Source organism: Rhinatrema bivittatum, chromosome 4, assembly GCF_901001135.1.
Source record: "Rhinatrema bivittatum chromosome 4, aRhiBiv1.1, whole genome shotgun sequence".
Lineage (NCBI taxonomy): Eukaryota > Metazoa > Chordata > Amphibia > Gymnophiona > Rhinatrematidae > Rhinatrema > Rhinatrema bivittatum.
Genome location: NC_042618.1, coordinates 178,067,068 through 178,211,246, shown reverse-complemented (window position 1 = coordinate 178,211,246; position 144,179 = coordinate 178,067,068). Strand labels below are relative to the sequence as shown.

The following is a 144,179-nucleotide window of genomic DNA, read 5'->3' as shown; positions in this document are numbered from 1 at the left end:
TCTACTTAACCCACGGAGTATGATGCCCGGTGGTTAAATTTATGCCGCAGGATTTTCCAGGTCTGCTTGTTTTCTCACAGGTTCCTCCACACTCCTTGGATGGGGAATAGCACCCTCTCATTGGCCACCACCAGGGATACCAGGCAGGTAATGTCCCTGGTGGTAAAGTTGGACTGCCTCCCTGGTTGTAGCATCGTTCAATGAGGCCATGCCAGAAGAACTGGAAGTTGTGCACTGTGGAAGCATACATGTGTATGATACAGGTGCAAAGTTGCACACAAATGAGAAACCACTTGCAGCTTTGACATGCAATGTGCACCTAAAATTATGCGTATTTTATATCAAGCGCGCAATTGCACGTGCTTGATATAAAATTCACGTGCCTGGGCTTGCACACAATTGTTTTAAAGTTATCCTACCTGGTAGCAACCTTTATACTACAGTGTTTTCCACAGAGCTGACTGCTTTCCTTAAAATAAGATTGCGATTGTGTTGTAAATTTTCTAGGCAATAAGCTACAGTAGTATTTGTTTCCATGTCTTGTTGCTATTGTCTGACTGTCTCTGAAATAACCCCCCCCCCCCCTCATTTGGATCATGCAATTAACCAATTATTGATTTTATCCATACTTCTGAGGGCCGGAGTGCTTTTGTGCAAACACACTAACCCTGCTGCTTCCATCAGTGGCAAACAAAAGCATATGGACAGGATGGAAATAGCTTAAGCTCTAGCACTCAATGGAAAAGTTCTATTTTTTTAATAAAAGCTATCAGACTTACATTTGTAAGTGCAAGTTTCATTGGTTCGGACATGATGGCATGATTCAGCATGACATGAACGAACAGTAAAACAAACAGTAATGGATGGTAACTCGCAGTCAACACAATGACACCATTAAACTTTCTTTTCCTGGATTGTTGTTTTTTCAGTTTCATCAAGTAATTGTTCTCCCTTTGCTTGTTGCTTCAGATTCCTGCAAATATTCTGATTGAATAGATTTTCAAAAATTGATTTGCATATAGCTGCTGCTGAAGCAAAAATACAGAGTTTAAAATAATTTCCTTTTCTATATATATGTACTCGCATGATCTGCAATCATATGTCTATTGTAGATAGCTCATAATTGTGCTGTACAAAGTGAAGCCAGGCAAGCTCAGGTCCAGGTTGGTGCCATTTGATAGAGAAGAATTTAAAATGAAATCAACCAAGTTCCGCCAATGACATTTTTAATTGCTGTACCACTGTGGCAAGAGTGATCAGTGTTTGCTCCCATCCCATAAAGAACATTAACTTGCTAAGAGAGTTTGAGGTGATGGTGGTGGGGGCTGCGGGGAAAAGGGATATCAGGAGGAGGGTTCAGGAATGGGTTATTACTGATAGAGTTCATGGGATCTTGTTGGTCTCTCTGAAGCTCATCTATATCTTTTTGTTGACCCAGTAGAAAATATCACAGTCTAAAATGATTCCAGTGTTCTCTAGGATCCATAGGACTCCTAGAAGAAAGACAAACACCAAGCATTACAAAGTGAGGAATGGGCATAAACTATGACAAACAAATTTGACAGTGTCAGAATTGGTATTGAAAGTAATTCTGTTATTCATGCTGATTAAATTATCCTAATATATCCACTTGCTGAGACACAAAGGGGTAGATTTTTAAAGAAGCGCGCTTGGGTACATTTGTGCGCGCTACCCGCACGCATGTTATAAAATCTGGGGTCAGCGCGCGGAAGGGGGTGCACACTTGTGCACCTTGCGCGCGCCGAGCCCTAGGGAAGCCCCGATGGCTTTCCCCGTTCCCTCCACTCCCCCCCACCTTCCCCTCCCTTCCCCTATTTAACCCACACCCCAGCCCTACCTAAATCTCCCCCTACCTTTGTTTCAGGAGGTACGCCTGCCTCTGGCAGGCATAACTTGCGCGCACCTACCGGCGCGCCATCCCCCGGCACAGCCTCTATGCCGAAGGCCTCAGTCCCGCCCCCGGACCATCCTCAGACCAGCGCCACATCCACAGCCCCGCCACCTTCCCGCCCCTTTTCCAAGCCCTGGGACATACTCGCATCCCGGGGCTTGTGCGCGCCACCAAGCCTATGCAAAATAGGCTTGGCGCACACAGGAGGGTTTTTAAAGGGTTACGCGCATAACCCTTTGAAAATCTACCCCAAATAATGAATCACTATCATTAATATATAGAAAATAGTGAATTATTTATCAAAACCGCAAGATACAAGGAAAGAGGAAGTATATATTATATAGGACAAATTTTTATTTAAGAAAGTTTTAAAAGGTAGCATCAATCAAAAGAGATTAAATCAGACAAATTAGCCCCACAAAGAAGATCCTTCCTAATGTATTGGTCAGAGAACCTAATTTCTGATGAATTTTACATGGTAGCAGGGCATTATTAGGTAATAATGACTGAGAAAAAGGTCCTGAAACAAAGCTGAGAGTTTTTTGGCAACTGCAACTTCACACCATACATTATACATTAAACAAAACAAAACAAAAAGTAATTATTTTAATTGAAAAAGTTTCAGAACTGCCCCATTGAGCACTATTTACTTCAAAGATCTTGGCAGATTGGGAGACAGACAGGCCTGGTGCCTGGGAGCCAAAGTAATATGGTGCCAGGCACATGCTTGGAGCAGGCTGAGTGAGGGGAAGGCAGGGGTTGAGTTGAATGGGGGGAGGGGACTTAGAGAGCAGATTGACTGGAATCCCAGTCTGTTAGGTAGCCGCTGTTATTTTGATTTTAAAATTTCATGGGCTTTGAGCCGATTGACTCGTAGGGTGCTAGGCCTCTTGGGAAGGGGGAGGAGTTTGGGGGCTTTTGGATGCCAGCAAAGGAGCATTCCTGCATTTGCCTTTCCATTGCTGATGCGGTCACTTTCCTCCCACTCAGTTTTTGTTTGGGTGTTTGGCTTTGTCGCAGCGGGAGTGGGGGGGGGTTGGTGGCGGGTTGCCCGAGCCGGTTTGGGGTTCAATGTTTTACTCCATTTTCCATTAAATGGACAGCGGTTATGTCTCGATTTATGGGGACACCTGGGTGCAGTTGTCTCCATAGGACTCCTTGCTGGGAGGTGGCGGGGGTTGTGGAAATGAGTGTGAGTCATACAGGAACTTTCTGGCCGGGTGGCTGGTGGTGATCATCTTGCTGGGTGGTGGCGGATGATCACTGGGAGTGCCTTAAGTTGGTGCATGTGGGGGGGCTCAGGCACCTGGTTGTATTATGTAATAAAGCTGCGGCCTGTTTGATTCCAATTTGTTGTCAGTGTTTTACTATTGGAGCTTTGTAAAAGGGCAGATGTGGAAGAAGTCTATGCCCTGGCTACCAATATTAGTGGTGTCAGTCTTCTCTTTGTAAACGGAATATTGGGTGTCAGCCAATCAGAAGGTAGCATTTTTGACCCAACATTCCATGCCGCTGCCTTGAGTTTTATGGTTGTCTCTTTTGATCATTTCTCTCAAACATTATTTCTACTGAGTGCAGGACCCTGAATTATACTTTTCAGTTATTTACATCATGAGTCAAAAAGAAAGTGATTTCCCCGAGCAATGGTCTGCTCTTGAAAGCATCTTCCCAAGGTGACTCACATTTTTAGTGGTGGACATATAAAAAATAATAATTTTACCAGCCAACAGAGCAGATGTGAACTGTTAAGTTACAGAGCAGTCTCAGGAAAGTGACCTAAATGTTTCATTTTAGGGAATACCGACTTTTATCTATGCAGGTCGACCTTAAGATGTTTTCTCAGCAGGCCCATCCATGATTCTTCTGGTATTTGTGCCACAGAATAGGCCAGAAGGTGGTATTTGTGCCACAGAATAGGCCAGAGAGTTATTCTATATTCTAACAGAACACACTCACAATTCAAAGACATTCTAATTGTTTTGTTGAACATGGTAAGAGATATTTTAACTGTAAATAAATAATCACCACATAATCCTGTAGTTATGTAATTGTATATTCATTATACTCCTCTGCCAAACACTTCCAGTATAGCAAAGAGGATCATAAAAGCTTGATGAATGTGTAGGTTATAACATGCTCAAAAAACAAGCTGGGATCCTACTCTATATGAATTGTTTTGTAATAATGCATCTAAAGTACATTTGCTTTTTTTTTTTTTTTTTTGGCTCCCTCAGTTTTATGGCAGGGCTCTGATCTTGTTTAGTCTCAATTATTTTCCAGGCTATTTAGACATAAATCTTCATGTAAATATTGCAGTTTTGCTGCTACTGCCAAGGCGGACAGAAAGATGAGTGGTGTGAAGCTCAGGCAGCTCATATAATTAAGTGTTCTATGTGGCTGCCAAAAGATTGAACTCCATCCAATGTGACTGATGCCATGAAGGTGAACTACGTTTGTCTATGTTCTGTTCCATCTTCAACTAAAATACTTCACAGCAGGTGGGCTCAGAGGGAACTGAGTAGTTGATCGCTCTTTTAAACTTGCTGGTCTAAATTAAGGCCTTGTAAGAGCCTTCCCCAGATATGGGTGGCATTCCTGTGGGACGTGCTATGAATGTGTACTGAGCGCTCCAAAGCAGGCCTCCCCGTCCTTATGCCAGAGACATCAAGTGCCAACATGAAGACCTAACCTGTATTTGAATGACTGAGCCACGTGCACCAAAAAAAAAAAAAAAAGGCAGCTTTGCTTTATAGAGCAGACAGCTCTCGTAAGCTTCTGTGACAGTGCTACCGGAGTCTGATATGTTTCTTGATGCTCAAGGACAAAAATTCACTTTTGATTGCCCAAGCCAATGCAATTTTCCATCTGGCAACAGTCTTTATTTGATTTCTGCTTATACCAATAGTGCTCAGAGAAAACAATGATTTGCTGAAAATGTGTGACTTAATCACCTTCTGGAACCCTGTATCATGGGCTCTGAATCAATTCACCACCAGGTGTCACTCTTAATGATGACCCAGACTACCCTTGCTCCTCCTTCAGAGGCTGTGAATGCTGTTCCTGCAGCAACCCCAGACGCATCTGACCTATGGTCTGGATGGCCTAATCTGGTCAACTGTTTCTTATCTGTTGATATCAGCTATGTTTCCATATCATTTATTTATCGAGTTTTATATACCATAGTTTGGTTTCACCATCACAACGGTTTACAAAGTTTTGATGTTTAACAGAGTGTTCAAAAATTCATACGCTTGTTAACATAGTTATCTTATTCGTTATAAACATAGCTTGGTTGTATATTGTACAGGTTAAATTATGTATTTTGGATTGGATCTGCATGTTTATATGGGTCAATTGGGAGGGAAGAAGTATCAAAGAGTCATAGGTTGTTTTGGTAGGCTCTGGTGAACATCCATGTTTTTAGTTCTTTTTTGAAGGTTTTTACATTTTGTTGTGTTCTCAGGTCGGTTGGGAGGGTGTTCCATAGTTTGGGGCTTCCTGGGGATATGGCTCTCTTCTAAGTTGAGGTAAGTTTGTGATGAGCAGGTGGAATTTTTAATAAACCTTTGTTAGCTGAACGAAGATTTCGGTTTGGTGAGTATAGTTTTATGGATGCACTTAGCCAATTTGTTTGTTTTTCATATATTATTTTGTGTATTATGGATAGTATTTTATAGTCTATCCTGTATTTTATTGGGAGCCAGTGTAGTGATACGAGAGTCGGAGTAATGTGATCATATTTTTTCGTTCCTGTGAGTATTCTGGCGGCTGTATTTTGAAGGATTTGGAGTGGTCGGATGGTGGTGAGAGGTAGGTTGAAAAGCAGGGAGATGCAGTAATCCAGGTTGGAGAAGATGAGTATTTGGAGGACTGTTCTGAAGTCGTTGGCGGAAAGGAAAGGTTTTAGGTGACGTAGGGTTAGGAGTTTGTGATATCCGTCTTTGATTTCTGTGGAGATGTGGTTCTTGAATGATAGTTCCTTGTCAATTATAACTCCTAAGTTGCAGGCATGGGTGCCAGGGGAGATTGCTGACTTTTAATTTGATATGTTGAGTGGTGGTATGTGCGTAGGGTTATTCTTTCTATCCAGCATGATTATTTCTGTCTTATCAATGTTTAGGATAAGTCTCATGTTGGTTAGTAATTGCTTTATTTTGGTGAGGTAGTTGGCTGTTTTTTTTGTAGGTGTCTTCCAGGGATTTGTGTATTGGGATAAGTATTTGGATGTCATCAGCATATATGAAGTAAGTGGGTTTAAGGTTTGAGAGGAAGTGGCATATTAGGAGAAGATAAATGTTGAAGAGTGTTGCCGATAGTGTGGAGCCTTGGGGAACTCCAGTATCAAGGTTTATTTTCTTTGAGAGGGTGTCATTGATTGACACCTGGTAGGTCCTTTGTGATAGATAGGATGTGAACCATTGTAGGGTTTTTTCTTTTACACCAATTTCGGATAGATGTTCAATTAGAATTGAATGGTTTACAGTGTCAAAGGCTGCTGATAGGTCTAGTAGAACTAGAAGGAAGCTGTGGCCTTTGTCAAATCCTTTGAGCACGGTGTCGTTTAATGATAGGAATAGTGATTTGGTGTTTAATTGTTTCCTGAAGCCGAATTGTGTGGGAAGTAGGGTATTGTTCCGTTCCAGGTGGTTACTTAGTTGGGAATAAATGATTTTTTCAATGATTTTGGCAATGAATGGTAGGTTTGATATGGATCGGTAGTTTAGTGGGTTTTCTGGATCCAGGTTGTTATTTTTCAGTATGGGTTTAATAATTGCTGATTTTAGGCAGTTGGGGTAGTTTCCTTCTGTGAGGGATAGGTTCACAATGTCGGTTAATGTCTTAGTTATTGATGGCTCGATGTCTTTGATCGTCTGTATGGGTATGCTATCAATAGGGTGTTTAGCTGGATTCATTTTTTTGATGATATTTTTGATTTCCAGTGATGATGCTGAATCAAAGTTGGGCCAGTTTGTTGATTGCTTGATTTGTATTTTTGGGTCTTGCGTGTTGTTGAGGTTGTTGCTTATGAGGTTCTTGATTTTTTTGTTAAAGAAGTCTGCAAAGTCGTTGCTTGAGAGCTTGGAGGTTGGTGATGTTTGATCATTGGAGGATTTGGTTAGGCCATGTATGATATTGAAGAACATTTTTGGGTTGTGTTGGAATTTGTTTATTTTTTTTAGTAGAAGTCTTTTTTTTGCGTTGTGGATAAGTTTTTTGTAGTATGTTAAGTGTGATCGGTATGCGTTCAGTAGCGTGATTGTTTTGTTGATCCTCCAGGTTTTTTCTTTTTTTCGGAGTTCGCTTTGGCTGATCTGATGTTTTCGTTATACCATTGGCTCTGGTGTTTTGGGTTTTTTATTGTTTTCATTATCGTGGGGTTTATCTTGTCTGCTATTGTTTTAGTGATGAGCCAGGATGAGGTGGCATTTTCTGCGTTAGATAGGTCTATTTTTGTTAGTTCTGTTTGTAGATTCTCTTGAAGTGTCTCAATGTTGAAGGGTGGCCGATAGGAGAAGGATCTAGGTGTGCTTTTTTCAGTTGTAAGTTTACAGTTGGAAGACAGGTTGGCGTAAATTAGAGAGTGGTCCGACCAGGGGATATTAGTGATATTTGTGTGGTAATTAGCCCATATGTCAGTACTGATGAAGACGGGGTCTAGTGTGTGACCTTCTTTGTGCGTTGGGTCTTTGATTATTTGACTTAGCCCTAGGGTTGGTAAGGTGTCTGTTATTGAGTTGCATGCGGAGGAGTGGGGGATTGTGTCAATGTGTATGTCCAAGTCGCCTAAGATGATGATGGGTTTGTTGATAGCTAGTTTAGCAAGAAGAATTCTATTAGTGTAGAGCAGTTCCGATCAAGTGAATTGGGGGGGGGGGGCAGTATACTATTTATTTATTTTATTTATTTATTTGTTGATTTTTATAGACCGACATTCATCAGAAAATCATGCTGGTTTACATTGTAACAAATTAACAAGAGAGTGAAATACAATAAACAGGGATGGGGAAGGGGGAGCAGCAATGAAGAAGGATAGAGAAAGAGAGATTTTATAGGAACATTCAAAATATAAATTAACAATAGACAATATATGTACAGGTGGGCTGGTAGGTACCAGACCATTGATGTCAGTGAAAGGGATAGAAGGGGGGGGGGGGGGGGGGGGGAGGGACAGGGAAGGATAAGCTAAGGGTGGAGGAGGGGAACTAATAACACAGTATTTAGGAGTCTTTGCTAGGGGGAAGAAACACTGTATTTTGGAGACTTTGCTTGGGGGGAAGAAAAGGGGAGAAAGAGGAGAGGCAGATAGGAGGAGGGGATGGTGAGAGGGCTGAGGGGTTAGAGTACAAGCTAAGCTTGGTCAACATCTGGATACGCTAATGTGAAGAGCCAGATTTTGAGCCCTTTTTTAAATTTAGAAAGGTTAGGTACTAGGAGGATGGCCGTGGGCAGGGTGTTCCATAGGGAAGGGCCGGCAATGGAGAAAGCCCTTTCTCTGGTTGAGGTGTGGTGAGCAGTTTTTAGGGAGGAGGTGTATAGAGTTCCAGCAAGGTTGGATCTGGAGGGGCGGGTTGATGATCGGCAAAGTGGTGCATTCTTGAGCCAAGTGTGGTTTTGATTGTACAATAGATTGTGGAGAATGGTGAGTGTTTTGTATTTTATGTGGGAGGCTATAGGTAACCAGTGGAGGTCTTTTAGAATATGGGTAATGTGATCAGATTTTCATCTGTTTGTGAGAATTCTGGCCATGGCATTCTGTAATAGTTGGAGGGGTTTGATAGTAGAGAGAGGGAGGCCCAGAAATAAAGAATTGCAGTAGTCCAGTTTAGTTAAGATAGTTGCCTGTAGGACTATGTGGAGGTCTTGGGTATATAGTAGGGGTTTAAGTTTCTTTAGGATGTGCAATTTGAAAAAGCCTGTTTTTATGGTATTGTGGATGTGAGATTTGAAATTTAAATGTTGGTCAAGATAGACACTGAGATCTCTCACATTGCAGCTGAATGTGTCGGGAGGAGGGTTGGTGTTGCTTAAGGCAGGGAGTGAGCGAGCTGGGGATTGGAGATTGTGAGGAGCTCCGTTTTAGTTACATTTAAAGCGAGATGTAGGTTTGAGAGGAGAGTGTTGATTGAAGTAAGGCAAGAATCCCAAAATTGTAATGTTTTGGGGAGGAATTCTTGAAGCGGGATGAGAATTTGAACGTCGTCAGCGTACATGAAGAACTTTAGGCCAAGATCAGAGAGGAGATAGTAGAGGGGAATAAGATAGATATTGAAGAGCATGGAAGAGAGGGAGGAACCCTGTGGGATGCCCTGTGTGAGGGGAATGTGGGATGATTCGCAGTTGGCTATTTTTACGCTGTAATTTCTGTTGTTGAGATAGGACAAGAACCATTGCAACGCAGAACCAGTGACACCGATTTCAGCAAGACGGGTGAGGCGTATGGTATGATTGACGGTGTCAAAGGCAGCAGATAGGTCAAGTAGGGCCAGTATGTATGATTGACCATGGTCCAATCCCTTGAGTATAGTGTCAGAAAGGGTAAGAAGGAGGCTTTCAGTGTTACGGGCTTTACGAAAACCAAATTGAGCTGGGTGAAGGGTGTTGTGCTCTTCAAGGAATTCGGTGAGCTGGATATTGACTATTTTCTCCATTACTAGACAGATTTGTAGTGAAGGTGAGTCGAATAGTGCAATTTCCAGTGGTAGGTGGGTGTTGGTTGGGAGTAGTTTCATCTATAGGTTCTTTTTTACGATTAGCATTAGACCTCCTCCTTTCGGGGAATTGAAAATGTTCTGTAGATGGGGTTGTTGATTTGGTTGATTAAGACTTGGTTGGTGTTTCTTATCCATGTTTCTGTGATGGCTATGAAATCTGGTTTGTGATCGTCAAGTAGGTAAGAGATGATGGGTATTTTCTTTACTATGGATTGTAGGGGTATGAATCGTGTGATCGATCGTCTTAATGATCGATTTTGGCTGGGGGGGAGGGAAATCTGATCATCGTGGTTTTGTTTTTTAAAAAATCGTTAAAAATCATAAATCGGGGGAGGGCGGGAAAACCGGCACACCAAAAAAACCCTAAAACCCACCCTGAACCTTTAAAACAAATCCCCCACCCTTCCGAACCCCCCCAAAATGTTTTAAATTACCTGGGGTCCAGTGGGGGGGTCCCGGCGCGATCTCCCTCTCTCTGGCCACGACTGCGTTAAGAGAAATGGCGCCGGTGGCCCTTTGCCCTTATCATGTGACAGGGCAAAGGTAGCGCCGGCACCATTTTGGTTCCTGGCTCCCGACGTCATGCGTGCAGGCGATCGCCCCAGACCCCCGCTGGACCCCCAGGGACTTTTGGCCAGCTTGGGGGGGCCTCCTGACCCCCACAAGACTTGCCAAAAGTCCAGCGGGGGTCCGGGAGCGACCTCCTGCACGTGGGGGATATTGCCAATCTTTAAAATGGCGCCGGCGCTACCTTTGCCCTCACTATGTCATACGGGTGACGGTCCCTGGGGGTCCAGCAGGGGTCCGGGAGCGATCTCCTGCATGCGTGATGTCGGGAGCCAGGAACCAAAATGGCGCCGGCGCTACCTTTGCCCTGTCACATGCTAAGGGCAAAGGGCCACCGGCACCATTTCTCAACGCAGCCGTGGCCAGAGAGCTGGAGATCGCGTCGGGACCCCCCCCACTGGACACCAGGTAATTTAAAACATTTTGGGGGGGTTCAGGAAGGTGGGGGATTTGTTTTAAAGGTTCAGGGTGGGTTTTAGGGGTTTTTGGTGTGCCGGTTTTCCCGTGCCCTATTTAACGATACAATACAAATGCCCCTGATGATAAATCGGGGGCATTTGTATTGTATCGTGCACTCTAACAATTTTGGATGATTTTAAAATTATCGTAATCATTCAAAAACGATTCACATCCCTAATTGTGCGTTGAATAGAAGGAATGATAGTGCTATGTAGCTGCTGTAGGTCTTAGTGTTGATGTGGGTGATGTTTGAGAGTTGGTTCTTATAATATTTCCTTGTTGTTTTTCTTTTTTCCTTCTGTGGGTTTTCTGTATTTAGATATTTTCTTGTTTCCTTTTGAGGATTATCCGTGCTATGATCTTTTCTGTGGGACTTGAGGTGGATGTAGTCAGGGGTTTGATTGTTTGCCATTTCTTGTGGAGTGTAGCAGTATATTTGCTGGGTTTGGGGTCTGCACTAAGGTTTGCACGAAGGGGTGCACAAAGGGGCGTGTCCCTTTGTCATGCACCTTCGGCATGCGACGCACAGCGCGCGACGCCTAGGAGTGTGCCTCCCTTTGAGATGTATCTAACACCGGTGCTTCTGATGATGTCACCGGGGGGGGGGGGGGGCGGGCCTCCCAGTCGAGGAGGCAGGGCCGCCACTCCAGTGTTCCTTCGGGCATTCCTTGCCCTTCCTTTTTCTTCGGGCTCCTGCTTGCCCTCCCTGTGGGCGTCGGGCGCCCGCTGTTGTTGGTCTCAATGGGGCTGCCAACCTCAAGGGCCCCGAAAAGGACTCTGCAGCCAGCCGGGCACCTGGGAGCGTGCCTCACTTTGAGGTGTATCCGGCGCCGGCACTTCTGATGATGTCACCGGGGGGAGGGCCTCCCAGTCGAGGAGACAGGGCCGCCGTTCCGGTGTCATAAGAAACATGGGGGGGGGGGGGAGAGGTTCTTCTTTAAAACCCTAAAACCCTAATGTTGTTCACCCAATGCAAGCAAGGTGATAAAGAAAACATTCATTCGTTGCCACACACAGTATCTAAGGACTTTGCAGAGCAGCCCACTACTGGAGCACACAGCAAGCTGTGAAATCTGGAAAGACAGGTTCACTTCCCATGTCTGTTCTCTTGTACAACCTTGAGAATATCTTTTTGCTTCTGGTGCTTAACCAAGATACTTTGGTTTACAGAATGTGCTAATCACTACAGGATTTTGTAGTAAAGATAGGAAGTCTCTTCCATGAGCCATTCAATTTTACCCCATCCAGCAATATGAAAGAGCAATAGACAAATTACAATGTTGTTGATTAAACAACATTAATCCTTCTCATGAAGGCTTCCCATCAAAACTCAATTGTATTAATGTGCTTTTATATTAAATTTAAAAAAAATGTATATTTTGCCTTTCATCACACTTCAAAGTGTTGCATTTGGTGGACCACAGGACTGTCCCGCATTCCGCTGTCCTTACCTCCAAGCCGGGCCATCTCTCCTCCCCTCCTGATGCCGCACCGGCTTTCAGGGACATGGCCGACTGCCGCGCCTGCCTCCAGGCTCTCGTCTGCTCCCTGGTGTTGGTCCCTCCTCAGAATGTGGCAGGAAGCCACACTGCAACTACCTTCCTCTCTGCAGCAGGACACCGCCAGATCCCCAAGGTGCTCCTCCCTTTCGTTAAGGCACTCGTGTGATGACTGCTCCAACCTTACAGGGCCAGAGGTGGGAATCCCCCGGAGGCATCCCCTGATCATGTCTTCCAGCCAGCCCTATAAATAAGCTCAGATGGAGAACCCTCCAGTGCCTTGGCAGTAGGTTGACTCATCCTGGAGAAGTGCTTTGCCTTCATGTTCCTGGTTTCCACTGTGTGTCATTCCTGTGCTCCTGTGTCCTGTTCCTGGTTCCTGCCAGTCTGGTTTGTCTCCTGAGATCTTGTCTTTGTGGTCTTCAGCATCTCGTCTTGCTCCTGTGGTCCCTCATCCTCCTTCCTCCTTTTCAATCCTCGTCTCTTCAGATTGGACTTCTGGCTTTGATGTGGATTGGACTTCTGGCTTTGATGTGGATTGGACTTCTGGCTTGAGCTTGGATTGGACCTCAATGCTGCTTGACCTCTGCCTTTCCCTGCCCACTGCCTGCTTCTGTTTCTGACTGAGCTCTGCCTGCCCAGACCACAGCTTGAACCTGACCCCATTGATTGCTGCCTGTCCTGACTCCACTTCCCTCTCTGTGCTGGTCTGCAACAACTTCATTGCGACAGATCTTCACAGAGGCCTGTGCCTAAGACCAGCTGGCCCCGACACCCAAGAGCTCAACCTAAGGGGAACGTGGGCTGGTATTGGCGAAGCTCCAGTTAGGCCTCTGCTTCTGCCAGCTCCGCCTGCCGATGGTGGGGACCTGCAGGGCTCTTCTCTGCGGATTGCGCCAACTCCCCCTCAGCCTATGGGTCCACATCTGCAATACATTCTGATACTGTGGATATTTTGCTATTCCTAAAAGGATTGCAATCTAAGTTTAATGACACCACCCCCTATCTAATCAGATTTGCTACCCCCTGGGTAAAAAATACTCTTGTCAAAGTGGAAGGAAAAATCTTGTTTTATTAATTCTGTAATGCAGTCTGCAAAATTATGAGCAGTAAGAAATTCCAGTCAGAGAGAACCAAATATCCCCAATGCCAGTCCAAATATGTGCTCTGCAGCCTGGGGAAACCCCTTCCCTACATCCCCCAGGTCCCCAGCAGCTTATACTGCTCAAGAATTCTGCGGCATTAAGGCCACAGTGCTAAACCGTAGGCAACTGTTAAGTAAAGGCGAGCCAGGGATTTGATAAAGTAAATCTCTGCAATGTAACTGAATGATGCATAAGTTGTTTTCTTAAATTACTGCATGAAGTGTTGTTATTTTAAGCCTAAGCTTCAGATATTTTTCTGGTGTCAAACAGGTGCAACCCGTTATTCTACCATCTGGAAAAAAATACTATATTTATAATGTCTCATTTTCCATTTGCTGTTAATAGATTTAATAAACTATATATGAGGAGAATGTGTAACTGATATGGAGTTATTATACTTGCAATGGGAGCATCTGATCCATGGGTAGGCAACTGCAGTCCTCCTCAAAGGCCGGAAACTGGGTTTTGTTTTCCAACTTTTGTGCAATTAATATCCACAAGGTATGCTTGCAAAAAGTTGGCCTAAGAATCTGAGTTAATTTGTACATTTTGGTGACACTGAAGATCAAACCTGTTTTTGCAGACTTTGATGATATGAGTTGTGTACCCCTGACTGAATTTCATTCCCTTTCATGCATTGTTTTGATTAACATCTTCTAAAAAGCAAAGCATGCTCGCCTGTATGATTTTTCTTCAGTGAACCTCTTTCAGCCTCAGGACAATGAAGCTTAGGTAGCAAAGTAGAATGTTATGCTTGCAAGATAATAAGACTGACCAGTTTTCAAAAGCTGACAGGATACAATGCATTTTACACAGGTAAAGTAGTGTAATGGAATTTTTCATCAGACTAATTTACAGCAGCAATTTGAGTTAATTTTTTGGGTAGCAATAATTTGCCACTTGCTTGCTGACACTATTGTGACACAGTCCACTCTGACTCTCACTCCTAACTCAATCACTGGAGCTCTCTACAGTCCTATCCTTCATGTACGTGTCCTAGGGAGAAAGGAATTACAATCACAGCACGACATCTGTCTTGAGTGTTCTGCTATTCCAGAGAGCGAGATTCATTTCCTATTGCTCAGATTTTCCTATCATTCTCCAAGCCTGTATCATATCTCAGGAGCATGTGGATAATGCCCCAGAGTAACCAGATTGTCCTTTGCTTGCAGCTGTCAGTATTTTCAGTGGAGGATCCTCTCTAGCAGGTTATTCTTTTACTGACTTCTGCAGCATGGCCAGCGAAGTATTTGGTAAATTTCCCATCACCTCACATTTTAATGTGCCTGCTTTTTATTTTATTGGCTACTCGCCTCTCTTGATAATGTTCTACTCAGCAGGGACAGCTTTAGGATTTTGATGCCGTTAGAAACTTTTAGTACTTTTGCAGTCCCCAAATCCTAGAAGGGTCTGTTACAGGGTAGCAGAAGGCTGTTCTCGGTTGAATGAGGTTCAACAGAGCTGGAAGGCAGCAGATCTTACTCAGCCAGACTGCAGCCCCTAAAAATGTGCCTATTGACAAACCCAGGACTGCCTCCCACCCAATCTCTGAGACAGGCACGAGAAACTTATACACAGAGAAACTTCCAAACAGCAAACGTGTGATCGGGCCAGATGCCTTATTGCCCCTTAATGTTTCAGCACTCATATCACATGGGGGGGGGGGGGGGGCATTTTTTGAATAGCCCCATATTGTTTCCAGTGTATGCATGTAAGCCCACACACAATGCAGCTTATTTTAAAAAAGGAAATTACCCAATTTATTTCCCTTTGAAATTCAGCAGCTGCAAATGTAATTGCATTACAATTAGCCAGGGGACAAAACAGTGTACCACGCCTTCGAAAATTGAATGCTCATGTGTTGTTTTACCCCTCCCTCCCCAATTCAAATGAGCTCTCTCCATTGCCCCCTCCCCAAACCTCCCCCACCAGAGCACCTCTTTTTAACCTGATTCAAAGTATGTGTGCTGTGAAAGCTAGTGCCCACTTGTAGTCGGGGCACAGGAGGGCAACTTTCAGCTGAGCCATTTCACCCGGGTATATGGCTTTGAAAGCTGTCGTCACTTGGATCCATCATTCTCACTGATTTTACATCAGGCAGGCTCGCTGCGAACCCTCTTGCACGTGTTACAGTGCGGCAGATTGGTTCCTGTGCATAATTTATGGCAGAAGCTAACTTCCCCTACACGTTCCATACTTGTATGACAGCAGGTACTCACTTCTAGGAATATTTATCTAGAGCAAGTGCAAAAGGCATCACAACTCAAGGAAAAAAAAAAGAGTAGAAATAAAAAGTTAGCGCCGGATTTTAAAAGATTTACGTGCGTCGAGTGCCTTACGCGTGCCGGGCCTGTTTTCAAAAGACCCAGCGACGCGCGTAAAGCCCCGGGACACGTCTAAGTCCCGGGGCTTTACTAAAGGGGCGGTCCAGGGGCGGGGCAGGGCGTGGGTGGGGCCAGAGGCCTCCCACACAGTGGCCATTTGCCGCTGTGTCAGAGGATCGCGTGCCGGCAGGCGCAAAAGGTTTGTTAAGAATTTTGGAGGTGTTAGGGTAGGGCTGGGGGGGGGGAAAGGTTAGGGGGGGGGAAACGGGGGAAGCCCGCGGGCATCAGCACGCACAAGATGCACTAGTGTGCACTCCCTTGCGCACACCGACCCCCGATTTTATAACTTGCGCACGCCTGCGCGTGCAAGTTATAAAATTGGGCGTACATGTGTGTACACCAGGTAGCACACACACATGTACGCCCGCGCGCAGGTCTTAAAATCTACCCCTTAGGGAACTGTAGGGTAGGGAGAGAAGCTCAAGAAGATGATGACGTAATTATTGTGTGGTCTTGCATCATACACACATGAAATGGGGACATCTCATTACACTTTTCTGGACATAATGTCAAAGCAAAATTTTCATACTCATTTTTTTTTTTTGCTTTGATCCCAAGAACTCTTAACTCTCAAAAGCTAGTCAAGAAATGTATTTAATCCAATAAAATTGTATCACCTTATATTTTTGTTTGTTGACATATATTTCCATGCATTCAAGAGGACTAAAATAGCAACCACACCATTTTTTCCCCACAAAGCAGTAAATACTGAAATAGTCCCAATTAAGAATAATTAAGATTAAGAATTATTTGTAGGCACACTTTGATATGCCTATGAACTCCAGAAGGTGGCTGGCTGTCTGTGTCACAATGCAGGTATTAAAAAGGGCATGAGCAGTAAATTTGAAAGAGTGAGATTATTCCCAACATACCCTGGTTTACAAATGAAGTTCATTCCTCTCGAGGTATGTGGAAAATAATCCTATTTGGAGACATTGCCCCCAACAGTCAATTTGAGAGGCTGAGATCATACTCAACAAATCCATGGGAAATTAGATGTGCAGGTGAACAATTTTCAAAGCCATTTTCATGGATAAATGGTAATTTATCTGTTTAAAATGGGCTGCCAGAAAATTACCCTCCTTCGTTCTTAACAGCTAAGAGGATGTGTGCTGCTCTACAACACAAATACTTTTAGCTACACTCAGATGGGAAGAGAGAGGGGAAGAAGGAGAGGGTGGGGCAATTCCGGGGGCAAGTTTTGGGTGGGATCAGAAATCAATGCACATAGGAGTGAATTTTCAAAGGAGTTATGGGTGTAAAAGTAGCATTAACAGTAAGACAGTAACTTTCAAACAAGCGTGCGGGTGCACATGTGCCCGCGTTTGTTGGCCTGCACCCAGGGACATGGCTAATTATGGCTAATTTATAACTTGCGCACATATATACATGCATGTATAAAATAGCCTGGCTGCATGCACATGCACCAAATTTTAAGTAGGTGCATGCAAGTGCCATTCCTGTCGCATAAATCAGGGAATTTTAAAAGGGGTGCGTGCCCATGCCATTGACAGCTTTACCAGTTCATCCCCAGTTCACCCAATTAAGAGATAGGTATTCCAAACCCTTCTGGTTTAATAGCCTTCACTCTTTCAGTTATCCTCGACCCTTAAAACCCCACTGATCAACCTATTTATCTTTATTTAATACATTACATGGCATCCATAGCAGAAGTAAAGTTACGTGGCGGGGGACATCGTTGCGTACCACAGTGCATAAGTATTTACTTGAAATTCTCAGCTTCACGCCCTAAAATGCCCATGATCCACCCAAAATCTGTCCACACCCCGCCCCTTTTTGAAAACTTCCAAGATGTGTGCACTGTGGCATACTCGTATGGATCCAAGTAGCTTTTAAAATCCGTTCAGCACACACAAGCCTGACATATTTATGCATCTCCTAATTAATGCACGCGTTGGCCTTTTTAAATTCACCTTTATGTATGTAAGTAGTTTGTACTCACATATATGCTATTTTATAAATGTAAAAAATGCACGCATATTTTTAGTTTCATATACACACACACACAAAAATGGGATGATTCTGGACAGGGCTAAGAGGAACACATGAATTCTGGTCACCGCATCTCAAAAAAGATATAGTTGCACTGGAAAAATTGCAGAGAAGGGCAACCAAAATGTTAAGGGGCATGGAATGGCCCCCCTATGAGGAAAGGCTAAAGAAGTTAGGGCTGTTCAGCTTGGAGAAGACGATTGACTGGGAATATGATAGGGCACTACAAAATCATGAAAGGACTTGAAAAGGTTAATATAAACTGGTTATTTACTCTCTTAGATAATAAAAGGACTAGGAGGCACTTCATGAAGTTAGCAAGTAGCTCATTTAAAACAAATTGAAGAAAATTATTTTTCACTCAGCACACGGTTAAGCTCTGGAATTCATTGCCAGAAGATTTGGATATGGCAGTTAGTATAACTGGGTTTTAAAAAGTTTTGGATAAGTTCCTAGAGGAAAAATCCACATACTGCTATTAATTAATAAGCAATAGCTTGAGATCTGTTTAATGTTTGGGTACATGCCAGGTACTTGTGACTTAGATTGGCCACTGTTGGAAACAGGATGCTGGGCTTGAAGGACCCTTGATCTGACCCAGTATGGGTATATCTTATGTTCTTTTGTTCTTATGTTGTTATTTTATAAGAGTTATGCAAAGTCCCTGGACCACCAGGGACTTTTGGCAAGTCTTGAGGGGGCCTTTCCTGCACGCGGGTTGTCGGCTGCCAGTATTCAAAATGGTGTCGACAGCCTTTGCCCTTACTATGTCACAGGGGCTACCGGTGCCATTGGTCGGCCCTTGTCACATGGTAGGAGCAACCGACCAATGGTGCCAATAATCCCTGTGACATAGTAAGGGCAAAGGCTATCGGTGCCATTTTGAATACTGGCAGCCGACGACCCGCGTGCAGGAGATCGCTCCAGGACCCCTGCTGGACCACCAGGGACTTTTGGCAAGTCTTGTGGGGGCCTCCTGACTCCGCCAAGATTTGCCAAAAGTCCCTGGTGGTCCAGCGGGGGTCCTGTAGCGATCTCCTACACGTGGGTTGTCGGCTGCCAGTATTCAAAATGGGGCCGATAGCCTTTGCCCTTACTATGTCACAGGGGCTATCGGTGCCATTTTGAATACTGGCAGCCGACAGCCCAAGTGCAGGACCACCAGGTACTTTTGGCAAGTCTTGGGGGGCCTATTCGTTGGTGATCCGTTGTATTCGTGGGGGTTCGCCATACGTTTCAGAACCCCCACTAATACAACGAATATGGCATATATGTTGCTGATTCACAATACGTCAAAAACGAATACACACCCCTAGTAATTTTACACCTTCTAAATGTCTAGCGCAATTGATATCAGACTCATCTGTTGCCTGCTAGTGTTTGGTGAGAGGATCTCGATGTACTGGAGATATTGGCAAACTGGTGATTTCAATTACACATACATCTTTTAAAATGTACCGATTTCCAATATAAATCAGGGTTTTATGCAAGCAAGTTATATTAATTTCATGCATAAAATATACATGTACATATTTCTAAAATAGGTTGGAAAAGAATGCACTTTCAATGCACTGCAAATATTCTTGCATAACAAAACATACGTATGTATGTTGGTGGGGAGGTAGACATACCCATATTTTACAATCTGCATGTTTCTGATGTGCACAGATTATAAAATATTGCAGTAGATCTTCATTGATCATATGGGCCACAAGGAGTTGCTTGAAAGTTATCCTACTAGTGTTTGGTGAGAGGAGTATGCATTTAATTAATTTTCCATGCTTACTTTTCCTTTAAACTGCCTGGCATTAATTCTCTATGTCTTGAACATGCTGCTATAGTCTAGTGTTTTGCAGTGATGTTCGTGCATTTAAGTTTACAGATTTATTTACTTGATTTATTTTCATGTTCAGTTCTTTATAGATGGCACAGTTTTCTATTGTTAAGCTGCTATCACTAGGATGTTGTGCATGCTTTTAAGTTTAGGCATTATCAATGTTTTAAATTTAGTTAGTTATTTCTGTTTATGTATTGGTGCAGTCCTAACTGTACACCTTATTCCATCGTAAACTGTTACTGATCTCTCATTGTGTCTGCTACTCTAATCCACCTTGGATGTATTTCTTATTAACAAAGATGAGTAATAAATGCAAATAATAAAGATAAATAAATTCACAAGAAGCAGGTGCAATCTTCTATGTACTTTCCCTTTGAATCTTTGTGCAGAGTCCATGGGTAGAAAGCACCCATAGACTTTGTATCAAAGAGGGGATTCAGAAAGACAGGCAATGCTTATTAGAACAGCACAGTTCTTTGCATTTTTTTTTAGATAACACAAAAATCTGTGACCTTGCAGCAAATAGAACATACCCTGTCTTTTATCTTTGTCATTTACGATATTCCCTCATTAACCTTTGTAATAAATAAATTTTGAAACTGTTGGAAATTCATTCCAGGCTGGTAGGAGACAATTCATTTTAGTCTGAAACCAGTGTCCAAACCTTTTCAAAGTGACAGGCAGCTGCCTGGATGAAGACTGCCCGGCTGCGCTCCTTTGTCCATACCTAACGTCTGGGGAGAGAGGAGTCACCTCACTTCTTCATTCCTACCTTGAGCACTGACATTGGCCTAGTTGGGCATGCCAACAATGCCTCGGCTTTAACCTTTAGAAGATATAAGCTATGCTGCCCAGTGTTCTCTCAGCTCGACCTCCCCTACATTCATACTGATCGGTTATGAACACAGTTATGCTCTCTGCTGTTTATGCCATCTGCTCTAGTGTACGTTATGTCACTAAATAAAGTGATTAATAATTATAATAATAATTTGATAGCTGTTCTGGTTTCACCTTTAGCCAAAATAATGATATTTTATAGGATGAACTGGATATTTGTTATTAGTTCAACAGAAAACTGTTTTGCCACTTTGGAAGCAAACTGTAAAATGACACAGACTTTTAAAGAGGTGACAATGGATGAGATTCAATGTATTAAGTTCTTACAATAATGTTATGCAGATTCCATTTGTTAACAATTTGTTTTCAAGACTCCACTACCTGTAAAAAATCTGATAAATGTCTTCTCCTTACTGTGCTTGTGTTACACCCCATCTTAAATCACTTTACTCCTGCCTACAGAACTCATATGACAGCACAAATCCTTAGTTCATCCTTATGAATCAAACATAGTGAGCATGAAATAATAAAAACAACTTAACAGATAGCAGAGATTTTCAGATAAATCATCTATAATACCACACACACACACACACATATGTATACATATCCTTATCTCTCTTTCTCTCCCCCTAATTTAATATATATATTAAAACTACAGCAAATAACAGCAACCAAACCACATATAATATATATGTGTGTGTGTGTGTGTGTGTGTGTGTGATGTATGGAGGAGTTAGAGACAATGTACAATGGATATTAATTATAGTAAGGAGGACCTACATGTGTTCATAAATATATGACATATTCATGGTTTTAAAAATGTGGTTTCAAAAATATGAATTATTTTACTTTCTCAAGTATGGCTGCCATATTTGTTGTAGTTTCAGCAACAGAAAGGTAAAACAGCAAAGGAAGGTAAAACAATTGTATGACTTTCTTGCCACTTGTTCTGCCCGAGGACGGATATGAATTGAAAAACTCAAATTAGAGCCTGTCCATTGACTATGCACTGGGGCAATGCTGGGAGTTACTGAGGGCTATGCGATCTAGGGCATAGGCAGAGGATCTGGGTTTGATGCCCAAGTTCAGGTTTTTCTCTTCAGACTGGCTGGAGCTACAAACGTTCATGCCACTTCCCCCTCCCACCCCAAGTGAGAGAATCTCAGCTATTGCACAGTGGCAACACTTATTGACCAGGTTCAGTGTGCATGTGCTGCAAATACAAGTTTCTGCAGGAGCTGTGGACTATGGTGTCTGGCTGAGGATTGCCAGTTCCATGCCTGGGCTTGATGGAAGAAGCTTTAAAAACGAGAGAAGATGGTGAACCTCTCTCTAGGAAGTCATGAATGAAGACTAATGACACTCTAGTCACAGTGGAGACTGACTGTGAGTAGGCTAGAAAGCCGAAGGAGCAAAAGGTAATTGCCAGGGCAAATAAAAAAAAAAATGCATATCTTTTATTCTTAAAATGTATATAATATTTAGAAATAAAATATTTTTTGAAAAAAAAAAAGGTCTAGCAAGCAGTTGAATAGATTGTAATAGAGCGGCAGAAATGGGCACATTCATATTTTGAACCAATCTGGCTGGCAATAATTACTTTTAGTGACTGGCTCAAGTTTCTCAAGTTCTTTGTTTTTGGTCAAACACTATGCAATAATCCTTGAACCTGAATGACATAAGAATACAGGAAAATAGGTACGCCATAGTAAAATCGTATACAAACAAACAGCAAAACTACACCAGTACTTTTGTTTTGATTATCGCCCCCCCCCCCCCCCCCCAAGTACCCACACAAATTTAAACCTGCTTTTGGTGCCGGTATTGTTTATTAGGCCAAAACAATGCGTGCAGTTTTGAATATCCAGAACTGTGCAAGTTTTTGTCTCCCCTGACCTAACCCTGCCTGTTGGAATGTCTACACAGCACATGAGTAAAAGTATGCATGTTGTTGACATATGTGTGTACTCTTACCTGCACAGATGGTGGGCAATAATCAAAGAGCTCAGCTCATTTCCTTGTGTAAAGATAAAGTTTTACCCATGAAAATGCTGGTGAGACTATTATACTTTCATCATTTTTTCATTCAAGCTCTTACCCACAGCTAAAAAAAAAATGCAAACTGGGGCACATTTGCCAGGCACCATTTACAACTGAAATCACATTACTGAATCCACCTTAAACAAAAAAAAAAAGTTATCCTCGCTTTAATCCACTCTTCGGTGTCTGGAACAGAATGTTAACGAAGGCTGGAAAGAATAATGACAACCCAGAATTCTAATTTCCCCAGCAAATGCCAAGGAAAGTATGCTTTGAGGTGTGTTGAAAAAGAGCTTATTTGCTGACATGCTGTTGACGAGGACCAACCTGGAAGCGAGCGAGCATTCTAATGAGGCTGCTGGGTCATCTGTCTGCGTGATGGCTTGCATGTTTACTGCAAATGTGTGGACAAACGAAGCTAAAAATAACTCATGCTCAGATGACTACTTGAATGGAGCCAATGCAGAAGGGCACACGGTGAATACCCAATACTCTGTGGACAAAAGGAGGTGGGACGGTGGCAGGTAGGGATGTGCATTCATTTGAAAACTTTTAACAACATTTTCCCGTTTTGTTTCCATTCATTTTTAAAATGGAGTGAAAGAAAAATGAAAACATTTCATTCATTTTCATGTGTTTTGTTTTAAAATTATTTTTTACTGCCACTGCCAAGAAGAATAAACACTCCCAGGCTCTCCAGTCAGCACCACCCCTTAGTCTTCTTTCCATATTTTTTCTCTCTTTGAGGAATAGGGACGATCCTCATTACTCATGGCCCCCTTGGAGATATGCTTAGAAATGGTGCTGGCAGACCAAGGGCAGTGCCATTTCTAATTAATTCTATAAAACATGGTACCGGCCATTTTGTTAAATTGTCTACTAATTGGAATCATTATTATATCTTGATCTGTCTACTTACCTATCTATCCATTTTCTATGGTATATGTATAATCTATCTATTGAATTGCACAACCTTTTACAATATTTCTCTGTCTATATCAGTATAATAACTGTACAGTGCAAAATGGGGTTACAGCACAACATAGGAGAAGCTGACTCTGATTTTCAAGATCCAAAAATAGGTCTGGATTTCAGGATATCCACAATGAATATGCATGACATAGTTTTGCATCGAGTGCCTACATTGTATGCAAATATATCTCATGCATAACCAGACCTGTCTATGGCTCTTGAGGACTGGAGTTGGCCATCCCGGCATAACATCATGTGACAGAACTATGATAATCTTAAAATTTCACTGTTGTATCTACCCATTTGCAGATCTATTTACATTCTTTGCACTGCCATATGCTTTAAGGCTAGGAAACCCCATGCTGTTTTTGTGGATAAACTGTACTGAAAGTAATCCATGGATAGTTCCACCAAAGGCTGTGAAGCTTCAGTGGATTGGGTAAGAATCCACCACAAAATTCCACAATGTCTTAGTGGACAGCATACTAGCTGTCCTTATAGTGTATATAATTGACAGATATTACATAAGTATAGATTCTCGATAGACAGAAATGTGACATGGAGAACTGGGCCCCATTTATAGTGAGCTTAGAAAGACCTTAGTCAGACTGTTGGAGCTAAGTATACTGTGATAATTTGGCTAAAAGAAATACTGGTGAGGAATAGTGTCCCACTGCTTCTAAGGATATTTCAGAAGGATTATTTTCAGCATGGGCTTTAGAATCTAAACTGTTGAAAGCCCTGGGAAGCCAACAGATATCTCTTCTGGTGTATGTTGGGAATGGATAGGGAGGCAAAGGGACTGCCCAGAAGGCCCTTCAAAAGGGCTGGAGGGTAGAGGGTGGAGGAGCTGAAAATAAAAACTTTTCTTTTTAATGTTTGTGAGCAGAGTGCTGGGACCTGCAGGGTTGCTATTTTTAATTTTATTTATTTTATTTATATTCTGCTTTTCAGGCAATTCAAAGCAAATTACATAGGGTATCCAAGGTACTGAATACTTCCAGAACCTGATTCTGAGCACATCCTCATTCATAAGGTCCAGAGTCTTTCAAAGCTCCATGTTGATAAATAATACTGATGATAATAAATATATTTATATTTGTTTTATCCTAAGCATTTTACAAACATACTGGACAATTATTGTTGCCAACTTGTGGCTGTGCTCATTTTATCTGCCTATAATTAGAAGGATGATGGCTGGGGTGAGCCTTACTATTTTATTTATTTATTTTATAACTTTTATATACCGGCATTTGTAAAAAAAAAAAACATCATGTCGGTTTACATGTAACTGAGAAAGGAAATTACAATGATAGGTGGAGGAAAGATAGATAGTTAAAAGGTAAGTTAACTTTACTGCGGTGCCAACGTGCGTCACAGTTAAAAACGAGATTACATATAATAAACCATATTAGACAAAATTAGACAATATTAGACAAAGTTAGACAGAATTAATTATGTACAAGGGGAGGTGGTGCGAGGGATGGGGGGTGGGGGGTGAAGCGCAGGGGGGAGGTGGAGGAGGGGCTGAGGGAGGCATGAACCAGGATCTCCTGGTTCATGTTGAAACTATGAGCAGATGATACATGCTAGCAAACATGCACAAACCACAGCAGACCTTCTGTACAGTAAATTTCAGTATATTTACTTTGTCCCTTTTTAATCTCCTGCTCTCTGGAAGAGCCTATTATTTATTGATTCTGTTGATCCCAGTTCTTGTATCCCTTGTTTGATGTAATGCATTCTTACATGCTTGTTCTTGTTTTACTGTAAACCGAAGTGATATGTAATTTTTTACATGAATATCGGTATTTAAAAGTGCTAACTAACTAATTAAATAAATAAATGCCACATGAGTTGCATGTAATTATTCCATAGTCACTTACAAAGTGCCATGGTGGATGTCACACACTATACAGAAACTACTGTTCAGCAGTTTGATCTGTTGCTAAGTAACAAGATTTGAAAGTTTTATCTTTTTTTAGAAGCGTCCTTTAAAAAAAAAAAATCATTCCTTTCTCTATATTACAGAGCTATTAATAACACAGTTCTCAAGAAAACACATACAAGTTCTTATAAACGCCTTAGTGTTATCAATGTGGAAAATATATTTTTCAGTGAAATCTTTGTTTTGGCAAAGAGCTTTAAGAGGGCCTCGGGGGACTTGCCTGCCTCTGGTCCCGAGTTCCTTCACTGCCCTCGTTGTGGGGGAAGCCAACTGCTGGGAGAGGTGCTGACGTCATCAATCACACCGGAGATAAGAGGGACTGCCCTGCGAGGAACCAGCCAGGGACTTGCCTGCCACCATCCATACTTCCTCTGGTCCCATGTTCCTTCACCGTCCTCATTTGTGGGGGAAGCCTGCTGTTGGGAGAGGCGCTGACATCATCAATCATGCCAGGGATAAGAGGGACTGCCCGGCGCGCCTAAGCTGTGCGCCAAACGGGCGTGACTCTTGTGCCATTTTTCTTTCTTTTTGGATCTTTGGTGCCATGGGAAGAAGGAGAAAAGGCAATGCTTTTCCTTCCCCAGTTACTCCACAGTTAATGAGAGGACCTATGGACAAACATCTTCTCCACCTGAGCACCCCTCTGGTGAGTAATCTTAGTGGGGATATCTTCGGTGTTCCTCTTAGCCCTGTGGATCGTAAATCCCCCCCCCCCCCCCCCACTATACCTCTCCCTCAAGGGAGCAGTGAGAGGACACTTATGACTGACAGTCCCTGGAGAATCTAGTGTGGGCATTTTAGGAGCTCACGGAGGACAGCCAGTTCTTAGCTCCTCTCCTTTTCCTATGAGTAAGCAACAAGCTGCTCCGTTACCATCCACCAGTGAGAATGGCTCTATTGGAATTAGAGCCTTGGTCCCAGTGGCAGTGTCCCCTTCACGTGACCCAGGCATATTGGGTGTTGGCGGGATTGATTCTGAGCCAACCCAGATCACGCTCAGACCTATATGGAGGATTGTCATGAGAGCCGAGACCTCTCTAATACAAATGGTTAAACAACTATGTGATTTTTCTGCTGGAACTGTGGAGAAATTGTCTGACTTGGAGTCTAAATTGGAACAAGTTGCAGCTCAAATTTCTGTTACCTAGTAAGGTTGCTAATTTACCAGCCTCGGCAGCAGGAAATGTGAATGATTCTCTGTCTCTATGTTACAAGTTAGAGATGATGGAAAATCATCTGAGATCAAAAAAATTTAAGGTTATTGAATTTCCCAAAATGGAGATTAATATCTCATAAGGAGCTACTTAAAAGATATTTTTATGAAGCATTGCAGTTTTGAATCTGGGAAAGAGATTCAGTTTTCACACTGTTTTTATGTACCTGAGATGAAAAACAATCTTGCAGATGGGGAAGGTGCACTAGATATTCTAGCTATGTCTGAAAGTTTAGACCTTACTGGATCTCTTCAAGATTCATAAGATATAATTTCCACTAGGGCAATATTGGTAATTTCCTGTACTCTGGAGTCAGACAAGGAGTTAATTTTGAGAAGCTTTTTCAGAAATAACAATTGGATGTTTTGTGGTCAGAAGGTATTAATATTTCCTGATGCAAGGAAGACCCAGTTGACAAAAAGAGTTTTTTTACAACTTAAGTCAAAACTAATCTCTCTTTTTTTTTTTTTTTAATTTTCTCTTTATTAAATTTTTCAAATGTTACAAAATTAGTAAACATTCAAAGAAAATTAGTGACATACAGTTCAGTTATATCAACCACTTAACATAATAAGAAATAAAGTACTACTGTCTCACTATTATTTAACCCTCAATAAGCCGGGGAGATCCTCACATGAGACGTCTTATATTAGAAAATTAATATTATTATTTACCACCTCAAACAATAAGAAAGCATTAGGTTGGAGACGGATAATATTACATTATATTGAACAATTTTACCTTTAAGTGGGGTTTACACAGGTGCTACTTCTGAGACATCCTCTGGCAAGGCATTAATTCTATCTTTTAAAACATTTTTTAACTGCTGTGGTTGAAAGAAAATATAAGAAATATCTTGAAATTTTATGAGACATTTAAAGGGAAACTTTAAAAAAAATTGGGCTCCCATTTGGATCACCCGCTCTCTTAATTCAAGAAACTGTTTCCTCCTGGTCTGTGTCTCCTTTACATAATCTGGGAAAATTAATACTTTCAATCCACAAAATAATTCCGATTTATTTCAAAAATATTGCCTAAGGACCCAGTCCCTATCGGAATCTGGTAAAAAAGTAATTATTAATGTTGCTAGCTGAGCTTCTTCCTCCATTGATGACTCCAAGATCGCTGATATATTCAAAGGAGATAATTGTTGCATTTCATTGCCTTCCATTTGAACCATTTTCCTTATAGGGAGATAGTAAGTTTTAGATAATGGGGGAAGGGCTTTTTGAGGTATTTTCAAAGCCTCTAAGGCAAACTTTGTCCACATTTCTGTTGGTGTTACCATTTTTTGGGGGGAAATTGATCAGTCTCAAATTTTTACTTCTTTGATGATTTTCCATAATTTCTAATTTCCTCAATATATACAAATTATCTTTAATCATGCCTTGATTTAACTTTTTCATTTCCCCCCTTTCAGATTTCAATTCTGTTACTTCCCTTTTGTTATCTGTAATTTTTTCTTTTCTTTTTTGCAATTGTAATTCAGTCTGTCCAATTTTTCTCACAATAGGTTGAAATTGTGCAATCATATTGTTGTTCATTGCTTCGATTGCCATCCATATTGATTCAAGAGAGAAAGTTTCTGGCCTTACCAGTGTTGTTAATTCAGGACATAGATCCTGCAAATCTTCCTCTCTCAATTCAGCCACTTGCCATGAAGGTATCTCGTCGAACGCCTGCTTCTCTCCTCCATCGGGTTTTCTACCCTCGGACCCAACGGCCTCTGGAAGCATCGACCTCCTGGAGCTGTCTCCAGCTCCGGTTCTCGGCATTTCCTCCCTCTCAGTATACCCCGGAAGAGATTCCTGGTGTTCGAGGGTAGCTGTCTGACTTGCCGCGGGGTTTCTGGGGGCTGTTCTATTATCCGGGGAGAGAGATAGTAATGAGTCAAGGAGGATGCCAGCTATGCCCGTGTCTCCATGGCATTCCCCCAGTGACTCCTCACCCGGTAAATCCGCTCCTCTGAGGAGGTGATCGCCAATCGGCCCCCGTATCGCTCCAGCTGGAGACTCTAAATTCAGCCTTTCTCTGGCCCTTCTTTTGCGTCCAGAGTGGGGCATGGGGAAATATCTCAGGCGAAAAAGTAATCGAAATGGGAGAGCGAGACAATTCACGTCCTCACTCTAATGCGCCACCTTGGATCTCTCCTCCAAAACTACTCTCACTGGATGTGATCTGTTTTCTTAAATTTCTCTTAAATGCTATTAGCCGCTGTCCTGGGGGAAGCGCGCATCAGCAGCCGGCCGGCGCATGGAGATTACTTCTGCTCCCGGGGAGCAGTAAGTATTAAAAATTAGGAATAGGTAGGGTTAGGTTAGGAGCTGGGGATGAGAAGGAAAGAGGTAGGGTTAGGGATAGGAAAGTTCCCTCCTAGTCTGGAGGCTTGATTGCATCGCCACGCGTATTTTGCTAAAATCCTCTCCCCTGCATGCACAAGTCGTGGGCCGCCCGCACATGCGCGTGTGGATTTTAAAATCCAGAGCATGTGCATGCAGCCATTGGATTTTATAACATGCGTGCGCTGGAGCACGCATGTTATAAAATTGGTGCACATGGACACGTGCGCGCAGTTCTTAAAATCGAGCCATTAGTGTGGGAGTCGGGTTAATGCATTAGTTTTGTACATATCATTTGGATGGCTGTTTTCTGCACAAGTATATTTAATAATTTCATTGTTCCCCCTAAACGTGGAATTGGGTTAATATTGTATAATATATTTACTTTGTATGTGAACCTTTGTTTTCTATATGTCCAAGATTAATAGAATGTTTTTTTTCTTTTTTCTTCTTTCTGTATTGACTAAATTCTAATAAAAAGAGTGTTTAAAAAAAAGGGGGGGGGGGGGCGCCTCACCTCTGAGAAAAGAATCTGTGGCCCCAAAAGAACAACATTTCTGGATCATTTTTAAGTTCGTCAATGAAAGGTAACACAACCTGCAAAGAATCCGTTGCAGTCAGTTTCTGCAAGATGAAAATGGAGTCGCATATTTACTTTCTCTAAGGCAAATTTTAAAAGCCCTAGGTGTGCCGAAGCCAGGAGATATGCGAGTATCTTGGGTCAGTGCACGCCCCGCAGATTTTAAGAAGCGTTCAAGTACAAGGCGTATCTTCTGGTCTGCTCACAAATAGGAAAGGCAAAAATGGGGTTGGGAATGGGTGGGATATGAGCAGGACATGGGCGGTCTGCGTATGTAACATGAAGTGCGTTCATAAGTACTTATGCGCACAAGTGCGTGCCGGGGTCCCCTACAGCGCAACTTTACTTCTGAAACAAAAAATACAAAGCTAATTAGCGAGGTTTTAAGGATTGAGGCTAAAAGGGTAAAAGGGAGGCATGTTAACTAGGGGGGTTAAGAAGTCAATCCTTTACGTGGGTGAACTAGGAACGGACTAGGGAAACCGGTAATTGCATTAACACACCCCTATCTAATAAAATCCAGCCACAAATGTGGTAGAGGCGGTATTTGTGCACACATGCATGCGTCCATATAAAATTGTGCGCACATGTATGCCCACACAGCCGATTTTTATATCAACATAAACACGCGTTTGTTGTAAAATGGTCGCGTCTCTGGGCGTGAGCCAGCATAAGCACGTACGTGTATGCCCACAAATGTTTTTAAAGTTACTGTCCCCATGTCCCTGATGTGATGTCATGAATAAGAGGACGATAGTGCCAATGAATCACTTTATGCTATTTTGATGCTACTGACCTCTCCTTTTCAGGACGGAGTTTGTCCTCCTATTCAAGTAAATATTGTGCCTTCTTGCTTTGTACTCCTAAAACTCTTTATTCCAAAGGATATTCCTGGGAGAAGAGATTTTAGAAACATAGAAATGTGATGGCAGAAAAACACTATATGACCTGTTTAGTCTGTCCATCCACACCAACTAATTCAGTTTTACAGTCCGTTCCACTCCCTCAGCGAATACCTGTGTTATCCCAATTTTTCTTGAATTCAGATTATGTTCTTGCTTCCACCACCTCGAAGGGAAGGCTTTTCCATGCATCCACTACCTTCTCTGTAAAGAAATATTTCCTAAATTGATTCCCGAGTCTACTCCCTTTCACCCTCATCCTTTGACCCCCTCATTCTAGAGCCTCCTTTCCTTTGAAAGAGACCCACCTCCTGTGCACAGAAATCTTAGAGGTATTCAAATGCCTCTATCCTGTCTCCACTATCTTGCCTTTCATCCAGATCTTTAAGTCTGTCCCCATAGGTTTTAGAATGAAGATCACTGATCATTTTAGTAGCCGACCTCTGGACTGATTTCAACCGGTTTATCTCCTTTTGATGGTGCAGTCTCCAGAATTGCACACATTATTTCAAATAAGGTCTCACCTTGGACCTATACAGGCACAATATCACCTTTCTTTTTCTGCTAATTGTTCCTCTCCCTATGCACCCAAGCATCTTTCTGGCTTTTTTTGTCATCTCATCCAACTATTTGGCCACCTTAAGATCATCAGATACAGTAACCACCAGACTGTGCTCTTCTTTTATGCTTAGAAGAATTTTACCCCCATATTATAACTCTGCATTTTTTTTTAGCATTAAATCTTAGCTGCCAGACCCTAGACCATTCCTTGAACTTCACTAGATCCCTCCTCATGTTTTCCACACTTCCCTTATTATCTATCCTGTTGTACTTTGGTATCATCAGTAAAAAGTCAAATCTTTCTTGATAATCCTTCCACAATGTCTCTCACAAAAATGTTGAAAAGAATCAGTCCAAGGACTAATTCCTGTGGCACACTACTAGTAGCATCCCTCTTCTTGGAGTGAACTCTATTTACAATTAACTTTTGTCACCTCCCACTCAATCAGTCTCTAATCTATTCAGTCACTCTAAGGCACATACCAAGGATGCTCAATTTACTATGTGGAACTGTGTCAAAACTTTATTAAAATCCAAATACATTCCCTCATGTCCTCTCCCCTAATCCAATTTTTGGCCACCCAATCAAAAAAATTGATCATATTTGTCTGACAAGACCTACCTCTGGTAAAACCATGCTGCCTCAGATTTTGCAATCCATTGGATTCCAGAAACAGCGCTATCCTCTGTTTTAGCAGCAATTCCATTAATTTGCTCACCACAAAGGTCTGACTATCTGGCCTGTAGTTGTCAGCTTCCTCTTACTTCCACTTTTGTGAATAGGAACCAATATGCCTCTCTCCAATGCTCTGAAACTGCTCCTGACTCTAAGGATGCATTAAAAAAGTCAGCCAGTGGAGCTGCCAGAACGTGTCTAAATTCCCTTAATACACTCACATGAATCATATCTGAACTTATTGCTTTATCGACTTTAAGTTTAGTTAGCTGCTCACGAATACACTGTTCTGAAAATCGATTGAGGTTTACATCACTTCCAACCTTATTTGTGTTCTTTTTATGTGTTCCTGCTCCTGGACCTTCCACAGTGAACACAAAGAAATATTTGTTAAGAAATTTCTTTTTTTCCTTGTCAGCCTTTACATATTCCTTCCCTTCAATTGAGTTTCACAATGCCACTTGTGCACTTCCTCCTATCTCCCTATTGACTGTATTTACTGTTTTTCTTTCATTTGAATCTTTGCATTCCTTACTATTTTCCCCGTCTTCTTTTACCTTTTCCAGATATTGTCACCTGTCTTCCTCTTTCTGCACTCTCTTGTAGTTTATGAACAATAACCTTTTCTCCCTTACCTTTTCAGCTACTTCTTTAGAAAGCTAGTGTGGCCTCTTTTCCTCTTTCCTTTATTTACTTTCCTAACAAAAAGGTTTAATACCCTTATCCTAAGTTTTGCCCACTATTCTTCCACTTCCACTAGATTGTCCCATCAGACCAACAACTCCTTGATGTACTTCCCCATTTTAATAAAGTTAGTTTTCCTGAATCTAGGACCCATGCCTTTGAATAAACCTTCATCTTCTGTACTCTTGATACTGAACCACACCATGCGATGATCACTGGATTCTAGATGATCCACTACACCAGAAACACTGCCCCTGTTGGTGAGCACCAGATCCAGTATCACCCCTTTCCATGTGAGTTCTGTTACTAATTGACAGAACAATTCTCCCTGCAGAGAATCTGGGATCTCCTTGCTTCTAGAAGACACCACAGCATGGATGCTCCTATCAACATCCTGCAGTTTGAAATCACATTCCCTTTTATGGCAATTTATGAATATCTTCTATTAAATATCTAACCATTTGTCTGTGATAGAGGTCTCTATATTACACCAATATAAATAGTAGGGATGTGAATCGTTTTTTAACGATTAAAATTATCGTCCGATAATTTTAATATCGTCTTAAATCGTTATAGAACACGATACAATAGAAATTCTAACGATTTATCGTTAAAAATCGTTAAATCGTGTTAGTGCGCACTAACTCCCGTTAGTGCGCACTAACTGAAAATGATACAAATTGACACTTATTCTGTTCAGTCCTGTTCAGTTCCCAATGTTCATTTACCCAGTGTATTTTCTCTCCCCTTCCTTCAGCCCAACGTACGGAATTTTTTACCCACATACGGTACTCGTTTTATGTTTGTTTATTTCTCACTCTCCCATTAATTTCCCTGTGACGGTCTCCCGGACCGATTTTTAGTATATAATATTCAGCTAGAGTTCTTTGTTATTACATAATATTCAGTTTGCAGTTTGAGTTCATTGTACCAGTTATTTGATACACTTGTTTCTTACACCATTTCTTGTTTTTCACTTGTTTTATGGTACTGCCTTTGTGCGAAGTTGTAGTTTTTTGTAAACCGGGGTGATCTGTATCCCATACAGGAACCTCGGTATATAAAAGTTATAAGTAAGTAAGTAAGTAACTTTCCAGGTCAGTAAAGGTCAGTTAGGAATGAATATGTGTTCCTATTGGCTGGCTGCCCTCTTATCTATTGATGTTAACCAGGTTCCCACTGAGGTGATGGTTGGGGGGATGGGAAATGGAAATGGAAACTCAGGAACACTAACAGAAAATGATACAAATTATTGACACTATCCAGGTCAGTAAAGGTCAGTTAGGAATGAATATGTATTCCTATTGGCTGGCTGCCCTCTTATCTATTGATGTTACCAAGGTTCCAACTGAGGTGATGGTTGGGGGGATGGGAAATGAAAACTGTTGGTAGTTGACAAAAAAAGTAATGTGATCAGTCAATATGACTAGAACCTGTGCCCTATTCCTGATACCAGGGGTGTTGTGATCTTCCTGCACTCAGTGCCCTATCCCTGATACCAGTCTGAGACAGCTCCCTCCCTGCATTACTAGTGAGAGGCTGGCTTCACAGACAGGGGGGAGCTACCTGACCCTCACTCCTGACTTCCCCCATGTCCCAGCTAGTGAATGGTGTGTGGGTGAGGGGAGGGGGGGGGGGAGGATGGTGAAGTCTGAGACAGCTCCCTCCCTGCATTACTAGTGAGAGGCTGGCTTCACAGACAGGGGGGAGCTGCCTGACCCTCACTCCTGACTTCCCCCATGTCCCAGCTAGTGAATGGTGTGTGTTGGTGAGGGGGGGGGGGGGGGGGGAGGATGGTGAAGTCTGAGACAGCTCCCTCCCTGCATTACTAGTGAGAGGCTGGCTTCACAGACAGGGGGGAGATGCCTGACCCTCACTCCTGACTTCCCCCATGTCCCAGCTAGTGAAGGGTGTGTGGGTGAGGGGGGGGGGGGAGGATGGTGAAGTCTGAGACAGCTCCCTCCCTGAATTACTAGTGAGAGGCTGGCTTCACAGACAGGGGGGAGCTGCCTGACCCTCACTCCTGACTTCCCCCATGTCCCAGCTAGTGAATGGTGTGTGGGGTGAGGGGGGGGGGGGAGGATGGTGAAGTCTGAGACAGCTCCCTCCCTGCATTACTAGTGAGAGGCTGGCTTCACAGACAGGGGGGAGCTGCCTGACCCTCACTCCTGACTTCCCCCATGTCCCAGCTAGTGAATGGTGTGTGTTGGTGAGGGGGGGGGGGGAGGATGGTGAAGTCTGAGACAGCTCCCTCCCTGCATTACTAGTGAGAGGCTGGCTTCACAGACAGGGGGGAGATGCCTGACCCTCACTCCTGACTTCCCCCATGTCCCAGCTAGTGAAGGGTGTGTGGGTGAGGGGGGGGGGGGGGGAGGATGGTGAAGTCTGAGACAGCTCCCTCCCTGAATTACTAGTGAGAGGCTGGCTTCACAGACAGGGGGGAGCTGCCTGACCCTCACTCCTGACTTCCCCCATGTCCCAGCTAGTGAATGGTGTGTGGGTGAGGGGGGGGGGGGGAGGATGGTGAAGTCTGAGACAGCTCCCTCCCTGCATTACTAGTGAGAGGCTGGCTTCACAGACAGGGGGGAGCTGCCTGACCCTCACTCCTGACTTCCCCCATGCCCCAGCTAGTGAATGGTGTATGGGTGAGGGGGGGTGGGGGGGGGGAGGATGGTGAAGTCTGAGACAGCTCCCTCCCTGCATTACTAGTGAGAGGCTGGCTTCACAGACAGGGGGGAGCTGCCTGACCCTCACTCCTCCGGGGTATTGTGATCTTCCTGCACACAGTGCCCTATCCCTGATACCAGGGGTGTTGTGATCTTCCTGCATGCAGTGCCCTATCCCTATTAATACCAGGAGTGTTGTGATCTTCCTGCACGCAGTGCCCTATCCCTAATACCAGGGGTTTTGTGATCTTCCTGCACACAGTGCCCTATTCCTGATACCAGGAGTGTTGTGATCTTCCTGCATGCAGTGCCCTATCCCTGATACTGGGATGTGTGCAAGAAGATCCCAACACCCCCGGTATCAGGAATAGGGCACTGTGTGCAGGAAGATCACAACACCCCTGGTATTAGGGATAGGGCACTGTGTGCAGGAAGATCACAACACTCCTGGTATTAATAGGGATAGGGCACTGTGTACATGAAGATCACAACACCCCTGGTGCCAGGGATAGGGCACTGTGTGCAGGAAGATCACAACACCCCTGGTGTCAGGGTTAGGGCACTGTATGCAGGAAGATCACAACACTCCTGGTATTAATAGGGTTAGGGCACTGTGTGCAGGAAGATCACAACACCCCTGGTGCCAGGGTTAGGGCACTGTGTGCAGGAAGATCACAACACTCCTGGTATTAATAGGGATAGGGCACTGTGTGCAGGAAGATCACAACACCCCTGGTGCCAGGGTTAGGGCACTGTGTGCAGGAAGATCACAACACTCCTGGTATTAATAGGGATAGGGCACTGTGTGCAGGAAGATCACAACAACCCTGGTGCCAGGGTTAGGGCACTGTGTGCAGGAAGATCACAACACTCCTGGTATTAATAGGGATAGGGCACTGTGTGCAGGAAGATCACAACACCCCTGGTGCCAGGGTTAGGGCACTGTGTGCAGGAAGATCACAACACTCCTGGTATTAATAGGGATAGGGCACTGTGTGCAGGAAGATCATAACAGCCCTGGTGCCAGGGTTAGGGCACTGTGTGCAGGAAGATCACAACACTCCTGGAATTAATAGGGATAGGGCACTGTGTGCAGGAAGATCACAATACCCCTGGTATCAGGGTTAGGGCACAAGTTCTAGTCACATTGACTGATCACATTACTTGTTTTGTCAAGCTACCAACTGTTTCCATTTCCCATCCCCCATATACTGTCAGTGGGAAGCTTGGTAACATGAATAAATAAGAGGGCAGCCAATAGGAATACATATTCATTCCTAAACTGACCTTAACTGACCTGAAAAGTGTCAAATTGTATCATTTTCAGTTAGTGCGCACTAACTCCCAGTTAGTGCGCACTAATCGGAAAAAACGATTTTTAACGATTTTTTAAGTAAAAAATCGTGCCTAACACGATTTTCTTGCCCTGCCACATGATTTCTATCGTTAAGACGATATGGAAAACGATTCACATCTCTAATAAATAGATATTCCATTCCCTTTTTCCATATTAACCTGTAATCCTCCTCCTTAATTTATAAGCCTGCAATTCTGTTGCTTTAATAATATATTTTATGTATAGTGCCATGCCTCCTCTTCCTTCCTAGTCCTTCCCATGCACTTTGAAATTATAGCATTGATTAGGGATGTGCAGACCAAAGATTTTCTTTTTGTTTCAGTTCATTTCAGTTTTTGGAAGTTTGTGTGCACATTGGGCTGGATTTACACGTGTAGAGTCCCGGGGCTTTAATAAAGGGGTCGGGGGTGGGGCTGGGGTGGGGGCGGGGCCAGAGGCCTCCGACACAGCGGTCAAAGCCAGCAGGCTGCCAGCGCACGCAATCTACGCCTGCCTCTAGGCAGGCGCAAAAGGTGAGATAAGAAATTGGGGGGGGTTAGAGTGGAGCTGGAGGGGGGAAAGGTTAGGGGAAGGGGTGGGAAGATTAGTTAAGGGGGAAGGGAGCGGGGGAAGCCCGCGGTCGTTGGCGCGCACAAGGTGCACTAGTGTGCACTCCCTTGCGCGTGCCGACCCCTGATTTTATAACATGCGCGCGCAAGCTATAAAATCGGGGATACATGTGCGCGTGCTGGGTAGCGCATGCACATGTACACCCGCGTGTAGGACTGAAAATCTACCCCATTTTATTTTCGCATGCACAAAAAATGCTTTGTGGGTGCACATTGGAATTTATGTGCATGACTGCCAAAGAGTGCACAGAGTCTTGTTGCTGCGCACAACTACAAACTGATTCCCCAAACTTCTGAAAACAAATGCAAATGAAAATTTCTGTTCTTTAGGGAAGCACTGATTCAGTTAGTTCCATTTGGAGCAAGAAGAAATAAACTTTTTCATTATGAAAAATGCATTTGTGCATAAGAATGCACATCCTTCATATTGTTCAATTTCATTGAAGGGTCTGATACCTCAACAGATAAACACTGTGAACTGATAATTTGCACTGCTTCACACTTCCTTACACTGTTCAAAGAGTAATCATATAAGAAAAGGGACCTGAGAAAGATATTATAAAAAAAAAAAAAAAGTAAAAATGGGTTGAAAGTTCACAGCTAGAGATTCTGATAACCCATTATACGGGTATCTGCTTGTCATGAGGATTTTGAAGGCTATGATCTGAAGTAATTGAAAACCAAAAAAAAAAAAAAAATCTGGGAAAACCACCAAGTAACAAAGTCCTGGAATTTATTTGATCTCTAAATATGCCCCATTAATATGTTCACCTTTGAATTACTGTACAGTATTTAAGCAGGGGGGCTTTCAGTTAAATGACAAACCCAGTCCACTGGCTAATTTTGAGATTTGGTATTTCTAGGACCTGGGGCTTGAAGTGAGTCAGAATCTCCAGGCACAAACAGTGGCATAAAAGGGGCTGCTCAGTGTGTAGGGTGGACAGCGCTGAATTTATTGACAACTGTGAACGTGCCAGACAACTGCTAAAATAAGGAGGGATGGAAAAAATGCTGCAAGGGACAGAGGGATTTCTTAAGGACTTTACGCACCCTGAACTATGTAGCGCAGATGGTAGTAAACCACCCATGCACACATGCTCACTTCCAGTGAGGAAAGAGATGTGCCAGCAGCTCAGTGACAATCCCATCCCATTTGCTGAACGGGCATGCACTTCTGGAGATGGCTCTGGAAGAGCACAGCAGAATGGGCATATTGCCACCTGCACTGAAACACGGAGCACACCTGCTGTGATCATTTGTCAGGTCAAATCAACGGCAAAGCATAGAGATATAAAACTGGATTAATCCCAAGTCATTTTACAAGAAGCAAAAGCAACAGGTGCAGACGTGCTTTAAAAGTTCTGCGCAGGCTTCCTACTTTTCATGAATGCCTCTACTGTGGTCTCTTTATGCAGCAGCATCCCAGATGGTTTCACCCATCAAATTCAGAAGAAAGTTAAATAAGAACATTTCCCCATTAGAATATAAGAACATGAGAAGTGCCATGCTTGGTCAGACCAAGGGTCCACAGAGCCCAGCATTCTGTCTTCCACCGTGGCCAATCCAAGTTGCAAGTACCCAGAAAATTCATAAGAGTAGATCTGTTTCTTGTTGCTTAGCTTACTCCCAGGGATTAAAGGTGGCTTTCTCCAAGTTTACTTCCTAGTTATAGACTTTTCCTCTGGGAACTTGCCCAAACCCTTCATAAACTCAGCTTTGTTTTTCACAGGGAGCTAGATGGATACATGTGTAGGCAACAGCCTCACTAGTTATTAGTGGCCGGGCCTTGCGTGCTCAACTTACTTCAGCTCGAGAGCTGAAGTAAGTTGTCAAAGGGAAAAAAGGTAGGATGTAAGGGGTGGGGAGGAGAGGGGAAGAGGGAGGGAGTATGGGTAGGGAACTGGGGAAAGCCTGAATGCGTCGCCGCATGGATATTGCAAAAATCCTCCCCCCCTTGCACGGACCACCTGCACACACACACATGTGGATTATAAAATCCGGCATCCGGCATATGCGTGCGGCCCATGGATTTTCCACCATGCGTGTGCCGGCGCGCACATGTTAGAAAATTGGCTTGTCCATGTGGAAAATCTACCCCATAGGTAGTGAACTAGGTAAACAGAAACTTAGGGCGCGTTACAAAGACAGATACATTAAAGACAGAAACATTAAAGGGTATAGTTCAGGACATAATTTGGTTATCTGACTCATGGTGAGCTAGGGGTTTCTTTCAGAAAATAGGCATTTTTGAATAGCCAAGTTTTCAACTTGTTCTAAAATTTCTTATTGGTTATTATTGTTTGCAGGTCTTCTGGCATGGAGTTCCATAGTTTTGGGCCATGACTGATATCCGTCTCTCGCTTGATTGCATTAGATGAGCTGTGTACAAAACCAATTATTTGTTTGTTCAAGATTTTTATTTTAAATTCTGGTTTCAGTTAAATATTTATTTCAATTTATTTTGTTTGTTGCAAAAAATAAACATAAAATATAAAAAAAATATAAGGAAAAAAAAAAAAGAAAATAACCCCTATTGATTTGATTTCAAATAGGCTTGGATGCTGACATGTCTCGCCAGGTTATACTTATTAGGTGCCATTTCAAATTGATCACATTGGGACACAGGTATTTTTAACACACAAACTTTGCACCATTTGTTCAAAGGAAAAGTGCATAGATATTTTCACTTTGAAGTTTGATGAGGATGCAGATTAAGCCATGGACATTTGCAGCTGCTTTTTCTTTGGAAAATGAAGCTTATTATTTTTCTCTCCCACCTAAACATGTCCCTAGAAACACCTTCTCTAAAGGCGAATGTGGAGCACCATACATACATGGATGTGCGGTTCTAAATGACATTAAAACCACCAAAGATGAGAACAAAATGGTGCCGTGAGAGAACAAAATGGCACCGTGAGGGAAAGATGTGGTGACACGGAGCTCCTGATCATTTTGCATTTTTGTTGCCTCTGGGAAAGAATGCCGCATACAAAAAGAAAAGGGAAGGAAACTCGAGCCCCCTGAAGCCTACCCTGCAGCAAATGAAAATTCAGGAGTTTTATGCTGCAGCGGGGAATGCCCTGGGAGAGACGGCTGCAGCACTTGAGGTGGAGCAGGCTTTGACGTTGCTCAGCGAAACATCTTTGAGCCCTGGGGTGCTGGAAACTCCCTCCCTCCTGCCCATTCCAGCGAGTTCGGATCACCCATAGCCTCTGGACGGAAGCCGTTTGGAGGAGAAATGGCACTCGAGGTTGGTCCGTTCACAAGTCTGATGGGGCAGACTCAGGGCGGAGAAGTTTTAACCACGCTGAGTGAATTAAGCATCGGAGTATTGAGCAGTGTTGGTGGGGAGTCACACCCACCGAGCATACAAGGAGGGACTCAGGCAAATTCTTCTCAGGAATTCAGTGAACAACAACAACAGGAAGGTTCGGTAAATATTACCTTAAAAAAAATTACTTCTTGAACCTTCTGTGGAATGCGGTTTCATCGCTGGAGAATGTGATTATTTCATTAACAGAAGTAATCAAAGACTCACAAACACAGCTTACCACAGTGAACCCTGTTGTCTTAGCGCATTCCAACAAAATTCAGGAAATGGATATACAAATTAATCAGATGTAATCGATGCAAGCAAATTTAATACCAGGGGACTCTAAAATTGAAAAAAGAATGGAAAATCTGGAGAATAGCACTAGATATAACAATTTAAGAGTACTGAATTCCCCCAAATGCAGATTAATCTCTCCTAAAAAACAATTTAGAAAATATCTATTAGACATATTGTCTTGGCCAATTGGAGAGTTGCCAACTATATAAAAAATGTATTACCTACCAATAGAAAATCAGAGAATAGGAAATACGAATGTGAATGATGGAATTGAACTTCAAGCAAGACATACTGAGAGTGTTTCCCCATTATCTGATTTAACTGAATTCCTGGAAACAACACAGGAAGAACAAGTTGAAAGAAGAGGGACGTTAATTGTGAAATTTATGATACCAGCAGAGAGGACGTACTGAGATCTTTTCTTTGGAACCAAAATAAGACTTACTTAGGCAAAAAAATCTGGATTTACCCGTACATAGTTAGATCTACACAAATCCGGCGTAAAAAGTTCTTATCGTTACGTCGCAGAGTGCGTCAAATAGGCGCCCAGATAACAATACGATTTCCAAGTAAATGTACAATGAAAATTAATGATATAAGATATGTCTTTATGGAACCGACTCAATTAGAGTCTTTTTTGAATTCACATGAGGGTACCAGAGAGGAATCAGTTGTGAATGCCAGTGGTTAAATAATACTCGCTAATTTCCCTCCTTCTTAAGTGTAAAGGAATTCTAATTGTTTTTTCTGCTCTTATATTGATTTTGTTCTCTCCCATATATACATGGTATATACAGGTTAAGGTGGGGAAAAAGAATAATTTTTAATTTTTACTTAAACACACTATAAAAAGTATATGTTAAGAGCAGCATATTTGCTGAATTGCTTTTTTAGATTATATTCTTTAGATTTGTTTAATACTTTTTGTTTTGGATTGTTTATATCCTGCCTTCCTGAAATCTCTGGATATGCATTAGCTATCTTGTAATTATGTTAAAAACTCAATAAAGATTAAATAAAAAAAACCCACCAAAGATATTTGTTGTGTTATTTTGTCTATTTCCGATCCAAATCAACAGAAGAAAGCAACAAAATTTTGTTTTGTTTCATTTTAATGCATACTAAAAGATTTCTGTGCATGCTAAAAAGAATTTAGCATTCACTAAAACTATTCAACACATGCTAAAATGCAGAAATGAAACAAAATGAAATAAAAAAAAACCATAATGAAAGCTTGAAATAAAACAAATTTTTTTTTCCTATTCACACCCCTATACTTTGAGGGAGGGTAATTTTTGGAAAGCCAAATTACCTGAGTAAATCACTATTTACCAGCATTGATAGCTTTGAAAAGGTGGGGTTTTTTTGTTTTTTAAAGATTGCACACTAGTTTGATGAACCTGCAAGAGATTTGCAGATATATCAAATTATTTTGAATTTTTCTTTAAAAAAAAAAAGGCCAAGACAAGCTATCTGAAAGTTGCAATGGAGTTTGATCATATTTACCCATTCTAAAGGGTTTGTAGAAAGTTGATTCAGTGTGGATTTCTATGGCTAGGCAAATCCATGGCAAATCTGTATATTTTTCTCCAGACTTGTTGGAAAATATTTTTTTTTATTAATTTCCCCAACAAACCTGGAAAATACTTGAAATTTGGTTGAATTCTAACCAGCCTGAAATTCATCTGTTTCCAATTTGAGCTTCAATTTTCTGCACTTCTCTAATTAGGAGTTGATCTACTAAAAATAAATGCTTTTTTTTCACATTGCTGGTCTTATACACTTGAATGAAGTCTTACTGAATATGAAGCTCTGTGCAGTACCATTTCAATTTTCGTTTTAAAACCTTTCCAGTCTCATTCACTGGCTTCAGCTATACTTGGAGAGACGTACTACTCTCCGGGCCAAACCTTTTTTGGCCCACTGCATCTTTAGCCGTGAGAAACAGAAACCAGTATTTTTTTAGCTGACATATTCTCCTCTTGTGACTTTCTACGTAAAGAAAAATCAGACTGAAGGCCAGATGCCACACCGAGTACAACTTATGATTTAATGCTTTTGGAGAGTAGGGCACTGTCTATGATGTTTCCATTATTTCATACGGAAGCTGAGGGTGCAGAATTCCAGTAATGTCATAGATTCCATGGGAAAATGTATTACATTAGCTACTCGTGAGGTTAGGCTTGGTTTGCATGTTTGTAGGTGAAGTTGTTTCTAATCTGGCTCAATAAACTGAACTTTCAGTTTGCAGAATTTGTAATTGAGGAGTTTGCATTTTCAAGTGGCTTTTTTGTTTGGTAGATTGGCTTGAAAAATTACATTGGCATCAACTGGACTTTTGTTTTCTTTGAAATGTCAAAATCAATGGTATCTATTAACTAGCGGTAGTCTTCTTTCAAGGCAGCTGGCTTTTGTGTATCACAACGTGTGTGTCCATAAGGCTAGATAAGTAGTCTTGGGTAATAGAAAATCCATTTGTTGCCCAGACCGATGTTGTCAAGGGAGTTAGCTTAGCCAAAGGTGCTGAATCAGCAGACGAGAGTCAAAGGGATTATGAGAGCTGGAAAAAAAGCACAGGAAAGAATGGAGATAGTAAATTTAACATACACGAACTTAAGAGATTCATCAAATACCAAACACATATGGGACTTGGCCAGTATTTCAATTGGCCATTGGCCAAAACAAAATATACCATACTATAAAATCTCTGATCTGTGGTTTTATGAAGGAGCTATAAAAATGCTAATCATGAAACTGTTCCTTAAAGTAAGCCAAATGGCCTTTATTTTGATAAAAGATGAGATTAAATTAAAATTAAATGCCAGAGTGAGATAAGAAGTATTTTCCACAGAAGCAGTGATCTGTGTTCTGGGAAAATCTGTACTCCTTATTACTTTCCACCCACTTAGCAAAGTCTTCCCCACAGGGCCGGCGGGAGAGAAATAGGCGAACTAAGTGGCTGCCTAGGGCACCAGAAGAGGGCGAGGCGACATCGACATATGCGAGGGAACCATATTTTAAAACCAGGAAAGAGGTTGGCGACAACCGGGAGGTGGAGGCACAGTGGTTTGGTGCAATTTGAAGGGTTTCTGTGATTCAGAAGAGAGAGAGAGAGAGAGAGAGATTACCGCCTAGGACAGGTGCAGATGCTGACACAGACACTGTTTCAACATCCAACTTTGGCACTGATTTAGTTAGTATGAATTCTCATTCTTTTCAATCTTATTTACTTACAATTGTGACCTAAATAAGCCACATTATACAGGTTTGATGAAGAATATCAAAAGCTTGCAAATAACTTTCAAACCTGGTGGCAAAGAACAGCAGTGATAGGTGCAAAGTCCAGTCATGTTCTTCTTGTGTCCTTCCACCGAAGTCATATTTCTTTCCGCTTGTGAGCTGGTTTCAGCAAGATTCTGCACTATGCAGGGACTGTGCTTAAGCAATTGACAGACCAAAAGTTATTACATTGTCCTCATCATAAATGCAAGTCTCATGTCTGATAGAATATTCCCACATTGGCATGTCAGCTCTTGACTCATTAACTTGGGTGCAGAAGCAATTCAAGTCTTCCTGGTAGTTCATTCCTCCTGTCTCATCAAAGGAAGCTTCTCAGTTGCTCTGCTACCCTCGCTAATCCCTCTAGCAAGATCTCCCAGTTGTGCCTGCCACATCACCTCATGGTCAAACTTAGATGTGGTGTTAATTATTTTAGTTGTTGTGAGAAAGTTCCTGCATGACTACAATGGGTTTTTATTTTTTGCCACGGTGAGACTGCACAGAGGGTATATAGAGAAAGGAAATGAGATTGAAATTGATCCACAAAGTTCAATAAAATAATAATATCGTACCTATGTTTATAAGTGTAACTCATGGGATGATAACTTTCATTGGAGTCCAAGGGTATATCATTCAGTACAGGAATATAAAAGGTCCTCTCAAGCTATCTTCTACAAACTCATTCTGTTCCAGGATTCCCTGTGGGGAGGAAGGGAGAAGAATTACTCTCCAAGGCCTAGGATGTTGTATCAGTTATTTACTGTCAGGCCGATACAGTAAAACCTGTGGGAGAGCTGGCGCTCTGAGGCGAGCGCCCACTCTCCCAACACACGCCCAGGCCACTCTCCTGGGCGCGCAATCAAGTATTTAAATGAGGGCCCGCGGTAAAAAGAGGTGCTAGGGACACTAGTGTGTCCCTAGTGCCTCCTTTTTGACAGGAACAGCGGCTGTCAGCGGGTTTGACAGCCGACGCTCAATTTTTCCGGTGTTAGTTCTCGAGCCCGCTGACCGCCACGGGTTCGGAAAACGGACGCCGGCATTATTGAGCATCCATCTTCCGACCCGCGGGCACATTTAACATCTTTTTTTTTAAATTAAAATTTTTTTTTTAATTTTTGGGGCCTCCGACTTAATATCGCTATGATATTAAGTCGGAGGGTGTACAGGAAAGCAGTTTTTTCTGCTTTTCTGTACATTGTCCCGGTGTTGGCAGAAATTAAAATGTGCGGCTTGGCTGCACATTTTACTTTCTGTATCGCGCGGGAATAACTAATAGGGCCATCAACATGCATTTGCATGTTGCGGGCGCTATTAGTTTCAGGGGGGTTGGCCGCACGTTTTCGACGCGCTATTACCCCTTACTGTATAAGGGGTAAAAATAGCGCGTCAAAAACACACGGCAAAACATAGGCTAACGGTGCGCTCCACAAAATTGACCCCCACCCCCTTGCGCACGCCGCCGCAGATTTTATAACATGCGCGCACTGGCATGTGCATGTTATAAAATCATATATCCATGTGCACACGCCGGGTAGTGCACGCACATGGACCCATGCGTGCATCTTTTTAAAATCTACCCCAAAGTGAACATCAAGTGCAATTGGCAAACAGCTCTTTGTATCACATAAAGGGCCGGATTTTAAAAGGGTTACGCACAAAAGGTACGCGCGTAACCCTTTTAAAACGCCCCTGCACGCGCCGAGCCTATATTGCATAGGCTTCCGGCGCACGCAAAGCCCCAGGACGAGCGTAAGTCCCGGGGCTTTCTTGGGGTGGGCGTGTCGGGGGCGTTACGCGGTTGGCGCGTCATCCGGGGCAGTGCCGCGGGCGTGGTTTCGGCCCGGGGTTGTTCCAGGGGCGTGGCCGTGGCCTCAGGACCAGCCCCCGGACTGGAACATGGCACACGGCAGCCGGCCCGGCGCGCGCAAAGTTAAGACTGTTTCCAGCAGGAGTAACTTTGCCGACAAAGGTAGGGGGGTTTTTAGATAGGGCCGGGGGGGTGGGCTAGGTAGGGGAAGGGAAGGGAAGGTGCGGGATGGTGGAGGGAACGGAGGCAGGCTGTGTGGCTCAGCGCGCGCAGGCTGCCGATTTTGGGCAGCCTTGCGCGCGCCGACCCCGGATTTTAATGGATACACGTGGCTACGCGCGTATCTATTGAAATCCCGCGTAGTCTTGTTCGCGCCTGGTGCGCGAACAAAAGTAGGCGTGTGCGCAGATTTATAAAATCTGCCCCCTGGTGCGCAAACAAAAGTACGCGTGTGCGCAGATTTATAAAATCTGCGCCCTGGTGCGCAAACAAAAGTAGGCACGCGTGCTCTCTTTTAAAATGTACCCCAGTGGTTTTCGGTACAGATCTGTGATGATGTGATTCTTATTAAGCAGTTTCCAATCCAGATCCTTTTCCAATCATAAAGGGATAGTTTGTCAGCTTCCCTCTATCCTTAGGGTAGTCTGTTTGAGTTACTAGTTATCCCAATGTTTTCATGCCTTTTTTTTAATGTCTTGAATAGCTGTCTGAATCCTCTACACAGACATCAACACTTTTGGCACCTGAATGAAACCATGCAATTCTTCTCCATACCTTTGGTTCCTGGATGGCATCTTGCACCTCTTCTTCCAAAATATCAAAAACAATATATTAAATTAATTAACCCTGGATGGGATCCACTCTGCTTCTTCTTTACCTTTTTTCTCCTTCCACAGGAACATTGAGTGGACGTTTCAGGATCCTCGAGAGTTCTGTGCTTGCGGGCCTGAATTCTTCATCTGCAGCAATTCAGGTGGATAAAAAAAAATAGGGCCAGTACTGGACACCCCTAAAATGGAGGAAGGATGGATATAAATCCTCCCCAACAGATATCCAAAAATAGAAATAAATCTCTTCTCCAAAACGAAAGAACACTCTTAAAGCTCTTAACTCTGAATCCCAAAAGGTAGGATTTAAGAGTCCTTAGTTTCAAAAATAAAAGGAAAAGGAGGAAGAAACATGAATTTAAAAAAAAAACAAAAAAACAACCATCTTGCCTCCTCCAAAATGAAACTAAAAGTCCACACTGACAACAGTAGGCTCTGCTATTTATAGCAGAGAGCCGTTACCATGGCAGCAGTCCGTAATTGGGCCGATACAATATCATGCCCGCAAAAAAAGTGCATCCAACCTGGATGCAAGTTTTTTGAACATGCGCACAGCCCCTCTCTTGGGCGCTCGATCTAGTATTCTAATGAGCTGGCACGCTAAAAGGGACGAGTAATAGATAATTTGCGTGTCCCTAGCACATCCATGGAGAAGTGGTTGTGCGCAGGTAAGGAAAACGGACATTCAGTTTTCTGAGCGCCCGTTTTCCTAACCCGTGCACAGCCAAGGATTAGGAAAACTGGCCGCTCGTAAATTGAGCTTCCCTTTTCCTAACCTGATCGCTGTCAAGTTTTGTTTTTTTTTGTTATTTTTTTTTTTTTTTGTTGCAGCTTTCTGTGGTTCCTCCTGCTTAGTATTGCAACAATATTAAGTAGGAGGAACCACAAATAACTGTATGTTTTGCTCTTCTGAGCATGGCTTGGGGGTGCCTCAAAACTTAATGCCAGCTCTGGGCTGGCGTTAATTTTTGAGCATTAAAATGTGCGAATCGGCCGCACTTCTTTTTTTAGATCACAGGCACTAACTAGTAGCCTCATCAACATGGCATTTGCATGTGCTGAAATAGCTATGCGCCGGTATGAATGCGCGTTTTGGATGGGCTAATACCGATATTGCATTGGGCGTATGTCTAGCGCGACCAAAATGCGTGTCCAACTGCGCATTTAGCATTGTGCTGAGCTTAGCGCCCAATATTGCACCAGCCCCAAGGGGAGCTGACTACCAGGTAGCATGCTCCCTACACTAGTATATTGCTTACATGAATTTTAGATTTAGTAGGGACCTTGCCAGGCTCTACACCAGGGTTTTTGTTCCCTGAAGCCATCAGTGTTCTGAAAAGAGATGGACAGTACAAAAAGCATCCTCTAACAATCCTCTAAAAACTGTTCATTACCCTTTTTATTTAGGTTTAGGTTTTCTGTGAAATTTAGATCATCTTAATCCTTGCAGCTTTTTCTACAACGTTAACATTTTTTGTGGTGCCATCTCCACATTTTTTTCTTCGTTTTTTCAGAGAAAGGCTGGTGGATGCCAAGAACATATGAACACAACATAGGAAGTGCCAAGGCCCCTCGAGCCCAGCATCCTGTCTATGACAGGGTCCAGTCCAGATTCCATGTATCCAGCAGATTCCAACAAGCAGATCAATTTCTTGTTATTCACTCCCAGGAATAGCAATGGCTTTCTTTAGTCTCCCTGGCTAAAAATGATTTATGAACTTTTCCTTCACGATTTTGTCCAAACCTTTTTTTTTAATCTCCATTAGGCTTGACCACATTGGGTGGTAACAAATTCCACAGCTTGATTGTGTGCTGAACGAAAAAATACTGTTTACTGTTTGTTTGTTTCAAATCGTTTGGTTGCAAATTTTATAGAGTGCCCCCTTATTTTAATATTATTTGAAAGTATAAATGAAAGGCCTTTATTTCCCAGTTCCATCACACTTTCAATTATTTATTTATTTATTTATTTAGAATTTTTATATACCGACATTCTCAATACAAATATCAAATCAGGTCGGTTATATAAATCTCTATCATGTGCCCTCTCAGCAGTCTCTTTTGCAAACTGAAAAGCCTTAATCGCTGTAGCCTCTCATCATAGGGGAGCTGTTCCATCCCTTTTATCATTTTTGTCACCCTCCTCTGCATCTTTTTTTTATGTGCAGGCACACCATGGAGCGATACAGAGGAAATGTGATATTTTCTGTTTTATTCTACTGCTACTACTTAACATTTCTATAGCGCAATTTGATGTATGCAGTGCTGTATAAAAAATAGGCAAGTGACAGTCCCTTCTCTATAGAGTTTACAATCCAATCAAAGCAACATACAAGTCAAGAGACTTAGGCTTGGAAGAATGATGAATCCAAACCTAAGTCTGCGAAAGAATGGCGAATCCTGCAAAAACCCACAGCCTTCACACCACTGCAGTATGCCGGCTTTCGCACCAAATAGCGACACCATAAAAGGTGTAGTTATTCGGCGCACAACTGCCAACGATAATGTTAGTAACATTATCGCCGGCAGCGAAAACACCGCATACTCTGCCCCTCCCTGCCCCGTCTCCTCCCCTCCCTGCCCCGACTCCTCCCCTCCCCCTAATTTGCATCGTATCGCATGCGAAAAGGCCCTTTTCGCATGCAATATGGCCTTATCGCGTGCGTAAGGGCCCTAACGCACGTGATAAGGGTTTAGAAAATAACCCCCTTAGGAAGTTACAGATAGTAAGACAATGGCTAAAATTAGTTAAAGAGGGTGAAGGTGGATCATTAGGCTTACGATTTAAAAGCAGCCTCAAAAAGGTGGATTTTTAGATGGGATTTAAACAAGGCAAGGGAGGGAGCATGACACACCAGTTCTGGAAGTCTATTTCAAGCACCCCGCGCAGCCAGATGCAAAGCACGGAGTTGGGAATAAGTGGTAGAGGAGAAGGGCATAGACAGGAGTGACTTGTCTGATGAGTGGAGGAGTGCACAAGGAGGGTTGGAGAGAGAGTTAAGAGAGGAGAGATATTTAGGAGCTGCAGAGGGAAGGCACTTGTAGGTAAGAGGAGCTTGAACTGTATATGGGAACAGATAGGGAGCCAATGCAATGATTTCAGAAGAGGGGTTATATGGGTGTTGCAACTTTGACGAAATATAAGTCGCATAGCTGAATTTAGGATAGATTAGATTGTAGTAGAGAGAGATGGCTCGAATGAGGTCCTGTGAGGAGCAGGTTGCAATAGTCTAAACGGAAAGAGCTGAGTTTTATTCACCATTCTTTTTCAGATCATTCCTAACATTCTGGTTTTTTTTTTTTGGGGGGGGGGGGGGGGGGTTTAACCACACTGAGCTGTGGGTTTCAATGTATTGTCCACAGGGACTCCACTCCCTTTACAGAACTCAGCATTGTGTACCTGAAGTTGGGATTATTTTTCCTATGTGCTTCACTTTGCACTTTTCCACATTAAATTTTATCTGCTACTCAGATACCCAGTTTCCTAATCTCACAGGTCCTTCTGCAATTCCTCACAATCTGCTGCTGTTTAAACAACTTTGAATAATGTTATCTAGGGATGTGAATCGTGTGCCATATCGTCTTAACGATTGAAATCGTGTGGCAGGAGAAGAAAATCGTGTTTGGCACGATTATTTCGTTGAAAAATCGTTAAAAATCGTTTTTTCCGATTAGTGTGCACTAACGGGAGTTAGTGCGCACTAACTGCCACTGACAGTATATGGGGGATGGGAAATGGAAACAGTTGGTAGCTTGACAAAAAAAGTAATGTGATCAGTCAATGTGACTAGAACTTGTGCCCTAACCCTGATACCAGGGGTGTTGTGATCTTCCTGCATGCAGTGCCCTATCCCGCCTGCATTACTAGTGAGAGGCTGGCTTCACAGACAGGGGGGAGCTGCCTGACTGTAGTAGATTGAATAAAGATCTGATGTTTCTGCTCTCCTCACACCAAACAAAAGCAACACACAAGCAGAGAAGCCCTTCTTATAAAGTTGAGCTAGTGAGTTAAGTAGGAGGAAAAGTAAACATACTGGTGGCCAGTGTGGCTACTTAAAAAATACAATTACCAACAATCAATTACCACATATATTTGAACTGTGTATAATAGTTCCAGCCAGGACCACCTTTCTAAAATGCAAAGTGATTGGCAAATTCAACATGCACTAGCATTTCACATGCCTGCTAACAAAAATAATAAACAAACAAGTTCTAGTCACATGAGTGATGATCATCACATTACTTTTTTTGTCAAGCTTCCAACTGTTTCCATTTCACATCCCCCCAACCATTACCTCAGTGGGAACTTTGGTAACATCAATAGATAAGAGCACAGCCAGCCAATAGGAATACATATTCATTCCTAAGTGACCCTTTACTGACCTGGGAAGTGTCAATACTTTGTTTCATTTTCTGTTGGTGTTCGTGAGTTTCCAGTTCCATTTCCCATCCCCCCAACCATCACCTCAGTGGAAACCTTGGTAACATCAATAGATAAGAGGGCAGCCAGCCAATAGGAACACATATTCATTCCTAACTGACCTTTACTGACCTGGAAAGTGTCAATTTGTATCATTTTCTGTTAGTGCGCACTAACTGGGAGTTAGTGCGCACTAACACGATTTAACAATTTTTAATGATAAATCGTTAGAATTTCTATTGTATTGTGTTCTATAACGATTTAAGACGATATTAAAATTATCGGACGATAATTTTAATCGTTGAAAAACGATTCACATCCCTAATGTTATCTGCAAACTTGATCACCTCACTCATTCTGTTTTTCAGATCATTTGGGACTACCTTAAACAGCACAGATCCAGTACTAATCCCTTGTGGTACTCCACTAATCACTTTCCTCCATTTGGAAAACTGATTATTTAGTCCTGTCCTCTCTTTCTGTGCTTTAATCAGTTACCAAGCCACAATAGAACACTGCCTTACCCCCAAGCTTTTTAATTTTCTGAGGAACCTCTAATGGGGTATTTTGTCAAATGTTTTCTGAAAAATCCAAATACACTATATCAACCAGCTCACCCTTATCTATATGTTTATTTATACCTTCAATAAAATCTAAAAGATTGGTAAGGCAACAGTTCTGTTTGCTGAAACCATATTGACTTTTCCTGCATTAAGCCATGTCTATATGGCTAGTGATTTTGTTTTTAAGACTAGCTTACATTGTAGCATAGTAACATAGTAAATGACAGCAGATAAAGATCACACAGTCCATCCAGTTTGCTCAGCAAGTTGCTTTTGGTAGTAACTGCCGCTTCACACAGCTTACCCCCATGCCTACTGTTAAGGGCAGTAGCTACCGCTCCATGCAGGTTACCCCCATGCCTTCTGTTAAAGGTGGTAGTAGTGCAGCTCCATGAGGAAATGTTACACCTAAAGTTAACATAGGTTATCCCATTCTTTCATTTGTATACTTCCTGGCCTGAAGGGATCTGCAGGGTTTATCCCATGCCCTTTTGAATGCCAACACCACTCTCATCACCACCCAGGAGGTTTAGGTTATTTCATGCATCCACCATCCTCTCTGGTAGAAATATTTCCTGATGTTGGTTCTGAGTTGTTCCCCTGGGAATTTCATATCTGACCTCTAGTTCTGCAGTTTCCTTTCCAGAGAAAAAGGCTTGATGTTTGTGCATCATTAGTTGTTAAAGATCCGACGTTTTAAATACATTCCTAAGAAAAGAAATTTCTTCACAGGAGCTGTCAATTAGTTATAGTTTTATTCAGCATCCATGGAGAAACGAGTACATTTCAAAGTAATAGTGGGTGGAAACTCAGTCCCCTATATGGGCCATATTTTGCCAAGGCTGCATCAGGAGGGACAGGTAAACAATGATTTAAAGTCATTTCCACAGAAGACTTACAGATTTAGCATTTAAAGAATATTCTTTCCCTACTCTCTCTTCCCCTCCTCACTCTCCCCATTCCCATCTTACTTCATCCATACAGTAGACTGAGTCCAAATGGGGCAGGAACAATCCCCAACTGCTCCTGCCTTGCAGGGTTCTGTTGTCAAAATGGTGCTGGCCCTACAACAATAGGATCCGGCAGGACAGAAGTGACTGTAAAATGCTCCTGCCCCATTTCAACTTATCAAGCCCATGGATGCGGTAAGTAGGAATGGAGAGAGTGAGAGGATGAGGATGGCCCAGGATGAAAATAAGAGCATAAGAACATGATAACAAAAGACTTGCCATACTGGGTCAGACAAAAGGTCCATTAAGCCCAGTATCCTGTTTCCAACAGTGGCTAATCCAGGTCACAAGTACCTGGCAGGATCCCAAGGGGTAGATAGATTCCAAGCTGCTTATCCCAGGGATAGGGAGTGAATTTCTGCAACTTCACCTTACTAATGGTTAATGGACTTTTCCTCCAGGACCTTGTCCAAACCGTTTTTAAATGCAACTACACTGATAGCTTTCACCACATCCTCTGGCAATGAATTCTAGAGCTTAGTTACGGGTTGAGTAAAAAACAAAATGTATCTTATCCGTTTTAAGTGAATCACCTAGTAACTTCATGGTGTGTCCCCTGGTCTTTGAAAGAGAAAACAACCAATTAACGTTTACTCCTTCCATATCCCCCCTCAGCCGTCTCTTCTCCAAGCTGAAGAATCCTAACCTCTTTAGCCTTTCCTCATAGGGGCTTTGTTCCAGTCCCTTTATTACTTTAGTTGCCCTTCTCTGTACATGAGGTAATTTTTTTTATTGAAGTAGTACGGGGAGGGGAGTTGTGGCAGGGGGAAGGGGGAAGGGAAAACCAGTGCCTTTGGATTCTTTTTTCTTTCATTTGTTCTTTTTTAGGTATTAATTTTGCTTCAACTTAATGAAAAGAAATGACATGAATATCATATAAAATGAAACAAAAGAAAAAAAACCCTAAATTTTAAATGTGTTCCCACACATATCCCTACTGTTCAAAAGATCCCTCTGCTTTAAGCTGTATCCAAGATATTCCCATTGTTTTGCATTGACTTAGCAGATTCATTTTTTCCCATAGACACACAATGGGAGAACAGACTTAGGCCTGGATTCTCTAAGGTCGCAGACCTTAGAGAATCCGGCGGTAAAGGGGGGCGGGGGGGCAAAGCGGGGGAGGCCGGTCCTGCGATTGCTGGCAGCGATCGCACCTCCGCGGTGCGATCGTTGTCGACTTTCACACCAAATAACTACACCATAAAAGGTGTAGTTATTCTGCGCGAAACTGGCGGCGATAAGGAATCTTACCTTTCGCCGCCAGCGATGTGTCCACAGCGTCGGCTCCCGGTGCCGCCCCGGTCCCTTTTCACGTGCGATAGCGTTAGAGAATGACCCCCTTAGTGAATCAGGCCCAAAGAGTTGAATATGCACACACTAGAATCCAGTTCAATCATCCTCAAGGTTACCAGTTTGTTTGTGTGACGTGCAGCCAGCAGGAGGGGTAGAAAACGGGGACTTCTAGTGTTTGCTACTTACTAAATCAACTTGGAAATTAAAAATCTATTTTGGGGAAAATCAAGTCAACAAATGCTTCTGTGCACTATAACATTCCCATTATTTTTGGCTTGAGATATTTAAGTGGATTACCTATAGTCAAAAAACATTATTGCTAAAATGCTTATTTAGTTTGGTCTCTGTAGTTAAGTAATTTAGATCTACCCTATGTATCTTTTAATTAGGATTCTATATTTTTCTAAAGTCAAATATAAATAGGAATTGGCATGTAATAAGTATTTAAACAAACCTAACATTATGTGCAATGCTATATTTTCCTTTCCTTACAAGAAAGCAGGAAGTACGTCCATAGTTCTTTACAAGGGAGATAACCATCTAGAGAAGCCTGAGAACCAGTAATGTGCTGCCAACTTCTTACCAAGGGGCTCTAGCACTCTGTTCGACTCAGGGAGATGCTCACGGTTTTCATAAAACTTTTAATATAGGGCTCCCAAGAGCCTTCCAGGAGCCCCATCCCGCACATCACTGAACTCTCTGCTTGTAGTATCATCCGATTCCTAATTCTGGAGTCTAATGCTTATTCTCTGGAATACTTTCAAGGATGAAAATCTTGGGCATGGCTGCCTGCAGGGTGAGAGTGGATAAAGGGGAGGGGGGAGAGAGTGTCATTCTACTGTCCCCTCCCCTCCCCTCACATGATTTTAACGACTAATTGTATTTGAAACTGTTTCTGTGATTGATAATTCTTCTTTCAGCTGTCACCCTGGCTAGCTTGCTCACCAGTCTTCTATGGAGAACAGTGTAAAAGGCTTTAAACAAAATACAGATAGGTTACTTCTGCTGCACCTCTCTGACTTATTACTGTCGTCAGTGAACTCTTGTCAAGAGTATTTGGAAAGATCTTACCCTTGTGAAACCTTGCTGCCTATGATCTGTAACCTAAACCCACTGGCATCAAGGTTCTGCACTATTCTGTTCTAGGGATGTTTTCTGTTTACATGACCAACACTGAGGTTAATATAAGTGGGCTGTGGTTTTCTGTTCCCCCCTTGTTCCTACCCTTGTGGAATGGTAATACAAATGATGATGTAATATATTCTTTATCTCAATTCTCAAATAATGTCTCAGTGAAATGTATTCCATTTAAATTAGACATAGCGAGGGTAATTTTAAAAGCCATTTCAGTGGGCAAAACAGTGCTCTTTATCCGTGAAAAAGGCCTTTATGAAAATCTGCTTCCCATACAGGTGGATTTTAAAAGTGTTGCTCGTGCAAAAACAGCCCCCTACATGCGTATGTGGGCCGAGGACAACCAATGCAAATTTTAAGAAGCTGGGAAGTATGAGTGCCAAGAATAAGGAGGCAGGGCGAAGATGGATGTGTATAACCCCTGAATTTTGCAAGGCTGACCATGGCAATGTGTGCCAAGTTACTTAAGTACTGGTCCTGATGAGGTGCAAGTCAGGAAAGGGAGAAAGAGAGAGAGAAAGAAAGAAAGAAACAGAGACTCTTTTAAAGGGCCAATCTGACACTCTATATATCTCCCACTGTAAGGGGGCACTTTCAACTCAGGATGGGTTTTAGGGTGGGTGGTGTTACATTGGTCTACCTAGGGAGCAAGGGTCTGTAACACTACCCCCCACCAAAAAAAAACAAAACCCAACCCTGAATTGAAAGTGCCCCCTTACAGAGGGAGATATATAGTGTGTCAGATTGGTCCTTTAAAAGTCAGTCTCTCTCTCTCTCTCTCTCATATATGTGGGGACAATTTTGAATATCCTATGTTATTTACTTTTAGTCCACATGCAATGCAGTCGGTTTCCAAAGGTGAACAACACGTGTCGCTTCCCTTTGTAAATCAGCAAAATAGGAGTGGAGGAGTAGCCTAGTAGTTAGAGCAGCATGCTACAAGCCAGGGTTCAAATCCTACTGCCACTCCTTGTGACCTGAGGCAAGACAGTTTACACTCCACTGCCTCAGATACTAGGGATGTGAATCGTTTTTCAACGATTAAAATTATCGTCCGATAATGTTTATATCGTCTTAAATCGTTATAGAACACGATACAATAGAAATTCTAACGATTTATCGTTAAAAATCGTTAAATCGTGTTAGTGCGCACTAAATCGAGTTAGTGCGCACTAACTCCCCGTTAGTGCGCACTAACTGAAAATGATACAAATAAACACTTTCCAGGTCACTGAAGGTCAGTTAGGAATGAATATGTGTTCCTATTGGCTGGCTGCCCTCTTATCTATTGATGTTACCAAGGTTACCACTGAGGTGATGGTTGGGGGGATGGGAAATGGAACTGGAAACTAACGAACACCAACAGAAAATGAAACAAAGTGTTCACACTTCCCAGGTCAGTAAAGGTCACTTAGGAATGAATATGTATGTATGTATTCCTATTGGCTGGCTGTGCTCTTATCTATTGATGTTACCAATATGGTTGGGGGGATGTGAAATGGAAACAGTTGGAAGCTTGACAAAAAAAGTAATGTAATGATCAGCACTCACGTGACTAGAACTTGTTTGTTTATTATTTTTGTTAGCAGGCACCTGAAATGCTAGTGCATGTTGAATTTGCCAATCACTGTGCATTTTAGAAAGGTGGTCCTGGCTGGAACTGTACACAGTTCAAATATATGTAATTGATTGTTTGTAAGTGTATTTTTTAAGTAGCCACACTGGCACCAGTATGTTTACTTTTCCTCCTACTTAACTCACTAGCTCAGCTTTGTAAGAAGGGCTTCTCTGCTTGTGTGTTGTTTTTGTTTGGTGTGAGGAGAGCAGAAACATCAGATCTTTATTCAATCTACTACAGTCATCTCTTACAGTGCCCTATCCCTATTAATACCAGGAGTGTTGTGATCTTCCTGCACACAGTGCCCTAACCCTGATACCAGTCTGAGACAGCTCCCTCCCTGCATTACTAGTGAGAGGCTGGCTTCACAGACAGGGGGGAGCTGCCTGACCCTCACTCCTGACTTCCCCCATGTCCCAGCTAGTGAATGGTGTGTGGGTGAGGGGGGGGGGGGGGAGGATGGTGAAGTCTGAGACAGCTCCCTCCCTGCATTACTAGTGAGAGGCTGGCTTCACAGACAGGGGGGAGCTGCCTGACCCTCACTCCTGACTTCCCCCATGTCCCAGCTAGTGAATGGTGTGTGGGTGAGGGGGGGGGGGGGAGGATGGTGAAGTCTGAGACAGCTCCCTCCCTGCATTACTAGTGAGAGGCTGGCTTCACAGACAGGGGGGAGCTGCCTGACCCTCACTCCTGACTTCCCCCATGTCCCAGCTAGTGAATGGTGTGTGGGTGAGGGGGGGGGGGAGGATGGTGAAGTCTGAGACAGCTCCCTCCCTGCATTACTAGTGAGAGGCTGGCTTCACAGACAGGGGGGAGCTGCCTGACCCTCACTCCTGACTTCCCCCATGTCCCAGCTAGTGAATGGTGTGTGGGTGAGGGGGGGGGGGTGGATGGTGAAGTCTGAGACAGCGCCCTCCCTGCATTACTAGTGAGAGGCTGGCTTCACAGACAGGGGGGAGCTGCCTGACCCTCACTCCTGACTTCCCCCATGTCCCAGCTAGTGAATGGTGTGTGGGTGAGGGGGGGGGGAGGATGGTGAAGTCTGAGACAGCTCCCTCCCTGCATTACTAGTGAGAGGCTGGCTTCACAGACAGGGGGGAGCTGCCTGACCCTCACTCCTGACTTCCCCCATGTCCCAGCTAGTGAATGGTGTGTGGGTGAGGGGGGGGGGGAGGATGGTGAAGTCTGAGACAGCTCCCTCCCTGCATTACTAGTGAGAGGCTGGCTTCACAGACAGGGGGGAGCTGCCTGTCCCTCACTCCTGACTTCCCCCATGTCCCAGCTAGTGAATGGTGTGTGGGTGAGGGGGGGGGGGTGGATGGTGAAGTCTGAGACAGCTCCCTCCCTGCATTACTAGTGAGAGGCTGGCTTCACAGACAGGGGGGAGCTGCCTGACCCTCACTCCTGACTTCCCCCATGTCCCAGCTAGTGAATGGTGTGTGGGTAAGGGGGGGGGGGGGGGGAGGATGGTGAAGTCTGAGACAGCTCCCTCCCTGCATTACTAGTGAGAGGCTGGCTTCACAGACAGGGGGGAGCTGCCTAACCCTCACTCCTCTGGGGTATTGTGATCTTCCTGCACACAGTGCCCTATCCCTGATACCAGGGGTGTTGTGATCTTCCTGCATGCAGTGCCCTATCCCTATTAATACCAGGAGTGTTGTGATCTTCCTGCATGCAGTGCCCTATCCCTGATATCGGGATGTGTGCAAGAAGATCACAACACCCCCGGTATCAGGAATAGGGCACTGTGTGCAGGAAGATCACAACACCCCCAGTATCAGGAATAGGGCACTGTGTGCAGGAAGATCACAACACCCCTGGTATTAGGGATAGGGCACTGTGTGCAGGAAGATCACAACACTCCTGGTATTAATAGGGATAGTGCGCACTAACTCGAGTTAGTGCGCACTAATCGGAAAAAACGATTTTTAACGATTTTTTAACTAAAAAATCGTGCCTAAGACGATTTTCTTGCCCTGCCACACGATTTCTATCGTTAAGACGATATGGAAAACGATTCACATCCCTATCAGATACAAACTTAAAGCCAGCATGTGCACTAATTAGGGGATGCACATTTCAAAAGGCAGGCTAGGGCATGGGCATGTCAGAGCCTGGTCAAGAGATGGGCATATAAATACTTACATACCCTGGCCCACACCAAGGTCCCTTGTCACATAATTTTACTTCTGCTATGGAAGAGGTGTAAGTTATAAAAGAAAAAAAAATAGGCAGATCTGTGGGGTTTTAAGGGTTGGGACTAACTGGTGGGGGGGGGGGGGGGGGGTGAAGGCTATTTAACTAGGTGGGTTTGGAGGACCTACCCCTTAATTGGGTGAACTGGGGACAAACTGGTTTAACTGGCAATGACGTCAGCATGCACCACTTTTAAACTCCAACTTACACGTAAAAGCGGGATTTGCGCACACATGCACCCACCCATTTAAAATTTGGTGCACGTGTGTATGTGGCCAGACCATTTTATAACATACACAGGTATGCACATGCATGTTATGAAACGGCCACGACCCTGGGTGCGGGCTGATGCATTCGCCGGTTTGAAAGTTATCGTCCCTGATTTTAAGCTCTTTGGGGATAGGGAAATACTTGCAGTGCTTGAATGTAATCTGCTTTGAAATGCCAAAAGAAAAATAAATTTAAAAAAACAAAAAACAAGTGCCAGCATGTGTGCTAAAAGTGACCACAAACTTTGTGTCTGCTATTTATGTAGGAAGCCAATGGAGGAAAAAAACAGCTTAGGCAAACAGATCCAAAAGAACACTTCCTTTTAAACTGAGCTAAAAAGCTATGGGGCCGATCTTCAAAACCTGGCGCGCACAAATGGTGACATATATGCATGTGGCTGGGCCTTGCATCCGCCGAGCGCATTTTCATAGCGGCTTAGCCACACGTGTATCTGCCGGTATGCGCAGATGTGCCGGGTTGTTTAAAAGGGGCGGGCCGGGGGCAGGGTCTGGGCGGGGGCCAGCTGGGACAGCGCCAGTTTGCGCTGTTCTGGTGAAGTGTGCGCCGGCAACCGGCTGGCACGCAGAACTTACTCCTGCTCCATCGAGTGGGTAAGTTCAAAAACAAAAACAAAAAAAAATAGGATAGAGTGGGTTTAGGGGGTCAGGGTGAAGAGGGGAAAAGGGAGGAAGGTGAGTTAGGGGGATAGGGAAGTTCCCTCCCAGTCCGCTCTTTAATTGGAGCAAACTGGGAGGGAACTGGGCAAAGGCCCATTCATGTTGCCGCGCATGTGTTAAAAGATTTCCTCCCCTGCACGCGTAGGTAGGCACCCGCATGCACATGCGAGTGCCTATACAAACTCGGATGCGCATGTGCACGCGGGTATTGGATTTTATAACATTTGCATGCCATGGAGACTCAGTATGTTAGGATTCGTGAGTTAGTGGGCCCTTGGCCAAAGGTGAGAGGTGGTACCGCCCATGGGGAGGAGCCCCACTGGGCCTCACCGACGGGAGGCAAGGTCTGTAGCAGCAGGTGACACAGCCCAGGGAGAACAGAGAAAGCAGGAGACTGGGGTGTGGATACGAATCAAAGAAAATCAGGGATTTAGCTAGTATAATGCAATCACAACCAAAAATCAACTAGCTAATATTATTGAGGCACCTGGGTAAATCATGTGATTTCGAAGTTGTTATCTTAATTTGGTTAAAATTCTGATTTTTATTCAAAATTTTTTGTTAAAAATTTGTTTTTATTTAATGTTTTAGATAATTTTTAATATATTTATATAAGGAGAAGGTTAGACCTCAGCACCGGCAAAATAATTCTGTCAAAAAGCAGAAAATTCTTTTGGAGCCGTGTTGGTACAATCATTGGTCTAAAGTCTACTCCTATTGTTTTCTGTTTTCTATAAAATAAGTGTCATATAGACTACAGTATCCTTGTAATTGGAAAGATTTTTTTATATATATGAATATCAATTGCAGCACCGGTCAGAATCTTTCTTTAGAACTACTGACCACAATTTTTATGATATCTGTAGCCTGAAGTTCTTACGGCTAAACAAGACAACTTCAGTTTTATTACTGAAGCCGCCAAAACCGCTGCAATTTTCTTGGCGTGAACCGCCTACTGTTGGTAAAGATGAGATTACTTGAAATGCAGTCTTCATTACAACTTCTCAATAACACTGACTTTAACTCAGAACAAAACAGTTTCCGGTAATAGTTGATGCCGCCCGACAATTAGAACAGATAAAGGGGCGGATTTTCAGAGCCCTGCTCGCGTAAATCCGCCCAAAACCGGGCGGATTTACGCGAGCAGGGCCCTGCGCGCCGGGAAGCCTATTTTACATAGGCCTCCCGGCGCGCGCAGAGCCCCGGGACTCGCGTAAGTCCCGGGGTTCTCGGAGGGGGGCGTGTCGGGGGCGTGTCGGGGGGCGGGCCCGGTCGTCGCAGCGTTCCGGGGGCGTGTCGGCAGCGTTTTGGGGGCGGGTACGGGGCGTGGCTACGGCCCGGGGGCGTGGCCGCGCCCTCCGTACCCGCCCCCAGGTCGCGGCCCGGCGCGCAGCAGGCCCGCTGGCGCGCGGGGATTTACGTCTCCCTCCGGGAGGCGTAAATCCCCCGACAAAGGTAACGGGGGGGTGTAGACAGGGCCGGGCGGGTGGGTTAGGTAGGGGAAGGGAGGGGAAGGTGAGGGGAGGGCAAAGGAAAGTTCCCTCCAAGGCCGCTCCGATTTCGGAGCGGCCTTGGAGGGAACGGGGGGAGGTAGCGCGGCTCGGCGCGCGCAGGCTATACAAAATCGATAGCCTTGCGCGCGCCGATCCAGGATTTTAGTGGATACGCGCGGCTCCGCGCGTATCTACTAAAATCCAGCGTACTTTTGTTTGCGCCTGGAGCGCCTGGAGCGCCTGGAGCGCAAACAAAAGTAGACTGTTCGCGCTCGTCTGAAAATCTACCCCAAACTGTTTAAAGTAATGGTGAAACCAATAATGTCCCGACAATAACATCTGAATATTTGTAGCCCAAATTTTTCTTTGGCTAAATAAGACCGCTTTAGTTTTTGCTAAAGCCGCCAAAACCGCTGCAATTTCTCAGCGGAAGCTAGTTGATTTTTGGTTGTGTGGCTACGAATGCCAGAATAGGTCCTCCTAGTGGTGCAGTGCAGAGCAAGCCCCGAGGAGCGGGGAATGCAAGGCAGGGTATGGAGGAGTGCTGAGAGAGCGACCCCAGGGGGCAGAGCTACGGAGTGAGTCAGCACGGGAGGAATGACGTAGACTTACCCGAGGAGCGGGGAAGCCCAGGGGTCTCTGGCAATGCATGTGGACTCTACCACAAGGAGCGGGGGAGTGCGGGTACAGTCTCCGAGGTAAAAGCAGGACGCTACCCCGAGGAGCGGCAGTCACTGAAGTACTCAAGGAGCTACCCTGAGGAGCGGGGAAGTGCGGCACAGTCATTGAGGTACACGAGGCGCTGCCTCGAGGAGCAGGGAGCGCGGCAAAGTCACAGACGTAAGGAAATGGCCCGCAGAGCGGGGTACACCAATGCTGAGTCTCCACGAGTAGAGTAGTTCCAGAAGCAACCCCGAGGAGCAGGGAGGCTGGCAGACAGAGTCCAGGGCGCAGGGCCCTCCAAGGAGCGGGTACCCGAGAGTGTCTCACGCCAGGAAGTGCAGCATACAGGAACCAGTGTTTGAAGAGAGATCAGCAGGATTCAGCAAGGAAGGAACTCGTTGCCAACTTGATTAGAGCCAGGCCCTGATGGTGCTTAAGAATCCAGGGCTAGTGATGTCATCAGGAGGAGACGCCCCTGAGGTTCCTGCCCTGGCGTCCTTAAAGGCAGGCCATGTAGCCATGTAGCGCGCGCACACGCTTAAGAAGGCCAGGAGGAGACATGGCGGTCAGCGGCGTCCTTGCCACCCTGGGGGGTCCTGGAACAGGGCAATGTGCGTTAGGGATGTGAATCATTTTTGAACGATTAAAATTATCGTCAGATAATTTTAAAATCGTCCAAAATCGTTAGAGTGCACGATACAATACAAATGCCCCTGATTTATCGTCAGGGGCATTTGTATTGTATCGTTAAATAGGGCGCGGGAAAACCGGCACACCAAAAAAACCCTAAAACCCACCCCGAACCTTTATACGGTCGCCCGTATGACATAATGAGGGCAAAGGTAGCGCCGGCGCCATTTTGAAGATTGGCAATATGGCCCGCGTGCAGGAGGTCGCTCCCGGACCCCCGCTGGACTTTTGGCAAGTTTTGTGGGGGTCAGGAGGCCCCCCAAGCTGGCCAAAAGTGCCTGGGGGTCCAGCGGGGGTCCGGGGGCGATCTCCTGCACGCGTGACGTCGGGAGCCAGGAACCAAAATGGCGCCGGCGCTACCTTTGCCCTGTCACATGATAAGGGCAAAGGGCCACCGGCATCATTTCTCTTAACGCAGTCGTGGCCAGAGAGAGGGAGATCGCGCCGGGACCCCCCCCCCCCACTGGACCCCAGGTAATTTAAAACATTTTGGGGGGTTCGGGAGGGTGGGGGATTTGTTTTAAAGGTTCGGGGTGGGTTTTAGGGTTTTTTTGGGGTGCCAGTTTTCCCGCCCTCCGCCAATTTACGATTTTTAACGATTAAAAAAAAAACAAACAAAAAAAAAACACGACGATCAGATTTCCCTCCCCCCCAGCCAAAATCGATCGTTAAGACGATCGATCATACGATTCACACCTCTAATGTGCGCCAGAAGCGGCTAGCCACAGCCACGAGTTCCCCCAAGGAAGAGAGGGTGGCAGCACATGGAGTGAGTAAGAGCGGTTGCAGCCATCTGCGACCGATGGTCATAACATAGTATATGCATATTTATCTAATGCATATTTTTGGCAGATATCCTGAATATCCGACTGGCTGTGGGGTCCTCAGGACAGGTTTGGGAAGCTCTGCTTTAGAGGGCTACTTCATCCAACCTTGATATGGTGCATGAGAGAATCCACAAATGACCACAAATGGTAGATGGTCATCTGGCGAGTCAAGATGATTGAGAGCAAAGCAGGAAGGTACTATGGAGAAAGGAAGAGGCCGGGTCATAGCAAGTGGAGAACCAAAATAATAGGGTAAATGCTATTTGTCTCTAATGTCATTTTCTGCATTTGTATGATTTGACTTACTCAACACATCTGTCTCTCCATTTAGACTTATCATTCAGTGTAATTAATGGAATCTAATGTACTATAATTTTGCAGAATGTGCTTCATTGGAGACTAGACTCCAGGGATTTCCAAAACTGAACATTAACCATGTGCATATGTAACCTGTGAGTCTGCCCTTGAGAATTAATTGTAATTATGATTTTCCAGGACAAAGATAAGCAGAGGGCTTGAAATGAACCAGTATTCAGCTTATTAAGAAGTTTGATTCCCAGTGGGGGTAGGAAGGGGGAATTAACCAAGTGGTGACAGAGAGGAACATCATGGCAAAGCTCAAAAGCATATGACCAAGGTTAATAAGATTGTATTATGTAAGTGCAGCTGTTAAGAAAAAGTAAACATCTGGATTAGTCTTCGCATTACCGGCTTGTGCCGAAAAAACAAATATAGGAAACCAGCTAGCAACTAAAACAAAAAACTGACCTCTCACCTCCCTCCCCCACCTATCCCTACACCCAACTTTTGATTTGAGGCAGTTAGCAGCTTGATTTCTTTCATGTTTGACTTAAACAGGATTAAAAAAAAACAAATAATCCACAAATAAGCACCAAAGGGAGAAGACTTTGGAGAGAGGAAAGTAGAAAGTGAAGGCTGGTGTATCATTGCATCTGCTCTGTGACAACGTGGACTACCTTTGATGCTCGTTACATGGCAGGATCTATTCATGGTTCCATTGTGTAAGAAAAAGAATTCCCAGTACAAAGTATTCCAGTGGATACTTTGCTATCCTGAACTTCCTTCCCCGCTTCTCTTAGCTTTTCCAGGTATTCCTCCTTGCCCTCTCCTTTCTGAGATCTTTTTTTATTTTTTGAATGCTAATCTTTTTGCCATAACTTTTTCAGTCACCTCTTTTTAAAACCGTGGCATTTGAGCCTTGCTGGAATTACTGAAAGCTAGGAGCCAGGCTTATGACCAGCAGCTGGGTGATGAATCGAGTAATGTGCCTTAATCTTCCTAGACTTGATGCCCTCGCTGAACGACCTCCTGCAGTCGATCTCCTGCCGGCGCCATTTTCCGTACGAAAACGATTCGCGGCGGGAAATCGCTCCCTGACCCCCGCTGGACCTCCAGGAACTTTTGGCCAGCTTGGGGGGGGCCTCCTGACCCCCACAAGACTTGCCAAAAGTCCAGCGGGGGTCCGGAAGGACCTCCTGCCGTCCAATCGTGTTCGTCTATGGCCGCCGCCATTTTTCGGCGCCATTTTGGAAAATGGCGCCGGCCGAAGACAACAAGATTCAGTAGCAGGAGCCCGTTCCGGACCGCTGCCGTTCCGGACCGCCGCTGGACCCGCAGGTTATTTAAGTCATTTGGGGGGGGGGTTCGGGAGGGTGGGGGATTTAATTTAAAGGGTCGGGGGTGGGTTTTAGGGGGTTTTAGTGTGCTGGCTCACGATTCTAACGATTTATAACGATAAATCGTTAGAATCTCTATTGTATTGTGTTCCATAACGGTTTAAGACGATATTAAAATTATCGGACGATAATTTTAATCGTCCTAAAACGATTCACATCCCTAATAAGCACCATAACACAGGGCGGGATGGAACATTTTTAAAGGGGAGGGATTTCCACAAAAGTCATAACACATGATATTGCACAGTTTTAATACCAAGAATAGCTACACCTTTTTCAATAGTGTTAAGCTGTGTGATGTCATGCCCATAATGCCAATTGTGATTTTTTTTTTTTACAAATTCCATTTTTGGACTTTTAGGCTGGGGAAGGGCCTTTGATGGGGGGGGGGGGGGGGGGAAGAGACAAAGAGAAAGAGAGAGAGAGTTACTAGGTGGGCCTCCTATAGAGTTATAAATAACTAACTACTACAAGGGGCTTGTAGATAGTCTTTTCTTTCCCTCCCTACCTCCCTCCCTCCACAGTAAACTTACCACACAATATAAAGCCGCCCTTTTTCTTAGCATGGGTGTTATTGGATAGCTGGATACAGTACTCACTATGGAGCTATCCAGCTAAATTTGTTAAGCAATTCTTGCCATGCCTCCATTACTGCCACTTTTGTGTCCAGGTAACTTTAAGTATAGCAAAATTGTGTGCATACAAAGTTATGTAGATGGAGGGGAGGAGAGGGGGAGAAAGATTTTTAAAGGGGAAGGCATTGGATAAAAGTAAATTTTACCTGTGTAAGTCACTTAGGCCTGGATTTATCAAAATGCGGTAATTACCGCATGCAATAGCAAAAGGGGTGTGTTTTATGCTAATATAGGATTTATCGCAATTTGGGCAAAGAGCTAAGTTAGTGCAAATTGCAATACCATTTCAGATTCTGTGATAAGTGCCAGACCTGTTGTATTTCCTGCACTCAACCACTGGGGGACCATTTGTAAAGAAAGAGAGAGAGAGAGAGAGAGAGAGAGAGAGAGAGAGAGAGAGACTGGCCATAATATCATGGCCCATAGGCAGGTATTTGTATCCCTAGGGTAGGCCCACCTAGTAACTCGAGGTGGGGATTAGATAAGTGTGTAGGGGGTTAGGGGCCACTTTGACATGCTACGTGACACCATCAAGCTAGGTTGAGAGAACCTTGCCCAAATCTCATCTTGGAGTGAGTTTCCTCACTCCGAAGGCCATCAAATCTTCACAAGAGACCACTGTTCTGTTCGTAGGTGTCACGCAGCATGTCAAAGTGGCCCCTAACCCCCTACACAGTCTCTCTCTCTGTTATGGCTGTGCAATAGCTCTTCGCAGGCAGGCTAACTCCTCCTATTTTTGGAATTTGCATCGCACCATACGATATGGTGCGATCGCATGCGAAAACGGGGCTTTTTTGCATGCGATAAGCCCTCAACGCATGCAAAAACGCCTTACCGCATTTTGATAAATGACCCCCTTAATTTACAACAAACTGCTCTTTATTTAAAACTAGCTATCTAGTTTTAAATAAAGAGCAGTTTGTTGCAAATCAATTTTTTCACCCTCTTTCTTTGAGGACTTTAACATTTGCTTTTGGTTGTGACACCTTCAAATTTAAGTAATTTGCGGTCATGCTGGTTCTATTGTAAGAAGCATAAGATAAGTAATTTTGCTCTAAATGCCTTGTTTACTTTTCAGAATAATATCTGCATTGATGTCTCTGCTCTGTGCACTGGTACAAGGTGAATTGCAAGGAAGCTGTTGATGCAGTGCTGGAAGGGAAGCTTGTGCTGTGATGAGGAGGGGAACATGTTTCAGCTTGATGATATGGAAATCTAGGGCAGATGACAGCTCATGTAATGTTAGTACACAAGTCCATGTGCAGGTCACATGGCAGAATGCACTCTGCAGAATGTGTGCTATGAAATACCTCTGAGGAAAAAAGGGACCCATAGATTGATTTAGAATAAGTGCCAGGTCCTCTGCCGCTTCCCTCACTCCCCCCTCCACCTCCCACTACTACATCAAGCCCCTGTCCCTTCTCTCAGTCCCCAAGGAATTGATATCTGATAGGAGAGCAGCTAAAAACTCACCAAGTCAATTGCACTACTTACTTTTGTTTCTTATTTTCCAACTATTCTCATGATGTAAGGGCAAACATATTATATTGCTATCATGAAACAACAAAGAAGTAGAACAGGGACTGGACTGCTTATTAGAGTAACAGGCTGGAAACCAGGAAAGCCAGCTTCCAACCATCTTTCTCCCACCGACACTCTTTGTACCCTTGGGCAAGGCACTTTACCTCCCATTGCATCAGACAGGTACCCACTCAGACTGTAAGCTCCTTTTGAAGAGAATACTTGTATATATTTAACTTGCTGTAATGTGCCCTAGAGAGGCTGGCTATGTAAATTCCAAAAAAGAAATAAAAGACAGGACCAGACAAGAACAGTAGCACAAGTGACTGAGACCTAAATTCACCAAAATGCTATAAATATAGCAAAAATAGCGCCCATGATAACAAAAGGCGTGTGGTTAGGATAATGTGAAGCCTATATCTAAATAACGCACGTGGCGAAATGTCATCGCACGTGACACAACGGTAACGCATGCAGCGCTACGTCACCGCGTCCTGTGTTGCATCATCGCGCAGCGTGTTATTTTTTCAGGTTATATATACAGCCTTCCTGCAGCTGTCTCTTTGAGGCTCTATCGAGGCAAGTTTTAGAGGAGAGGAAGATAATTGTTATGGTGGTGATAGGAGTTTATTATAGCAAGTTCTGAGTATGTTTTCTTGTGCTTTTCTGTGCTTCCTTTTGTGAACCTTAACCTTTGTCTTTTGTCTCTGTGTGCATGTGCGTGAAAGTTTGTGTTTGTGAAGTTTGTCCTTTTGTCTTTTTCTGTGAAGGAGTAGAGGAGATGTTGTATGGAGGAGGTGGTGTGTGAAGGAGTGGATGAGGTGGTGAGAGGAGGAGGTGGTAAGTGGTGAAGGTGGTGTGTGGAAGCGTGAAGGTGGTGGAGAGAATGGAGATTGAGAAGCGTGGGGAGAGAGGAGAGGAGAGGCAGGATGAAGAGTGAGGACAGGGAGGAGACCTCTCCAGAAGATGAAGTGGCACCCCCATCTGGCAGCCAGGCAGCAGGACACCTTCGTCTCTGTGCCATTAAGTTGAGCATCATGGAGAATGAAATAGTAATAGCAGGAGTCTTGGAAAACACTGCCATGCTGTTTGGCAATGGGGCGACAAAAACATCAAAGGCAGCCAAGCCCAGATCTAGAGAAGCCTAGCCCAGGACATCAGTACAGAGATATAATGGCGCAGCTTAGAGCCAAGGTGGCGGCCCAAAACAAACAGATGAATGATGGGAGAAGAAACCCCATGTCCCACAGTCATCACTGAAATGGAGAATCGACTAATCCAAAGGCTGGGACCAGATGTATTCGAGGGAATAGATGAGCGGCTGGATCCCACAAGAGCTGCAGCCGGTAAGTTCATCTCACCTATAAAAGGGCAGGCAGCAACAGGTGTACACATCATTTGGCATCACATGCTCACAATGCAAAGCAGCAAAGTGCACCTCTGATGCCAAAAGTAAAAAAGGGTACTTATTCCCATTGGTACTTATGTGTTATGTTTTGTTTCCACAGCTCTCACCCAACATACGGGTCCCAGCCAGGATGCCCCAGGGACCAGCCTGGAAGGGCTATGTACCAGCCAGCCATCACCAGCTATTGAAAAGCCTTTTCTCATGGATGCACAGATGCAGGTCAGAGTTGAGACAGAGGAGCAGCAGGAGTAACCACAGGCAGCTGGAGTATTTGTTATGCTGGAATCCCTGGGTTCGCCGAACCAACTAGATGTGTCCCCCAAGTTAATGGAGGAGCATAGCCTGGAGTGGGTGCCTCCAGGATCAGCTGAAAGTCAAACCAGCACACCACAGGGCCATCCAGAATTACCACTATTCAGCCACAAAACGGAGACCACAAGCCCACTAATGCCAATTTTGCAGCTACAAAGCCCAGCACCACCAACACAGCCACTACCAGCAGCACCTGCACCATCAGCATCCCCCTCACCTGAACAGTCCATACAGGAGCAGCTGCACCAGCTGCAAAGGAGGCAAGTAGATCACCAGAGACACATACGGGCAGAGCTATTGGGGCTAAGGAGGGCTGTAAATAGACAAAACCAGATTCTGCAAAAGCAAACAGCAGCCCAAACCCACAATGTTACTACACTGACGGGAGCTATAAAACACCCTTACCAATATGCTGATGCAGATTTTACAAAGGATGCCAGAGCCTTCATCTGAGACCTCAGTGCCATCAGTAGAATCAACACCACAGAGCAATCCTTGTGGTGGTAGACAGCCAAGGGGTAGGCCCCTGTTGGTAGGTGAACAGTCCTCTGACCGTTCCCAGCCCTTTAAGAACTGCCGCTGAGTATTGGCAAGAAGCAGCAGGCCGGACTGAAGATGAGGGCAGACGGAGGCCTTATGACACAGAAGACTCTAGATGAGAAGACACTGGAAGGAGATGAGGATCTTGGAAGAATCTAGGACAAGAAGCTGGGAAGGTTAAACATTGGCACCGTCTCTCAGGGCGCCCTACACAGTCCACCCGCGGGACTGGTCGCGGACCACCCTGTCCCACTGCGTGCCCTACACAACCTGAAAAGGCTGGTCCCAGACCACGCGGAGAGCGGGACAAGTGCAGGAAGGGAATCCAGCTGAGACGAGACTCCAATGATGAAGCAAGATGTCACCCAGAGAACCACAGCAGCTGGCGGATCCAGGAGAACTCGAAAACACAGGAAATGAAACAGCAGGAAACCTGGACTAGGAACCTCAAAACATGAAGACATGGAACATCAGGAAGTCACAGGAAGCACGATGAGACATGGAGCTCCAACGAAGAACGACGGCCTGATGAAGCACTGGAAGACGAGACTTCCAGAGACAAGTAACTCCAATACAAGGCAAAGCTGAAATGGAGAAACAGCCCTTAAATAGGGCTGGCACAGGAAATCAGGAGAGCTGACTTCCGGTGGGGCCAGGAGGACCCCACCTACGCTGCCCCTTTAAGAAGGGGAAGAAGTCGCGGGCCTGCCCCTTAGGAAGGGGGCAGGACCTTGGAGAGCGGCCATGCTGCCGCTTGAAGACACTGAAGGAGGAGCTGGAGAAGCTGGGCCTGCACGCAGGCAGGCCCCGACATCGGCAGCGACTCCTGCCGCTGCAGGAGAGCTTGAAGGCGGCTCCAGCCGCCAGGCAAGACCAGGGACTGCGGCCTCCAGCCACAAAGATGGCACTGAAGTTGGCGGCGGCCCCAGCCACGTTGAAGCATGGTGACAGGCCCGCCGTGCCGGAGAGGCAGCCCGAAGGCCGCGGCTCCTGCTGCGGTGAAGATGAACAGCTAACTGCGGCACCTGCCGCGAGGAACGTCAGCGGCTCCGGGCTGCGTAAGAGAAGAGAGCATGGGAGGTAAGAGGCCTGCTCGCGGGGAGAAGCTCCGCGGGCAGGATTCATAACAGCATGTGCATGCGAGAAACAAAGCAGTGCTCTTTTGTTTTCCAAAATTGTTTCCAATTCTTTGACGATGGTAAAATGCTTTTGAGGGCAGTGTGCTTAAGGTTCAGTGGCTATAAGATACACATGTTAGGTGAGACAGCTGCTTTGATTATTAGAAAGAAGCAGACATACAAAAAAACTCCAAGCCGGAAGCTAAGCTGGGAGAGATCCAGCTTGCTCACAGGATCTTATAGACACTGGACATAGATTTTGGTTTGGGGTCTCAAACATTAATTCATCTAATAAATTATTTAGCGCTTCCTTTTTTTGAAAAGTGGACATGGGGGAGGGGATTTTATTGCACTCAGCTGTTCTTAAAAATTTTGATAGTGATCAGCACTAACCATTTTGTGATTGATTTTCCAACAAGCTGCTTAATAGGCGATTGAGTGGGCCCCCACATTAAAACTCAAGGTAAAAATGTCTTCTTATCCTGGGCACCTTGGTAAAAGTTTTTACGTACGCATTAAAAAGAAACATGACGTGCTATGCAAACACTTGCCTTTGATACCATGCCCTCAGTACTAACATGGATGTTCATACACACACATACAAACACAAAAAAGATTATTCCTCAACAGTTTTTAATTTTTCTAAAAACACGATCTGCTCTGATCCAGCCTCTCTTTTCACTAAAATGTGTAAAGTTTTATTTTAGTAAAGAAGAAAGAGACTTGGACTGACTTGTGATTCTGCTTTGGTGCTGCACACCATGGTGCAGGAGACACAGGCTCAAGCTTTCTGTCTAAATGAGCCAGCTGGGCTTAGGGATATCCTGGAGGCGAATACACCGTGGAGCTGGAATATGGCTGCCCCGCCTGTGGTGACGTCTACTAGCAAAAGAATGGCACTGAGATTTCCCTTCCAACCACTGATCGGTTATGGACCCTTTGTTACCTGGACATGTGATCTAGGGTGACTAAAAAGGGGTCATGGGGAGAAGGAAAAGAATTATGTGGGGCAAATGGGAAAAACATGACTAGTAAAATATAATGGGAGCTCATAGGACCTATTCATCTAGAACGGCACAGTGTATCAGAGTATTTTTTGCAAACCATGCAAGTTTGATATCCACAGTGATAACTCTATAAAACAAAATAACCTGTTCTTTTTTCTTATGGTGAATATAGTGCACACTGTCCCACAGAATTTATTTTTTTATATTCACATTTATATAGCAAATTGCATATATGAATAATGAACCCCTTCTCCAGAGAGTTTACAACAGGGGTTGGCAGCTGCTGTCCTTAAGTTCCACAGGTCTGGTTTTCAGGATATCCATAAAGAATATGCATGAGATACGTTTGCATGTACTATCTCTATTGTATGCAGATATATCTCATGCATATTCATTGTGGAAATCCTGACAGTTTGCAGCATTCAAGGACTGGAATTGCCTGGTTTACAATCTCAGTGGCTACCTAAGGCAAGGAGAACTAAACTCACTTCAGATTTTCCTTCGTAAAAGGTAGGATGAACAATCTGATGGAAGTTCAACATTTTTCTAGGTCTGTTGACCTGCTTGACACATCACTTTGAAGATGACTCTAGTTTTGAAACTATTAGTAAAAAGCTCAAACTGTTTCTTCCCAGAGACAGATTAGACTGCTGTAGTAGTTATTGAGCACTGGGTAGGGATACATATTGTGCTCCCTCTGCATATATAGCTAAGCAGGTATGGACCTAGGTAATATTTAAATGGCCACTCAGGGAAACTAATGATTCAGCCAAGCAGACTGAATTCACAAATATGAATTTTGGTCAGCAAGTCACTGGGGATATCACACATTTCTTGAAGTGACTGCTCCAGACCTCATATCCTTCTGCAGTGTTGTTTTCAGTGGAATAGGAGTTTGAACAATTTATTATCAAGAAATATGCATGCAAAATGTTATATGCTTTATAATTGCATTTTGCCTGGAGGTGTCTCTCATGGTACAAGAGTTTTACTTCTTGCAAATCCTGCCCAACACAATGCCAAGCCAAACAAACAAAAAAAGTCTCCTAAAAGACATTAACTTTCTTCAGGGTACTGCATAAGAGCACAGTCACTGAAACATGTTGTGACTTTATAGAAAGCATCGTGGAAGTTTCACTTGTAAATAAACAGAATCAGCAACGCCCTCTACTGGTTTCTATTCACAAACCAGATTAACTCCCCTGGTACAGGATTCAAGGAAAGTAATCCAAGCAACACAAGAGCAAAACGTTTGTGCAATTTTTAAAATAGTGTTTCTTTTGCCTGAGGATTCAATTTCCAGCAGCTTCAGGAAGAGGCAACAGTAAAGTACTCAGAAAAGGCAGTGCAAGCAAAAAAAAAAAGAAAACAACAACATTCTGCAAAAATATCTGTGGGATTTTTTTGCCCAACAGTGTAAAATTTAATAATTGAGCAAAAGGCCCACGGTACTCTATTTCAGAAGATTTTATTTGCATGATCTTTTTGGTGATTTATAATTCCTCCTTTGTGAAGTTGTAAGAGATATGCAATGTAAGTGTCTGCTGTTCAGGAAACTAATGCCTGAATTTTGGCACATTCTGGAAGCACGTGGGCCAGTATCCCCAGAGATACTTGGTTTTTAAAGTTTTGTTACATGCTGAAAAGAAGACTTGGAGCATAATTCTTCCTCATTTGTCAGCAGGCGCTGAACAAAATTATTCAGGCTGTCTAATAGGTAGTTGTGGCCACCATTAGGGCTGTGCATTTGTTTGAAACAAATGCATTTTTCATAGTAAAAATATCAGTTTTTGGTTGAACGGACCAAATCAACAGTGCATTCATTTTCGGGAGTTTCTGCGCAGTTTGTAGTTTCACACATCAGAAGTCGTGTGCAGAAATTACCAATGTGCATACAAACCTCTGAAAATTTAAAACTGAAAGAAATGAAGAAAAAAAAAAGAAAGAGAATAAAATGTAATCAATGAACTACTGTAATGAACTAAACTGAAATGAAAATCTCTGACCTGAGCATCCCTAGCCTCCATTAACACCCACAACTCTTTCCTGTGCCGTGGAACTCAAGCATTATCCAACCAAATTCCCTTCAGGCCGAGCGATGCATGACGGCCAGACAGTCCAACATCCACTACAGCCTCTCCCTTCTTCATTTCGTTTCATTTATTTGATTTATATTCTGCAATAAAGAATGACTTTAGTTATCTTGAGTAGAAGCATATGCAAATATTCCATGAGCAGCAATTTCCAAAAATGTTAACACATTCATATTTTGTTGAGAAAGATGTATTATTTTTATTTTTTTTAAACTTTGGCTGGACCGTTTGAAAATCCAAAGAGATTTTCTGCCAGTGAGTTTGTTTCTATTTATTCCCCCATCTTTAATGCTTAATTAATGTATTTAGTATTTTTACTTTCTTCCTTACGACTTTTCTTCTCTGTTGCTGCTCGTTCTCCTCTCTTCACTTCTGCTCCTCTTCCCCATCCCTGTTTTGTGTACTTTCCGTCTTCTTCAGTTATATTGTAAACCGGCATGATGTTCCCAAGAATGTCAGTATAAAAAGTTAACAAATAAATAAATAAAGTGTATATTTTATAGCTTTTCATTTAAAGTTGTATGTGCCCGTATGCACAAAGCTGCACTAAGTTGAGGCGTCTCACTTCCAACTGGTTCCCAAAATAATTCAGTTTTGTGAGTGCTACTAGTTACAGTACCCGCTGTGTCCTTAACATGGCTTTATAAAAAGGAATAGCTCAATAAAACAGTGTGAATATTGGGAGAAGCTCAAAGTCATAAATTGTAAATAACTTCCCTCAAAAGATCAGCATGACTCACAAAGTTTGACAAAGCCATCATACTAGACACTACCTTTCAAAATTGACCTTCATTGTCTTATGTACAATCATTTGGCATAAGTTACCTTTTTTTTTTTTTTATATAAATGTTTGTTAGTGCATATAAAAACTTATCTTAGATCTAGAATCAATAAGTCCACATCCCCGACACGGTCTGCTTTTTGAAACAGAGTTTCTGCATCAGGGTGTTTATTCCATCTATTAAATAACTTGCTCCATCTTTCTGTAAAATAAAATTCATTATTAGAATAATTCAAAAAGAAAATAAAAAAACAATCCTATGTCATCCCAATTACCCACACTATATATTGCAACATTTTTGGCGTCTGCTGATATTTTTGGAACCAAATTTGAACCAGAAAAGTCAAATGAGTGACACATTTAAAAGGAAGTAGGTTAGACTTCAGAATGATGTAATCAGAAATGTCACAGATATTTAAAAAGCTAGTATTCAAATCACAGAATACTATTCAATATCTAAGTTCAGCCGATTTGGAGCTACTGTTCCCAAATGAAAAATCCAAAATTGTTCACGTAGTGTAAATCTGGCTGTACAATCTTGACCCCTTGGGTTACATCAATTTTTTCTATAATTCCCCAGTGTAAATCTGAAAAAGTATGATTAAATTCAACAGTGTGAAGCTAAAGGAGCTTGCTCCTTTTTCGTAGAAAAACAACTGCGATGTTCAGTGAGCTGAGTACGGATCATATGCGTAGTCCTGCCAACATATGTTGGGATGGGACAAGTACACTATAAAAAGATAAGTTTAAATGCACAAAAAAAAACTATACGTACAAAAAATCACAATATGCCAGATGATTATTTATAAGGCAATGAAGATCTAAGCACCGGTAGTGTCTATTATGATGGCATATACAGATAAATATATATTTTGTGGGAAAGTGTGTTCTTACAAAAATTAAACAATGCCATAGGCTATTCTGTTTTGGGTGGTGCCAGGCCAACTTAATGCTGTTTTTCCTCCTTCCATTTTGTGTGGCAGTATGAACCAAAATTTCAGGCCCTAAGAGGGAATGGAGTTGAGTTCTGCACCTCAAAGAGACTCTGTTGGACAGAGTTTCAAAATTCAGTTTCACTTCAGGAACCCCTAGCAAGCAGGGTTGAATTGTGAAGTATGGAGAAAAATCCCACTTCACAGCTTTGCTTCTGACTCAGTCATGGCTCCAGGACTGTTAGCCTTGACATGCCCCACCCGACCCAGGTACTCCTGAACATAAGAAATGGCACAATTCACTAACCAATTGAAATAGAGCTCTTGGCTATGGCCATTCAAGGTTCATTTATGCAAGAAGATAATCTGAGAGGACTACCTGGGGCTTCAGATCACTCTGAAAGGCGGCTATAGATCACTTGTATTCAAAGAATAACAAAAGATTGCCTTTATAGACTTTACAGACTATGTACAATATTAGGCAATGAATAGAAACATGCGTAAAAACAACTTACTAGGAAAAAACTTAGAACTAGGTGGGAAAGCCACTAGGGTCTGGAGCCAATAGACCCCCTCCTGTTGAAGTGACCACTAAAAAATTGATGACCTTCCAGATCAGAAAATATGCTGACCAGAGCTCAGAGGGTCAAAAGAACTTCTACTAACTGGGAAAGCATCGTGCTGAGATCATACAACACAGTGAAAGGTAGGGCTATGCCTTCATTTAAAATGAATAGGCATCCCAAAATGAACTTGGTCCAGTTCATTTCTTTTGGGGGACCCTGAAATGATTGGAGAGGGACCCCAAATTAAATGAATCCTATTTGTTTCTTATATTTAGAAATGAATCATTTCAATGAGACATTAAAGTCAATGTCCCCATAGAAATCAATGTGAGAGTAACAGGTATACAGTAAGGAATTGATACAAAGTATAGAGCAGCCAGCCAACAGACATGGGAAGGATGGACATGTCAATAAAACCACAGAGATGATCTATTGCAGTGAAACATTTTTGCATTCCAACCTATGACTGGGCACCAGATCCAGTGACACTGATATTGAAGACGGTGAATGTCTGAAATTTGCTGTAAATTCCTTCTGAAGGCGTTGTTTGTGAAGGATGCTGTTTGAGCTTTTTCTGAATTCTTAGTTAACTTTTCCCAAACAACTTTTTGGCTGCAGTCCATTTTAGTCTGTCACTGTGCCAGTCGGCAGAGAAAGGTAGGCAGGCACTTCTGCAGAAGCTCGGTGTTGTTGTGTTGCAGTTTTTTCTCTCCCTAAGGGGGAAGGTGGAGGCACTGTGGAGAGTTGCTTGCGGTGCTGCAAATGGTTTTGTCTCTGTCTACCTAGGCAGTGGGGGCAATGAGCACTAGTGGTGAGCACAGAGCACAGTGCAGAGACTGAAGTATATCAGCCTCTCTTGTGGAGCCTGTCACCAAGCTCAACAGTGTCAGAACAACGTGCTTCTGTGTTCTCCACACAAATACATATTCATGGCACAGTCCATGTGCATACTGTCTGTTACGATACTACTGAAAAATATAAAATCATTTTAATCTCCAACCCCCCAGTGACTAAATCAATCATGTCAGGGATAGGGAAAGGCAGAGCAGGTAAAGGAAATGTTTCCAAAATTGGCAAGATTGGCAGTACCAGCAACAACTAAAGAAGTAGTCCTCCACCTAAGTTGAAGTGGGATTTCTTCAAGACTATTAAGGTAGAATCCAGCTCTATGCAGAAGAAACCGATATAAGGAGATGAGCACATGCCTTTGCAGAGTGTACATGACACTAAGCATTAGGGGTGTGCAGTCATTCCCTACGAATTGGCAATCCGCAACGTATAGGGACATATTCGTTGTATTCGTGGGGAAGCGAAATGTATCGTGATTCCCCACGAATACAACGAATCTTCGCTGAATTATTTGGCCATCTAAAGGAGCCAATTTAAACAACCCTCCACCCTCCTGACCCCCCCCCCCCCAAGACTTACCAAAACTCCCTGGTGGTCCAGCGGGGGGTCCGGGAGCTGGCCATCTATTGCTCCTACCATGTGACAGGGGCTGACCAATGGCACCGGTAGCCCCTGTGACATAGTAGGTCAAAGGCTATTGGCGCCATTTTGAATACCGGCAGTCGAGGGTGTGAGTGCAGGAGATGGCTCCCGGACCCCCTGCTGGACCACCAGGGAGTTTTGGTAAGTCTTGGGGGGGTCAGGAGGGTGGGGGGGGGGGTTGTAGTTAATTTAATTTTAGCCGGGACGAATAAGAATTAACATATAAACGTATCGGGGGCCCCCCTTGCCAAATGCAACATATCTGCCCCCTGACGAATACGAATCCCAAATGCAACGTATGGCATCCCTCTGCACATCCCTAATATCTTATGCTCTTAAGTCTTCCTGACTGCACACAAGTTTGACCTGGCTAATGCAGAGACAGGCAGCAGCTCTAGCGGGGACCAAGCTTCGTGATGTAGTCAAGTTTTTGTGCATACCCAGTCAATGGATGAATCTTATACCTCAGCCAATATTCTATCAGCCATAAAGAGAGTTCCTGGAGTGTTGACAGCTAGACAGGAGAACAAGGAGTTTAAATGCAGGTTTCTTTGTCATAGACAATGGCGCAAATATTGTTAAAGTAATATGTAATGGGCCCGGGCTAAGAGGGTATCCAATGTTTTACACTCCCTCTGCACCTGATAGTAGAGGATGCTCTGGGGCTGGGATCCAAGGCCTATCAGCATGAATACTCGGCAGGGCTTTTATAGAAGTGCAGGAAATTCTGGTATTTTTAAAATGCAATCTCCCTTTAATTGGGTTTCCAGAATTTTCCATATGAGTGGCAAGATATTTAAAAACACCTTGAAGGCTTGCCGACACTCTGCTTGCCAGTACCTGCCATGACCCAGATATATCACCCCAAGGCTATGACTATTATCTCTCTGCCTATGTGCCTGCCATATCTCTAATACCAATATAAATAAACAAGAAAATTGAAGGGAATCAAACAACGGATTTAACTCTTATTACAGATGTTTACAAATAACAATTTAAGCATTTATACTGAACATGCCATATGAGACCTATCCAAAACAATTAAAAGCTTCCCAAAGCCATTCACTCTACCAATCATAAATACGAGTCAAAAGTGTAAAAAAATACTCACACAAACAAAACCACACTCACAGCTACATTCATAACCCACAAAATAAAACAGGCAGCGTGGAAACACCACCGAAAGACACCTGGCAGAAAACTTTGCAACTTGCCTTGCCTTGTCCCCGCACAATGTGGCTTATAAGGCACATTTGAAAATCTTCTGCCAGGTGTCTTCTGGTGGTGTCTCCACACTGTTTACATTAGCGCTTCTTACCCGTCATTTTTCTTTCAAGAATTTCTGTGATTTCAAATATCAATTAAAGAAATACTGAACCCTTCTGGGACTTGTTCACCTCGAACGTCTGGTCAATTGTACAACATTTTAATTGCCTGCTGAAGTTAGAAAAACATTAATTCTTGTGAGGCTCGGTTGAGCTCCGTAACTCTTTATTGAAAAAAGGACACCTCAAAGTTCAGTGAAATTTTGACACCAACACCTGTTCTGTGCCATGGGACATCGTTGAAACCATGACCTCCTTTTCAGTCATTGGGAGATAAAGAAAACACTTCATATAACTACCAGAAATCCCTTTAAGGAAGCTAAGGGGTAGATTTTTTAAAAAATACGCACCGGTGCATGCATGTTATAAAATCGGAGGTAACGCGCACAAGGGAGGGGTACATTTTAATGATTTTTGCGCAGCGACATATCGCTGCTTTTCCCAGTACTCTCCCAGTCCGCTCCAATTAAGGAGCAGACTGGGAGGGAACTTCCCTACTCTACCCTCCTTTCCCCTCTCCTCCCCAACCCCTAAATTAAAATTTATTTTTTTACCTTTTTGGTACAACTTACTTCAGCTCCCGAAATACCAAGGATGCTAATTAAATGGACACCATATAGGCACAGGATTTGCACAAATAGCTTGTGTTTTGATCCCTTTGATGTGCTCTCAGATATAATCATCAGTCAAGAAGTGCTTGCTATAGTGTATATCAAGCAAAATTATATTTTTTTAAAGTATATTTTTCTTTTGCACATAAAACATTTCAAAAAGTCTTTAAAATTTCTGCTTCATATAATGCATGAGGGTTTGTACTTATTTCATAAGAACATAAGAAAATGCCATACTGGGTCAGACCAAGGGTCCATCAAGCCCAGCATCCTCTTTCCAACAGTGGCCAATCCAGGCCATAAGAACCTGGCAAGTACCCAAAAACTAAGCCTATTCCATGTTACCATTGCTAATGGCAGTGGCTATTCTCTAAGTGAACTTAATAGCAGGTAATGGACTTCTCCAAGAACTTATCCAATCCTTTTTTAAACACAGCTATACTAACTGCACTAACCACATCCTCTGGCAACAAATTCCAGAGTTTAATTGTGCGTTGAGTAAAAAAGAACTTTCTCCGATTAGTTTTAAATGTGCCCCATGCTAACTTCATGTAGTGCCCCCTAGTCTTTCTACTATCCGAAAGAGTAAATAACCGATTCACATCTACCCGTTCTAGACCACTCATAATTTTAAACATCTCTAGCATATCCCCCCTCAGCTGTCTCTTCTCCAAGCTGAAAAGTCCTAACCTCTTTAGTCTTTCCTCATAGGAGAGCTGTTCCATTCCCCTTATCATTTTGGTAGCCCTTCTCTGTACCTTCTCCATCGCAATTATATCTTTTTTGAGATGCGGCGACCAGAATTGTACACAGTATTCAAGGTGCAGTCAAACCATGGAGCGATACAGAGGCATTATGATATTTTCCGTTTTATTCACCATTCCCTTTCTAATAATTCCCAACATTCTGTTTGCTTTTTTGACTGCCGCAGCACACTGAACCGACAATTTCAATGTGTTATCCACTATGACGCCTAGATCTCTTTCTTGGGTTGTAGCACCTAATATGGAACCCAACATTGTGTAATTATAGCATGTGTTATTTTTCTCTATATGCATCACCTTGCACTTATCCACATTAAATTTCATCTGCCGTTTGGATGCCCAATTTTCCAGTCTCACAAGGTCTTCCTGCAATTTATCACAATCTGCTTGTGATTTAACTACTCTGAACAATTTTGTGTCATCTGCAAATTTGATTATCTCACTTGTCATATTTCTTTCCAGATCATTTATAAATATATTGAAAAGTAAGGGTCCCAATACAGATCCCTGAGGCACTCCACTGTCCACTCCCTTCCACTGAGAAAATTGTCCATTTAATCCTACTCTTGTTTCTAGTCTTTTAGCCAGTTTGCAATCCACGAAAGGACATCGCCACCTACCCCATGACTTTTTACTTTTCCTAGAAGCCTCTCATGAGGAACTTTGTCAAACGCTTTCTGAAAATCCAAGTATACTACATCTACCGGTTCACCTTTATCCACATGTTTATTAACTCCTTCAAAAAAGTGAAGCAGATTTGTGAGGCAAGACTTGCCTTGGGTAAAGCCATGCTGACTTTGTTCCATTAAACCATGTCTTTCTATATGTTCTGTGATTTTGATGTTTAGAACACTTTCCACTATTTTTCTTGGCACTGAAGTCAGGCTAACCGGTCTGTAGTATCCCGGATCGCCCCTGGAGCAGATTGTGATAAATTGCAGGAAGACCTTGTGAGACTGGAAAATTGGGCATCCAAATGGCAGATGAAATTTAATGTGGATAAGTGCAAGGTGATGCATATAGGGAAAAATAACCCATGCTATAATTACACGATGTTGGGTTCCATATTAGGTGCTACAACCCAAGAAAGAGATCTAGGCATCATAGTGGATAACACATTGAAATCGTCGGTTCAGTGTGCTGCGGCAGTCAAAAAAGCAAACAGAATGTTGGGAATTATTAGAAAAGGAATGATGAATAAAACGGAAAATGTCATAATGCCTCTGTATCGCTCCATGGTGAGACCGCACCTTGAATACTGTGTACAATTCTGGTCGCCGCATCTCAAAAAAGATATAATTGCGATGGAGAAGGTACAGAGAATGGCTACCAAAATGATAAGGGGAATGGAACAACTCCCCTATGAGGAAAGACTAAAGAGGTTAGGACTTTTCAGCTTGGAGAAGAGACGACTGAGGGGGGATATGATAGAGGTGTTTAAAATCATGAGAGGTCTAGAACGGGTAGATGTGAATCGGTTATTTACTCTTTCGGATAGTAGAAAGACTAGGGGACACTCCATGAAGTTAGCATGGGGCACATTTAAAACTAATCGGAGAAAGTTCTTTTTTACTCAACGCACAATTAAACTCTGGAATTTGTTGCCAGAGAATGTGGTTCGTGCAGTTAGTATAGCTGTGTTTAAAAAAGGATTGGATAAGTTCTTGGAGGAGAAGTCCATTACCTGCTATTAAGTTCACTTAGAGAATAGCCACTGCCATTAGCAATGGTTACATGGAATAGACTTAGTTTTTGGGTACTTGCCAGGTTCTTATGGCCTGGATTGGCCACTGTTGGAAACAGGATGCTGGGCTTGATGGACCCTTGGTCTGACCCAGTATGGCATTTTCTTATGTTCTTATGTTAATATTGGGGTTACATTTGCTATCCTCCAGTCTTCAGGTACAATGGATGATTTTAATGATAGGTTACAAATTTTTACTAATAGATCTGAAATTGCATTTTTTAATTCCTTCAGAACTCTGGGGTGTATACCATCCAGTCCAGGTGATTTACTACTCTTCAGTTTGTCAATCAGGCCTACCACATCTTCTAGGTTCACCGTGATTTGATTCAGTCCATCTGAATCATTACCCATGAAAACCTTCTCCATTACGGGTACCTCCCCAACATCCTCTTCAGTAAACACCGAAGCAAAGAAATCATTTAATCTTTCCGCGATGGCCTTATCTTCTCTAAGTGCCCCTTTAACCCCTCGATCATCTAACGGTCCAACTGACTCCCTCACAGGCTTTCTGCTTTGGATATATTTAAAAAGGTTTTTACTGTGAGTTTTTGCCTCTATAGCCAACTTCTTTTCAAATTCTCTCTTAGCCTGTCTTATTTATCAATGTCCTACATTTAACTTGCCAATGTTTATGCTTTATCCTATTTTCTTCTGTTGGATCCTTCTTCCAATTTTTGAATGAAGATCTTTTGGCTAAAATAGCTTCTTTCACCTCCCCTTTTAACCATGCTGGTAATCGTTTTGCCTTCTTTCCACCTTTCTTAATGTGTGGAATACATCTAGACTGTGCTTCTAGAATGGTATTTTTTTTAACAATGACCACACCTCTTGGACATTTTTTTACTTTTGTAGCAGCTCCTTTCAGTTTTTTTTCTAACAATTTTTCTCATTTTATCAAAGTTTCCCTTTTGAAAGTTTAGCACGAGAGCCTTGGATTTGCACACTGTTCCTCTTCCAGTCATTAAATCAAATTTGATCATATTATGATCACTATTGCCAAGCGGCCCCACCACCGTTACCTCTCTCACCAAGTCCTGTGCTCCACTGAGAATTAGATCTAAAATTGCTCCCTCTCTCATCGGTTCCTGAACCAATTGCTCCATAAAGCTATCATTTATTCCATCCAGGAACGTTATCTCTCTAGCGTGTCCCGATGATACATTTACCCAGTCAATATTGGGGTAATTGAAGTCTCCCATTATTACTGTACTACCAATTTGGTTAGCTTCCCTAATTTCTCTTAGCATTTCACTGTCCGTCTCACCATCTTGACCAGGTGGACGGTAGTATACCCCTATCACTATAGTCTTCCCAGACACACAAGGGATTTCTATCCATAAAGATTCAATTTTGTATTTAGTCTCATGCAGGATGTTTATCCTGTTGGACTCTATGCCATCCCGGACATAAAGCACCACACCTCCTCCCGGGTGCTCCTCTCTGTCATTGCGATATAATTTGTACCCCGGTATAGCACTGTCCCATTGGTTATCCTCTTTCCACCATGTCTCTGTGATGCCAATTAAGTCTATGTCATCATTCACTGCTATACATTCTAATTCTCCCATCTTACTTCTTAGACTTCTGGCATTAGCATACAAACATTTCAAAGTTTGTTTTTTGTTTGTATTTTCATTCTGCTTTTTAATTGATAGGGATAAGTTAGAATTTTTTAGCTCAGGTGAGTTTTTAGTTACAGGCACTTGGACTATTTTTCTAATTATTGGAACCTCACTGTCGGGATGCCCTAATTCTAATGCATCATTAGTATCCTTTGAAGATACCTCTCTCCGAACAATGCGCTGCTGAGCGACTGTCGGGTTTCCCCTTTATTCGAGTTTAAAAGCCATTCAAATATCACAGGAAATCCATGAAACATGCACATTCCTGGGTATGGTTTCTGATCAGGAACGACGACTGTATGTGTATTTAGATATTCCACCTGGCAGATAAATTCAAGAGGGTCATCAACCAGAATTGGCTTACCTTGAGAGCAAATTCAATCTTTAACAAGCCCCCCATATTTTCTTTTATATGTGGGCAAAATATTAACCAAAGGATTGGTAAGGGTAGCTGTATTTGACAGTCTTAATTCCTTGATAGATGTAATGGGACTTACAGCATGTGGAAATTATGACATGTGTGATACCACCATGTCTGGACAAGAATGGCAACATCTAGAGATGGGCTTTGTTGTGAAACGATGGCATAAGACAGATTGCACTACATGCAATGTTATTTATTTATTACAATGCCTATGGGTAAAATCATATATAGGATATACTACAAGACCAGTGAAGATGAGACTCATCAAGAATCAAAGTCATCTACACACTGGGGATGAGCATGCTCCCATAGATACCCATTGCATTGCAGCAGGTCTTCAGTTTTCCAACCTTTCTTGGACAATATTAGAATACATCTCTCCTCCACCACGACGAGGCTGTATTATACAGCTTCTTAACTGGCGTGAATATTTTTGGATTTTTATTCTTAAAATCATAGAACCATCTGACCTCCATGATAAAACAGACTGGCATATTCTGTAAATTTGTTTTCAGTGTTACTTTCTTTGTTGTCAGATGATTCCTATGTTGATTGACAGCGCAATTCTCACAACATTTTTCTTTTAAAAATGGCAACGGTTCCACTGCATTTTTGTGGTAAGCCAATTTGAGAAGTGTAGAAGGTGACCTGCCATCTGTTGTGTGTTTTTTCAAATATACAACTAAGTTCTTTTAATATGGTTCATTTTATGAGAAAGTCTGTGGAATGTGATATGAGAAAGATGAACCATGTTTTATGAGAAAGAAACTTTTCTGAGATGTGTTTACAATTTTTGAAGTTTCTTTTCAGTTAGGTGCTAGATACATCTTGCCGATTCTGGGAACCTTGAGACTTAAGTATCATTTCCCCTGAAAAAAAAACGTCCTTTCAAAACACTGCAGTGTCAGGTCAGACACTTACTAGTGAACAACAATGTTCAAGGAATTCTATGTTGTCCGCACATAATTTGAATGGCATTTGACATAAGTACAAACCCTCATGCATTATATGAAGCAGAAAATGTAAAGACTTTATGAAATATTTTATATTCAAAAGAAAACATTTTAAAAGATATAATTTTGCTTTATACTTGCTGTAACAAGTAGGGATGTGCAGCAGGGATGGATTTGTCACATTTGGTATTCGTATTCGTCGGGACCCAAATCAGTTGCATCCGTTCTCGGGGGACCCCGATCCGTTCATTAGTTACATATGTATTCATTTCCCAAAAAAAACCCATTTAATTAACTACAACCCCCCACCCTCCTGACCTCCCCAAGTCTTGCCAAAAGTCCCTGGTGGTCCAGCGGGGGTCCTGGAGCGATCTCCTGCACTCGGGCCATCGGCTGCCAGTATTCAAAATGGCACCGATAGCCTTTGCCCTTACTATGTCACAGGGGCTACCGGTGCCATTGGTCAGCCCCTGTCACATGGTAGGAGCAATGGATGGCCGGCACCATCTTGTGCTCCTACCATGTGACAGGGACCGACCAATGGCACCAGTAGCCTCTGTGACATAGTAAGGACAAAGGCTATCGGCGCCATTTTGAATACTGGCAGCCGATGGCCCATGTGCAGGAGATCGCTCCAGGACCCCTGCTGGACCACCAGGGACTTTTGGCAAGTCTTGGGGGGGGGGGGGGGGTCAGGAGGGTGGGGGTTTATTTGTTAGTGATACGTTGTATTTCTGGTGTTCGCCATACGTTTCATGACTCCCATGAATACAACGAATATGGCATATACGTTGCGGATTGCCAATACATTGCAAACAAATGCACACCCCTAGTAACAAGCACTTCTTGACTGATGATTATATCTGAGAGCACATTGAAGGGATCAAGACACACATTTGTGCAAATTCCATGCCTATGTGATGGTCATTTAATTATCATCCTTAATATTTAATATAGGGGACTTTTTGGCACATGACTTCCTGCCATGCCCCTAATTTTACCATGGGGGACTTGCTGGTACATTGCCTACCTGCCATTCCCTTTATACCAACATAGGGTACTTGCTGGCACATACCTACCTGCCATGCCCCATATATCACCATAGGGTACTTGTTGGCACAAGCCCACCTGCCTTGCCCCTAATTCCACCATTAGAGATTTGCTAGCACAGCCTACATGTCATACCCCTAATACCAAATTGCTAAATTTATAAACCCAAACAATATAACATGAAAAAATTATGAATTCAAAAAAAGACCTGTTATATGGATGTCAATAATCTGAGTGTACCTTCATACAATGCTGTAAAAAAATACGGCTATCGTGACTGTGAAGCCTATGTGTAGGCTTTAAAAATCATTAGGTACCCCAGTGTTGGCATGCAAACTTTTGTAGTGCTCACTGTCCACTGTGCAATTGTTGCTAAAATGATCACGTGGATACTGTTGCAATATTCACTTATCTCAAAATTGTAGTCGGTCTTGCCTCAGCCGACATCCTGATGTTTCGGAGGCTGGCTCCTTCTTCAAGGGCTGGATATGCGCAAGAGAGACCGGTATTCCAGTGAAACATTAGATGTTGTGACAGTGAATTTGATTACTGTGCCAGCAATGTTCAACTTGTTAAGTTTGTTTAGCGGTCTGTGAAGCTCCGTGAAAAACAAGCGGCTGCTCCCACGACTGCCAGCACAGAGTCGTGGGAGCAGCCGCTTGTTTTTCACGGAGCTTCACAGACCGCTAAACAAACTTAACAAGTTGAACATTGCTGGCACAGTAATCAAATTCACTGTCACAACATCTAATGTTTCACTGGAATACCGGTCTCTCTTGCGCATATCCAGCCCTTGAAGAAGGAGCCAGCCTCCGAAACATCAGGATGTCGGCTGAGGCAAGACCGACTACAATTTTGAGATAAGTGAATATTGCAACAGTATCCACGTGATCATTTTAGCAACAATTGCACAGTGGACAGTGAGCACTACAAAAGTTTGCATGCCAACACTGGGGTACCTAATGATTTTTAAAGCCTACACATAGGCTTCACAGTCACGATAGCCGTATTTTTTTACAGCATCGTATGAAGGTACACTCAGATTATTGACATCCATATAACAGGTCTTTTTTTGAATACCCCTAATACCACCATTGCTTCTGCTCCACCTATCTGCTATACCATTGCCTAATTATGTGCATGGGGGTTTTGGTGCTTCCATGTTGTTATGGTGTTGTTTGTTTCTTGGTTGTACTTGGGGTGTTTGGTTTCCCTCAGAAAAAAATTAAAACAATTTTTAAAAATCTCTCCTTGCCCTCCACCCATTTTGTAATTCTTTGTTTTGTTTTAACCCTTCCACAATGATCCCAGTCTGGTTCTCCCACTCTTTTTATTTGTTGGTTCTTCTGGGGGTGTTTTGTCCATAGAACAAAAATGTGAAAAAAAAGACAAAAGAAACAAGTTTCTCCTACCATGGACTTGCTGCCTTATACCTACCTGTCTAGCTACTATACCACTATAGGGAACTTGCTGCCAAATGCCCATCTGCCATAATGTTATTGGTGCCCTCTTTAGGAACTTTGTTCTTCCACCTAACTTGCTTTCGTTTTGGTTTATTATACTGGGGGGTTTTGTCCCCAGAACAAAAATTTGAAAGAGTAAAATAAATGACATAGGTTTCACTACAACAGCACATCTCCTATGAAGCTTCTTGCTTATCAGTTGCCAAGTCTTTCTGCAAGATACCACCTGTAAATTATTTTTAAAATTTATTAGGCAATTCCTCTGTTCCAACTTGTAGAACATTATGTAAAGAATATGGGAAGACCCATTCTTACATAAATTCTAGAGGGGAGTTGTCATTTATATCAAACTTCAGTCTTTAACATGTTTTAGTATACAAGATAAATTATAATTTTGCAGATTAGGGCACTTTAAGCCACCTTGCATTAATGGTCTCATAAAAAAATGACTGTTATTGACTGTTTTTATTTAGTTTAATTATTTTTTTTCATTATGACCTCCTTTTTGTTACAAGCCCCTTCTTACTTAGATAATTTTTTTTAAAAAAAAATGCTTGTTTTTTTAATTATTTTTTTCTTATCTACTTGGTCTATATTTTTGGTACTTTTCATGTCTTTTGCATTTTTATTACATAGATGTATTTGTATGTTTATATCATGCATGTATGCAGAAGTGTATGAATGCATGCATGTAGAAACACACACATATATATAGATAGATATATAGAGAGATATGAGGCAATACCCCATTTACTTATTCTCTTTCTATTCTTCATTGCCCTTTTCTTTCCTCTCTCTTCCTCTCCCTTTTTTTTTTTTTTACTTTTTCCCCTCCTTCCCCTTCCCCCATTTCCTGTCCATTTCCTGGCATCATTTCCCTCCACTTTCCTTCTCATCTTTCTCCTTTCCCCATCCCCTGCTTCTTCCCCTCACCTCCCCTAATTCCTCATCGCACCCCTTCCCCCTCTCCCTCCCCTTTTTGGTTTATTTTTCTCCTCTTTCTTATTTTACCCTTCCCTACCCCTCCCCTTCTCCCCTCATTTCTCCTTCCCATTCTTCTTCCTTCCCTTCTTCCCCTTCCTTCCACCCTTCTCTCTCTCCCTCTTCACCTCCTCCTTTCTTGTCCTTCCTTTCCATCTTTTTTCCTTCTTCTTTCCTTCCCCAGTCCCCTTTTTATTTTCCTTTCCCACCCCACCCCCTTCTTTTGTAACCTCCCTGCCCTTCATTCTCCCTTGCTGTTTTTATCTCATCCCCTTCAATATTTTTTATTAATTTTAAATTTAGTTTCTATATTGTTTTAATATATTTTAAGGACTTGGACAGAATGGCACCTTGGATACACATAAATTTGCCTTCTGAAGGCTCCCATGGGAGTCAGTATCAATCATGTAGAGGTATCAGAAAAGATGCATCTTTCTGCAGTTTCCTGAACAACAAGCTGTTGGTTTTTTCTATGTTGTGAGAGTCCCTGATATCTCTAAAACGTTTCTTAAGGTAACTTTATCTTTGTTATCATTTGTTTTGGTCACATTTTGTTTTTAAGCATTTGATGTTAAATTTATACAGGGACATATTTGTGTGCTTTGTGCTCATTAAAGATAATCAGAAATGGCATGTGCCTCTTAGCCTTTAAACAAGTCCTTTATGGTTTCCAAGGTATGATGATTCCTTTCAGTGTGCCCAAATTTTTATTTTCTTGAGCAATATAAGTTCAAACATTTTGTAGCAATTGAGCTTTATAGTCTGTATGTTTTAGGTTCTTTCATAGCACAAGTTGTTTAAGATCAGTTTCCCTATATTTTTTTATTTTCTGCAAGAGGTGGTTTCTTACTTTTTATAGACTAAGCATATGGTGCAGGAGAGTATTTGCATTCCCAGGTGGGAAGCAGCAGTAAAGAAGGTTTGATGATCATTTTTGCCTGCTGAATGCCAACAGTGGAAGCTAGCTCAAGCCATAAAAAAATGAAATTGCAGAGTGGAAGCATGTATGTACTAGGAGCACTGGTCTTTCTGTCTGTGAAATAAGAGGTTTGAAGTGAGTGAAATAATGACTTCAGCTATGGGAACCATTGCCATCTGTTCCTTTCCCTCTTGTTTTGGAGCAGGGGCAAAAGGTGAGAGAGCCTTGTGAGGCTGGCAATAGCAGGGCAGGGGCAAGGACAGGGGCTGTAGAAGTGCAACACTAACAACTGGCAATATGCTATTCTAAGGTTACTGCTTTTGAGGCAATGGAGGCACTATTTTCAATAACTGATTCTGAGGAAGAATCTTGTCTAGAATTCTTTGATTCAGAAATTGAAGAGCTAATAGATGAAGAAAATTTAGGAAGTTTAGTCAGTTGCATCTTAGACTCCAATGAGATGAGGGGGGATATAGTTGATACTGATGGTGTTGAGAGCAACTCCCCAGGAAGAGCAGACTGTGCAGATAGTGTGAGTGATGCTTATGGTATTTTTCATTAAGGTCACTATCAACCTAAGCTCCAGTGCCAGCATCAGCCCCCAAAGATGCATAGAAGTGATTGCGTAAGACATCCTTGGTCTGAAATCACTTTAAAGTGAGGGACGACCTGTATTTTGCTCAGTGTATTAATTGCAGTAAGGGAACTTACTGGGGCATTTGCCAAATGCTGGTATATTGTATCTCCTGCAGAAGTAGCACCCACTAGCATTGGCATCAGGAGAGGGTGGCAGAATTAGCCTGGAGACCCCCCTCTGCCACTCAAAGCAAAAGCCAGAGGAAAGGGGTTGAAAAGGAGAAGACATTTCCCCAAGTTGATCCTATGGCCTCTTCTACCAGTCAGGTGGCAGATCAGTAGTCCCCAGTTATGTGTCTACAGCAGCAATTTACCACAGAGGAAATAGAGTAATGTTCGTATCATTATCCAATGGCAAGAGGCAGGCACATCAAAAGTAGTAAAGAGGTACATTAGGGAAATGATTGCCCTTGATAACAAGGCACTGGAGAATCTGGGCTTTAAGCATCTGCTTCATGTGTTAGTCTCCAATTATAAAGTGCTCTCCATGACTATATTTAGTAGGTAGATTAGCCTCACCCTGTACAACCAATGCCGTAGTTGCCTGCAGGTACAGCTGCCTAAGGCAGAGGGAAGTAGTGTGTGCTTCACAGCGATATCTGGATCAGCACTAATGCTATGCATGCTTACCTCTCCCTGACATCACACTGTTGGGACCTGCTGAGAAAAGTGTAGGCAGCATTCATCTCTAGCAGGGACCAAGAATCAGGGTTCAGATTTATTGTGTTGCACACCTAAGTAATGGATAGCTCTCATTCCTCATGCAATATTATATCAGCCATAAGAAAGATGCTGGAAAGTTAGCAGCTAATGATATGTTTTTGGTTTTTTTTAATGACATAGACAATGTCACCGACATTGTTATATTATTTCATATCATTTATAAAATAAAACGTTAACAAAAATATAAAAATGAAATTTTGTGGAGTTTTTTTTATGTATTAGTGTGCACTATTGATTTTATTGCACACTATTTCCATTTAGTATGCATTGTTTAAAATAGTGCAACTAAAATCAATAGTGCATATTAAAATGTTACAGTCAGATTAAATCTAAGCAGGGGGGGGGGGAACAGTGTGCTTCTTCATTCTCATTGGCTCTCTCTCTACTATAACTGTTGTGTTGCCAAGGTTTCGAAGTGAACTGTGGGAAAAAATGCCACCTTGTCAATAAGCAAGTACATTTTTTGAATTTTCCAATCCATTGTCTTTTGGGAAGGGGCCTGGCATTTTGGGAAATGCATAGTGCGATCCTGTCAATTCTGCTTTGGGTTTTTTTTTTTTTTTTGTTTTTTTTACAAGGGACATGGTAAGTGGCAAAAGTATAGTTTGAAGCTACCAACCATATGTTTCTTTTATTCCCTAATTTGATACTAGATATATAAAATGGGGCTCTGGCTGTCTGCTGCTTTCCTTTGTGGGAATTGAGGAGGCAACAGCACTAGCACATTCTCTTTTAGGAGAGATAATTATTGTGATTTCAGATTAATCATTGCATTAATTGATAATTGATATGATTTTGTGTCAATCTTGTAAGGCACTAGACCAGGTAGGGCAGTAGGTATTTAGGCACAGACAATAGGCAATAGTAGTAGGGCACTGCAGGCAGGCAGTCACTCACTGCTGCATCTCTTAACATATAGCTGACTGTCACTGTCTGCCTTACCTTTAGTGTTAAAAATTACTTTATTTGTGTCTGTAGTCATTGATTCTTGCAGAAGCATGCATAGCAGGTGTCAGTGTGTGTGCTGGGGGGGGGGGGGGGGGGAAGTGTTCCTCCCTGTGGCCAGTGGCCCACTGGCCTCACTGTCGGTCCTAGTTACATTAACACACTGCTGGTGCTGGTGTCATTATTTCACCCACTTTAAGGCACTCATTTCATGGACAGAAAGACCAGCGCTCCTAGTACATACATGCTTCCACTCTGCAGAGTAAGTTTCTTCACACTGTTACTGTCTACTCTGCCTTACCTTTAGTGTGACGCTCTATGATGTCACTGTTTGGCTTTTTTGAGAAATTAATTACTTATTCTGTGTCCGGTTATTTGCTGAAGCACTGCACTCACAGTACACATAGCTAAAGTGTCAGTGTGTATGTGTGTGCCACTGTGCTCTATCCTGTGGCACTGAGCTCAGTGCCTGCCCTAGTAGTTTTTAATCTCAGTACTGGTGTGTGTGTGTGTGTGTGTGTGTGTGTGTGTGTCATTATTTCACTCACTTCAGGCTACTCATCATTTCACAGACAGAAATGGTTTGATGTACAATATAAAGGAAATGTGGGAAATCAAATTAAAAAAAAATAAATGTGAACTTCCCTGTTGGGTGCAAAGGTAGTGAATCTCATGAGACACATGGGTAGATTCTCAGAAAGTGGCACAGTCACTGGTAGCCATCAGGACCCAAAAACACCTACACTCATACACGCACCCCACAACCATACCCCAGACATATACTTCATAAACCCAAAGACACACCTTCACACCCATCCATCACATACTCACACAACCTCTCTCTCTCACACACACACACAATCCTCTACACTCCATACCACACAACTTACACATTCCTACATGCTCATCCCCCCTGCCTCCCACAGTCAAAGGAGGAGTAGCCTAGTGGTTAGAATAGCAGGCTATGCTCTGGGAAGACAAGTTCCACTGTGGCTCCTTGAGACCTTGGGCAAGTCACTTTACCCTCTGTTGCCTTAGGTACAGACTTACAGGGTCATTTTTCAAATGGCATTAGGGCTTTAGCATGGGTATTAGGGCCTTAATGTCTGTGATAAATAATGAGTGATGAGGTACATATGCAAATTTTAAAATTTTTCCCAAATGGGAGGAATTTGGGCAGACTAAATTAAAATGAGGGGTTCTTAGCATCGTGTGCAATAGCGTAACACACATTATTGCAGATTTTAACACCAGAAATAACCACCTTTTTTCCTGGTATTATACTATGCGATATGCCCGAAATGGGATTTGCACTAAAAGCTGCAAATCCCATTTCAGGCAGGGGAGGAGAAGGGAGAGAGAGAGAGCCTCTAGGGGCACACAAATTAGTCAACTTTTTATAATCACTGTAGGAGGGGCAATCAGTAACTCGGGGTGAGGTTTTGGTGGTGGCTTAGGTATTCGGGGACAGTTTTACATGCACAGTCAGAGGTATGAATAGCACAGTACAGAGTACACATCAGTGAAGATTTGATAAGATTTGTACAATGTACCATGGGCAGATTCCAGGAAAAGATCAGCCCGGGGATTTTCGGCAAAACCAGCCCAGGAGATACCCCATGGTCGGCCGAGTGCGGCTCTGTTGCGGCTTCGCTCAGCAGACCACATGACCAGAGCGACTGACCCACAGGGGGATGCCCGATCCTCCGATAGGCCAATCCACCCCTGCAATGTACTCTTGACCTAGTTTGATGCAATCTCTATCTATCTGCTATCAAGCTAGGTTGAGATTACATTGTACAAATCTCATCTTTGTGTACCCTTCCTCACTCCAAATCACATCAAATCTTCACTGATGTGTACCTTGCTGTTCGTACCTCTGACTGTGCATGTAAAACTGCCCCTCAAAACCTAGGCCACCACCAAAACCTCACCTCAAGTTACGTTTCCCCTCCTACAGTGGTATAAAGAGTCTCTCCTTTTTTTTTTTTTTTTTTGCGCAGGCACTATTCTTGCAAAATGATAAATCTAAATGATTGTAAGCCCTCTGGGGATAGGGAAATACCTACAGTACCTGAATGTAATCCACTTTGAAAAGCAGAATATTAAAATCTAAATAAATCTAAATAAACAAATCCAGGAGGAGCAGAAAGTTCAGGAAGCCATCTTGTCTTTGGCTCATATGTACCCCTTTCAATATAACTTTTCAATTAAGACAGTTTATGAAATGCTGACTTTCTCTCTTAATTCTGAAGGTTAAAAACAGTGGTGAAAGTATAGCAATACTGCAGAACCTTAGCAAGAACATGTTCTCTGCTAGTTCGGAAGATATCAATCAGGATCACATGCTACAGATTTTGTATACATTAGGGATGGGGAATACAAATCAAAATGCAGCTTAGTCAAAGTCCAACTTTAAAATCAGAACAACATCACTTAGGGCCTCATTTTCCAAAGCTATCGCAGGCTTGCGCTGTTAGCGCAAGCCTGCGATAGCTGGCGAAAATAGCGCAGGCCTGTGCTACTGAAATCGGGGCGGAGTCTGCCCCGGAAGAGGAGGAGTCGGGGCCGTCACCGGGGTCGACTTCGCGAGGACAGCGCGCCAAGCGAAAAGGTAAGGCCCTTTTCGCTCTCTATTTCACGCCCAATAACTACACCTTCGGCCCCCGCCCCCCCATTAGTGCGATTTTCTAAAGTATCGCAGGCCTGCGATACTTTAGAAAATGAGGCCCTTAGTGCATTAGAAATTACATGCTGTGTGCTGTAATAATACAAATATTATCACCAATTCTGCCCAAGGCTGACACACGGTATGCCACTATACATGCACACTAATCCAAACAGTCCGATTATTTGAATTAGCATGTAGTAATTAAAATAGTGAGCACTGTTTGAATTAGTGTACACTAAAAAATAAAAGAAAAATTAAGCAAAAAATGTAGCATGAAACAAAAGAAATGAACGTTGTTTTTTTTAAAAAACAAAGCAAAACAAAAACTATCCCCCTGAACACCCCTATTGACAGCTAGACCAGAGAGGCAGGAGTCTTCATGTAGGGTTCTTTGTTGAAGACAGTGGGGAAAATATGATAAGGGCAATGGAAGATGAGGGCTTTTGGGGGATCCATAGCTTTGTATACGTTGTACCTGGCAGTGAGGGATGCCCTGAGCCTGGGCCAAGGACGATGGGAATCCAGTCCAGGACCTGATAGAGAGATGCAGGAAAATAGCAGGGCATTTTCATCGGAGCATAAAGGGAGGGCAGCTTCTCTGTGTGAAGCAAGAGGAATTCAGGATGTTCACAAGTATCTGATTAAAGCTGTTGGCACCCACTGGAATTTCACCTTTCTGATGCGACAGATAGTGGAGTAGCAGAAACCCCTTCATGTTGTCTCCTCGCCTACAACAGAGGCTAGTAGATTTCTATAATAGCAAACTTCAAAATGTGTTTTTTATCTGAATGACAAAAAAAATCAATATAGTTATAAAATGGAGCAAACTCCCTTGACAAATGCCGGGGAACGGAGGGTGGGGGGGAAATAGGGTTTGGTGGGTGTGTTGAGATGCAACTAACTTGATTCCTGCCTGTTGTTCTTATGCTATCAGGGTCATTTATCAAATAGCGTTTTTGCATGCGTTAAGCACCTTTAACGCATGAGAAAACACATTTAACGCATGGTATAGCACCATAACAAATGTTGGAATGCAAATCAGAAAAAGAGGAGGAGTGGGTTGGGTTCACTGTTTTGCAAAGCCCTTTTGCACGGCTTTAACTGCACCTTTTTCATTAGTGTTAAGCCATGCAATAGGTTGCATTAGGGCTTTATTGCACATTGCAATGTTTTTGCCCATGCTGGGTTTAGTTGTTTTGAAGGAGAAAGAGACTAGCCATAATGCCCTCACCCTAGAAGGGAGAGAGAGAGATAGTGAGAGAAGCATGAAAGAAGCCCCCAAAGCTACAGTCTCTGTCTTAAAGCAAGAAATTTCCTTCTATGTTCTTGAGTTATTCAAGCTATATTAGATTCCTGAAATACAACCTGAAAATCATTCTAAGATCTTGCTCCATACCAAACGAGTCAATAGGAATAGAGTGCTTAATAACCTCTGTACCAGAGGTGTTTTTCAAAAAATTTGTCAGATTAAATTCTGAAGAAACTTGACCAAATTGAGCTTGTGATGAAGGAGAATGAGACGTTAGTGGAAAAAAGACCTTATTAACAGAGGGAACTTGAAATACTTCATATTCTTGAGTATCAAGGAAGTATTTCGGTAAAGTCACATATGGCTTTTCAGCGATAATCTTTGGGAAATTAACCAACTAAAGATTTAAATGCCTAAGTTGGTTTTCAAAGGTCTCAATATGTCTCCACAATGTATTACTGTCTTTTGTCACCAAAGCATTAAAACTCTGTAAATTGGTAACGTCCATCTCTAGCCCATGGATAATATTTGGGGCCTCTAAGATGAGCTCTTCATACTTCTTAATAGAGGGCGCCAAATTGGAAGCTAAAGAGTCAATGTTAGTTGAGCAGCTCTTAATTGAAGTCCCAAAACTAGCAGTAAGGTGCCACAGGGCATCTAAAGTCACAGTCGAGGGTTTAGATGGAATCAAAAGGGACTCACCAGAGTGCATTCAAGAATAGCTATGGCACCAATCTTGCAGTGCCCCCCCCCCCCCTTTTCTCCATCACACTGAGAACATCAGAGTACTTTTCGGCAGTTCCGCAAGACATACACCTCTTGGCCGGTAGTAACCACTGGTCAAGAGGGCTGAGAGATGCCTCATTCCCTGGTAAGACTGGAACTCCTTCTTCCAGGTTCACAATGGGATTTCCCCCTAATATCATGATGGATCCTGAGGATGTGTAGGCTGAAATCAACTGCTGACTCGCACTTTGGGGAAGTCAAGACTTTCTCGAATGGCTGCCCGGGTTAAGATAGGGTCATCTTTGACCCCTGCTCAACCTTCCCAAGTGGCCACGAGACTTTTTTTGAGGGTAGCCCTTTAAGGCGATGACGATCCTTTGAGGTTGAGGCCACCATTCAAGTTAAAGGGCCACTAGGTGCATTCTTTTTTCCCATGGTATTTGGCCGCAAGACAAAAGAACATGCCATAGTGCAGTATGTTTTTTCAGAGGAGGTGCCCCTCTACTGTGGCAACAGTCTCTCAATAGTGGGACCCCTCCTGCAATAAAACATCACAGCTTATTAGCTCTAGGACAAAGGTAGAAAAAATGTGGTGGATATAGGAGAAATTAAACCATGATAAAAAACATTATGATACTGAAACATGCTAGTGCATTAATCCTATACATTGGTATTGTTAGTAAATACGACTTTACGCCCACATTTTAAAAGCCCTGTGCACGTAAAAATCAGGGGTCATGCACGTGGCTGGGCCCTGCGTGCGCAATGCACATTTTCAAAATGGCCCAGCCACGCAGAAGTGCCGGGCCAGCTAAAAGGGGTGGGATGGGACAGAGCCATTAGATGCTGTCCCGGCGATGCACGCATGTTATAAAAATCGGCTTGTCCATGTACGTGCACCGGAAACCACATGCACGTCCATGTTTTAAAATTGGCCTCTATGTGAGCACTTTTCAGTTAAACATTTACAACCATCTTTTCAAACACTTTTCAAATAGAAAGAATATCTGTTAAAATAGACTCAGGAGTCAAACAGAGCTACAAAAGAATGAGTATCCTTACTAGGGATGTGTAGAGGCAAAATATTAAATTTTTTTGTGTCTAGGTTTATTTTTCCAAGATTGTTTGTTTAATATTTAATTTATATGAATTAATATTTAATTAATATTTATTTATTTAATATTCTGGTTTGGTTTATTTAGCCAACTGGAATAAACATTTAAAGGTGAATTGTAAAAAATGATGCATGCGTAAAAATGGAATGTATGCACATAAAGAGCCTATACTCACACATTCTGTGTTTTATAAAAGTAGAAAATGTGTGTATGTTCACTTTCATGCACACACATATCCATATAAAAAATAGGGTGTGCAGGAAAAAAAAATTAATTTTTGTTTTTCGGTTTGTTTTTGGGAATATTTTTCTCACGAATTTCGGTTCGTGGAATGTTTCATTCATTTTCTCCATGTGAAAAAAACAAATAAAACTTTTTAAAAAATATCAAACCCCAAAAACATACAAAGAAACAAAAAAGGGGCTTCCTACCCACCTGGAAAAATGCCAAAGCCAGGATCCTCCTCCAGCCCCCACTTACCCAGTCCAGTGGGGATCCTTGCATAGCCTGAGGTTGTGGTAGGTCGCCTTGACCTCGGCATTAGCCTACCTGAGGCCAAGGCTTTGACCAGATCCTGGGTCAAGGCCCAATGCTGTGGCCCAAAAACTGGAACATAATGCCGGGGCTTCGACCCGGACCCAGGCCCAACACTGAAGCCTGACACAGAAGCTGGGTACTGATGCCTAGGCCTCAGCCTAGGGTCAAGCCCAGGCCCAGAGCCCAGGCCCAGAGCCCAGGCCGCGAAGCTTTGATAACGTGGTCCTCTTTTGTCTTCTTTCTTTGTAAGCTGACCCCAGTGGATGGCACCATTTTGATGTACGGCAATGCTGTACAATGCCATATATCAAAATTGTGCCATCCGCTTTGGTGAATGCATTGAGCCTGAGTCCGGGCTCAGGCTCTTGTGTTGGGTCCCAGCCTCTGGGCCGGACTGTGGCATTAGGCCTGGGCCTGGACTCTGGCCTAGGCTGAGACCCAAGTATCGCTCCCCTGCCTCTGGGCCAGGCCCTGGTGTTGGGCCTGGGTCTGGACTGAGGCCCTGGCATTGCAACTTGGCCTCCAGGCTGAGCCATGGCTCAACCCATGGCCCATGGGCCCGAGCTCCGGCCTGGGTTGAGACCCAGGCATCATGACCTGGCCTGGATCAGGTAAGTTATTGTTTCTGGGGGTGGGCTCGGATCTCTGTTAAGGCCCCAGAATTAGTCCGGTCCTCAGCCAAGACTCCAGCATCGCACTTGGGTTTAGGCCATGGCACCTGCTTTGGGCCTCGGCCTTTACCCTAGGTGAGGCCCCTGCTTTGGGCCTAGGCTTAGGCTAAGGGTCTGGTATCACACTCTGGCATAGGCTGTGGCCCCTGCTTTTGGCTTCAGCCTATGCCCTAGATGTGGCCCTGGCCTCTGCCTAGGCCCAAGCCTGAAACATTCCCTTCAAAGGCAATGAATAAGGTTTGTTTCATTGGCGGGGGGAGGGGGAATTCATTTTGGGGGGCTGCCAAATAAAACAAATTGTCCTTATTCATCACATTTTTTAAAATTTGTTTGAAATGAATGCAAATCCCTAGTAAAAAAGGGGCGGTCTAACAGTTACATGCATAAGTTACTATTTTAAAAGTACTTACAAAGATACATTTTCCAACTTACTTGTGTATTTTTACACCTGATGTTTATCTGATGTTAATGATATTAAATGTATTTATTGTGTAATTCTGACAGGGTAGGAGGTCTGGGTGGACTGGGATAGTTCACACTGAAGAACCAGAAGGGTCTTAATGATCTGGAGAAGGACTGTGTGAACTGGTAAACTAATAGGTTAACTGGTTAATTTCCTTAATGCGTTGCATTTTTTTAAATTGGCCAACTTATGCAGGTAAAAGGGACTTATGCAAGGAACTCTTATTTACTTTTACAGATAAAATATACACATTAGGGGTGTGCATTCGTTTTGAACTTAAATGTAAAACGCAACTTTTTTTTTTTTTTAACTTAAAAAAGTGATAAGGCGAAAACGATCGGATTTCCAACTTATTCAACATAGCTATGTTGAATAAGTTGGAAATCGCGATTGTTGATCCTAAATAAAAATTGAAACCCCTCACCCTCCTTAATCCCCCCCCCCAAGACTTACCAAAACTCCCTGGTGGTACAGCAGGGAGTCAGGACGCCATTTCTGAACTCCTTTGCGAGGAGCACGTGACGTCGGCGTCACGTCGGAGTGACGCGGCGTCACGTGATTCCCTGCGCGATCGCTCCGGGACCCTCGTTGCACCCAAAAGGAACTTTTGGCCAGCTTGGGGGGGTTAGGAGGCATGACACAGAAGCTGGGTACTCCTGACCCCCCCCCCCCAAGCTTGGGGGGGGGGTCAGGAGTACCCAGCTTGGGGGGGGGGGTCAGGAGTACCCTCCTGACCCCCCCAAGCTGGCCAAAAGTTCCTTTTGGGTGCAACAAGGGTCCCGGAGCGATCGCGCGGGGAATCACATGACGCCGCGTCACGTCGGAGGGGGCGCCGACGTCACGTGCTCCTCGCAAAGGAGTTCAGAAATGGCGTCCTGACTCCCTGCTGTACCACCAGGGAGTTTTGGTAAGTCTTGGGGGGGGGGGGGATTAAGGAGGGTGAGGGGTTTAAATTTTTATTTGCACGTATGGACATAGACTCAACTTATGGAATTCTCCATATAAATTGGAGAAATTGGAGAATTCCATCCGAAATTGACCCCCCCTTTCGACTTATGGACTTATGAACATAAACTTTTGCTCTGCACATCCCTAATACACATGTATATATTTAAAATAGGCACATAAAAAGTAACCACATTGAAATTATTGCACATATTTATGCATAAAGTCTACATATGCACGTATGTTATGTCATAGAATTACCTGTATTTTATAAAACGCACATATATATGCCTGCATTATAAAATACTATAGCATAAAGGCACACGACCACATACATGCATACATGCAGCTGCGTGCAGTTGTTTAAAAGTTAACCTCCCCCACTTCATTGCAGCCCCTGACATCCCTTTACCCTTTCCGTAGCACTGGTCAAAGGTTGTAAGAGTCAGGAGTGATCCCTAGTCACTCTTGCCCCACTGCTTCTGCTTTACAATTACCACAGTCTCAGAACTGGCTGGTGCCATGTTGTTTTCATGGTTGTAAAGTAATACAAAGAACAAAGGAGCATATGCTGCACTCAGCAATAATTATAGCAAACACAACAAGTGCAGAGAATGGACTACAGGAGCTACTCGTCAGCAGCAGGATCTGTTGCAATGAGATCAAATGCTGTATTCAATCTCTCTTCTCGGACTTTGTCAAAGGATGAATTAAAAGTTTTAGAAAAGGGGTTATCTTTTGTATCCACAGTTAAAGGCAATGATTTTGATTTACAGATACGTCTATATTGCTTTTTTCAGGTCTTTAAAGCTTAAGTTATTTTTTGCTGACATTCCACAAGTTCAGGATGATTCGCTTGTATACAAAAAATCTTGATGGGTTCCTCCTGGTCCCACGGACCCTATCATAGTAGTATTTGAACAGCTAGTACAATCTGAAGTTCATCAGTTGTTATCTGCAAATAGATATGTTTACTATAATCTGACTAAAAATGAAAACTGATGTATTAAAGCTTTGGCAAATGATTCCAATATTGTGATAAAATCTGCTGATAAGGGTGGGGGTATTGTCATTTTAAATAGGAATGATTATGAATAGGGATGTGAATCATTTTGACAATTTAAAAAAATAGTCAGATATTTTTTAAATCGTCAAAAATCGTTAGAGTCGCGATACAATATAAATTCCCCCGATTTATCGTGAAAAGTCGTAAATCGGGGGAGGGGGGGAGGGCGGGAAAACCGGCACACCGAAACAACCCCTAAACCCACCCCGACCCTTTAAAACAAATCCCCCACCCTCCTGACCCCCCCCCCAAATGTTTTAAATTACCTGATGGTCCAGTGAGGGGTCCTGGCGCGATCTCCCGCTCTCGGGCCATCGGCGCCATTTAGGATGCCACTAATATAAATGGCGCCGATGGCCCGATAAAAAAAAAAACCCCACCTGACCCTTTAAAATTACCCCCTTAGCCTCCCCCACTCTCTCGACCCCCCCCCCCCAAAAAAAACCTTTTACACATACCTGGTGGTCCAGGGGGCCGCGGGGACCGATCTCCCGTTCCCACGCTATCAACTGCGCTAAAAAAAAATGGCGCCGATGGCCCTTTGCCCTTCGTGACAGGGCAAAGTTAGTGCCGGCGCCATTTTGAATATTGGCAATACGGCCCAACTGCAGGAGATCGCTCCCGGACCCCCACTGGACCCCCAGGGACTTTTGGCCAGCTTGGGGGGGCCTCCTGACCCCCACAAGACTTGCCAAAAGTCCAGCAGGGGTCCGGGAGCGACCTCCTGCACTCCGGCCGTATTGCCAGTATTCAAAATGGCGCCGGCGCTACCTTTGCCCTGTCACATGGTAAGGGCAAAGGGCCATCGGCACCATTTTTTTTAGCACAGCTGATAGCGTGGGAATGGGAGATCGGTCCCTGCGGCCCCCCTGGACCACCAGGTATGTGTAAAATGTTTTTGGGGAGGGGGTCGGGTGGGGTTTTTTTTTTTTTTTTTTAATCGGGCCATCGACATCATTTAAATTAGTGGCAGCCAAAATGGCGCCGATGGCCCGAGAGCGGGAGATCATGCTGGGGACCCCCCACTGGACCACCAGGTAATTTAAAACATTTTGGGGGGTTCGGGAGGGTGGGGGATTTGTTTTAAAGGGTCAGGGTGGGTTTTTTTTTTTTTTAAATCGGCGCGGACCTCACTAAAACAAATTAGTGATGTGAATTGGAATCGGAACCGATTCCAATTCACATCTCGTAACGATCAGATTTCCTCCCCCCCCCCCCCCCCCCCCCAGCCGATCCCAATCATTAAAACGATTGGGCACACGATTCACATCCCTAACTATGAAGCAGATCACTGTGCCAATTGAATGATTTAACTTTCTATCTCCTCCTGGCCACTGACCCCAAGGAGGGTTTAAAATCAATAATAGAATCCTTAATTCAAGACGTCTTAGATTGTAAATTCATTACAACTCATGAGGCAAATTTTCTAATAGAAGAGTTCCCAACAATTCTGGTTTTCTACACCCTTCCCAAAATACATAAAACTTTGATTAACCCGCCTGGCAGACCGATAGTCTCGGGCATCGGATCTGTTCTTGAACCTTTATCCAAATTTGTGGACATTTTCTTGAAGCCTTTTGTTTCCAGGAGTAAATATTATGTACGCGATTCCACACATTTAATCACCATACTGCAAACTTTAACTATACCATCCGGGCCCATTTTTCTTGTGACATTAGATATAATATCTTTATATTCAAATATTCCACAGGAAGAAGCATTGAAGGTAATTGAAAACACATTAAATACATGCTCAGATCCCATCCGTGTCCCGACAGAATTTTTAATGGAGTTAGCTAAATTAGCGTTAAGAAAACATTATTTTTGCTTTGACACTCAATTCTATCAGCATGTAAAGGGCACTGCCATGGGGGCCACAATGGCCCCTAGCCTGGCGTGCCTTTATGTATTCAATTTTGAGGAAGTTTGTGTTTACCCATCTGAATGGACTCCATTTCTACATCTATGGTTGCAATTTATTGATGATGTGTTCTTAATTTGGCTTGGCACAGACATTCAATTTTTTGTGTTCATAGATTGGTTGAATAATTGTAATAAGAACTTAAAGTTTAATTTCAGTATACATTATTCTCAAATTTTTTTTTTAGACATTTTGATATCATTTAACAATCAAGAATTTTCCACCACAATTTTCAGGAAGGAAACCAACCGCAACACATTACTTATACCTTTGATAGTTGTCACCCCAGGACTTTGAAAAACAATATCCCTACCGCCCAATTTCTTAGGTTGCGGCAGTTATGTTCCTCAAAGGTTGAGTACACACTTAAGGCTAAGGAGATGTCAACTTGCTTTATTGAGAGGGGATACCCGAGAAAGGTAGTAAAAAAAGCTTTTAAAAGGGCATTATATGTAAATAGAGATTTACTATTTTTACCACAGAATCGTTCTCCTGATGTTATGACCAACTGTATCTTACCTTTTTCCATCCTGAGTAGATCTGTGACAAATATCATTCGGAAACATTGGAATTCGCTTTCTCTACAGAATGTTTTTTAAACCCTTTGAGATTTACGTATCGTAGAGGAAACAATTTACGAGATATGTTAACATGCTCTGAGTTTAGCACAGTAAGTTCTGATCACTCTGTCACTAGCATTCACAAACCCTGTGGGCAATTGCTCAGTGTGCCCTTTCACTGACACTATGTTTCAATTTGAACATCCGACGCAAAAGAGAACTTACACTTTGCAAGGGTCCTCTGATTGTAATTCAAAGGGTGTTGTTTATGTAATTCGATGTCCGTGTCCTAAGTTATATGTGGGAAAAACATCAAGAACGATTAAAACTCGAATTATAGAGCACCGGTCAAACATAAAAAATTCTTGTGAAAACGCTCCTCTAGTTGAACACTGGATACAGTTGTCACATTTTATTTGACCTTTTTTTCTTTGTTTTGGAAGTAGTCGCTCCCACGACTCGGGGGGGGGGGGGGGGGGAATTACTCAATATCTTATTCACAAAGAACAGAGATGGATACATACTTTGAATACAGTGATTCCTAATGATTTAAATAAAGAACTTGATGGAGTTTTTTTTACCTAACTTTGATTGTCCCCCTCTATACTTGCAATATGATTGGTTCTCAGAGTCTGTTATCTGATTGGTCCATATGTTTTTGCGCCTTTTTTCAGCTGTTCTATTTAAACCCCAGTACACCATTGTTTTTGTGCTCCCTGTTAAGTCTCTCCTTCAAGCATTACGGTATGTCTCTCCTTTACAATTATTTCTTTAAGTATTAATTTGCTTTACTGTATGTCGGTTCGTGAGCCTATTTTTACATAGTCCATGTTTGTTATGCTTATTTTTAGAATTACTTTAAAATCGTATGTCCCTCCCAAAGCAACCTCGGCAAAACATGGGTCCGTGTCGGGGGACCCTGGGAAAGCTAAATTGTTTAAAGCAGTGGAGTTGCCGCTTGGATAAAATAAGAAAAATAAAATTGACTTCGGAAATTTGAATGGACTATGAAACATTCTCTGCACTTGTTGTGTTTGCTGTAAAGTAATGCAGCCATAAAGCACTATGGGGCGGATTTTAAAAGGCGCGCGAATAGCCTACTTTTGTTTGCGCTCCAGGCGCAAACAAAAGTACGCTGGATTTTAGTAGATACGCGCGGAGCCACGCGTATCTGCTAAAATCCTGGATCGGCACGCGCAAGGCTATCAATTACGTATAGCCGGCGCGTGCCGAGCCGCGCAGCCTACCCCCGTTCCCTCCAAGGCCACTCCGAAATCGGAGCGGCCTCGGAGGGAACTTTCCTTTGCCCTCCCCTCACCTTCCCCTCCCTTCCCCTACCTAACCCACCCGCCCGGCCCTGTCTAAACCCCCCCCCCTTACCTTTGTCGGGGGATTTACGCCTCCCGGAGGGAGGCGTAAATCCCCGCGCGCCAGCGGGCGTCCTGCGCGACGGGCCGCGACCTGGGGGCGGGTACGGAGGGCGCGGCCACGCCCCCAGACCGCCCCGGGCCGTAGCCATGCCCCCGTACCCGCCCCCAAAACGCTGCCGACACGCCCCCGACACGCCCCCCTCGGAGAACCCCGGGACTTACGCGAGTCCCGGGGCTCTGCGCGCGCCGGGAGGCCTATGTAAAATAGGCTTCCCGGCGCGCAGCGCCCTGCTCGCGTAAATCCGCCCGGTTTTGGGCGGATTTACGCGAGCAGGGCTCTGAAAATCCGCCCCTATGGCTGTAAAGCAACATAGCATCAACAGTCTCTGAGGTGGCACCATTTTCAAAGCAGAACCAGTGTGATAAAAGGAACTGAGGATCGCTCCTGTCCCTTTCATCATTTCACCAATGCTACAAGAAGGGGTAAAGGATTGGCAGGAGCCATAGGATATATGTGATTAAAAAAAATGTTTCATTACATAGTGTATGCTATTTGCTGAAATGAAACACCCAAACATTTTCAGGTTTTACAAATCAATTAGGGATTTGTATTTTTTGAAACGAACCAAACCAAAAATGGACATGTTTGGTTCATATCGCACATTTGTTTTAAATGAATGCATATTCCAAGCCACTCTTCCAGAGGGCATCAATTTCTGTGAGTGGTAGTTACATCTTTGCATACTGGTGGAAGAGGAAGTATCCTGTTTAAATTCATCTTGCAAACACCATAAGAACATAAGATAAGAACATAAATAAAAACATCCAGTCAGATTCTTCCCTTTACCTGTCCTATGTTTCATCCAGCATGAAAACTCAAAAATGTGCATTACTTTTTTTTTGTAGAGCCAAATATCTTACCCTTTTCCTACCCTATATTTATACTATGAAATAAAAGACCAGATCCATCACTTTTATTGTGTAGTTCTAGGAACAGATGGGCTAAAAGAAAAGAAATACCTCAGTAAACCTGCTATATCTTTATTTGTGAATGCTTACTGATTTAATCCTTGCTTTATTACATACTTACTCTTTTAATCTGGATTCACTTTGCATCTGTTTTTCTATGTCTTCAGCACCATACCATTTGTATTACAGCTACAGTAAGTGTCTGGAATCCCTCAAGGCCTGGTACAAGCCCACCCCTGCTAACACCCTCTTCTCCCACCGTCCCCAAAAAAAGAACTGAAAGCAATATCGCATATGAAATGATACTGAGAGGGGAGCAGGAAGGATGGGGCTATTTACTGATAGGGGAAAAGAACACCACAGCCTCATGGTTCCTGGCATAGAGAAACATCTCCACCCTTGGCTCCATGTCAAAGGCATTTTCACACATTTCTGCTCTCTCCTTGCATTTCTCCAGAACAGTTCTAGCTGCTTTCATTTATAGAATTAAAAAAAAAAAAAGCCATGAACACTTGTCAACAGGTGATGCCTAAAAATTTCATTGGCAAAAAAAATAAACAAAAAACTCAAAGAAGTGGGGGTGCAGCAGCAGCAACAACAGCTGCAGGCAGAAGCGAGGGAGAGGTTTCCATCTGCCGTCTGTCAGAGTAGGCTCTTCAAGGCTTGGATCTGAGAGACATTCACATTCTGGGAAGGGATCTGATTTAAATTTTGTCAGCATAGCAACGGCTTTATTGAACAGATTTGCATAGTTTTGTATATCTGAACGGGTGACTCAACATATTCCACTTACACTGACTGAAATGAGAATTATCTTAATTTTTTTCTCTTTTTCTTTTTTTAAATTTACCCCTTCCAATCTGGTTTATGAAGCTGTATTTTAATCTTGGAATTCATGAAAAATTCTACCACCTTCACACCTCGGCCCACAGAAGAGAAACAGCCTTTGAAACTATTTTTGGCAATCTGTGGAGTCTCATTGGTGTATTGTGGGTTGCCTTGGTAACCCATGATTGGTTCCATTCTAGGGATGTGATCTTTTCCTTAGGGATTACAATATGTAATATGATCTTCCAGTACCCCTTCCATAATATTGCATGTCCTTGGCCAGAATCATGGACTAAAGAGAATAAAACTGCTTCTTTCCAGTTCTGAGCAGCTGGTCTCAGCTGTACTCATCAAGTTCCAAACCAAGCTGCCTAGATCACCTGGGGAGGGGAGAAGGGAGGGAGGCACAGTAAATTAGGCCAGCAATGATTTAGAACTATGAGTCATGGGCATCCAAAATAACTAGAAATTGTTTGTGAGCTTGGTGTGGGGTAAGATCAAGGTGGTTCCATTTTGGCAATGGGCCATGGTGGACAAGAGCAACTGGGGAATATTCCTGACACATTTCCACTTATTTGACGCCACAGATGGGGCAAGATCATGCATCCATGGAAGGTGGGGTATAGTTTTTGTATTTTGGCAGCAAGGGGGGGGGGGGGGCAGGCAGTGGCAGTGATGGTGGTAGCAGTTACATTTTGAAAAAAAAAACACAATTTTTTTTCTTTTTGTTTCATTTTGAAATGACAAGAAACAAAATGATTTAAGGTGATGGTGTAGAGGGTGGTTATCCCTGACATAAAACAGACATTCTTTTTTAATTTTATGAAATATATTCTTTTGTTAGCTGGAAAATTGACGGCTGCGTGCAATTGATATCCTCCCAATGAATTGGAGTTCAATATCACTATATGAAAACATGGACATTGATCAATACATATGAGGAAGATGATGATAGAGGGGGTATGTGTATAATACTGAATTCCATCCCTGAGGAAGCCCCAAGGAAGGGGTGAAACGGGTGTCCCGTCGGGCATTAGAACATCAGATATCATATTGTATAAATTGAATCAATGATTGTGTTAACATGGTAGATACTTCGTATCTGATATGACATCTAAGAGTTTTTTGTTTTTTTTTGTGTTTTAAAAATGATACAATGTAATACATGTTAATTAATAACAGATACTTGGTATCGGTAACAACAGTGAATGTTTATTTGGAAATAAGGATGTATTGTAATATTGGGGGTATATAGTGGGGGGTACCAGCGTTGTTTATGTACCAGTTGGGTTTTTTAGTATGAGGTGGAATATGATGGTATGTATGGTGTGTATGTGAGTATGGTGTGGAAGATTTTTAACGGGGATATTATGTATTGCACTTAGCACTTTCTGTTAAAAATTGTATGAGATGTTGTTTGGAAATAAATATATATAAAATATATGGTTGGCTTTAAATTGAGCCGAGTTCCTCTGGGTTAGTAACATATAATGAGATTAACAGAGGATGCACTTTAGCATACAACCTGATCAAGAAACAAAATGCTTCATTTTGTTGCATTTTTCATATACTTTCAAAATGAATGCACACACGTAGGTTTTTAAAATTCATATGCGTGCATGGATGCGTGATTTTATAACATGTGCACGCCAGCACGTACATGTTATAAAATCCAGGGCGGCACGTGCAAGGGGGGGGGGGGGAATAAAATTTTGCACGTTTAATGCAGCGACATTGCGGCCTTCTTCAGTTCCCTCCCAGTCTGCTCCAATTAAGGAGTGCTTGGGAGGGAACTTCCCTACCACCTACCCTAACCTTCCTTCCCTTCTCTTCCCCATCCCCTAAATGGTACGTAGCTTTGGGGATTTGTTTTGTTTTTAAGTTGCTGCTCCTCCGGAGCAGAAGCAACTTGCACATGCTGGCTGACTGCTGGCGCACGCTTCCCTGCACCAACACTTCCAGCCCTGCCTCTTCCTGCTCCCCCGGACTGCCCCTTTTCTTTGGCCCGGCTCTTGTGCACGTAAGCACCGTTTTTTACGCATGCTGGCCATTTGAAATCGGGCCGTTAATATTTTTAAACCTTCATCTCCAGTTGAGTGCATGTGGAGAACTTTCCTAGGTATTGCTTTTTGTAACTCTTAGAACATAAGAACCTATGATATGCCATATTGGGTCAGACCAAGGGTCAATCAAGCCCAGTATCCTGTTTCCAACAGTGACCAATCCAAGTCACAAGTACCTGGAAACTACCCAATCATTAAATAAATCTCAAGCTACTATTGCTTATTAATTAATAGCAGTTTATAGATTTTTCCTCTAGGAACCTTTGTTAAACCCAGTTACACTACCGCTGTAACCACATCCTCTTGCAATGAATTCCAGAGCTTAACTATGTGCAGAGTGAAAAATAAGTTTCTTTGATTTGTTTTAAATGAGCTATTTGTCAACTTCATGGAGTGCCCCGTAATCCTTCTATTATCTGAAAGAGTAAATAACCAATTTACATTAACCTGTTCAATTACTTTCATGATTTTGTCGACCTCTATCATACCCCCCAGTCATCTCTTCTCCAAACTGAAAAGCCCTAACTTCCTTAGCCTTTCCTCACAGGGCAGCTAGTCCATGCCCCTTATCATTTTGGTCATCTTATTCTGCACTTTCTCCAGTGCAACTATATCTTTTTTGAGATGTGACAACCAGAATTGCACACAATATTCAAGATGTGGTCTCACTATGGAGAAATACAGAGACATTATGACATCCATCGGTTTATTTGGCATTCCCTTCCTAATAATTCCTAACATTCTATTTGCTTTTTTTTTTTTTTTTTTTTTTTAATCACCACAGCACAATGAGCCAACAATTTCAATATATATTATTCACTATGATGCCTAGATCTATTTCCTGGGTGGTAACTCCTAAGAACCTAACATTGTGTAACTACAGCAAGGGTTATTTTTCCCTATATGCATCACTTTGTACTTGTCCACATTAAATTTCATCTGCCATTTGAAGCCCAATCTTCCAGTTTCAAAAGGTCCTCCTTCAATTTATCACAATTCTCTTGAGATCTAACTACTCTACATAATTTTGTGTCATCCGCAAATGTGATCACCTCATTCGCCTTACCCCTTTCCAGATCATTTATAAATATATTGAAAAGCACCGGTCCAAGTACAGATCCCTAAGGCACTCACTCCACTGTTTACCTTTTTCTACTGTGAAAACAGACCATTTAATCCTACTCTCTGTTACCTGTCTTTTAACCAGCCTGCAATCTCAAAAGGATATCACCTCCTATCCCATGACCTTTTGGTTTTCTTAGAAGCCTCTCATGTGGGACTTTGTCAAACGCCTTCTGAAAATCCAGATACACCACATCTACTGGTTCACTTTTGTCCACAAGTTTTTTTGTGAGGCAAGACTTCCCTTGGGTAAATCCATGCTGGCTGTGTCCCATTAAACCATGTCTATCTAAATGTTTTATGATTTTATTCTTTAAAACAGTTTCCATGATTTTTCCCGGGACTGAAGTCAGGCTCACTTTTCTATAGTTTCCAAGATCACCCCTGCAGCTTTTTTTAAATATCAGGGTTACATTGGCTATCTTCTAATCTTCAGGTAGAACAGATGATTCTCATGACAGGTTAGAAATTAATTGAAATATTTGTTTATTTAAAGGTTTTTATATACAGATAGCTATTTACACATCGTATTGGTTTACAAGTAATGTACAAGAAGATAGAGAAAATACATGGAATGATTTAGGTTACATGGTATGATAAACGGGAATGATCAAAACATGGTATGTAGAGAGTATGAATGAAGATCTTTTGGCTAAAATAGCCTCTTTCACCTCATGTTTTAGCCATGCTGGCAATTGTTTGACCTTCCTTAATGTGTGGAATACAACTGGACTTCATTTCTAAGATGGTCTTTTTTAACAATGAAAACAAAACAGATAACTGCAATGAAACTTAGAAGTGGTCCATCAACGTTGAGGTATAGGTGAATACAATAAACAAACAAATGTTGCCTTTAAGGTGTGTATATAGCAATATTTATTGAACAATTGGTCCCCCGACACGGAACCATGTTTCGCATGGACTGCATCAGGAGGGATATATTAGATTATATATGAAGGAAAGTCCGTGTAGCTCTTGATTCAACAAGAATTTTATAAAGTCCTTTTTACTCTCTAGTTCCCTTTTTGCCTGACAGCTCCAGTTACAGTGATGTCATTAGCATTGTCATGCCCCTTCACTCGAAGGCTTCCTGTCCTTTTGTGCCGTTTTTCATCCCCTTTATAAGCCAGCATTTAACCATGTTATTCTTGTTGATGCAGCTGTATTCCTGAAACCCATCTAACATTTTGAAAAGGTTTGTTTTTTTTTCTGCTTTTCTGAGTGTTTTTGCTTCTTGTATTTTATTTGCCTTGTATTTTAATTTATATTGGTTCACAAATTTTATTATGGCACCCCTGTCGCGACTCTAAACCCCCCCCCCCCCCCCTGTAGAGCAGACAGCCTTTTTGTTCTGCGGTGCACCATTAGTAGCTTTAATCTATTTATTTATTTATTTAAGGCTTTTATATACCGACTTTCTTGATACAGATCAAATCAACTCGGTTTACATCGAACTAAGCAGAACTATAACCAACCATTCAGCAAGTGACAATTTGAAGGAGCATAAAAGTTACATTATAACAAGGTTGCCTTAACTGGGAGGAGGAAAAAAGAGGGGGAGAACGAAGATAATTACTATATACAATAAATTACTATATACAATGGAATATGGGAGGGAGGCAGGGGGCCAAACCTCATGATGACTAGTGAGCAAGATTAGCGTTTGTTTATTTACATAAGCGAAATGATAATTCTAGATCAGGCTGTTGGGTTAGTTGCGGGGAAGGCTCGGCAGAATAGCCATGTCTTTAATTTCTTTTTAAAAGTTAGTAGACAGGTTTCCTGCCTGAGGTCCAGAGGTATGGCGTTCCAGATGGAGGGCCCTGTGGTAGAGAATGTCCTGTCTCTGATGTTTGAGTGGTGTACACTTTTTATTGGGGGAACATGTAAGGATCCCTTGTAGGCATCTCTTAAGGGTCTAGTCGTCGAGTGCAATATGAGAGGATATGAAAGATCTAATGGGGTCTGATGGTGAATATTTTTGTGGATAATTGTCAGTGATTTATGAAGGATCCTGAAGTTTACCGGGAGCCAGTGAAGATCCTTTAGGATGGGGGAGATAAGCGCTCTCCGATTAGTATTTGTTAAAATTCTCGCCGCTGCATTTTGGAGCAACTGGAGAGGTTTTAGAGTAGAAGTCGGTAGACCTTGCAAGATGGCATTGCAGTAGTCTATCTTGGAGAAAAGGATGGCTTGAAGGACAGATCTGAAATCGTAATGGAATAGGAACGGTTTGAGTTTTTTTGAGTACTTGTAGCAGCAGTCCCTTGTATGTTTTATGAACTGCTTTAAGTTCAAGTGGCTATCTATTATAACTCCAAGATCTCGTGCATGGGATATTTGTATGCTAGAATGCAGTTGGTTATGAAAGGGACTGCCTTCTGGGGTGATTAGCAGTAGTTCAGTCTTGGAAGTGTTGAGCACCAGGTTGGTTAATGCTTGAAAGGTGATGGTTGATCATTTGCAGATGGGAGTTTCATAATTTGAGTGTTGAGTCCAGTGACTTGGATATGGGGATTAAAATTTGTACGTCGTCGGCATATATATAGAACTTAAGTTTTAGATTTGAGAGTACATGGCATAGAGGGAGTATGTAGATGTTAAACAGGGTGGGCGATAAGGAAGAGCCCTGGGGAACTCACCCCTCTGTAATGCGTAGGATGTGAATCGTTTTTTGACGATTTAAAATATTGTCCGATATATTTTAAATCGTCAAAAATCGTTAGAGGCGATATATAATAGGAATTCCCCCGATTTATCGTCAAAAATCGTAAATCAGGGGAAGGGGGGAGGGGAAGGGGGAGGGCGGGAAAACCAGCACACTAAAACAACCCTAAAACCCACCCCGACCCTTTAAAATAAATCCCCCACCCTCCCGAACCCCCCCCAAAATGTCTTAAATTACCTGGGGTCCAGTGGGGGGGGGGGGGTCCCGGTGTGATGTTCCACTCTTGGGCCACGGGTGCATTTGATAGAAATGGCGCCGGCGCTACCTTTGCCCTGTCATATGACAGGGCAAAGGTAGCACCGTTGATTCACTCGATGGGAGCGTTCTTTTCTGAGATGAGGTGATGGCGTTTTTCTGCCTAAGATAAGAAAGTCTAAACAAATTTGAGATGTGTGTTCCATATATTTGAATGGTTGAGACGTTATGAAGTAAGAGTCGGGGATGTGCTAAGCTGTGCGTCTGGGCAAGCTCTTTGGGACGTACAGAAAGCCCTGTGGATAGATGTTGGATACATGAGCAGTGGGAGATTGTTTGGAAAAGCTCTCCTGAAGAAGCCTGAGGGAAGGCGAAACATGTAGAGAGAACATAAAGAGATCAAGAGGATTGGCGTTCGTGTAACGCATAAATTAATGTGCAATATGACTCTTTCTGCTTACAAAGTGAATTGTATCTACACTTGATAATGTGTTATGAGAAGATTTGTATTTCATGTTGAATTTGAATGTTTAGAAATCTGGAAATTGTTTTTTATATGAGGTTGAATGGAAGGTGTATGAGTGATATGTGATGGATGGGTGGTGTTTGAGTATGATGTAATGTTTTATAATAATATATAATATCTATTGTGTGGGGTATTTTGGATAAATTGTGGATGTTTTTAATGAAAATTTTCACCAATAAAGATTGATAAAATTGGATTGATGTCACAATATATGTATTAGCTGTCATATGACAGGGCAAAGGTAGCGCCGGCGCCATTTTGGTTCCTGTCCCCCGACGTGCGAGCGTAGGAGATCGCTCCCGGATCCCCGCTGGACCCCCAGGGACTTTTGGCCAGCTTGGGGGGGGCCTCCTGACCCCCACAAGACTTGCCAAAAGTCCAGCGAGGGTCCAGGAATGACCTCCTGCACTCAAATCGTGTTGCCGTAATGCAAAATGGCCATACGGGTGGCGCCATTTTGCAACGAGTATTGCAACACGATTCGAGTGCAGGAGGTCGTTCCCGGACCCCCGCTGGACTTTTGGCAAGTCTTGTGGGGGTCAGGAGGCCCCCCCCCCCCAAGCTGACTTACACGCTCTGCCTGTCTCTGGGTACCTGCATGTATAACAGAGATCATTTCATAGAATGCTACCCTGGAGGCTCTGGATTTCAGCTTTCTACCTAAAAGCCTAAATTTGGCTTCCAGAACCTCCTTCCAACATTTTCCTATGTTGTTAGTGCCTACCTATACCACGAGCACTGGCTTCTCCCCAGCACTGTCTAGGTGACGTGTGAGGTCTGCCACCTTCACACCAGGTAGGCATGTTATCAGGTGATCCTCATGCCCACCAGCCACTCAGACATCTACATTCCTAATAATCGAATCACCAACTATGACCAACCTAACCCTTCCCTCCTGAGCAGTAGCCCTGGGAGACACATCTTCAGTGTGAGAGTTCAATGCACCACCTGGAGAGCAGGTCCTTGCTACAGGATCATTTTCTGCTGCACCAGATTGATGGCGGGTAAAAAATCATACATGTGTCACTCGATGCAAAATACTGGGAGGCCCCCCTCTTGCTGCTGGACTGCTGCCTTCCTCTTAAATTTGTTCAGTTCCTAGTTATGTTCAGTGTTCCTTGATCGGTGTGTCCTGTCCTTGTCAGTTCTGTTCTTGTTCTGTCTTACATGCACTCTACCCCCGTTTCCAGTCCTTGTCTGTGTGCAAACCACAGTTTGAATCCTTGCCTGCATTCAAGATCCTGTTCCAGTCCTTATCAGCCATCTACACCAGTATCAGATCCTACCCTTTCCAGCACTCACCAAGATGCACCAGTGCCTCTGCAAAGCCCTACTGGCCCCAGATCCCAAGAGGCTGTTAGGCAGAAATCCAGCCTAGTCCTGACCTGCCCTCTTGTGGCACACCCTGAATGGTGTTCCCTCAGAGGGCTACAAGATCCAGAACCTGTCCGGTAAGTCAGACCCCGAATTTGACATTTATGTTTCTATACCTCATTTTGTCTGTACTGTAGCCCTTCAAACTTTCTGGCATGCATTGCCTGCCATTTTCCTATTTTTGAATTGTGGGACTATGCAGAAATCTACTCTATTAATGCTGCCTAATATGATCAGTCCTTCTCTTACCAAAGTTCTGAACATGAAACAAATACATATTTTATTTGACAGCAAGAGCTGGGGCATTTTCCATTTCCAAGCTAAGGATCCCACTGCTTGATGATACAATTGTTACTCAGACCCCAATGCACTGGAAGTGCAGCAAATGCCCAGCAAAAAAATCTCATATATTCCTAAAATGCATGGAGTATGCTTCCCTTAATTCAACCTGGTGGGAAGGTTGGTGCTTTCCTGGGTTCATGCCTCTAAATCGAGATTGCCCAATTTACTTTGCAACCAAGCCAGCTCCCTTGAAGACCACATCAAGCTCAGACACAGGCAAATTTAGCCAAAGAAAATTAAAAGCAGTCACATGGGAGAAATAAAATCAGTTTCAACACCCAATACTACCTCCCTGAAAAACACTAGGACTGCAGACATAAATTGCTAAGATAACTTTAGTTCCTTACCTGTAAAAATACAGCCTGCTTCTAAATTTGGCTCTGATTGTCTAGGATCAACAGCACACCTTGACATGAAACTCCTCCAAAATCAATTACAGACTAGCACTGCCAAGGAGACAGATAAAAATCTTCCTTAGGACCAGGAAAATCCATGACATGTACTGATCCCCAAGTAAAGTTAAATTAAGGGACCTTAAAAGCTGCAATCAGAAACTACAATACTAAGTTAAAGTCTGCTTTGGTAAATCCAGCTTCCACAACTTTATAGTCTGCCAAACTATATTAACAGAAACATTTATTGCAAACACCCAAGGAAGTTTTAAATCCTTACCTATAACATGGAAAGCTCCTGCCAGGTCCAGCCACAGCAGGCAAGAGTTAATGAATGTTTCACATAATTTTGCCTTAGAATCATTGTTCCAGCCCACAGAGACTTTGCCACAAATGCTGATGGACTCTGCCTATGTGATGTCTGCTGAAGAAGTTCCCAGCAAGGAAGTATTGAAAGCCATTGATTCCTGAAACACTCAGGTAACCCAATCAACTTTAACTGCACTGTTAATAAAAAACAAAACAAATAAAAAAAAACCCCCAAACAAACACTTGTTCTATTGAGTCTAATTCCTCACCTGAAAAAGTAAAACCTGTTCCTGAATCCAAATCTGAGCACCAAGGCCAAAGGAATATCCTAAATCCTTCTGCTCTGTTTCTATCAGCAGAAATGCTGGGTCAGGAGCAGTCAATTGAGTCAGCCCAGGTAATTCCTCTGCCATCAGCTGCAATCAGTCCACCTTTAATGAGGGCAGCTTTGAGGTCTAAGACAATTGGTTGTACTTTTTCCAAGCCTGTTTTGCCTGGATTCTCTCTGTGTGAACCAGGTCCTGAGACCAACTCCAAGCCCACTGCAGAGAATCCAGTCCAACCTTTTGTTTCCACTATGTCTGCCGCTTCACCCCCAGACGAGCCCAATTCCTCTATTCAGCCTTAAATGATGTAATTAACACCTTTAAAGCTGTCTATCCATTCTATGCTTCCTTTTCAGCCTGAAGGGACAGTTACATCAGTTCAAGTGTCATCAGCTTCAGTGGTGCCTCCATCTCAAGTGAAGCTCAGCCCATCTACCCCCGTCTAGTAAGAGTCCATTCCAGTTGTTCCAGCCAGTCTGAGCCTGAAAGACTCTGACCCAACCACCAGGGCCAGTGCAAGGGATTAGGCGACCTAGGCGAACCTTCTGCCTTGTGTCGTCCAAGCCCCAGGTCTCAGCTCCGACTCCTACCTTATTCACACCCACTGAATGTGTGCTTCTCTGGGCCGCAAACTGATTGGGTGCAACTCGCGGACTGCTGAATCTCTACTCCTTTATACCATGAGCAGGATAGGCTCTGCTCGCGACCCCACATGGCTTCTCTTCAGCGCCTCCTAATGGTTGGTGCCCTAGGCAACCGCCTAGTTCACCTAATTGGATGCGCCGGCCCTGCCAACCACCCAGCCTTAGAGAGAGTCTGCAGCCACTGCCTTGCTCCAGATGGAATTTGCCTCTCGATCAGGCAGAGAACTTGAGTTTGAGACCCAGTACCCAGAGAGAGGGGCACTATTGTTCACCACTCAGCCGCCAGAAGAAAGCGCTGTCCACTATTTTCTGCAGCCAGAAGAAGATACACTCAGCCCAGCAGAGGGCCCCAGCTCAGAACAACTCATCGCAGAAGAGGGCTCCAGATCTGTTCCACTCAGCCCAGCAGAGAGCCCCAGCTCTAGTCCAGTCAGTCCAGGAGAGGTCTCCAGCTGTGCTCCAATCCGCCCAGGAGAGAGTGCTTTTCCACCGCCAGCCCACCCACGAGGGGGCACCTGTTCACAGCCAGCCACCCAGGAGGGAGTGCTTGTTCACAGCCAGTCCTCCCAGCAGGGAGCACGTGTCCTGAAAAAGCTTCCCAGCCAAGATTTTCTTATTTATTTATTTATTTATTTATTATTTTTATATACCGACATTCATCTCAATTGAGATATCACACCGGTTTAGCCTACCCAGCTATCACTCCCAGGAAAAATGGGACCCAGGAGGAGGAGGTCTTAAAAAGGAGGGGGGTACTGTTATGATTTCACCTGCTATGTAGTCTCATTGCACCCTGACTATAACACCTCTCTGCCAGCAGAAGTCTCCTCGGAGCTCTGTTCCATGCTATCCATGTCAGCTCCTCATAGCTCACGCAATTTTGCCTGAGGTTTAGCCTCCTAGTCACCAGGAGTCCTCAGTGAACTTTGCCCCCAGCCTTGCCAAGCTCCTCCTCCTTTTCTGCACCACACCCAGCCCTACATAACCCTGTCTCTTCCCTGCTTCAATGTCTCTGCATTGAGTCTGCCTTGGCTCCCTGCCCTGAATCCTTGCATTGTCTTGCAACCTCCAGGCCTTCTTGCTCCTTGCCTTAGGCTTGTGGCCTTCTCAGGCCTTCTGACTACTCTATGGCCTTCGGGCCCCTTGGTATCTTCCTGTCTAGCTAGCCTTCAGGCCTTTATGTTCAGTGTGTCCTGTCCTCATCAGTCCTGTCCGAACTCCTGGGGGAATTCTGCGCTACTGCGGAATGCAGAATTTGTGCAGAATTCCTCCTTCGCGCAGATTTCCTCCCTCACCTCGTAGATTTATTCCCTTGTTGCAGTTCCCGCGGATTTCATTGCAGTTCGCACAGATTTCATCGCTGCTGCTCAGATTTCCTCCCTCGCTGCCCTCGTAATTTCCTCCCGTGCCGGAAAAGGATAAAAAAAAAACCCTGAAGCATGCCACGCAAGGACAGCGGCCAATCTGAGACAGCAACGTCAGGTGGCGCATGGAGAGTGGGGGCATTGCATCGCAGCATGGCACGGCGGCTCGAGGAGTAAGCAGCAAGGAGAAGAAGAGGGAGAGAGAGAAGGGAGGGGAACAGAGGGGAGGGGAAGGAAGAAAGAGAGGGAGGGGAACAGAGGGCAGGGGGAAGGGGGAAGGGGGAAAGAGAAGGGGGAAAGGAGAAGAGGGGGAAAAAGAGAGGAGGAGAAGAAGGGAAGTCAGGTGGCGTACAGAGAGTGGGGGCATCGCAGCACGGCACCGGCGGCTCGAGGTAAGCAAGCAAGGAGGAGAAGAGGGGGAGAGAGAGACGGGAGGGGAACAGAGGGGAAGGGGGACAGAGAAATAGAGAAAGAAGGGGGAGGGGGAGGGGGAAGATAGGGGCTAAAGATGAGGCCCTGGCCCTGAGGGTGTATGTTTGAGCCCTTGTGTTTGTTATGAGCCAGTGGGTAGGTGTCTACCTGGGAGTGTGTGTGTGTGTGTGTGTGTGTGTGTGTGTGTGTGTGAATGTGTGTGTGTGTGTGTGAGTTGTATGTGGGGAGACAGAACATGTGTGTGACAGATGGCATGTGAGAGAAAGCATATGTCTGATATGTAAGAGAGACAGTGAGCATGGATACTCAGGTGGAGAGGTTAGCAACAACTGCAGCAGTCCCTGCCAACTTGGCTCATCTGCAAGCAGCAGCAATTGACACTGCTGGCAGATGATCCAAGTTGCCAGGGACACTCATTGAAACGAAATGCAGAATAATTTGCAAAAAATAGTGTTATTTTGAAAACTTTGGGGTAGATTTTCAAACAAGGCGCGTTGGCGTACTTTTGTTGGCGCTCCAGGCGCAAACAAAAGTACGCGGGATTTTAGTAGATTTTAGTAGATACGCGCGGAGCCGCGCGTATCCGCTAAAATCCAGGATCGGCGCGCGCAAGGCTATCAATTACGTATAGCCGGCGCGCGCCGAGCCGCGCAGCCTACCCCCGTTCCCTCCAAGGCCGCTCCGAAATCGGAGGCTTAGACAGGGCCGGGTGGGTGGGTTAGGTAGGGGAAGGGAGGGGAAGGTGAGGGGAGGGCAAAAGGAAGTTCCCTCCGAGGCCGCTCCGATTTCGGAGCGGCCTCGGAGGGAACAGGGGTAGGCTGCGCAGCTCGGCACGCGCCGGCTATACAAAATCAATAGCCTTGCGCGCGCCGATCCAGGTTTTTAGCAGATACGCGCGGCTCTGCGCGTATCTACTAAAATCCAGCTTACTTTTGCTTGCGCCTGATGCGCCAGCAAAAGTAGGCCAATTCGCGCTATTTAAAAATCTACCCCTTATTGTTTACTGTAAACCGAGGTGATGTATAACTATACGTACCGCGGTATATAAGAATCTCTAAATAAATAAAATAAATAAAATATTAAAAATGCATTTGCAAAAGACTTTAAAACTGTCTACCTGTTCTTTAACAAAGATGGCATAAAGTGGTGTACAAGAGTTAAAAATAGGTACAGCCCCAGTGGAATCTGAACTAGTGAATTTGACCCAGTGGTTAGGACCAAACAGTGTAGAGTATAGCAATGTATCCCAGCCCTCTCCTGGAAGCACATCTAACCAATTAGTAGAGTTTTTAGGATGTCCACAATTAATATATATGAGATATATCTGCATACATCGGAGACCCAGTGTATTCACTGTGGCGATCCTGAAAACCCAACTGATAGTTGTGACTCAGGAGAGGCTTGGAAAAACCAGAGTAGAGCACTATGTATCAATAGGAATGTACATTTGTTTGGAAAGAATGGGTAAAATGCAAGATTGGAGACCATTTTTTGTTTCATTCATGGACTCCCAAAATGAATGGAGGGGGCCCATGAATTTAAACAAAAAATTTCATTTCATTGGTTTATGCTTCCTATTCAAGTCTATGGCTGTGCTGAGGAAACAAACCTCAGGTGTAGGGTCTAAGTGGTAACTATAGCAACTCCTGTGTAACATCAAAGCTGCCTGGGAACTGAGATATGACAAGTTGGCAAGGAGACTGGACGGAGGACAAATCACAGTGAAGCATCTTTTTAACTAGCCTATACTTGCTATCTGGATCAAATGATACTGACAGGTCCGAGCATGTGCAAATAAAAGTATTTGCTCTCTTGAAGCTTACAGAAAAGGATTTCTTTCAGAAGCTTTCTCAGAGTTTAATAAAAACTTTAAGAAAGAAGGCTTTGGCACTGGTAAAGGGCTTTTTCTGATCTTCTCTGCTGCAGTCAGTGGTTTCTCACTCACTGTGACAGAAACAGAGAGGCAGTGGCACTGCTCTCTATGTTCAATGGGGGTAGAGTAAGAGTGGAATGGAGACTGAAGCAGTTCCAGTGATTTTCTGTCTATCTGACACAGCAGTGCATTGAGCTTATCTGCATGTAGATTAAAGAGAAAGAGAGATTTGTCTGCATTCTTGGCTCTGTTTCTAACAGTTTGTGTTGGTGCAAACGGAGTCAGTCATCAGTAGGGATGTGAATCGTTTTTTGACGATTTAAAACAATCGTCAGATATATTTTAAATCGTCAAAAATCGTTAAGAGTCGCGATACAATAGAAATTTCCCCGATTTATCGTGAAAAATCGTAAATCGGGGGAGGGGGAGGGCGGGGAAAACCGGCACACCAAAAAAACTCCTAAACCCACCCCGACCCTATAAAACGAATCCCTTACCTTCCCCCACCCTCCCGAACCCCCCCAAAACTTTTTACGAGTACCTGGTGGTCCAGTGGGGGTGCGAGGACCGATCTCCTGCTCTCGGTCCATCGGCGCCATTTTGGCTGCCACTCAAAAATGGCGCCGATGGCCCGATAAAAAAAAACCCCACCCGACCCTTTAAAAATGACCCCTTAGCTTCCCCACCCTCCCGATCCCCCCAAAACATACCTGGTGGTCTAGTGGTGGTCCCGGGAGTGATCTCCCGTTCTCAGGCCGTCGGCTGCCACTCATAAAGATGGCGCAGATGGCCCTTTGCCCTTACCATATGACAGGGTATCCGTGCCATTGGCCGGCCCCTGTCACATGGTAGGAGCACTGGCTGGCCGGTACCATCTTTAAAGATGGCCACCGCCGTATTTAAAGATGGCCGCCGCCATCTTTAAAGATGGCGCTGGCCATCCAGTGCTCCTGGATGGCCGGCTCCTGACGTCAGGAAGAGCGTTAGGCGGAGGCTCGTTTGAGCACCGGGAAAGTTAAAAAATAAGCGAATACCTCGCTGGTTTTTGGTGACAAGAAAATGCATATGGATAAACCCTGAGGAAGACACTGGATGTCGAAACTTGCGCAAGTCGGGATTAATTCAAGACATTTCAAAGCTAAGTATAGCAACTCAATTTCTGACGGTATGGGGTAACAATTGATAGTGGGTTTGCACGAAGAAAATAAAGACAAAACAAATAATAATAAAAAAGAACAAAGAATGGAATTTACTGATGCCTATCTCTGAAATGTTTTTAAAATATAATTTTTTGAAATAAAAACACAGAGGTTGGAGGGTGTGTTGATGATTAGACGGTAAAGGCACCGAGGGGGTTGCCGGACATTAACTATATGAAACCATCCCTGTACTTGCATAAAATTATTTTTTATTTCATAAATAAATTTTGAGCTAGGCTACAGTAAATAGCTAAAATATTAGAACCAACTGACTATTTTGTTAGGTAACAAGTTATATACTTGGTGGGTAATCTCTTTGTGGAATATTGCCTTATGTTTTGCCTATGAATATATGTCCTTATGAATGTTTCTGGTTTAATTATAATTGTACCCCTTCTCTTTGTAATCTCACGAATTTGTCAGAGTTAAACCTTGTATATGTTAATTTCTTTAACTTTTTGTGTCTGTTATTTTGTCAATTATTTCTTTTTTTTTTTTTAGTTTATTTGTGCTTTATTCGCTTTGTATTCCCATGATTTAAGCCTAAGCTTAACATCTTAGCTGATATTATTGTTCTTCTGAATGTTTAACTTTTTGTGAATGTTAAAATATTTTTGCTTTCATTTAAAAAAAGGTTTTGCTTTCATTTATTATTTTATTTTAATTTTCACTTCTGTAACTGGTTTGTAGTTATACATCTATGTTCCTATTCCTTGATTTCTATGTTTTATATTTTATTTTCAGATGTGGTAGATTTTAAAAGGTTGCGCGCGGGTGTACATGGACACGCGCTACCCGGCGCGCACTCATGTATGCCTGATTTTATAACATGCTCGCCCAGGCGCATGCATGTTATAAAATCCGGGGTCAGTGTGCGCAAGCGGGTGTACAATTGTGCACCTTGCGTGCACCGAGCCGTGCTGCCTTCCCCCGTTCCCTCCCCCCTAGCCTGACCTTCCCACCCCTTCCCCTAACATTTCCCCGCCAGCCCTACTCTAACCACCCCGCCCTTTATCGTACCTTTTGCGCCTACCTCCGGGCAGGCACAAGTTGCGCGTGCTGGCAACCTGCCGGCACGCGATCCACTGATACAGCAGTAATGGCCACTGTGTCGGAGGCCTCTGGCCCTGCCCCCACCCCACCCCTCCTGGACCGCCCTGCCCCCTCTCCACCCCTTTAATAAAGCCCCGGGACTTAGACGCGTCCTGGGGCTTTATGCGAGTCGCCGGACCATTCTAAAATAGGCCCAGCGCACATAACCCCCCCTAAGTGCATAAATTCTCTGGATTTATGCGCGGAGGGCTTATAAAATCAGCCCTATATGGTTTTGGTCCCTCCCTTCACAGCCCCTCCAGCGAAATACGGCCGTGTTGGGGGACTGTACTTTAAGTCATATACCATATCTGTGTAACAATTAAACTTCTTTGAAGGACTTTGAAGTGTGCAATCAATTAATTGTTTAAGAGGTGAACATTCACATCTTATTTCGCACATTCCCCCTTTGTTTTGGTATGTATGTATATTTGCCCAGACTGAGGTGAGGTGTTCCTGTAGATTGGTTTGGGAAGGTACACAGGTGCATTTATACACGTGCATGTTGACGTGCGCCCAGATCCACGGTAATTCTTTCATGCATTTATTTATAAAATTAATATTCCACAATTCCTCAGCACGCCTCTCCGATGTCTAGGCACTGTAGCCTAGCACATGTATATGTGCTCCTAATTTTAAGTTTCTGTGTGCACAGCAACGTAAGTCGGCTTACAGACGTGCAAGTGATGGTATTTTATAACAGATGCTCATTCAGCCCACGACCAGTTTTGCCAGTTCACCCACCTGTTAGCCCACTTTTCAGCTAGGTCCTATGAACCACCCTGGTTTGTTAGCTTGCATTCTCCCCCCCATTTAACCAAGACCCCTCAAAAACTTCTTCGATGCCTGGAAATGGTTTTTTTTTAGACTTACACCTCCTCCATAGCAAAAGTAAAGTTATGTGGCACAGGCCCTGGGTGCGCGTCCAAGCACGCAGGTACTTGTGTGCATATCTCTTGGCCTTGCCCCAGAATGCCCATGCTCCATCCACACCATGCCCACATTTTTCCCCCCTTTTTTTTCCAATGCAAGATATTTGTGCACTGGGCGTATGTGGATGGTTGGGTGGACATGCGTATGTCCTATGTACGTGCCCATCTCCCGATTTTGGCACTCGCCCAGCTTTTAAAATTCACCTAACTTTTTTCTGTTCTCAAAATTATGCATATAAAATTTCCTGAAAAATGTCGGCACACAATTTAGCAGGCATAACAGTGTGCAGTTAGTTTTGGTGGGACACTTTTCAAAATGGAAAGCATGAAGGTACGTGTATGCATACATGCAAACTTTCCCTTTGAGAACTGGTGTAACATTCACTCAGTGGTTAATTTACAAAGGAGTTACTCAAGTGAAGTGCACTTTCTCAAGTAAATCCTATGGACAATTCAATGACACATATTTGTTGCAATTTTCAAAAGCCCTCTTGCTTGAGTAAACACTTTTTTTTTTTAAAACCTGGCCCTTATCTGCCATCTAATGTATGCATGCTTTTACAAAATGATCCCTATTGTCAACAAGTAGAATCAAAGTTTTATTAGTGCCATAAATATACCAGAAACCAGCTTGAGGCTGGAAATGTTCCCGTGGAAAACCCATGCACGGGTGCCGAGCTCCCTGAATGGTGTGCTCCCTCCTTATTGTGAATTTGAAGCCTCAACATGACTGTTAAAGAAGAAACACTGGCTGCCAATGGAAGAATCAGGAATGATTGGGATTCAGCATCCTCTAGTGGTAGCAGATTACAAGCACGGCCAAAACACAATTGTTCCAAGTTTTTTTTCATGTAAAGATTTTATCATCTAATTCCCCCAGACACCCTGGTTTGTAAAGGGAAGCACAGTGCTGGGGGGGGAGGGGAGGGGCACTCTTATAGGTGCTAAGAATGTGATAATCAACCCCTATGTTGCATGTTTTTAGTAAGCACGGACTGCGGCTGTATGCGCGAAGCACTGGCATGGGGTTTATGCTCGATGCTGAACAGCTAAGTTGCGCTCTGGAGCTGTTTGCCGCTGCTCTGGCTCTGGCTCTCAATATTTTTTTTCCCACTAAGGAACTGAAAACATTAAAGCAGGAAATGATTTCTTTCTGAGCCTTGAAAATCAGAATAAAATGAAAAGGGAGTTCTAAGCAATGATTTACAAAGGAAAAAAAAATGCTTCTGCTAAATTAATCTCAGTACTGTGGGAAGCATCTAATCCAGGCCCTCTGTAATTTACTGACACTTTTTTTTTTTACCACAGCAATAATTATTGTATCACTAAGTCTTGCAGTGTTTGAGTATACTATTAGTTTACTTTTGTAGGCAATTTTCAGTAGCCTGCGTAATTGCAAAGTACACACAAGTTTTTTAATGCACTTAATTTTAGCAAATTTTCAAAGGGAAACTACTCCCTCAGAAAATCAGTTGGCACAACATAGTAACATAATAACATATAGAAACACAGTGATACAGTAACATAGTAACATAATAAATGTCAGCAGATAAAGACCAAATGGTCCTTTCAGTCTGCCCAGCAAGGTGGTCAAGGTTGTAACTGCTGCTCCATGCAGGTTACTCCCGAACCTTCTCTTTAGGGTTGTAATTGCCACTCTATGCAGGTTACCCCTTTGCTGCCTTGTCACTAGGGATGTGAATCTTTTTATAATGAATTGAAATATCGTACGATATTTCTTAATTCGTTATATATCAGATAAAACTTGAAACAAACCCGTTTCCCCCCGAATTTTCGTGAAAATCGTTTTTGGGGATAGTGCGCGCTAACTCCCATTTATTTTTGTTATTTTTTGTTACTTTTTGTTATTTTTTTGTTAGTGCGTGCTAACGGCACAAAGCCGAAAAATGATTTTTTACTAAAAAAAAAAAATGCCGATCTGCAGGAAAACGAGATTTTCCCGCAGCCACATGAACCCGAAAGTGCAAACAATCGGGCACCCGATGCACATCCCTAGTTGTCACTGCTGCTCTGTGCAAGTCACCCCCATGCCTTCATGTTCAGGGTTGTAATTGGTGCACTGAGCAGGTGCCTTCCTTACCTTTTTGTAAAATACGCATGCATACAGCACCAGTGTGCTTTCTATCTGCTGTTTGTGCAGGTGACAGAAGGAGATGGGGAGGGCAAATTAGCATGCATACTATTGAAAATGACATGCACACTTGCTTCGTTCCTCCCCTCAGTTAAACATTCCCCCAGGCCCTGCTCTTCTTAACCCGGCTATAAATACACATACCATGGAAGCCCAAGCATACTTTAAGCCAGACAGAAGAGGGCAAGTTTCAGATAGGCCAATTTACCTTTTTAGAATTGTGCTCTTTAAGATACATTAACATCAAGTAAAATATTATAAACCAGTCCCAATTTTGCCCAAAAAATCCTTCAAGCTGGTGTATCATTTTTCATATATATGCTGCAGTAATTAAGTAATGGTTCTGCTGGCTACAATACAGAACATTTTAAGTGTTGATTTTTCCATGATGGTTTTAATCTTTTTCTCTTATTTATTTTATTCTTGTGATAAGGATAGTGATATCAGATTTTGTTTTGGAATTTCCAGGCACCTAGTTAGCTTTCTGGTACCAGGTAGGACCGGTGATTTCAATATAATCAGTATCAGTGTATAAGAAGGCAGAATTGTTAAGGCTGAAGGAAAAAGCTCAGAGCTAAGGAAGTTTTCACACTAGCTCAGGTAAAAGAATTGCTTCTTCAGAGCAGTGGTAGAGTCCCTGGAGGTGGGCTATCTGAACAAAAGGATTTAACATTGTGTGGAACCCTCACAGCTCATCCCTACTGAATATTTACAGGAGAATGTAAAGCAGAGGAGCGCTAATGATGTTGCATGGAAAGGAGTAACAGTGGCAGATGGTACCAGGGACTATTTTTTTTTCACAGGTTATGAGGGTTTTTAATGTGATCAAGAGCCAGTAAATCCTTCCCATGGGAAAATACCCAGATTAAAGTGAGGACTTGAAAATGTAATTCTAAATGATACTTTTTGCATCCATCTCTCTTCTGCTGTGCTGTATTAAAATATCATGATAATATTTATCATGTCACTGAAATATTGCCAAAGGACCTGGATTCTCCAAAGCAACTCATAAACGTAGCACAGTAATTACTTTTATGCCAGGTACAGAATATGTAAATGGCTTGAAGGAGGTATGAGAAAATTATTCTGAGGAGGGATTTTTGGTTAGAGGTTTCAGGTCTAGGCAATAAGAGGTATACAAGGTTTTGACAAATTTAACGCAATCCCAAATTTATTAAACTGTTAGTAAACATTTAGCTTCACAGAAAGACAGACCCTCCTCATAAGATGCGCCAGACTCTATTTTGAAAAACACACCACTTGTCCAAACATATTTGGACCCATCTACAGTAAAGCTACTTTCTTCTTTCCTTGAAGTTTTTGCCACCATGGTATACAAATCTAGGCCACATCATTGTCCAGATGAGTCTAAGTAAAAATGGAATCCAACCCTGTATGGCAGCATTGACACATGACTGATTTGGGAGTGATTTCAACAAAGGTGATGAAGAGGCCAAAGGAGTCTGACAAAACGCTGGCTGCTACTGGAGAGGTAGCTCGGTCTCTGGGTCCTCCTAACTGCAGTCTGCGGGTGATAATAAAGATCTTGGCCTACTGGGTAGTAATACACTTTTGAATTTAAGTCCTCCTAGGTTAGTAGGCATTCAACTTGTCCGTTCCAGGCTCAGGATACTGTATTGCTTTCCGTAGCTGATATCATAAGACTAAAATAGATAGTCATTGCTAGGGATGTGAATCGTTTTAGGACGATTAAAATTATCGTCCGATAATTTTAATATCGTCTTAAACCGTTATGGAACACAATACAATACAGATTCTAACGATTTATCGTTATAAATCGTTAGAATCGTGAGCCGGCACACTAAAACCCCCTAAAACCCACCCCCGACCCTTTAAATTAAATCCCCCACCCTCCCGAACCCCCCCCCAAATAACTTAAATAACCTGCGGGTCCAGCGGCGGTCCGGAACGGCAGCGGTCCGGAACGGGCTCCTGCTCTGAATCTTGTCGTCTTCAGCCGGCGCCATTTTCCAAAATGGCGCCGAAAATGGCGGCGGCCATAGACGAAAAAGATTGGACGGCAGGAGGTCCTTCCGGACCCCCGCTGGACTTTTGGCAAGTCTCGTGGGGGTCAGGAGGCCCCCCACAAGCTGGCCAAAAGTTTCTGGAGGTCCAGCGGGGGTCAGGGAGCGATTTCCCGCCGCGAATCGTTTTCGTACGGAAAATGGCGCCGGCAGGAGATCGACTGCAGGAGGGTTCCGGCGCCTCGCTGAACGACCTCCTGCAGTCGATCTCCTGCCGGCGCCATTTTCCGTACGAAAACGATTCGCGGCGGGAAATCGCTCCCTGACCCCCGCTGGACCTCCAGGAACTTTTGGCCAGCTTGTGGGGGGCCTCCTGACCCCCATGAGACTTGCCAAAAGTCCAGCGGGGGTCCGGAAGGACCTCATGCCGTCCAATCTTTTTCGTCTATGGCCGCCGCCATTTTCGGCGCCATTTTGGAAAATGGCGCCGGCTGAAGACGACAAGATTCAGAGCAGGAGCCCGTTCCGGACCGCTGCCGTTCCGGACCGCCGCTGGACCCGCAGGTTATTTAAGTTATTTGGTGGGGATTTAATTTAAAGGGTCAGGGGTGGGTTTTAGGGGGTTTTAATGTGCCGGTTTTTCGATTTTTCGATTTTTCGATTTTTAACGATTTTTCACGATATTTTACCCCCCCAAACGGCAACAATACGATTCCCTCCCCCTCCCAGCCGAAATCGATCGTTAAGACGATCGAGGACACGATTCACATCCCTAGTCATTGCCTCACATCAGTTCAGTCACCGTTAAGGACTCAGCTTCCATCTCCTTCTCTTCTGTGTTAAAAAAAATGATTTTTTATTTTTTTTTACCAGTAAATTTAGCAGAAATTTGGGGTGTGCTACCATTTAACATGGAGGATAGGTGTGGACTCAACCATTTAACATGGAGGATAGGTGTGGACTCAACTTCGTCCACACCTATCCTCCAGACCCATCAGAAGCGCTTACAAAGGCACACTGTTCGCCCCTCCAGCAACATCATTACTAAGAAAAAGAGCACTCTCAACTGCAGGACCACACCATTGGAACGCTCTCCCCCCAGACCTACGCCTCGAACCCAGTCTACCAGAGTTAAAAAAAAAGTTAAAAACCTGGCTCTTCAGGCAAGCGTTCAAATCTCCAGAATGTAACTAAGCGCCTTATCCTGATTGAACTTGGGAATACTCTGTATTACAGTTAATAATATGCAATTTTATGCAAAATTAAATTTCAATTTAATCTTACGTTTAATTTAAGTTCAACATGCTAATTGGCCTAATTTTAAGTTAATTTATGAAAATATTTAAGGATTTATTGTTATTGTTCAATGTTCCTTGTAAAAAAACCCCGGTCTGACCTCCCAGACCAGGGCAATCTTTTCATTTCATGTAAACAGGACTGATTTGTATTGTATACAGGAATTCCGGTATATAAAAATTAAAAATAAATAAATAAATATAAATTTAAAAACAACAGAGAAATAACCACACTAATTTGTAGTGACAATTCCTATCCAAAAAGACATAAACCCCCCAAAATGCTATTTTGTTTTATTTCTGTCATATTAGAGCACATTAAAATGGCAGAAACAAAATGAAACGCCCCCCCTGAAATAAATAGAAAACAAAATGAAAAAAAAAACCCTAAAGTAAAATGAAAGATTTTCCTGTGTACACCCTTAGCAGAAAATAACCAGCAGAATAAGCACACGGAGACATTTGAAAGGTCTGACTTTTACAAAACCACTTTTATGATCAGATACCCACTTTAACTAGAACAACATAATTTGTTCTGTATGTATGTTCTTGCTCTTTAAACATTAATGAAAAGAACTGCAAGAGAGGAGGGAGGCAATTAAAACTAAGTGGCTTTATTTTTAGAAATAGGTGACATTTATTTTTGTCTCAGTGTGCTCTTACAGACCAGGTCGCCTGCTGCTGGCATGAACCTCCTGGGGTGAGCAATTAGCTTCAGTTATTAGATATGATCGCCTCCCAGGAAAAGTAATCCACCACATTCTCCTGTACCTCCTAATTTCAATGTTTTTTTTTTCTGCTACAGCTTTCCAAATCTGTCCTGGTTATACTGCAGCTAGTCGGGTTTTCAGGTTATCCACCATGAATATGCTTAAGATTTATTTGCATGCATTGCAGATTCTATTCTATGCAGAATGATTCTCTATTTCATCCAGCATGCTAGCTATCCAGAGGTCCCTATTCAAAAGATATGTCTGGTTAACACTGAGAGTTAGCTAGGCAAATCTTCAGGGTTTTTAAATTACCTGCCCCTATGAGTGGGTAAATTTTGTCTGGGCAAATCAGTGTCTTGGGGCATAATTACACTTAAGCTGGTCAGTGGTAATAGGCAGCACTGTCCAGCTGAAGTTGTGTAGGTAAGTCTATTGATGAACAAAGACTGCCTAAAGTTATGCAGATAAGTTATATAGTAGCATAGCAATGATAGTAGATAAAAGAAAAAATGCTCCATTCAGCCTGCCCAGCAAGTGGCCCATTACCCCCATGCGTTCTGTTAAAGGTAGTAGCTGCCGCATTGTGCAGGTTACCCCTTCCATGCCATGTGAGTTATCTCCATGTGTTTTCTTAAAGATAGTAACTACCACTTTGTGCAGGTTACTCCCATGTAGAAATGTTACACCTAAACTTACATAAGAACATAAGAAATTGCCATGCTGGGTCAGACCAAGGGTCCTTCAAGCCCAGCATCCTGTTTCCAACAGAGGCCAAACCAGGCCACAAGAACCTGGCAATTTCCCAAACCCTAAGAAGATCCCATGCTACTGATGCAATGAATAGCAGTGGCTATTCCCTAAGGGGCGGATTTTGAATGCCCTGCGCGCGTAAATCCGGGCGGATTTACGTGCGCAGGGCCCTCGCGCGCCAGTGCGCCTATTTTGCATAGGCTGCCGGTGCTCGCAGAGCCCCGGGACGCGCGTAAGTCCTGGGTTTTTTTTAAAGGGGCAGGAGGGGGCGGGAGGGGGCGTGGCCGAACGACGCGGCGTTTCGGGGGCGTGACATGGCGTTTTGGGGGCGGCGATGCGGGCGTGGTTTCGGCCTGGGGGTTTTCCGGGGGCATGGCCGCGGCCTCCGGACCAGCCCCCGGGACCGGAACACGGACGGGGCAGCCGGCCGACGTACGCAGATTTACGTCTGCTTTTCGCAGGCGTAAATCGTGCGATAAAGGTAAGGGGGGGGTTTAGATAGGGCCGGGGGGGTGGTGGGTTAGGGAGGGGAAGGGAGGGGAAGGTGGGGGGAGGGCAAAGGAAAGTTCCCTCCGAGGCCGCTCCAAAATCTTATAAAATCCAGCGTACTTTTGTTTGCGCCTAGTGCGCAAACAAAAGTACGCGATCGCGTACTTTTTAAAAATCTACCCTTAAGTAAACTTGATTAATAGCAGTTAATGAATTTCTCCTCCAAGAACTTATCTAAACCTTTTTTGAACCCAGCTAAACTAAGGGGCAGATTTTCAAAGGCTACGTGTGTAACATATGTGTGTAACATGAGAAAATATGCCCCTGCGTGTGCCGAGCCTATTTTGCATAGGCTCGGCGGCGCGCGCAAGCCCCGGGGCTTTCAAAAGTGGTCGATCCAGGGGCGTGTCCTGAGCCCTCCTCCGTTCCGGCCGTGTTGGGGGTTCGCGCTCCGGCAGCCTGCCGGCGCACGCAAGATACGCCTGCCTCTGGCAGGCGTAAGAAATAAAATAATGTAGGGGGGGATTTAGGTAGGGCTGGGGGATGGGTTAGATAGGGGAAGGGAGGGGAAGGTGGGGGGGGGGTCGGAAAAAAAATTTCCCTCCAAGGCTGCTCCAATTTCGGAGCAGCCTTGGAGGGAATGGGGACAGCCGTGGGGCTCCCCTTGAGCTTGTCGTGCGCAAGGTTCACATGTGTGCACCCCCTTGCGCGCACTGAGCCTGGATTTTATAACATGCACGGGGCAGTGCACACATGTTGTAAAATTGGGCGTGTATTTGTTCGCGCCGGGTTGCGCAAACAAATCTACGCCTGCGCATAAGTTTTAAAATCTGCCCCTATCTGCACTAACCACATCCTCTGGCAACAAATTCCAGAGCTTAATTATGCATTGAGTGAAAAAAATTTTTCTCCAATTAGTCTTAACATACGTTATTCCATTTCTTCATTACCAACCTCAAGCCTTTAGGATCTGCAATGATTATCCTGTGTCCATTTAAATTCATTTACTTTTCTCATCCTCAGCACCTCTTTCAGGAGGGCATTCCAGGCATCCACCACCTTCTCCACGAAGAAATATTTCTTCATGTTGGTTCTGAGTCATCCTCCTGGAGTTTCATATTGTGACCCCTAGTTGTACAGTTTCCTTTCCAATGGAAAGGTTTGATGTTTGTGCATCATTAATACCTTTCAGATATCTGAAGGTCTGTATCATATCTCCCTTTCACCTCCTTTCCTCCAGCGCATACATATTGAGATCCTTTAGTCTCTTCTCATAGGTCTTTTGAAACAGACTCCAGAGTCCACACCATTTTGATCATCTTCCTCTGGACCATCCCACTGACTAGTCAGATAACTTACCCACTACTGACTCTTTGAATATGCACCAGACAGTAGAAATAACTAGGAATATGGTGGAAAAGCACCAACTGGGCACCCTGCAGGAGCCTGAAAGGTCAGCATTTCAGGTAGAAACAAATGTTCCAGACTCTAATAAAAGAGGTGAGTACATTTGGGTAATTACTTGTTTGAAAGTATTCTGTGGGGAAAGTCAAGGGCATTAACAAAATCTATATAGTAGTATATTTTGTCAGATTGTGCAAGATATGCTTTTTGAGTTTTTATGCCAAACATATCCCAAAAGTTGTTTTTTATGGTTGTTGTTCAAGATTTTGGCTACATTTGCCCTCCATAAACCAAAATGAATTTGAATGAACTGAGCCATCAGTGGAAATAGTTAAAAGAAATAAAGACTGAGAATTGTGTAAAATGCATACATTTATATTTATTTATTCTTTTTCTATACCGACATTCATGATCCGTCATATCATATCGGTTTACATCAAACACAGGAGAAGTACATTGAACAGGGTATGACAACTTGGTTGGTAACAGGGTATTAACATTTTTCCAAACCATTTAGAGCACTATGAACCGAGACCTAGGGTAGGGAAAAGTGGAGGGTAACTGGGGAACTGGGAAACTGGGAAATATATGTAAACTTTACGATTATTAGGCTTCTACTACATTTTGAAACTTTTGATTCATTGCTTGACTTTGCTGTTGTTCTTGAGTTGCTAAATCTTTTCATTTGTGTTCTTGGATTTCCTGCCTACTCTTTTACACCCACTCATCTAATATTTTCTGAGCTGTACCATTCTCTAGATAGATGTCAACCCACAAAGAGTTGACACAGAAAAATCAATAAGATTAAAAGAATCACTTAAGTCTAATTCAACAAATGCATGCAAACACTAACTGTGTTTTGGTTCTGTCATTTCTGTATGCCTCCGATAACATACAGAGGTAATATTATAGAAAATATGTTCAAATCATAATTAACTAATCACACAAACTCATCCATTTTTGGACAAGATATTCTTCCTTTCTGTAGCCTATAGCTAGTGTGTTATTGTCAAGTATTGTGAGTTAGTAATACTGTATAACCATGCAACAAAATTGCAGTTGATTTTGTATTGTATTTTATTTCACTCAGTTGACATAAAAAGTGACATTTTGCTGAATGTTGATATCATCAATCATCAGAAAATCAATAAACATGTTGATAGAATGCAAGCACTGCTGGCCACTGAAAAATCTCTTGGGAACAATAAACCATGACTGGGAGAGCAGCAAAACTTTACTATACACCAAGGGCCAGATTTTCAAAGGGGTACGTGCATAAGATACACACGTACCCCCCGAAAACTTGGCCCAAACTCCCTCTGCGCGTGCTGAGCCTATGTTGAGTAGGCTCGGTGGCACACGCAAGCCCCAGGACCAGTGGAAGTCCCGGGGCTTTCCTGGGGGGTGTGTCGTGACAGTCACTTCATCGGAGGCGTTCCGGGGGGGCGTGTCGGGGGCGTGTTGCGGCCAGCGCGTCATCGGGTGCGTTCCGGGGGCGTGGTCACGGCCTCAGGACCAGACCATGGCACGCCGGCGGCCGGCCCAGCGCACGCAAGTTACTCCTGCCTCGAGCAGGAGTAACTTGTGCAACAAAAGTAGGGGGGGTTTAGATAGGGCTGGAGGGTGAGTTAGGTAGGGGAAGGGAGGGGAAGGTGCAGGCGGGTGGAAGGAAAGTTCCCTCCGAGCCCGCTCCGATTTCAGAGCGGCCTCGGAGTGAATAGAGGCTGGCTGCGCGGCACGGCGCGCGCAGGCTGCCGATTTTGGGCAGCCTTGCGCTCACTGACCCCGGATTTTAATGGATATGTGCGGCTACGCGTGTATCTATTAAAATCCCGCGTATTCTTGTTTGCGCCTGGTGCGTGAACAAAAGTACGCACGAGCGCAGATTTATAAAATCTACCCCCTAATTTGCATGTGTTAAATCTGCTTTATTGCTCAACAACTTTCCCTTTCAGGTATGCAGGAGACCACTGATACTTTTCTTCCCTGCAAGGCTGCAACACTCCAGCTGTTTCGCGGTTTGAACTGCTCAGAGTCCTGTTGTATTCTGGAGCTGCCAGCCTGTGTGATTCAAACCGCAAAATAGCTGGAGTGCGCTTGGTGTTGAGGGAGAAAGATACTGTGCCTGCACCCCACCCCCCTCCCATGCACTTTAGAGGAAACATTACTGCACACCCAAAAGTGATTTATTGCATGTACAAAACTATTTTGGTGGGAAAAAAATATAACTTAATGGCTTTATAAGAGATTGGACAAAAATTCCTGATGACCATGCAAACTGTGGAATTTTAGGACATAGTTATGTGATCTCATTCAATCATAGTGCTCTATTTCTGAATCTCTTGCAGGCTATTAATGGGTTAGGGACTTTTCCTCTGGGAACTTGTCCAAAGCTCTTTTAAATCTCGCTATGCTAGTTGCCTTGACTATGTTCTCTGATACCAGATTCCACAGCTTAACTGTGTGCCAAGTGACAAAGTACTTGCTACCATTTATTTATTTAAAGAATTATATTCCGCTCATATCCATGGTTCAAGGTTGGTCACCTAGGAAGATACACAATCTAAAAAAACAACATTACAAACAGAAGATACAATTGGCTATTTTATCATCACAGAATTCTGTAATGATGGCCATATCAAGATGAAATATTGCTAAACCACCACTGACCTTAAAAAAAAAATTCCTTAATTTCACATATTTTTAAACATCTACAGGTTGCTGGTTTCATGTTTTAATATTTTTTCGAAAGGGTAAATAAACATCCTTTATTTACCCGTTTCATCCCACTCATGATTTTATAAAATTCTACCTATCTCCTTTCAGTCATCTTTCTTTCCAAGATGAAGAACCCTAACCTGTGTAGACTCTCATAATAGGAGAGCCATTCATTCCACTTTATTTATTTTTTTGCTTACATTTTATCATTTTTTGTTTCCCTCCTCTGCACTTTTTCTAATTCTGCAATGTCATTTTTGAGATGAGGTGACCAGAACTGCACACAATATTCAATGTGTAGTCGTGCCATGGCTCAATACAAAGGCAGTATGATATTTTCCATTTTATTCTCCATTCCTTTGCAGGACACTCTTAACATTCTATTTGCTTTTTTGACCATCATCATATACTAAACTGAGCATTTCAATATATTTTCCACCAGGATTTCAAGGTCCTTTTCTTGGGTGGAGACTCCTAATACAGAACCTAGCATCGTGTACTTGTAGTTTGGAATTTTTTCCCTATATGGACCACGATACACTTTTCTTTTTCTATTTTTTATTATCTGTTTATACATTTTACAAACATAATTATCAAGTAACATTATTTGAGCGGAAATACAGGTGGTACAATTATATGTTTTCACATTACTTAACCAAATATCAAGGAAAAACCGTATTTATCTGACACACCTATCTTACAAGCCCCCAAAAAGAATCCAAGATTACACAACCTAAAGAAATCTCTTAAAGTAACCCAAGGAAATATAGCTATAGGACAGCTTAACTTTCAGAGATCTAAATTAATTCCAGTTTAAGAGTGCTTCATTCGGGGCCTGGTGAAGAACTAAACTGTGGTCAATCCCTGCTAACCAAAAAATCTGTTAGCTGAGATGGCTGAAAAAATACATATGATACTCTTCTATGTTTTATTAGGCATTTGCATGGAAATTTCAGTATGAAAAACATTCCTAATTGGACCACTTTTGGTTTAAGCAATAGAAATTGTCGCCTACGTTTTTGGGACTGCTTAGACAAATCCGGAAATATTTGAATTCTACAATTCAAAAACATCTCTGATTGATTTGAGAAATATTTTTTAAACACCCAGTCTTTATCAAACTCCAATAAAAAGTCACAATCAATGTTGATGGTCTCGCCAGATTACTGTCAGAACCTTCCAAAACTGCAGAAGTATCAATATTCGGTGTTTCCACTGGTTGTAATTCCTGTATGCCATGATTGTTATTTCCCTTAGTATCTTTCTTCATTGGTGGGAGATAGTAAATCTTAGATATAATTGGTAATGTTGACTCAGGTATTTTCAGCACTTCCATTAAATATCTCCGCCACAGCTCAGTCGGTGAGGTCATTGGCAACTTTGGAAAATTAATGCAACAGAGGTTTTTTACCCTTGAAAATTTTTCCATGTTCTCAATTTTAAACTGTAATGTCTGGTGTTCTTTGATTAGGGCCTGTTGTAAATCAGTAACTTTCCCCAATTCCAATTTTACAGTTTCCAACTCTCTTTTCGTTTGACCAGCTTCTTCTTCTATTTTATCCATTCTGACTTTTATTTCTTTCACCGATTTCAACAGCGAGTCAACTTGCATCTCCATATTTTTATTTATATCATTAATTGCTTCCCATAAAGTTTCCAAGGAAAATGTTTGTGGTCCTACCAAGGTTTTAAATTGGAGAGAAGACATTTCAATCAAACTCTCTCCAGGCCCTGGCCCAGCTGCTCTCGTGGAGGTTTCGCCAGTACTCAGTGTGCTAACTTGCTGCGCTGTGGGGATCTCCTGCAGGTCTACGTGCCTTGGGTGGAGTTCCAGCAGATTGCTCTCTTCCAGCAACCCCAGTCCCCCTCACTCCTGCTGAAGCCTCATGGCTGGGTTCGCTGGCGGCGATCTCTCTCCAGGGAAAAGTGATGTCATTAGCACAAGAGCGGAGGTAGGCTCCTGTCCCCCCCATCTTCCACTCAGCGAGCTCTCACCCCTGTTCTCTGACCTACGACAAACATGGGCGTCCATCGGGCCCACAGTCGGAGGGGCCAGTGTGGTCTCCGAGGCCAGGCGCTCCTTGGCCCTCCTTTTGCGGGCAGAATGAGGCATTCCGATATCAAGAAATATTTCCGAGGAAAGAGGAACAATTAAGCCCTTCATGCTGCCGGCACCATCTTGGATTCAACCTCAATCTTGGTTTTCCACATTACACTTTTCTACAATAAATTTCATCTGCCATTCAGTTGATTGGTCTCCTGGTCTCACAAGATCTCTCTCTGCAGTACCTCACAATCTCTCTCTCTCTCTCGCTCACACATACACACAGAGGCTCACTGTTTTTCTCTTATACACATACAGGATACCACATATAAACAAGGTCTCTCTCTCTCATACAAATGCAGGTTCTTGCACACACGCACACACACACACACACAAAAGCACAGGATCTCTCTCTTTCTCATACACATGTAGGTTCTCACACATACACAGACTTACTCTCTCACACACATGCAGGCTCTCTCTCTCTCTCTCTCTCACACACACACATGCTCTCTCTTAGAATTAATACATTCTGCTGTGAAATTAACCCCTCCCTGTAGGCATTTCAAATTCCATCATGCCACAATGAGAAAAGGGCAGAGGAGGGAATTGCAGGGGTCATAAGTACAAGTAAGCTGTGAAAAAAAAGGTAGTCCAGTCCCTAAACTTCAAAGAGACTTTTTTTTAGCTGCAGAAAGCCAAGAGCAGAAGCTAACATAAGCCAGAAGAAATTGAAATTGGGAGAGAATGTGCTACTGGTGCCTGTTTCTCTCCCTCTTATTTTGAAGCAGGGGCAAAAGGTGTGAGAGCCACTGGAAGCTGCTGTGAGCAGGGCAGGAGCAAGGACAGGGACGGCAGAAGTAAAATACCAAAAGCCAGCAGTGAACTCCTCCATGATTATTTTGGGTGTGAATCATGTGATCGATCGTCTTAATGATCGATTTTGGCTGGGGGGGGGAGGGAAATCTGATCGTCGTGTTTTTTATTTTTAAAAAATCGTTAAAAATCGTAAATCAGGGGAGGGCAGGAAAACCGGCCCACCAAAAAAACCCTAAAACCCACCCCGAACCTTTAAAACAAATCCCCCACCCTCCCGAACCCCCCCAAAATGTTTTAAATTACCCGGGGTCCAGTGGGGGGCTCCCGGCGTGATCTCTCTCTCTCTCTCTCTGGCCACGGCTGCGTTGAGAAATGGCGCCAGTGGCCCTTTGCCCTTATCATGTAACAGGGCAAAGGTAGCGCCGGCGCCATTTGGTTCCTGGCTCCCAACGTCACGCGTGCAGGAGATCCTGAACGCGGGCCGTATGACATAGTGAGGGCAAAGGTAGCGCCGGCACCATTTTGAAGATTGGCAATACGGCCCGCGTGCAGGAGGTCGCTCCCGGACCCCCGCTGGACTTTTGGCAAGTCTTGTGGGGGTCAGGAGGCCCCCCCAAGCTGGCCAAAAGTCCCTGGGGATCCAGCGGGGGTCTGGGGGTGATCTCCTGCACGCGTGTCGTCGGGAGCCAGAAGCCAAAATGGCGCCGGCGCTACCTTTGCCCTGTCACATGATAAGGGCAAAGGGCCACCGGCGCCATTTCTCAACGCAGCCGTGGCCAGAGAGAGAGGGAGATCACGCCGGGAGCCCCCCACTGGACCCCAGGTAATTAATCGTTCAAAAACGATTCACATCCCTACTATTTTAGCCAAAAAATCCTTCAAAAATTGGAAGAAGGATCCATCTGAAGAAAATAGGATAAAACATAAGAATTGACAATTTCCATGCCAGTTGAACACTTTTAACCTTTGCAGCTGCACCTTTCAGTTTTTTCTATTTTCCTCATTTTATCAAAGTTTCCCTTTTGAATACGTAGTGTTAGAACTGTAGATTTACTTATTGTCCCCCTTCCAGTTATTAGTTTAAATTTGATCATGTTATGATCACTATTGCCAAGTGGCCCCACCACCGTTACCTCTCTCACCAAATCCTGCATGCCACTAAGAATTAAATCTAAAATAGCTCCCTCTCTTGTTGGTTCCTGAACCAATTGCTCCATGAAGCAGTCATTTATTACATCCAGGAACTTTATGCCTCTACCAAGTCCTGATGTTATATTTACCCAGTCAATATTGGGGTAATTGAAATCTCCCATTATTATTGCATTGCCAAATTGGTTAGCTTCCCTGAGTTCTCTTAGCATTTCATCATCTGTCTGACCATTTTGCCAGGTGGACCGTAGTATACTCCTATCACTATACTCTTACCCAACACACATGGGATTTCTAACCATATAGATTCTGCTGAGCATTTAGTCTCTTGTATGATCTTTATCCTATTGGACTCTATACCCTCCTGGACATAAAGTGCCATCGCCCCACCAAGTTAATCCTCCCTATCATTGCGATATAATTTGTACCCTGATATAGCACAGTCCCATAGGTTTTCCTCCTTCCATTTACTGCTATTCATTAACTCTCCCATCTTACTTCTTAGACTTATGGCATTGGCATATAGACATTTCAAAGTGTGTTTTTTGTTTGCATTAACAATCTGCTTTTCAGTTGTTAGGGATAATTTGGAAATCTTTAGCCTTGGTTACTTTTTACATATAGGCACATGGACTACGTTTGCTTTTATTGGAACCTCTCTGTTGGGATGCCCTGTTTCATTAGTATCCTTCAAGGATACATTTCTCCGAACCATGCACTGCTGAGTGATTGTTGGCTTTCTCCCTTCTTCTACTTTAAAAGCTGTACTATCTCCTTTTTAAAAGTTAGTGCCAGCAGTTTGGTTCCACTCTGGTTAAGGTGGAGCCCATCCTTTCGGAAAAGTCTCCCCCTGCCCCAAAAGTTTCCCCAGTTCCTTACAAAACTGAATCCCTTTTCCCTGCACCATCATCTCATCCACGCATTGAAACTCTGGAGCTCTGCCTTCCTCTGGGGACCTGCACGTGGAACAGGAAGCATTTCAGAGAATGCCACCCTGGAGGTTCTGGATTTCAGCTTTCTACCTAAAATCCTAAATTTGGCTTCCAGAACCTCTCGTCCACATTTTCCTATGTCATTGGTGCTTACATGTACCACGACAGCTGGCTTCTCCCCAGCACTGTCTATAATCCTATCTAGGGGATGTGTGAGGTCTGCCACCTTTGCACCAAGCAGGCAAGTTACCAGGTGGTCCTCATGTCCACCAGCCACCCTGCTATCTACATTTCTAATAATTGAATCACCAACTATGATGGCCGGCCTAACCCTTCCCTCCTGGGCAGTAGCCCTGGGAGACTTGTCCTCTGTGCGAGAGGACAGTAAGTCACCTGGAGAGCAGGTCATTGCTACAGGATCACTTCCTGATACACCAGAGTGATGTTCTCCTACTGGGAGACCTTTCTGATCCAAGGCAGTACTGGGGCTGCCAGACTGGATTTGGGACTTGGCTACTATGTCCCTGAAGGTCTCATCAATGTACCTCTCTGTCTGCCTCAGCTCCTCCAAGTCTGCTACTCTAGCCTCCAGAGATTGGACTCGTTCACTGAGAGCCAGGAGCTCTTTGCACTGAGTGCATACACAATCTCTCACCGGCAGGTAAAAAATCATACATGTGACACTCAATGCAAAAGACTGGAAAGCCCCTCTCTTGCTGCTGAACTGCTGCCTTCATCTTAGTTTTATTGAGTTCCTAGTTAAGTTTAGGATACTAAGGGAGTTGGAATTAAAGAACTTTAAATTTACAGGTGAATTTACTAATTAATAAGGTTCGGGATTTAAAGAAAAGATTGCATCAAAATAGTGAACAGAGAGCTGCGAGGCAATACTGAACCCTGTGAGTTTTCTGACCCACTCCTTTTTGTTCAGAATCGAGAGGTGGGGGTGATTCATTCACTGTTGATTGGTCCTTTCAAGTCAATTCCTCTGAAGAAGCCAGGAAGGTAAAACAAGGGACTTGTTGGGAAAGAAAAGAATATAATTGGGGAACACTACAGATGAGGGATCTTTAAACGCATCCTGGATATCTATATGTTATAGTGCAGACTAGAAACAGTAGTTTAAATATTAAGTAAAGCATTGTTAAAAAGTTATAATAGCACTATCATGTGGATGCATGTACAAATAATTTAACTCAGTGTGGTGTTCTCTGTTATCAATGACCAACAGTGATTAACATCAGATGATTAAATTGAAAATGTATTACATTTCAGGGAGAGATTGAGTTTAGCAGTAGAATAGTGTTGAGGGCTAAAAATAGTGTTGGGTTAAGGATCACAAATTTCTGGTTAGGCATTTGAGGCATTCTAATGAAGTGGAAATTATTATATTTTCAAAAGGGAATATTGAATATGAATAAAAAATTGAAATTGGTAAGAAATTATTGTTTTAATATATCTGTAATAAATAAACTGTTTTTATATAATTGAAAAATGTGATGTATGGTTCATTGTTTGAAAGCTAAAGTGCTTTTTAACTTTTCTCCTACAATTTGTTTTGGGGGTTATTTTGTGTGTGTATATATATATATATATATATATATATATATATATACACACACACACACACAGAAAGAGAGAGTCACATAATGAAACTCCAGTGAGGAATGAGGATGGCTCAGAACCAAGGTCAGGAAATATTTCTTCACAGAGAGGCTGGTGGATGCCTGGAATGCCCTTCTGGAAGAGATGGTGAAAACAAAAAATGGTGAAAGATTTCAAAGGCACATGGGAAAAACATTGTGGATCCCTAAAGGCTAGAGGATGGAACTGAAGAAATGAGTGTATGGTGGTAACTTGCTGAGTGGTAGCTACTACCCATAGGGGCAGATTTTAAAAAAGTACGCTGGATTTTAAAAGATACGCCCCCTCGATACGCCCCCCAGGAAAGCCCTGGGACTTATGCGCGTCCCGGGGCTTCCGCGCACCGCCGAGCCTATGCAAGATAGGCTCGGCACGCGCAGGGGGTGGAAGGGGCAGCTTTTCAGGGATTACGTGCGTATCTTATGCTTGAAAATCTGCCCCTTAGGGGTAGATTTACAAAAAATGCGCGTTCGCGTACTTTTGTTGGCGCACCAGTCACAAACAAAAGTACGCTGGATTTTAGTAGATACGCGCGTAGCCGCGCCTATCTGCTAAAATCCTGGATCGGCGTGCGCAAGGCTGCCGATTTTGTGCAGCCGGCGCGCGCCGAGCCACGCAGCCTGCCTCCATTCCCTCCCAGGCCGCTCCAAAATCGGAGCAGCCTGGGAGGGAACTTGCTTTCGCCCTCCCCTCACCTTCCCCTCCCTTCCTCTATCTAACCCACCCCCCCCGGCCCTATCTAAACCCCCCCCTACCTTTGTCCGGGGATTTACGCCTCCCAGAGGGAGAAGTAAATCCCCGCGCGCCAGCGGGCCGCTAGCGCATCGAGAAGCAACCTGGGGGCGGTTCCAGAGGGCGCAGCCACGCCTCCGGACTGCCCCAGGCCGAAACCACGCCCCCGGAATGCCGCATCCCGCCCCCAAAATGCCGCGTTGATCGGCCCCGCCCCCGACATGGTAGGAGCACAAGATGGCGCCAGCCATCCAGTGCTCCTACCATGTGACAGGGTCCGGCCAATGGCACGGATACCCTGTCACTTGGTAAGAGGAAAGGGCCATCGGCACCATTTTGATTATTGGCAGCCGACGGCCCGGGAGCTGGAGGACGGCCCGGAGCGGGAGATCGCTCCCGGGACCCCCACTGGACCACCAGGTACCTGTAAAAAGTTTTGGGGGGTGTCGGGAGGGTGGGGGAAGCTAAGGCGTTAGTTTTAAAGGGTCGGGGTGGGTTTAGGGGTTATTTTTGTGTGCCGTTTTTCTCGCCCCCCCAAAAACGATAAGGGAACCCCCACGATCAATATCATGGGGTTTTCCTATCATTTTGGGGGAGCCCCCGATTTCTGACGATTTTGAAAATATCGACGATATTTTCAATCGTCCGAAGCCCGATTCACATCCCTACTAACTAGTGTCAGCAACAGATATGTGATACTCTAGAAGATGGGATCATTGGCATCGAGCAAAAGTACCTTCACAAAAGCAAACCAAGCTGGATATGGTTTTCCCCAATAGTAAAGTTGAACTCTCTGCAAAAGGGCCTAAGCTCATCTAACAAACAACCAGTGCACATGATTGGAAACAATTCTTCAAAACATTCCCCAGATGAAGCCTTTCTATTAGGAGAAACTTAGGCCTATATTGGGAAGACTAAGAATGTTTACAAGGACTAAGAGTGTTTATGAGGCAAATCTATAATATTCTCTTTAAACATATATGCTGCTACCTGTACATAATTTTCATCACATATGTTTAAGCAAGTTATCTTTTTAAGTTACTTATTTCCCTGTTAAATATTATTGCTACCTCTCCTCTTACACCCCCTCTCCCCCCTTAACTCATTTCATCAGGTTGACTTAGATAATTTATTTAACCATGTTTCTGTTAACTATAGTTTCTACTAACTGTTCCATGTAAACGTTATGTTACGATATATAATCATGGTTTCTTGTAAACCGATACGATGTGCAAACGGTTATCGGTATATAAAAGCTCTTAAATAAATAAATAAATACTATTGAACTCTGATAATGCACAATATTAAAAATAGTGTAGTGTACTGGAATAATATTGATGTAACTATTAGAGATGTGAATCAGAACCGGAATCGGTTCTGATTCCAGGTTCGGGGACTATTGGGAAATTTTTTGTGTCGGTCCGATCATTTTGTTTTTTTTATCAGTTGCGCCCGAGCCGATAAACAAAAAACCCACCCGACCCTTTAAAACACATTCTTTAGCTTCCCCCACCCATCCGACTCCCCCCCAAAAACTTTTTAAAAGTACCTGGTGGTCCAGTGGGGGTCCCGGGAGCGATCTCCTGTTCTCGGGTCATCGGCTGCCACTAATCAAAATGGCGCCGGCCGTCCATTACTCCTACCATGTGACAGGAGCCAGCCAATGGCACCGATAGCCCCTGTCACATGGTAAGGGCAAAGGGCCATCGGCGCCATTTTGATTAGTGGCAGCCGACGGCCCGAGAGCGGGAGATCGCTCCCGGAACCCCCACTGGACCACCAGGTACTTTTAA

At 43.4% G+C, this 144,179-nt stretch overlaps 1 long non-coding RNA gene across 8 annotated transcripts; it reads right to left on the bottom strand.

Moving 5' to 3' along the window:
- Positions 1-41,636: 41,636 nt before the first annotated feature.
- LOC115090336 lies at positions 41,637-116,087 on the bottom strand. Of its 8 annotated transcripts, none has more exons than XR_003856377.1 (5): positions 115,968-116,087; positions 94,703-94,978; positions 44,377-44,503; positions 43,833-43,957; positions 41,637-43,085 (listed from the first exon to the last, which is right to left on the bottom strand). It is a non-coding gene; the product is annotated as an uncharacterized LOC115090336 (long non-coding RNA). The 8 variants fall into 8 exon arrangements; XR_003856379.1 differs by lacking the exon at positions 94,703-94,978 and adding an exon at positions 103,706-103,769 and having other exon boundaries at positions 115,968-116,030; XR_003856381.1 differs by lacking the exons at positions 94,703-94,978; positions 115,968-116,087 and adding exons at positions 103,706-103,769; positions 115,670-115,844.
- Positions 116,088-144,179: the final 28,092 nt, after the last annotated feature.